Here is a 144,179-nt window from a genome sequence, read left to right as displayed (position 1 = left end):
TGACCCCCCTCTTAATTCATCCTGACCAAACTGGTTTCATAAAAGGTCGGCACTCCTCAACAAACACTCGTAGATTACTTAATTTAATAGACTACTCATACGATAAAAACATCGAAACCATAATATTATCTCTAGATGCAGAAAAAGCATTTGACAGAGTTAATTGGAAATTTTTATTCGCAACTTTACACAAATTTGGTTTTGGAAACTCTTTCATAAACTGGATAAGAATATTATACAATTCCCCAACGGCTCGTATCAGAACAAATGACCAGACATCCTCCAGCTTCTGTCTCCTGAGGGGCACCAGACAGGGATGCCCACTCTCCCCTTCACTTTTTGCAATTTTTATCGAACCTCTAGCAGCAGCATTTAGACAGGCTACAACAATTAAGGGCATAAAATGTAAGAACATAGAACATAAAATCAGTCTCTATGCGGATGATGTGTTGCTTTTTCTGCAAAACACACAAACCAACCTCTCTGAGGTAATTACTTTAATAAACTGGTTTTCAAGAGTTTCAGATTATTCAATTAACTGGCCAAAATCTACAGTTCTCCCCATTAACTGCTCCTTCCATAATTCTTCCTCTGCCCCACTGCAATCCGGAAATATTAAATATTTAGGTATTAATGTCTCTCCTAAGCTTTCAGACTTAACTAAACTAAACCACATCCCACTTCTAAAGAAAGTAGAAGGCGATCTGACTAGATGGAAATCTTTACCCATATCACTCATGGGAAGGGTCGCCACTATAAAAATGATGATCTTGCCAAAAATAAATTACTTATTTTTGATGATCCCTAACAAACCATCACAAGATTGGTTCAGATCTCTGGATTCATATATTTCCAAATTCCTTTGGAAAGATAAACCCCCGCGTATTAGCTTAAAAACGCTACAAAGAACCAAGGATAGAGGAGGATTAGATCTGCCTAATTTTCACCAATACTTCTTAGCCAACAGGCTTCAGTTCATCTCAGAATGGTTAAAACATACCTTCTTAGTTGAGCCCTGGCTAGATGTTGAACAGGCACTATGCAAGGATCTAGAGATTTCAGACCTACCATTTATTAGCTCAAACATCAAAAGACATGAATGCTTTAAAAGTATCAACATCAGCTTTTCTCTAACAGCATGGTGGGAGTTTCTAAAAATAACGGAGTCTTCATTAATCCCATGCAAACGTACACCTATCTGGAATAACCCTGACATATTACAAAACAATAATATGATTAATTTCCCAGAATGGAGTTGTAAAGGAATTAAATACTTAGAACATATATTAGAGGGAACAGAATTTATTCCATTTGACAGACTAGTTGCACAATATGGGATCAACAAGACAAGATTTTTAGAATATCAACAAATTAAATCCATAGTAAAAAAGAAATTTAACCTCAGTCAAGTTGAATTACAAACACCACTAAGTGCGGCACATTTTCTTACTCTTAAATCCCCCAAATTATTATCTAAAATATACAGAACACTTTCTAAATTAGATGAATCAATATCCCTTCCTACTGCAAAGTGGGAAGCAGATTTATCAGTCAACCTAGACCAAAACTTCTGGTCTCAGATTTGCTTAAAAACTTTTAAATTAATTAAAAATCCCAGTCTGCAATTAATACAATACAAAATACTTCATAGAGTGCACTATACAGGTCATCGGATGTTCAAGATGGGCTTTACATCTTCCAACAACTGCTCACACTGTCAAGGCAATACACCAGACAATTACATCCACGCTCTTTGGTTCTGTCCACCAGTGCAAAAGTTTTGGCGCGAGATATGTGAAGACTTATCAAAGTGTCTGAAATGTAACATTCCAACTTCCCCCTTAGTGTGTCTACTGGGCAGCTTAGATAATGTCACTTCAGAAAAGAATATAGCCCATATGATCTTCACTGCCCTATGCATAGCCAAGAAAACAGTCCTCATGAACTGGAAAAATAAAAATAATCTTAATTCTAACCAATATAGAAATTATCTATTAGATTACATTAGTCTTGACACAACCTCTGCCACCACATTAGATCAATTGCTCTGGGCCCCTTTTATCAGCTCCATCACCTAGTGGGGGTGGGGGGTCATAGTTTGGTCCCGCCTTCACTGTTGTGATTGGTGAGGGGGTAGGGACAGGCTTAGGGCGTCGGGGGGTTCCCCGGAGGCATCTTCCTTGGGGGGCTCAACCCGGGGTAGCGGTCACGTCCGGTTGGGGGCTCTGTTGGCTCTCAGGTGACTGTTTCCTCGCGGCTGCGTGCAGCGGGGCTAGGGGAGGGTCTGTGCTGACGGACGTGGGTTACTGACCTGGCAACCTGGCTGCCCCTGGGTGGGTCCGGGATGGGCGTGAGGTTCTGGGGGCGCTCCGTCTCTGGGCTGGGGCCCGGGCCGGGCCTCGGGGGCTTGGGTCCTGGTTGGTGTGTTGCCGGGGTTGTGGGCGGGTGGGTGCATGGGGGCCCGGCCCTGGAGCAGGGTGCCGCCGGTGCGTCGAGCCGCCTGGGGGGCTCTTCAACTGGTGGGGGGGATGGTCACATCTTGCAGGAGCTTTCTTCTCTTCAGGAACTCTCTGCAGGAGGGGGAGATACAGGAGAGGTGGAGGAAGATCTCAGCCTGGGCGTTTACCGTCTTATGTAGTCTGGAAGATGTGTGGATGGTGGGGTGGGTGCAGTTTTCTCTGTGGTGGGGTTGAGTGGACTGTCCAGGGCTCTGTGGAGCCGGGGGGCGCTACTGCACTGGGCCCCGGTCTGATGGGCCTGGGCCCCCCTTCCCTGGCGGGTCGCGGAGGGTGGGAGTGCCTACTGGGGTCAGCGGGGGAGCTGGCCCCAGGGAGGGGTTACCTGCCCCTCCCTTCCTTCCCTCCCCATCTCCAGCTGCCTCCCTCTTCCCGCTCCTCCACAACCACCCACACATGCAGGGCCTTGGAGTGGGGGTATGTCACCAGGGTGCAGAGGAGGCTACCCCCCCCCCCCCCCCCCCTGTCCCCTTCTGGCTGCCTCTGCCTCAATTTTATCCCACAACTTAGACATTCACATTATTCACACTCTCATTACACATACATATAGGATCTTGGGGGTGGGCACAATCACGGAGTCCAAATTACCATCAGGGTGTATACCTCACCCCTGACGTCGTTGCCCACCTCTCAATTTTAAATACACTTAGTCATTGAGGGCTAGCAGGAGGGACTATGCGCTTACCTGCTGCTCCTTGGCAGGTAGCTCCATGCCCTCCTGGGTTTTAATTGCACCTTAGAACACATATGCATCAACACTACAATGAGCGGGTGGAGGGAGGTTTGGAGTCTTCTCCCACCCCCATTCTCTGCGGCCTGCTGGAGCGGGAGGGCTAGTAGGAGGAGTTGGCCGTCCGACTGCGGTCTGGGGTGTGGGGCCTCCCTGCTGCTGCGGAGTCGGGGTGGTCTGCCTCTCCCCACCGCAGGGAAAAGGGTAACACCACCTGGGTCTGGGTGCAATTCCCCCCTCCAGGGGCAAGGGTACCTAGACCCGGTTTGTAGAGTACGCTTGGGGAGTGTGATTGTGTGTACAGCGTCTCTTTATGTCTGTCTCCACGTTGGTTGAGTGTGGAGTGAGTGCATATGAGAGCATGAGGTTGGGAATGGATGTTTGTGTCTGTGTGTGCCTGTATGTCTGTGTCTATATGTCAGGTTGGGTATCAGACGCCACCTCTCTGGGGACACCTCAGGCCCTCCAAGGTTTGGAGGCCTATCTCCACCCACCACCACTTCCCCTGCCGGTGGCGGACTCCCTCAGGTGTTGGTGGTTCTTTGTGTCTGGGGGTGGGCGTCCGGGTACACACCGGCTCACTCCTTGGCGGCCGCTTGTCGGGGCCTGGGGCCTGGGGCTCGCTCGGGCCCCTTTGGAGGTGGGGTGCCCCCGGCCTCTCGGCCTGGGGCTCGGTCACTCAGGCACAGCTGGGGGCCGGCGGAGCTCACGGGCGCGTCACTGCAACTCCCCCTGACTTCTGCTCCGCGGCGGCTGGGCGAGCCCTCATCTGGGACTCTCCTCAGCTCTTACTGGAACAGTGGCGCGGCTGCCCCTCTGTTGGTCTTCCATGGTCTCTTGTGTTCTGGGGGCCTCTGGATGTCTGGAGTTTTGATCTCCTCCATACCCGCTTCACACCCTGGAGGACGGGGCTTTGGCCCCCCCACACTCCCTAGCAGATCATTACATGGAGAAACCTTTGGAATGCAAGCATGCTGATCCACACAGGTATGCACACATGGGTATTCACAGACGCGGACTAAAGCTTTCTTGGCTGCTACCTCAAAGCACACTGTGCGCTGTCTATCTTGCGTGCTGCACAATATCGTTTATTATTTAGTAAATATTGATATCTATGACTAGCTAGTTTATTGTGATGGTGCTTTGTTTTCTCTATTATTATGTTGCTCTTTGTTGTTTGCTGTCTCCTCTGTTTGTTTTTTTTGTTTGTTTGTTTTTTTTCTCCATACAGGTGACCCAGGAGTTCTTTTTTTTTTTCTCTCTCTTCCCCCCCCTTCTCACCGTCTCTTCTCCCCTTTGGTTTTCTTTCTTTCTCTCCCCCTCTTTCTCTCATTCATTCCCCCTGTCCTATTTATTAAAAAAAAAAAAAAAAAAAAAAATGACAAAGGATGAACTGAAGCTCTGCCATCACGTAATGTCGCATACTGCTGTTTCTGATGTCATTTAAAAAAAAAGGAAAAAAAAAAAAAAAAAAAAGAGGTAACGTTCATATGTTAATGGTTTTCTTTCGTTTTTGATGTACTGCAGAATATTTTTTATAAAATCCCAGGCCAGGAAAACCACCTTCATGTTTTTATGTGTTTTATCTTCAGCTACTTTGACACAAAGGCATCTGCTGTGATGCTCACACCTTTGATAAAGTCTTGCGTGTGTCAGCTTCCTTTTTTTAAATACAAAAATATGTAAATGTACTGATCTGAATTATAATATTTCTGACTGTCAAAATTCCCCATAATCAAATCGAATTGAATTGAATCGAATCGTGGAACAAATCGATTCTGGACCTTAGTGAGACAGCTGCATTACTTAACAATATATTAGCCTCAGCATAAGTCAAAATTTAGAATAGCGGGAGACGTGCATTATCCTGGTTATTTTTTTGGCATATGTGCTTTTTGTCTTTTTTTTAGCAAAGAAAAATATCTTAAAATCATCAAAAAAACCAGGGAGAGAAGGCTTAGCGTTCCTCCATTTAGCACAATGGATATGATATTTACTCAAAAGTATTGTTAAGATATTCATTGTGTGTACTCATGTTGTACAGTGTTTAACTGCATTATGGTTACTGTGGTTTAACAGAGACAGTATTTTAGTTGCCACCACAAGGAGGCACTGTTTCATTGTAAGAGCACGGATGCTGCGTCATCACGCCCCTAAGAAAAAAGTAGTATACCACAACGAAAATGGCACCCATGAGAAAAGTTTTGCCGCATGTTGATGAGGAATAAAGTTCCCAAAAATATTAAGGACATTTTTGCCTCCGTCGTCATTTTCCTTCGAGTTGATCGCTGTCGATGCTGCAATACTCAACAAGTATGATGATGTTAATAATGTCTGAGACATCCAATGCTAGATGATCCATATAAAAAAAATTATGATGTAATTCAAACAGTGGCACATCATTAATATTTAGGGAAATCCAATTTTTTAAGTTGCACCAAATACATTGTGTGATAGGGCATAGGAAAAAAAAAAGATGTTCTAGGGTTTCATTTTCATCAGTACAAAAAGAACACTGATCCACCTCAAAGCCAAATCTCTTTTTTTAGAAATTCTGCCACAGTATTAGTTTTGTTTAAAGTGTGTTTTTTTAACTTTAGGTAGAATAGGCTATTTCATAAATTTTTAGTATGCTTTATCCAGTGTATATGAAATAACTAAATTAGAACCATGCCATGTAACCATTCTGTTGTAACTATGAAATATTTTGTCTTTGAAGAAACTACTAACAAATTTCTTATTGCATTTTTATCAAACAGCTGACATTGCCCTAGCAATAAATTTGGGAGCACTGATGAGAAATTATTGTATATCATAAAAATTTTAATCAAATGAAGCAGAGGCAGTGGGACCAGTTCACAAAATTTGTTATATTCTCTTTGAGAACAGTTTAGACAATATTTTTCTGAAAAGTCTGTGTAACTTAGAATGACACCGTTATCATCCAACAAATCTGTTATGAATATAATATTTTTGTTCAAACCAGTCACTCTTGAAAATTGATTTTTGATTAAGTGTTATTACCCTATTATTCCATAAGGTTGAATTATGGGGAGAAGTTGTGGGTAAATCTCATTTTCCCAAAAATGCAACGTCTGTTTTGGAAAGTTTGATATCTTTATGGGGATTTTATTTGCCGCAAAATCACATTTCAAAATAAAGTCTAATCCTGTATACTATTTTATTAAACAAGAATCATGGGATGTGGAGCTAAGTAGAGTCTGGCTGTGACAGACAAGATTTTAACCATTTAATTCTAAGGGTGCCAACCATAAATTCCAATTCTGGAGTTTTGATACCACCTTTATTGTATCCCTTCACAAGCTGAGATCTTTCTATGTAATGGGTTTTATTCCTCCACAAAAATTCGAACACATTTCTATTTATGGTTTTCATGGTATTTATCGTTTTTTTATTTTTTATATTGTTTACGTGGCGCAAAAAAGGTTGGGGACTGCTGTACTAGCAGGTTGCTGAGTAGAAATCCTTGTAGTGTTTTGAAATATACCACTTTTTCCATCAGTTTCCTTGTCAGGAAACAACTTCCTGTTCAGCAGAAATGCCTCTGGTTTCAGTGGTGTGTGTGAGAGTGTTTCAGTAGTGTGTGTGAGAGCGTTTCAGTTGTGTGTGTGAGAGCGTTTCAGTAGTGTGCGTGAGAGCTAAAATTTCAGTAGTGTGTGTGAGAGCGTTTCAGTAGTGTGTGTGAGAGCTAAAATTTCAGTAGTGTGTGTGAGAGCGTTTCAGTAGTGTGTGTGAGAGCGTTTCAGTAGTGTGTGTGAGAGCTAAAATTTCAGTAGTGTGTGTGAGAGCTAAAATTTCAGTAGTGTGTGTGTGAGAGCGTTTCAGTTGTGTGTGTGAGAGCGTTTCAGTTGTGTGTGTGAGAGCGTTTCAGTTGTGTGTGTGTGAGAGCTAAAATTTCAGTAGTGTGTGTGAGAGCGTTTCAGTAGTGTGTGTGAGAGCGTTTCAGTAGTGTGTGTGAGAGCGTTTCAGTTGTGTGTGTGAGAGCTAAAATTTCAGTTGTGTGTGTGAGAGCGTTTCAGTAGTGTGTGTGAGAGCGTTTCAGTAGTGTGTGTGAGAGCTAAAATTTCAGTAGTGTGTGTGAGAGTGTTTCAGTTGTGTGTGTGAGAGCGTTTCAGTAGTGTGTGTGAGAGCATTTCAGTAGTGTGTGTGAGAGCGTTTCAGTAATGTGTGTGAGAGCGTTTCAGTAGTGTGTGTGAGAGCGTTTCAGTAGTGTGTGTGAGAGCTAAAATTTCAGTAGTGTGTGTGAGAGCGTTTCAGTAGTGTGTGTGAGAGCGTTTCAGTTGTGTGTGTGAGAGCTAAAATTTCAGTTGTGTGTGTGAGAGCGTTTCAGTAGTGTGTGTGAGAGCGTTTCAGTAGTGTGTGTGAGAGCTAAAATTTCAGTAGTGTGTGTGAGAGCGTTTCAGTAGTGTGTGTGAGAGCGTTTCAGTAGTGTGTGTGAGAGCGTTTCAGTTGTGTGTGTGAGAGCTAAAATTTCAGTAGTGTGTGTGAGAGCGTTTCAGTAGTGTGTGTGAGAGCGTTTCAGTTGTGTGTGTGAGAGCTAAAATTTCAGTAGTGTGTGTGAGAGCGTTTCAGTAATGTGTGTGAGAGCGTTTCAGTAATGTGTGTGAGAGCGTTTCAGTAGTGTGTGTGAGAGCTAAAATTTCAGTAGTGTGTGTGAGAGCGTTTCAGTAATGTGTGTGAGAGCGTTTCAGTAGTGTGTGTGAGAGCGTTTCAGTAATGTGTGTGAGAGCGTTTCAGTTGTGTGTGTGAGAGCGTTTCAGTTGTGTGTGTGAGAGCGTTTCAGTAGTGTGTGTGAGAGCTAAAATTTCAGTAGTGTGTGTGAGAGCGTTTCAGTAGTGTGTGTGAGAGCTAAAATTTCAGTAGTGTGTGTGAGAGCGTTTCAGTAGTGTGTGTGAGAGCTAAAATTTCAGTAGTGTGTGTGAGAGCATTTCAGTTGTGTGTGTGAGAGCGTTTCAGTTGTGTGTGTGAGAGCGTTTCAGTAGTGTGCGTGAGAGCTAAAATTTCAGTAGTGTGTGTGAGAGCGTTTCAGTAGTGTGTGTGAGAGCGTTTCAGTAGTGTGTGTGAGAGCGTTTCAGTAGTGTGTGTGAGAGCGTTTCAGTTGTGTGTGTGAGAGCTAAAATTTCAGTAGTGTGTGTGAGAGCGTTTCAGTAGTGTGTGTGAGAGCTAAAATTTCAGTTGTGTGTGTGAGAGCTAAAATTTCAGTAGTGTGTGTGAGAGCATTTCAGTTGTGTGTGTGAGAGCGTTTCAGTTGTGTGTGTGAGAGCGTTTCAGTTGTGTGTGTGAGAGCGTTTCAGTTGTGTGTGTGAGAGCGTTTCAGTAGTGTGTGTGAGAGCGTTTCAGTAGTGTGCGTGAGAGCTAAAATTTCAGTAGTGTGTGTGAGAGCGTTTCAGTAGTGTGTGTGAGAGCGTTTCAGTAGTGTGTGTGAGAGCGTTTCAGTTGTGTGTGTGAGAGCTAAAATTTCAGTAGTGTGTGTGAGAGCGTTTCAGTAGTGTGTGTGAGAGCTAAAATTTCAGTTGTGTGTGTGAGAGCTAAAATTTCAGTAGTGTGTGTGAGAGCGTTTCAGTTGTGTGTGTGAGAGCGTTTCAGTAATAATGTCCCTTACGGCACCTCATAGAAAACAACCTTTATGAACCTTAATGAGTGTTTCAGTAGTGTGTGTGAGAGCGTTTCAGTTGTGTGTGTGAGAGCGTTTCAGTTGTGTGTGTGAGAGCTAAAATTTCAGTAGTGTGTGTGAGAGCGTTTCAGTAGTGTGTGTGAGAGCTAAAATTTCAGTTGTGTGTGTGAGAGCTAAAATTTCAGTAGTGTGTGTGAGAGCGTTTCAGTTGTGTGTGTGAGAGCGTTTCAGTAATAATGTCCCTTACGGCACCTCATAGAAAACAACCTTTATGAACCTTAATGAGTGTGTGCACTTCTGCTTTCAGTATCTCAGTTCCAGTTCCTTGACAAGTAAATTACATCTCAAGTGGTTTCCCTTTTGTTTTTTACTAAAACAAGTTGGGCTACACACTTTCCACTACAGTCGTTCTTTTCAAAGCTGGCCTGTTTAGCAGTCTCACAACAGGCCAACACTGCTTCGGATTGCATAATATTAGCAGACTTCTGTTAGCACAACGTCTCCAAGTCTGAGACCCTCAGCTATTTTTTCCAGGTTTTTTACAACAAATAGTCCTTTTCCACAAGCACCTACAACCTAGCAACAAGGGAAATGACAGTGCAAAAACCAACACCATACTCCCAGAGTCTGACAAAAATGCATAAACCAAGCAGCAGGTATACCATCACCTTGATGTCCTCCATTGTTGTGTTGTATTTGTGTCGAATACAAATGACGTCATGGACTTTCGGACACGTTGCTATGACGACTCCACGCACACTGAGATGGTACTCAGTCGAAATGGAAAAACGGCTGGAGTCAAACCGAGCCAAGCCTAGTAGGTACTAGTGGAAAAGTGGCTAAATGCTTTCTCCTGCCAAAGGCTTACACTGAACGAAAAAATTCCATTCATCAGTCCATTTGTAACATGTGTCTGCACGAACCACTGAAAACACAGTATATCCGCTGTATGTACAGCATCTTCCTGTTGCACTTTGATTTAACTGACTGTGCCCTGCAGTGGAAGGTCCCTAGGGTGTTAAGGTGAAGGCAGGGAGTTATTCCCACAGCAGTGCTGCGGTGCAAACTGTCACTGGCTCAGCAAACAGGAGGCACAGAGGCTAAATGCCTGTTCCTGCCAAGGGAGCAAGAAGCGGAGAGGAGGAACAATGGATGAGAGCAAACAGCTTCTATTGAAGTTCAAGCAGGGAAAAAGGAGCTTTGTAGTACTCTGCTTTAAGAAACATGCGTCCTGCCTCAATAGTGTACACACCACATCGCCATCATCGGCGCAGTATAAATGCTTTAGCTGATTTATTTAAATATTTTTATACTTAGGACTAAATTGCCGTCAGTGTCAGCTGCTCTGTTGGTTCACTGCTCTCCCTTCCAAATTCAGAGAAAACTAATTATTCCTGTGATTTGTTTCCTCACCTTGTGCAAAGTGTGAAAGTACTATTTCAGCTTGTTACAGGAAAAATGATTCTATGTTTCTTTACCTTCTTTTAAATGTGCAAGCATGCCCTTTTGTCTATGGTTAGATTAGTTTAGAATTATCTTTTTAGACTTTCTCAGCAAAGACATACTGTTTTGGGACATATTGTTTTAGATTGTTTTATCTCTCACAGCTCTCTGCTGACGAGACTAGCGCCACATATGGAGTTGTTTATTTTATCTGTTTTGTATTTTCTTATCCTGTTCTCACTGTCTTTCCTATAAAAAGTGCCCAGCCTCTGTACACGTTGTGAGTTGTTCTGAACAGCTTACCCGTGTGCACGTTAAAGCATAAAAAGTGATCTTGTCTCATTGTGTCTTTATTTCTCCTGGGTCTTTTACAGAGTTTTCCCCCAACATTTCTTGGTCCTTCGGAGCCCGAGCGCCTCCATCGTGTCCCATCTCCGTGACCAGTCCACGTTGTTCGTCTGTCGACAGCCCACACACTAGGTGTGTGGTCAAAGACCAAGGGCGTTAAATTCGAGTCTTGGCCAACGTTCTAGAAAGCGACCCACGGTGGTGGGGCCCGATCGAGGTGGACCAGACCCGGCGACACTGACCAGGTAGATACAGACACACTGACACAATTTTGCGTAAAAGCGTATTTTAAATTCAGGGAATTTTAAATTCAGGGAGTTTTAAATTCAGGGAATTTAAAATCGCGATAGTAGCTCGTCGACTGGTAGCATTGGAGCTCGTCGACTGGAAGCTCCCCACCTCTGTGGGTTAGGTTTAAAGTAGCTCGTCGGCTGGTAGCTTGGAGCTCGTCGACTGGAAGCTCCCCACTCTTGTGGGTTAGGTTTGGAGCTCTGGGTAGCTCCCCCAGCTGGGTCAAGGGAATAAGTAGCTCGTCTACAGAAAGACTGGCAGCTCCCCTTATGATAAGGGTTCCGATCGCGCGAATAAGTGTGAATGTGAATGTATGTGTGTGTATTGTTGTAACTAACGGAGCAAGCTGAATTTTCACGGTCCAATAAGAGACTGAGCTGCTCCTACTGTGTTTTTCTTTTACTGCTATTCACTGACGTGCTGGTGAGTTGAGAGAACGGTCGAGTTCCGTCTCGTAAAGTTCACACCGCTTTTGGAAATAGTCCGAAAGTAGAAGGGCGTGTGAGCAACCACTCTCGTCTCTAATACCAGCGAAGGTGATAGCAGCTGTATCGTGTATATATTACTTAAACAAAAATAAGTAAATACATAAATAAGATGGGTAATCAAGCAAGTGAAATTAAAACTCACTCCTGCTGACGAGCAGTGGTGAGAAAAGAAAAGTCCAGACGCCGGACAAAAACAGTGTCTGTAAACTGAGAGATTTAAGAAAACAAAATATAAACAGTCAGAAGACCAGAACTCAACTGCCAGTTTAGTAAAACCAGAAGACGAGACACTGTGCAGTGCCCACAACCCTTTTAGAAAGCCATCACTCATTCCTGCAGCCGCATCTGCAGCACCACCCATATCAGGAAGAACTTAATAATCCCTTATTAAGTGAAAACTAGAGATCAAAGTAGTTTGAAGTAGTTTAAAAGGGTTGAAAACAGACCCCACTGAGTAGATATAAATATAAAAAGTACGAAATAAAGATGAAGGGAAAATTACAGTAGAAATTATCTTTAGAGTATTTGAAATTAATAATAGCAAGGATAACAACCTGTAAAGTGATATTAACAATGAAACACAGTTGGCATGATGACCATGCCCAGCATGTATAAAATGAATATAAAGCAAATAATTCACACGAAAATATTTTAATAAAATAAATAAGGTATATTAAGGCTGTGTCATTGTTCAGCCAAGGACAGTGTGTGAAAAGGTAACTGTCTCCACCCTGGGAAAAGGATGATTCTGCAGGTCATCTGAAGCCCTTGATGGATACAAAATAAAATATAAATAATATATTATAATAGACCTGCCTGGTCCGCCATGCAATAGAGAGAACAAATGTGACCGCAGATTGGATGAATTCTAAATTATCTGTTTGCTGAATAAGATGATCCTAACTAACAAATTGGCTCAGTAGTAGTATAATGGTACACACTAATAAAATATTATAATATGCTATTGCTGTTATATAAGACAAAGAGGATAATATTAACAATGACATAATATTAATATGAAGAGGCACCTTAATCGGTTATGATGTGAGGTGAATAATTGTTAAGCAGTAGTCTGCATCAAGCTTAAGGTTTGCTGAAACTCAGTGTAATGACATGTGAGATGAAGACAATACAGAGAATAACTAAACTAATGAAGTGCATAGAGGCACTTGACCAGCTTGAAACTTATCATTCTAGAATGACACATTGCTGAGATATAGAGCACACCTATAATAACAACCAATAAGCAAAACCCTGTAGACAACAGCTAAAACTACAGGATTGAGAAGCTGAATTAAATATGTAGACACTGCTAAGCTGATGAGCATGTTCCACATTTTCTTTTCTTTTTATTTATTTGTTTCTTTTAGAGCAGAAGCTGCTGTAACACACCAAAAGAAAGACTGTAGGTCTGACCAACCGTCTCAGTCATGGGCAAAAAGATGTCAGTCAATAAAATTCTAAAAGATAATTTATTGACGAAAAATATATCAAGAGATAAAAGATAAAACAGTCCAGTGTCCCACTTAAGAATTGTATAAAAACACACAGTCCCAAGGCCAGAGACAGCTATGACACACGGCCAAGTTGCACTCCACATGTTGCCTTTAACAGGGTTAGAAGTTGTACTTGGAGACCCACCACCCTGCAAGCATATAGTCAGTGGTCACTCAAGCCTCTGCAACCCAGCTGCCTTTAGGCTGTGGCATATAATAGGCCCTGGACTGTGCACAGAGAGACAAAACGACACACTTAATATAAAATTCATAGCGCAGAACCAATCAATCCCAATCATATCTGATTTCATCACATTACATACCTGCACAGAGAGACAAAACAAAACAGCAGTGGTTGTAGTGTGGGCTATAAGTAGACCAGTGTATCAGTGCAATCAAGTACACCTGCCTCTAATTAGTCCAACCTCATTCCAGCCATTGGCTCACCAAAAATGTGACACACACAAAACCACTCCCAACCCAGTGCAACTTCACACAATAATATGGAGCTGAATTAACACAGGCACATTAGTCTACCATATTACAAGCTGCATGCTATTACAAGCCAACATATGCAGACTTCTGCCTTGTTCGGGTGGCAGCATTTTTCTTTTTTCTTTTGTGTCCTGACACGTTTATGTTTTTTGTTTTTGTTTGATTATTTTGTTGGTTTTGGAAACGAATTTAAACGAACTTGTGACAATACTTGAGAATCACAGTGACACATAGTGATTAGGCATATGATTGAAAAATGCCTCGGTTTAGAGCTGTGAGCTATGAGCTGTGAGCTATGCAAAGTTAAATATATATATATATATGTATAAATGGGAAACAACCCTAACTTGAAAGTTTGAAATGTGTGAGATCCATGAATTGTTTGACAAACTAGAAATTATTCAAAACTGCCTTAAGTGAAAATGTAGTGTTGCATCTATTCTCCCAAACCAAGAAAAAAAAAAAAAAAGAAGAAGAAGCATTCTGTAACTTAAAAATAAGGCTGACTGTTGACAACAGACTAAAACACTAATCCGCAGGTGGCTATCAGGAACAGAGAGGCGAGCAAAGTCACAAACACCAAGGCTGCAGACAGCCACGCAGAAACAGCAGATAACATAGAGACAACGCCTGCTAGAACCGTGGAGAGGAAGGTCACTTCACACGAGATTGTAGGAGTAGGCCACAGAGAAATAATCCAAAACAGTTTTGAGGCAGCCACTTAAACTGACAGTTTTCAAAGGACGAATTAGTTGTACAGTCAGCTGCAGGTCACACAACTGTACAACAATTAACTGCCCCTTTAGAACTAGTACATACAGCAAGTGGCCGCAGGTGCTTTATTAAATGCATATGACCCGTCGTGTCCAGTAACTTTGCTAGGTAGAGACGCTCTGACAAAACTTAAGATAGCAGTCATGCCATTCTTTTCTGGTATTAGCATTTGACCTTACAGCACAGGCCGAAATTGTGTAGGTTACGCAGTAACCACAGATAGTAAAATAATAGAAGCAAAACCATTTTCTTCTTCATGTTCTGCACAGAGCGCTGAGCTGATAGCTGTGATACGCGAAAGCTAAATACACAAAGACAAACTAATAAACATACATACAGACAGCCAGTATGTTTTCTCTGCTGTGCATCATTCTGCAAAAAATTTGGCACAACAGAGGAATGATTACGCCAACTGGAAAACCAGTTCAGCATGCCAAACTCTTACAACGCCTCTTTCATTGCTACAGGCAATAACTTTGCTGACAGAGCAGCAAAACAGGCGGCACAAAAGACAAACATCACATTGATGGCAGTAAACACACATCAGATTCCACTGGATGTGTTGAAAAATGAACATAAAGCAGCAAGCACAGCCGAGCAGGCAAAATGGTTAAAACACGGTGCAGTTCTGACAAACGACTTAATGATGTGTTATGGCAAGCTAGTGTTGCCAAAATTCCTCCACAAAATGGCGGCATTAGTGACTCATGGCTGTACGCATTTGTCAACGGGGGGACTGACCAGTATTGTCAACTCTCATTTCTACACTCTACACTGTAAATTCTACACTGTAAATTTTGAAACCTCAGCAAAACAATTTGTCAGAACGTGCATGACGTGTCAAAAATATAATGCTCAGGGAAACCTGAGACCACACAATCCATATGGACTTTATTGAGCTAAATGAATGCCAAGGGTAAAAATACACCCTAGTGGTTATAGATGTATTCTCAAAGTGGCCAGAAATCTACCCAGTGAAAAAGGCAGATAATTTCAGTAGCAAAATGTATGTCTAAGTTGTAGGAAAATAAAGAGATGATTGTAAATGACGAAGAATGTAATGATGTCTATCAAGTGTCTTGCAGATCACAGCCCGGTGACTGGGTTCTGATCAAGGTGCTCCAAAGGAAAAACTGGAGCACACCCAGGTGGGAGGGGCCATACCAAGTCCTCCTCACTACACCGACCGCTTGCAAAATTGCGGAACGACCATCCTGGATCCATCAGAGTCACTGCAGGCGAGTAAGTGAAGCCATCTAAACACAGCTGACAGCAGGCGTGCCCACTTGTTGTGATCTCGCCCGGTGGAGGGGTCAGCTTTCCTGGCCGGGGGGAACTATTCACGACAGGAGGGTGTGTCCCGTCGTCATGCGGTGGTGGCTTTTAGTAACTGCAGCGGCCCTGACCATGGCCGGGCTCCTCATCTTTGTTTTCGTGAGGGACAACAAGTCACGCAATATGAAGAAAAGGCAGACACTGTATGACAAAGGACAGTACACCGAGTTTCCCCATGGATACGCCACTAACTTTTGGTGGCAGTTTATGAACACTACAGCTCACTTGAATAACAAAACTGACTGCTATGCATGTACCCATATGCCTCTATCCTCACAGACGTCTGGCCTGTGGCCGTACAGCATACCTGAAGATCGCAGTTGGTGTCTGTTGGACCTGGCAACACATCCAGGCTACGGTACTCTTTGGTCCAAGGCCAACTACAGCATCCCAGCAAAAGCAACCTGGAGGTCATCATCACTCACGAATGTGCACTGTTCCGGACAGACCTACCTACTGACCTGGCCCCAAGTCTCAGACCCACTGCCTGATGTAATTCTACTGAACAAGCTGAACGCAGCACAACTTCCAGTATGTGTGATGAACAATGGATCGCGGGCAGTGGGGGAGCTGCCTACTTACCTATGCAAATACATATACACTTTCTGCCCACCGAGGAACGAGAGGAAGTGTATGGACTGTTCACTCAACGAAACCTGTGCCAGTAACACGACGCTGATGAGCCTCAACTGTCGCTCCGACTACAGCTACCGAATGCCACTACAAACAAAGACTCAGTACCAGACAGGATGTGCACGGACGGCACCCAGCAGTAGAGGAACCAGAGTTTTGGCTGACTGGTACTTCCTATGTGGCAATAAGGCTTATCTGTCACTCCCTGAAGGTTGGGGGGGTCTGTGCGCCCTGGTGCAATTATCAGATCACGTTTTCTTCATGCAACGTGTTGCACATCACCCAAGCCGCCGACAGAGACGTGAAGTGGACTTCACCTCACCCAATTCTTTCGGCATTACTGTGGACACTGGAGTGCCGGGACAGTTTCGCATCTGGGGAGGAGGAGTGAAATTCTTACAGAGCTTGATCCCCGGCATTGGAGTTGCCGAGGTGCGGGATCATGTGGAGATCAACCGATATGCTCTGCTACGACACATCAACTTGACTAAGACCCTGGGAACCGCCTTAGCAGGAGAACAGCAGGCCATCAGAACGATGGTGCTGCAGAACAGACTGACACTAGACCTGCTAACAGCATCACAAGGAGGAGTTTGCAAGCTCATAGGAGAGACATGTTGCACTTTTATCCCTGATGGATATGAAGCTGGAGGAGACATTTATGAAGCTTTGCAGAATTTGTCCATTCTGCAAAAATATGTCACTGACCACACACCTGGAGCAGCTGCAGCACAAGGCTGGCTAGACTGGCTGGACTGGCTGTTCGGCGGTTCATGGCCGGCTGCTGTAGCAAAGCCGTTTGTCCTTCTAGGCCTCATCATGATAGCACTGCTCATATTAGTGTTGTGTGTGTTGCCATGTCTAAGAGTAATGATTTCAAAGATGATAACAACTACAATGACTGCTTATGTTGCCGTGCCTGAAGAAGACCAGCATCCCGTTGCAATTCTGTTAGAGGAGAACTTGTAATAACTGCTAATGAATGACGTGGTGATTAAAAATGACTTGTCAAGTGATCACGCACTGATTAAAACATTAGTAGGTTATGCAGGTTTTCATCCTTTTATTTTTTGAAGTTTTCATTTTAAGCATAAAGTTTTCATTTTAGATATAAGGTTCTCATTATTTTACTTTTTTGGAGTTCTCATTTTAAACATAAAGTTTTCATGTTACATATAAAGTTTTCATCCTTTTATTTGTTGCTTTTATTTTTTTGTAGTTTAGTTTTATTATTTTTTCTTGTTTATTCCACTTGTTATTTCAATTACTATGATTTTCTTTGTTCTTTTTATTATTTTATTTTGTTTTATTCTTTAAACCAAATGATTTCCATTTCTGCTATGCTGACATTTTGAAAATTAAAAAATTGCTTAAGATACTTAATAAATAACCTTCACAGACAATTGTTGTATACATTTAAAATAAGTTAAAACAGGAGGGAATGTTACAGGAAAAATGATTCTATGTTTCTTTACCTTCTTTTAAATGTGCAAGCATGCCCTTTTGTCTATGGTTAGATTAGTTTAGAATTATCTTTTTAGACTTTCTCAGCAAAGACATACTGTTTTGGGACATATTGTTTTAGATTGTTTTATCTCTCACAGCTCTCTGCTGACGAGACTAGCGCCACATATGGAGTTGTTTATTTTATCTGTTTTGTATTTTCTTATCCTGTTCTCACTGTCTTTCCTATAAAAAGTGCCCAGCCTCTGTACACGTTGTGAGTTGTTCTGAACAGCTTACCCGTGTGCACGTTAAAGCATAAAAAGTGATCTTGTCTCATTGTGTCTTTATTTCTCCTGGGTCTTTTACAGAGTTTTCCCCCAACACAGCTTTATTAAAAACAGGAACTCCCTGCATGTGTAACATTTGTAGAACAATGTTCCTGATGTGCAGGTAGCTGTCAGCAGACTGCCCGTGCTTTACAGGAAAGAAGTCCATAATGGAGATGCTGTAGGTACAGCTACACGAAATCCCCATACATCTAAGAGGGGGTCTCAGTGCTCTCAAACTCAGACTGACGAGCAACACCCAGTGGAGAGCTATAGAACTCTCTGCCCCCGACGGTTTGCATATGTCAAGGTAGAGCGATTGTTCAGAGATGCATTAATAAGTGAGATTATTTTCGAAGTCTGATCATTCCGGCAGCAGCTCTGGAAACTGTCTGTGCCCTCGTGTTTTTTATGATTTAGTCATGCTAGAATCCCTCTTTGCTCATTCCGCTGTTTGCCATCTATTTTCATCACTACCCCTCTGATGCAACAGCACAGCATCCGTCTCATCAGATATTACCATCACAAGTAACACACGAATCAAAATCGATGCAGTCGAATTTCTTGCTTTGATCTATTATTTCTAACCTTAAGCCGAGCTCACATTACTTAAGATCATTTATATATGTTGCATGTGGGGGGAATCTTAACTTAAGTGGTTGAAAGTGCACGCTATATTTAAAAAGATGAGGGAGCCAGACTTTTTGTATCAGTAAATGTATATCAAATTGGAATAAAATCTAAACAGCTGTTAAAGCAGTGGAGAACTTTTGAGCTTTATTTATAGCGGGTTTACCAGCTGCCAGAAAGATGACAGAACGGCAGCAATCTGGTTTTCAAGTAACGGAAGACACAGATAAGGAGAAAAAAAGGAAGTGACAATAGCAAGATGAGTGCAACTGTGCTAAGAGGAGCTTAATCACAGCAAATACTATTAGCACTATGGCTAATGATGGTGTACAGCACCTGATGGTGGCGTGGCTACTTCCACAGTATGTATCCACATTTAAAGACATTTTGTCAACAATATGAGAACTGATTTAACAGAAACCTGTTTCATGTTTCCGCTGGGCTGCTAACTGTTCAGCAATAAACCCAAAATCAATTGAAGGATCCAGTCTGTCAGGGGAAATATCTGGGAGTGACTGATATCAAGAAATCATTTACAAAAGGTAAGACCGTGAGCAAACAACTGCACTGTTTTTCTCTTTCTCGTTTGTGAACACATCTGTTTTGTGTCGCCCTGCTTTGTGACACTCTGATTAAGTGGTAAAACAATGCTTGAATTGTTTTTATTTGGCATTTTGAAAGTAATCTGTCTGTCATTCTATAGAAGCATACAATGATTCATTTAATGTGGGAGGCGGCTGTGACTCGGGGCTGCATGGATGGTGGGAGGAGGTTGGGCTGAAACAAAAGAATAGCTTAGAGCAGCACGTTTATAAAAAATGTCTAAGGAAATGCTCGTTCATTTTAATTGCTTATTTCTCTATGTCAGGGATGTGAAACACATTATAAATTGGGGGCCACATATAGCACTTATGGCCTGGCCAGACCAGTAAACATCCCCCTAAATAAGTTTAGCTGCAAGTTTAATCTCCGTGATTTCAACATCATGTCTTAGTTTTACTTCATGATAAAGAAATGCTGCTCTATTTAATGAAATAAATCTGTCAGCATGACTCTTTGGGCTTAAATTGTAAAAAATAAATAAATAAATAATAATAATTAAAAAACAAATAGATGTGTAAATAGATGTGTAGAATTTCCCAAACTGTCCTGTAATTAAAGGTTTTGAGGGACAAAAGAAAATTGAAATTAGCAGTACCAGGAATTTTTATGTCATCTATCACTTTTATTGTACGTATTATAAAAGACTATAAATGAAAATACAGTTTTTCCAAAATGTATACCCTCCTTCATATTTTCCAAAGATATCCATTGGGCCGGATTGGAGTCCTGATTCTGTCCCCAGAGCCTCATATTTGACACCCTTGCTCAATATGCATCAACTGTCGTTACTTCAGGAGCATTTTGTGAATTAGGTGAAGGCAAATATCAACGTGACACCTGGAGCACAGCTTTACACTAACACTGCCCATGCACCTTTGGAGCAGTTACAGGTACTACAGTGTCTTCAATTCGATTTTAAAGAGAGATTTATGTCAATTTTTTGCCTTCACATATTCCCTCTTTATTTATATGATTGCTGGCTTACTCTGTTAGGCTACCCCACATTGTTTTTTTCCATTTAAATTGATTTTTGCCACGGTAACACAAGCCTTTCGCCCTACAACACCTTTGTGTTTCATTGTGTTTTCCCTCACCTCCTTGATTCCTTACATGTTTGTGCATCTCTTGACCCACAGCTGTGCCTTTTTTATGGTTATTATTTGTCATAATTATTTAGTACTTAGGTGCTGCTGTCCACAGTTGTTTCATTGGATAATATAAAATATCAAAAAAATAATTTTCACCCTTACCTTTTACATTTTTCACAGTTGTTGCAAGCTGGTGAATGCGTGGAAATTTTTCATAATCCTTTAGAGGAATACAAATGTTCCACTCGTCATCTTTGATTTGCACTAAATAAAGTAAAACAAATATTATGATTTCTTTTTCTTCTTCTCCATTTTATGTCTGCTCGCATCTGACGCTTGTGTTTCTCCCTCTCTCACTGACCTTCCAACCATGGAGAAACCTAGAAGCCATACCTCCTCTCAGGCTCAGTGGAAGCCATCTGACACGCTCCATTACTTTATGCTTGTTCCAATTAAACCTGACACCATTTGCTGTCAGGAGCATAGTGATACCCTGCAGAAAGGTAACCCAACCCTACTGCACCCACTTCCCCGGGGGGTTTCACTGTTTCTCGATGTATATTATGTTATTACAAGAAGATCTGTATTGTCAGACGGCCGTCCAAAAGTTGAATGTCCAAAGTTCACTCTGCCAGATAACGCATGCACGGCAAGTTTTAGTCAAAAAGTGAGAAACCATTAAAAGGCCACATACTGCAAAAAATATGAGTGGAAAAGTGTGGGTGATACCATTTTCTGCTAAACCATTTCATTAAAATGAATTATAAGAATTTCAGCCCACAGTAAATTAAAAATAAAAGAAAATTAACTTGCTTTTCAGAGAAAGCCAGAAATACCAGCATCCATCAAGGGATTTTTCTCTAAATCTGGAATGGCCCTTACCATTTGCATCGAACCCTCACTAGCTTTCCTCCCACATGATGCCCTGAACATGAATATAGTGTTCTACAATTTGAAGCTTTTTTTCTTTCTTAGTTAGCTGTTACACAAAAGGTCAGCTTTTGTTACTTTGCACCACAACATTGTCATTTTAAGATAGTAATTTAAAGAAAACTGATATCACCCTTCGTAATGCTGGTTGTGCTTTCTATTATCGAAAGGTAAAAAGGTGGTAATATTGGGGTTATAATGAGAAAAAGCGATGGTAATACTTTAGAAATTGAAAGTGATTACCACTTTAATATCAAATAACCAAGAAATATGTTGTGAAAAACTGCAAAATGTAAAACTACAGATTTCTATTAAATTTCACATCAGTATGTCCGACAATGTGGGACCAGAAAAACATGTATATAGTGTAAATCGTCAGTCATGACTCAAGCATCAGAGTTATGGTGATTTTTTTATGTGGCTATGCATGCAAAATGGTTGTCTAACTCACTGACTCCCTGGCTGTGATGGTACTGCAGGTGGGCTGCAGTAATAACAGAAGTTCAATTTGAAATTATAAGTATGTATGTTATATATATATATATATATATATATATATATATATATATATATATATATATATATATATATATATATATATATATATATATATATATATATATGTATAGACACCCCATGGGATGTTCTGTTTTTTACATGGTGTTGGAATTGTTATTGTGTTGGAATTCTTCAAATTGTAGTTCATAAGGGAAATATTGGTTATATATATATATATATAACCGAGTTGACTCGAGTCCTCTTACAGCAAACGTAACTGTGTCGCGTGTACATTCCCTGCAGGATGCATTTGCCGTTGCAGGGTACAGGCCCAATATTTATGATTCAGCAGCAACTCGCACAAACAAAGCTCCGACAGGTCTCCTGACCTTGAAATTAACTTTGCACATCTGTGCGCTTCCTGGCTTGTATTATTTATTTCCGTCATCACTGTACAAGTTTACAAAAATCCATGCCATCTGCCTCTGGCTGCAGATTTGAGGAGCATGAACAAGACAGTAATACAGTGTTGTTATCATAACTGTGATTGGCGCACCTGTTTCAGATGGAAAGGTGTTGTTTTTCCAGCTAAGAGGCAATTTAACACTCACTAACCCTTTTGTACTTTTCTCTGCTCCAAAAACATAAAGTATAGCAACAGATCCTGCACTGAACCGATGTACTTGCATGTGTAAAAGGACTTTTCGTTGCGTAGAAATATAATTTGCATTAGACAAGTTTGGCCCTCAGAAAGTTTGATTTAAAAGAAACAAAAATAAAACCACTCTAAAACCTATTGCACACAAGTAGGATGTCACATTACATTGATCAACCTTTAGACTTTAACTGTATTTTGTGATGCTTTTCAGTAAAGCCACTTTTAGAAAAAACATACATAATGACTGCTCACATAATTTGCTTTGGCTGGAACTTCAGTGAACGTCTCATCAAGCAGAGTAATGTTAATGTACAGAATCAGGGGACAGTAGGGCCCGCGTGAAAACTATCTGTTGGGCACTCAAAGCAATGAGGCTGAGAGAAAGTTAATCCGAAGGCCTCTCCTTTGATGAAATGACCCCAAGTAAAGTTGTGGAGAAGCTCAATATGTTTCCTCTGCAGCAGGCTGCAGTCCACCAACCACCTAGAACCAATCTGAGGCTTATGACGGTAGCAGGGGAGAAGATACATTAGGCCTCCCTCCAGTGGGTAATGAATGGAACTAATAGGAATAGGCAATCCCAGTCCACACCACTAATATATGTAGAAAAATACTAGATGCAGGCTCTGTTATTTGCTCCTACAGCATACTGTGATGGCAGTTTTCAACACAAACGCTTCCCAAATATTTACAGAAAGCTAAAGTTAAGTAATTGTTTAATGAACAGTAATGATTCTAGTCATGTAAACAGTGAAGGCTGGGAATGAGTGTTGGTGTGGTGGTGCTGTACTCAACGCTTATTCCAAGTCAGTCTTTCTTACTTTAATTAATACTGGCAGTACTTTTGGTTCTTATCAGCCTAATGTCATAAGTCAGGTCTTCCGTATTCACAGCACAGGAGTCACTGTGAGGTCTATTCTTACTTTGATTAATAGTCAGTCACGGCTTGGACAGTCTCGGTCGTTGAGTCCTTGGGCAAGAAACTTCGCTGGTGGTGTCCGGCAGCACTGACAGAGCCTCGACACTGACAGAGGCGAGGCTCTGTCAGTGAGCCTCGCCTCTGTCAGTGCGCCCCAGGGTGGCTGTGGCTACAATGTAGCTTGCCGTCACCAGTGTGTGAATGGGTGGATGACTGGTTGTGTAAAGTGCTTTGGGGTCCTTAGGGACTAGAAAAGCGCTATACAAATACATGCCGTTTACCATTTTACAAGCGCCCTTCAAATGACAGTAATTATGTTCCGTTTTGTGCTAGAGACAAAATTCAGATGGTTTCAGAAAAAAGAGACAACAAGGTTTACGGGAATGTTTGGTAGCATGAATCTAAAGGGTTCCTCGAAGATCAGAATTATTTTGTAATTTTACAACAAAAAATTACTAAACAAGTCCAGGTGGCCTGTATGAAAAGCAAAGGGTGAATGGAAAATATTTTTATAAAAGACTCTTAAAACATGGTGGTGCAGTGGTTAGCACTGGGTTTGAATCCAGTGACTGACTAGTTCCTTTCTGCATGGAGTTTGCATGTCCTCCATGTACTCCAGCTTTCTCCTACAGTCCAAAGACATGTATGTTACACTAGGTGATGATTCTAAATGACTGTGGATGTAATGTGAATAGTTAGTTGTCCAGGGTTTACTTTGTCTCTGCCCCCGTGACACCAGGATACCTCCACCTGCTTTGTCTCCCTGAATTGGATAAGGCACTTCAGCACCAGGTTCTGATGATTAATATTTCAATTTATTTCAATTCAATTTATTTTTACAGCGCCAAATCACAACAACAGTCGCTTCAAGGTGCTTTATATTTAAGGTAGACCCTATAATAATACATACAGAGAAAAACCCAAGAATCATATGATCCCCTATGAGCAAGCTCTTTGTGGAGACAGTGGGAAGGAAAAACTCATTTTTAACAGGAAGAAACCTCCAGCAGAACCAGGCTTAGGGAGGGGCGGGGCCATCTGCTGCGACTGGTTGGGGAGCGAGAAGGAAGAGAGGATAAAAGACATGCTGTGGAAGAGAGCCAGAGATTAATAACAAGTATGATTCAGTGCAGAGAGGTCTATTACCATATAGTGAGTGAGAAAGGTGACTGAGAAAAAAAAACTCAGTGCATCATGGGAATCCCCCAGCGGCATATTGCAGCAAAACTAAGGGAGGGTTCAGGGTCACCTGACCTAACCCTAACTATATTCTTTAGCAGAAAGGAAAGTTTGAAGCCTAATATTAAAAGTAGAGATAGAGATAGTTTCAAAGTTTATGTAAGTTAAAGACACAATGAATAAAAAAGGTGATTTTTATAAAAATGTACTTTATTACAGTATATCATGACTTAGCATATTAGCTGTTCCGATAGACGCTTACTTAAAAACAGAAAATGCAGATGAGTCCAGCATCAGCTCTGTAGAGGGAAGTTGTTATTTCTGAATTTGATCAATTCAGTTGAGGCAAGAAAATGGATTTCACAACATCAAGTATTAATTATGCATGGTGGATCCATGTTTAAAAAATGTTCAGTCTCATCATTATTGCATTTAGGCCACATCATGTTGTGTGGTATCTTTCTCCAGTGTCAAGCTGCACTGCACTGCTGAAGCTGCCATTTGCTAGACAGTTTAATTCCAAATGTCCCATGGTAGCATGAGTGCACACTTTTTAAAAAATGTATCCATTCAGCTGCACAGGATATGATATAAATTTGGCTCAAACATATCTGTGAGTGTTGCTGCTAAGATAAATTATTTTGTGTAAAATCATTGCAATCAACACCGGATAACCTTCAAGTATGTAATTAATCCCGGTCTGCTGAGGAATGCGGTTGTGGAGCTGAACCCAGCTTCTGTTTTCCCTGGAGAGTGTGGGCTTTGTGGGTGTATAAAATTATTTCCCCGCAGTGATCAATAAACTATCACATTACTATAGCTTAAATGAGCCCGTGGGACTGGACTTGACCAGAACAAGCGAGCTAAATCATTCTTTATTAGATTTAGCCTGAATGTGATGTTTCATATTTGTAAAACTTTTCATAAGCAATATTATTTAAATTACATTAAAGTGTTCTACCGTATTTTAAAACATGATTTGATTCACCCCGACACGTTATTAGGTCCCGCTGGAAAACCTTTTCTACCTTGTGCAACGATTCAAAATAAGACTTGCACAGATGAATATTCGCTTAGTGTGGAACTCAGTGGCATAAAATACAAGCTTACTTATGAGACACGTTTTCCTGGGGCCTTGGCTGCATGTCAGAGTGATGTAACAGATCTGTGTGTCATGCAACACAATATCAACTATTTATGAAGGCTCATAAAAGGGAATGTAGAAGTTGTAAAAAATGTATTCAAGAAGCTCTTCTTATAATCAGTGTGTTAGCATGTGAGAACAGAGCACATCATCACATATAAATAGAAAAAACAGGGTTTTTAGCCTTTGACCAATATTACCTGCTGAAAAGATTTTGCATCATGTTTTATTCAAAATACATGGAATTCATACATATATCACTTTGCAGCAGATACCAATACCTGTCACAGGATTACGTTTTTAATCACAATAAATGTGAGTCAAAATCTAGTACTTTGGTACTTTCCACAAGTACCATATACTCATTGTGAGGAGAAAACTCTTAGGAGGCAAGAAACACAGACTCAAAGATTTTACATGTACATGGGTGACGCCCCGACCCGGTCCGATCTGTTCTGCACTAACGTGTGCACAACAGATGTGACCCAGAGGGGATCGCACGGGGCTCTCAGTGCATCCTTTATTTATACTCAAACAAGCTTTCACAGCAATAGGTGTGGCATGTACAGAACTCAATAACAACTCCTTAATAGGAGAGACCGTTAACTTATCTGTTGAAACAGGAGCTTATCTGTTGAAACAGGAGGTAGCTTTTTGGCTGTCACAGCGCATTTTTTCTGCACACAATGTCTCACTCCCTTTTCCTGCAATTGTCCAATTCACAAGCTCTTCTTCCTTTAAATGAAGCTACAAATAAACATAACACAAAACTCAAAATCTTTCAACACTCATATAAATTATACAGTCTTAAGTATAAAGGAAGTACAGCTAATTGCTGTAGCTCTAAAGCAGCATTCAGTATTCCACGAGTTAAAAGGTAACAGTACTTGGTGTTCAGTAATTTGGCAGGTACAGTTTGCTCCATGATTCATTAGATGAAACCACAATTTTTTTTTAATGTAGCTTTTGTGCACCACCTGCTGCCTCCATCAGCAGTCATATCATTTCTAAACACTATCTCTGCAGCATGTTTGACAGATAGTTTGGTATGTTTCTGATTCACTGTTACTTTTGTCTTCCTATCATCCTGGTTACAAGTTCATCAGTCCAAAAAGACTTGACAGACATGATTGTCAGAACTGTGCAGGCTCGTTTAGATCTTTTCTAGCAATGTTCTCCCCTTCCTGTTGTTGCGTGTAACCAGAGGTTTGCACCAGTCCTCTGTATTTCTATTCTAGAAGGCTTCACTTGATTGTAGACCATGACAATGACTTACCTTTTTCTTTAACAGTTCTTTATTTATCTAGATGTTGTGAACTTATTTTTCTTAACCATAGAAATAATTCTGTGATCATCCACTTTAATGGTTGTTGTAGGTTTTGGCCTTTTAGTGTTACTGAGCCGATAAGCACATTCTTTTTCTACATGGTGGCACGGTGGTTAGCACTGTTGCCTCACAGCAAGAAGGTCCTGAGTTCAATTCCACCATCAGGCCAGGGTCTTTCTATGTGGAGTTTGCATGTTCTCCCTGTGTTGCATGGGTTCTCTCCGGTTACTCCGGCTTCCTCCCATAGTCCAAAGATATGCATTTAGTGGGGTTAGGTTAATTGGAAACAATACAATGCGAATAATTGACTCTGTCTATGTGTTAGCCCTGTGACAGACTGGCGACCTCTCCAGGGTGTACCCTGCCTCTTGCCCTAAGACAGCTGGGATAGACTCCAGCACCCCCCACAACCCTGAAAAGGATCAGCGGAAGCGAATGGATGGATAATACCCCCCTTCACATCTCTTTGGACCTTATATGTAAAATTAATAGTGAAAAGCTCTAAAATACCAACCCAACACTTTGAATCAACTTTGTGTTGTCTGCTTAATTTGTCATGAAATAGCAAGGTGACGATTAATGTCAAGCCACAGAAAAATGAGAATATTTATAAAAATGACTGTAATTAGCACATTTTAAAAACCCTTGAATTAAAATTAAAAGTCTTTACTTTAATCATATTGATTGTTGGATTAAAAATGCACTGTGGTAGTGTAGAGAGGACAAAAACTACAAATTGTGTCTTTATCCAGCAAATTACAGACCAAACTGTAAATCTTTATTCTGCAAGTGTTCCCTCGCTGGTAGAAACCACCACTGGTACAGTTTTACAGTTTCCAATGTTTGATCTGGTAACGCTCTGGTTGGAGCCCAGGTGTCATTCAAGCAAAATATTTACTTTTTTAAAATACCGTCTGGGAGATAGTGCCTCTCAAAAACTTAAGTGTTTTTTTAAGTTACACAATGTATGTCAAGAAAAAACTGTTTTAGCACTATATAGTCACACACTGGCTGTATATTTCTTTGTAATAAGATTGCAGCATTTCTACTGTTGAGTACAGTGACTGATAAAATGATTACCACTGATCATTTTTCAGCCTGTCATGATATTTCTAATGTTTATTGTGCAGCACTTTATGAGAAAATATAAATCAGAATCATCTGATTGCTTCATAGGTCCACCTACAAAAACATCCCTTTGTTTTTGTCTCTATAAACTTATGGACTGCTGCTGGCTGGAATACCCACATAAAAGTTGTGGCTTTTGGGATGACAGCACGGACCTCCACATATTACAGAGCACCGGGCAGAATCAGGTCTGCACACTTAGCCCCTTTAATATATTTCAAACCAATTGTAGATAATATTTTTGACATTAGATCCAAAGGTAAGTGAAGTGTCACATTGAAGTAATTTTTCTAACATTTGCTGAGGTGTCATACTGAACCGCAAAATAGAGGTGGGGGGGGGATTCAATTTCAGCAAGTAGGCTCACAAACAAAACCTCATCAATCGAGAAAATGGCTTTTTACAGCCACTGCAAATAAAAGCTTTTTTTATAAATTTTGCAAACAAGACAAGGATAATGTTGATAGTAAACATTTAGCTCCGTGTAAAAGGTTCTGGATTAGGTGGTGCAGTCAGAGTGTTAGTCTGATAAGTGTGGGTGTGTGTTATTCTTTTGAGGTTTTCCTGGAACGTTTTGATGAAAGTCTTATCGTATTTCATGCGCAACATTGTGATAAATAATTTAAATAAAGACCACATATTTGTAGTCATTTTTTTATAACATTGTAACATTGACATGTAATATTTAACATGTATTATACATTATTGAATAACCTTGAGAAATCAGTAGCAATTTTGCATTTGGCTTACTGTTATAAAAGCCAATTTCGTGTTGAATTTTTAATGTCATTCTTCTTCCTCTTGCTTTCACATTGGTTGGAAAACATTCTTCACAGCATAAACCATGATTATATACATACATTACTGCGTAGTGTTTCTCCAAAGGTTCCAGCAGAACAAAAGTGCTAAAAAGAAATGCTTTTGCTTTTATTTTGTATTTATTTTTGCCAGTGGAATCTGCTTAGCAGAGGTCAGCTATGGATGTTTCTTCTTCCAAGAAACTCCTTCAAACCAATTAAAGCTGAGCAAAGCCTAAAAAAAGGAGCTTGTCAGTAAAACTTGGACAGCATCCTTAAGGCCAGCAGCTGAGCCCTGAATAATGCAAGGCCGTGGCCTCCATCAAAAGCTGTTTTAATTGTGTGGTTTTTTTCCCTCCAATTTTCTTCTGGTTCACAGAAAAACAGCTACTCACAAATTCCTTTTGAAATACCTAGGGGGTAAAAATCAATTGCCTTCCACTTACAAGGCATTGTAAGGAGCGTATTCATGTGTTGTGGCCACACTGTGCTACTGTTATTAACATAAGCATATTTCTAGTACATGTGCTCGCTACTGTTTCTGCTTTAAGTGCAGACATACTGCTTGTACCTCACCGTCTCAAGATATACAGTAGGCCCCGTTCGCTCCCTGTCTACCATCTATTTGTCACCACAATCAAAGAACAGGAAGCCATGCCTGACAAGATGCCTCCTTTTCTTTGTTCACATCACCTTGCAGTGCCACAAAGCACTCACTTTCTGCTGACTGGTTACTTCTCTGAGCAGTGGTGGAAGGAGTAAAAGAGAAAAAAGGAGAGAAATAGACCTCTGGGAAGTTCATGTCTTCCCTCTGCTCCTTTAACTCTCAGGCTGCTGCCCTCCATTTCCTTGCACACACGGGGCGCCTCAGCTCTATTGCTGGAGTAATTTGTGTCTGCCACAGCCATAGCCTTGGTTGTTCCCTTGATTGTGGTGCCAACCTCCTATGACTCATGCGTCTGCTGAAACAAGAAACCGAGGCAACATAGAGAGAATTGTTAAAGATAGAAAAATGGTTTTGGGCAATAGAAAGCAACGCCAGTCACCAAGCATTTCAGTGTTTCTTTGTTTTGTTTTGTTTGTACAGATACTTATGGTTCCTCATAGGATGTTTGTATTGTTTATAGTGAAATGTCTCCATTAGGATGATGTGCAATAAAGTCTATTCAAATTATGAATGAATTTTCCTGATTTTGATCTAGTGCCACCAGGACATCACAGTTGTCACTTACTTTTTATTTTATTTGTTTCATGTTCACACATAAAAAAAAATGGTTCAAAATTAATGGCATCTCCTGGGTCTAGGTATGGTTTGCCCCTCTGGGGGTGAGGGTACCTGAACCCTCACCACACTCCCTGCTGGTGGCTGATGCCCTCAGACATCGGTGCGTTGGTGGTTCTTGGTGTCTGGGGCTGGGGCTGGGAGCTCATGTATGCAGCTCACTCCTGGTTGCAGCTTGGCGGGGCCTGGCACCTGTGGCCCGACGGGGCTATGGCTCCCCACACTCCCTAGCAGATCGTTGCATGGAGAAACCTTTTGAATACAAGCATACTGATCCACACAGTTGTGCACACAGGTGTACACACATGTGTTCACAGACACAAACTACACCTCTCTTGGCTGCTACCTCAAAGCACATTGTGCACTGTCAATCTTGCGTGCTGCACAATAACATTTAATATCTAGTATCTACTGTTATCTACTGTTAGCTAGTTTATCGTGATGATGTTGTATTTATTATGTTGCTCTTTTTTGTTTGTTTTCTCTTCTGTTTTTTCTTCTCTTGAAAGGTGATCCAGGTGTTTGTTTGTTTGTTTGTTTGTTTGTTTGTTTGTTTGTTTGTTTGTTTGTTTGTTTGTTTGTTTGCTTTGTTTTGCCACATTTGCTTTCTTTTTTTCTCTCCCCCTTCTATTTTGTCTTTTTTCCCTCTCTTTCTTTCATTCTTTCTTTCTCCCTGTCCTATCCCCCAGTAATGTCTGTCCCGTCTGTAACAACTGAAAATAAAATAAAATAAATACATAATTATGATAAATGTCAATCAAATGGGCCATGATGATCCACTTGGTAAAGTAAATCCGCTAGGCATCTTTTTTTGGCCTTCAGACAACAATTCTGATGGCTAAAGATCCAAACGGGACAGGCTGAAAAAAAAAAAAAAAAAAAAGAACCACATGAAAGAGCCAAGCTTTCCCAACAAAATATTGCTTTTTTAATTCTTTTAAATTCTAACAACATGTTTAAAAAAATGGTTTGTCCCAGGGAGGGAGCAAAAAAAGGCCAAAAAGGTTGTGCAGCTGTTTTTGGTGGAATATCTCACAACTTATTATGTTAACTAGCAAAAAATTGGTTGTTCAGCTTGTGAATGAATTCCACGGCAATTTAGGAAAAATGTTTCTTTACAAGAAGTTGGAAAAAATTGGGGGATTTTATGATCTACAATAAATAAAACAATTAAATGACTGAGTGAATGCTAGTTAAAAGGGCAAACTCCACCACTGAATGTGGAAATTACACAGTGCAAATCATTGCATGGCCTCAGGAACACTGCTGAAAACTACTGTCAGTGAACACAGTTTGTTGCTGTTCCAAAAAAGTGAAAACTCTGCCAGAATAGAAGAAATAAAATAAAACACAGAAAGATCCAGAAATGCAACAACACTCTCTGCCATTACACAGCACCCCAACTTTTTTTGGAAAGGGGTCTGAAATTAACTAATGATATCAGTGGCAATTAGTGGTAACATTAGCTAAACTAAGAGACCAACTATTATAATAATTATGCTTGCAAAACATCAATTATTGTGAGCCCGTTAGCATTTTGCTGAAAGTTTTGTTTTTCATAAGCTTTCAGAGACATACAAGCACATTATTAAATGGGAAGAGGGAGCATTGCCCATTCAAATCAGCTGAATTGCATGAGTGTCGGGTAGGGCAGTAGATTAAAAAACAAAACATCCATGTATTCTTGACAGAAAGAAGGTATGCACATAGAGATATGAACCCAGTATAAAGAATATCTGCATTCCAGAAATGCACCAGTATGCACTTTTCTGAGCAAACCGTTACTTGACATGTGAAAATTGGAACCGTGAAAATACAAATCAGTATAATGCAAACACTTATGAAGAAAATAATGATCCAAACAGTAAAGAGAGATCCCCACTGAGACGAGAATTACAACTCAGTATCACAAGTAGGCACTGATATAGCTCTCGCTTTCCACTATTACAGCTCTCACCTCACAATAGGAGAAACACTTGAAATATAAATTGACTCCAGCAGTGTTCCCTTTATTTAGCCAACAGCAATAATGTCTGAGTTACAAGGGATTTAATAGTTTATTGAGCTTTGCAATCTTCTCATTAAATGTGACAATGGGAACAAAGCTGAGGGGAAACTCGGCAAACACAAAAATATGAGTAAAAGTAATACATTTTAGAGTTACACAGCACTTTTTCTCAACAGTCACGAAGATAAGACTGTGACAAATAGCAGCCGTGATGGCATATTATAAAACTAATAAGAACGAAAGCAGTTTTTTAAAAAAGGGCTGTGTTTTGTTTGTTCGTTTGAGTTGCTCGTCAACACCCACCTTGTCAAAGGCATAAAATTGAATGTATTTCCCAAAGTAACAGCAGACAAATATTAAAAAAGATGCCTTTTTTTTAAAGCAAAATCTTTATTCAGCAACATAGTTTCTGACGCCGCTCGAAAACAAGAAGAAAAGGATGACAGAAATGTGAAATGCTTTTTCACAGGTGATGCACGTGGATCTGTACGTGTCAGTGCATTCACATGAGCAACGTGTCAGTCAAGGTTAAGAAATGTGACTCAGCCTGCTGTTAAATCAAATGTAAAATCCTTTCCATTAAGCACATCACAAGTACTGAATGTGGCAAAAGAAACCCACCTTACAGATACACATTATGGTCTGACCTTAACATCCGTCTTCCTGCTACAGTAGTTTTTTGTTTTTTTTTACTGTGGTACTTATTACACACAGTTTGTACATTTTTTTTATTCTTTAATTGCTAAAATATTCCATGCAGGCTCCTTTTTCCCCTTTGATTTGTAGTCAAAGCTTTTTACTACATGATTACAAGTGAATCAGAGTCCATTTTGCTGTTTCTCTGGTAGGATTTTAAGCCTGAACTCCACCAGTCGCTGTGGCCAGCAGATAAAACATTACCGTTTCTTGTTTTGCTTACAACCATCCCAGAGGGCATGTGTGCCCCGCTGGTGGAAAATGTGGTGGTGATGTACTGCTAAGGCTGATTATTCACAGTCACACTTCACTGGCTCCCCTCACTAAGTGGGAGTGATCACACATCAATACCGCATCCTCCAGGTTGTCAATACGCTCCTCTTCTCCAGCAGCTTGCGCCTCGAGTGAAAGAAGTTTAAACTATTTCAACATGAAGGGATAGATTAATTCATTAATCAGCTGATTGAGAGACTCTGCTTTGGTATAAATCACAAATCAGCGTTTCACCAGAGTACCACAGCTTCCTAAATGAGATATTGGATCATATTTCGTCTGGATGGTTGAGACTTAGAACAATATGTCTAATTTTCTTGAGGTCATATCGCAGGCAGATTAATTTTTCATATTAAAATGATCAAAAAATAATCACAATCATAATAATATCATGAGCAATTCAAGTGGGTCAAAACTGTGCTTAGAGTGGTCTTTTCTCAGCCGAAGAATTAGTGATCATTTCTCAACTTATCTAGTTAGTTCATCAATCTCCGCATATATAGAGCATTAAAGTCTAGTATTTTTTTCTTCTTTTGTTACTCAGCATTAATTTGCAACTAACAGTCGTTTGTGTGTAACCTGCACCTATATACTCTGAATAACCATCATGTTGATTATAAGCATCCTTTATAAACGGTTTATATTAGCCTATTCAGGTTTTTTACTTGTCCATATTTTGGATGTATGACAATCATGGTGACAATGAGAGAAAAAAAGATTATACCCCAACTCCAGTCACACGGGTATAGAGACGAGTCAGAGACCCCATGGCAACCATTTGTTGCTATGGAAAAATGTCTATTCCCCAAAAGGAATGGTTGGGAAAACACTCCTTATTATTATTTTGGTTGTAGTTTCAATGGAGATAATGACTAGCCACTAAACACTGCCGAGCTGACTCTGAGCTGCAGAGAAGCTGAAAATTGTGACACAAAAGTGAAACACAATGCTCTTATTTTGAAAGCAAACTTTCTCCAGTTTGCTTTGAAATTTTTCAGGTTGGCTAGTAGTTAGCAAATATTTGCTTACAAGCATGAAAACCTGCATGCAACCATGGCAATCTACTTGCAGCCATATCAATCACTTGAAGGTACTAATAGAGTACTAATAGAGGAAAATACTTTGTGTATATTCAGAGGGTACTGTAGGGACAAGTAAAACATTTTCTCACGTTTGTTTTTTAAAAGAACTTGCCATTGTTGTGAAGAAGCTTAAATGTACAAACTCATATCTCTTTGCAAGTTTACAAGACATCCAGGATTAAGGTAAGAGCTGCAGGCACAACACCAGGTGCTATTTCAGGACTGACGGTGAGAAAAAACAAGAAGCTGTCTGTAGGTATTTCAAAAATACATCAAGTGTGATTAAGTCATTTTACATATGTGAGCGCAGTTCACTAGCTGGGCCCACGACCTCATTTTAGGTTTGACTGCGTTTCAGTGGGTAACGGTGAATGCTTGAACATGAACTGAGCTGCGGTTTGGGGAAGGCCTCGAAGGGGACTGGCGACGGCTCCCGGGCCTGGCAGATGCCCGTGTACTAAAAGGAGTGAAGAAGTTAAAGAATTGAGAACAAGGAGGGAGGGAGGGTGGGGCACGTAAACGAGAATCAACAGCTTGCAGAATGGGGGGAACCTATATAGATGACAACAGGAAGGAGCATGTTTGGAGGCGTGGTCCTGCTCCTGAAATTCCGATACATAATCTCCAATAAAAGATTTAACAGTGAAACTGTCCAGAGTGTCGAGTATTTGATGATGAATAATTACATTTACCGTAATAAAGTAAATGTAACTCACAAGACTCGTGGTCTTGGTCCCTGTTGGATCATTGACAGGTAATGTGGCTTGCTGTGCAGTTAAATGTGGATGGATTGGTCATGCCTCCTACTGGAGCTGTATTAAATATGTAACAGTTGGGGAAAAAATATTACCAACAAAATATGGGGGAAAAAGGTAGGTTGTGCAACATTTTGACATCCACATCTACAACTATGAACATCAAGGTACAGAAAAGCAAGGCCAGACTTTCAGAGTTGATACTGAAATCCAAACTAAATGGACATAAGTAGAAAAGAAAATGTATGGTGGTGTTTTTTAGTGTTTTGACATTTTGGTATACACAGTTACAATAAAAATAAAGAAATGACCATCACCGTTGTGGAGATAATACCCCAAATTTATATAAAACAGTTGGTCCCTCATCTTGCCATCTCACACTGCTAAGCCTAATGACAGACTTTGTTTCCCTAAATAATTCAAGCTTTCATTATCAAGTAATAACTCATTATGTGTTAAAAGGAATAATTTTCCCAGTGTAGGTCCAGATTTGACCCAACGTGACACCAAAGCGCCTACATTAGATCACCCTCAGGTATTAGTGTAATGATGTTGTTTGTGGAGAGATGGAAAAGGAGCTGGTCTCTGCTGTTGAGTAACCCGCAGAAGACGCAGATGAGACCAAACTTGTGGTGACACAAACACATTCAGTACAAGGTAAACTGAGGATAATGTTCACATCATGCCAAAGCAGCATGGACAGCCATTAATGGTGTTTGCTTGTTGTATGAGTTTTTCAACCAGTGTATTCAATGTCCTCAACTGCTGCAAAAAATATTGTGTGTGTTCGTGCCCTTTGACTGTCCTCACATGGAAAGATGGGGAACATTTTATTCTCTTATATTTCTTCCAAAAGAGAAATTCAGAGTTTTTGCACATTTCTTTCATTTCCCACATCTACCCACATTTTTACCTTCTGCAATTTCAAACTAACAGCTTTATCCTCTTTTTTGCATCATTTTAAGACCTTTTATGCAAGACTTCGGGGGTTACATTTGAAAGTATGAGTCAGGTAATGCTGGCATAAAGGGGACCTCTTCAGCTGCACAGGACAGATTCAGCCCTGGTTCGTGAATCTAAAATTGAACAGTTACGTTTCTATCAAAAGAAAAAAAGGAACCAGAGAAGGTTGTTTGATTTGGCAGTAGTCGGACCTGAAAATAATATTTTTATGTTTTACATAATCTTGCACATACTTATCTTGGAGCATTAGCCACGCTGGGGCTCATTTAAGTTCACAAAAACTGGTGGAAATGCTGGTTGAATTTTCCCCCGATTCTACGGGCACAACCGACTCAAGAACCAGAATTTGTCTGGTGGGAAAGCAGTTAAAACTGTGAAGATTTGTGCTGTGTGTGTTTGCAGTATCATGCAATGAGGGTGTAAGTAGTGGTGTACTTTGGGAGCAGAAGCAAAGAATTTATTTTTTTATCAGAAAGTGCAAGGTTCACAGTGGGTCAAAGCAGGTTGAGCTGAAAATTTGAAACCTCTTCTTACATGAAACAAAATACCAGAAAACCGGTGTGAACTTTTGGTTGCCTGGTGACCTGTGAAGCTGCCAGGTAGCGGACGACACCTGTATAGTTGGGTCACTCTGGTTTGGCATTGTCAGAGTGCATTACCTGGTGTGACTTTTGGGCCTTTAAAATATTGCTGAATACATTATTTAGGCATGAAAATATTTAAACAATAAAAGCTCTGCAGAGGAGGAAAGGGGGACTGAAATATAAAGATTAACTTGCATGGTGCATTTTGGTGTTTCACGAGTTGTTTCTTATGGAACGCCAGGACTGCCATAATGAATTAATTTAATACACCTTTAAATAATTAATTAAATGTGGCAATAATTAATTAAAATTGGAATTAATTAATTAAATAAATAGTTATGATATATGTAATTAATTAATTATTGACACATTTAATTAATTATTTATGTATTTCACATTTTAATTAATTATTGACACATTTAATTAATTATTGACACATTTAATTAATTATTTAATGATATATTTATTTATTTCATTTTGGCAGTCCTGGCGCCTGGCTCTCATCATGAAATAATTTTATCTGTCAGCCTCACCCATCAAACTCAGGGGACGGGGTTAACGCTGATCGAGTCAAAACCATTGCTTTGGCCTGGTGGCCATTGTTTCTAGCACACAACAACCGGCATGTGGAAGCTAACAGAACTGAGCTTTGAAAAACCCTGTTTGTGTGTTACCAAATACCGTTTTAATATTTTTTTAGCCGAGAATGTAGTGGTTTAATCTTCATGTGTCTGGTCGGTTTGTCAAGATACAGCCTCTTTGCAAAAGTGTTTCGATGATTTCGGAGATGTCTGCCCAGTCTCACGGCAAAGCGTGGGATAGACCCGCTCGCCTCGCAAGCAATCCCACCGACAAAGCGCAGGCCCCGGTACACAGCTGTAGTATCCCCCGCTGACTTCTTTTACTGAGGTTATATTTATCGGTGTTTTATTTCCTGATGTTCTTATGTGTCCTACGTGTTTCAGTCGCCAATTCTGAATTATAACTAACATTAAAAACATGTTTAAGGAGGAGAGAGAGCAAATAAATCTGTTTAACATCTGATCTTTGGGTTTTTGTTCAGTAATCAGCGTGACCTGTGTATAAACACATAAAAGAGATAACGTTGGTGTTTCCGTCATGTAGTAACTGCTGGCTTTAACTGTACAAAGGTTGTTCGACACTATGAAACACATACAGACTTCATGATGTTCGGCTAATATTTTTATTGTGAATATTAATCATGCTGACCTCGCTCTGTACACCACGCAGCGAGGTCAGCATATCCACGATATCCTCAGCTCCATGAGTTAACACAAAGTTTCCCAGCTGACTATCTAACTGCCAACTATTCCAGAGACGTGAAAATATACAGCATAAAGAAAAGTGTAAGAGACTCAGCAGCAGATTAGAATAACAGTTATACATTTAATAAATCACCAAATGAATCCAAGAAACGAGCAAACCTGTTCCGACAATTTGAATTTGTATTCCCTCAGCTGCAGACTCGCTGCTGTTTAAATGTTTGAAAAGGAAGATTAGATATAAAAAACGTCAAACATAGACTCAGTCTGCCTTCACATTTGATATGAGGCCAGCACGTATAGTGGCCTCAGCAGGCTATTACTGAAATACACGTGCTATATCATAAACTATGATATAAATAGGGAGGTCCTATTAACATGTTTAGTCTTAAAGGACACCTTCCTGCCTTTAGTCTCATTCATGAGCAGTATTAGTTTTCTTCTAACATCCAGAAGTCTGCACGATGTGTTTCATAGTTTGTAACAAGCCTTTGACAGGTAAACATAACATGACCGAAAAAGCAAAAAAAAAAAAAAGAGAGAGAGAGTTGACATAAGAAGAGAAAATGCTCTCAATTATGGAGACAGACAAATGGTTCATTTATGTTTGATGTGTGTTTATTCCTCCCTAAATATCGTCACTGAAGTTTGCCATGCACGTCAGATTTTCCTGCGCATTTTTATACGTCTGCCAACAGAGAGAGAAAAAAAATCACATTCTAACAGACAGCTGGTGCTTAGAATACAGTTGAATAACTATTAAAAAACAGATGATATTTAGATGATAGTTCAGTCTAACACATGTGCCAGTGAACCATTAAACGTCTGTGAAACTATGCAGTTATGAAACGTAACTTTAACCTCAGCCAAACCGATTTGCTCAGTTGTAAATAAAACAGCGAAGTAAACGTGACCCGACAGACAGAACCTGAGTGAATGAAGTCCAGCGTTTAACCACTGAGAGCTAAAACTCAGCTGAGGTTTCAAAGCTGTGTGCCGGTGATTGGACATCAGCCGCTGATAAAGCTGGCTCGCCTATAAAGTGCTCTGTAAGGAAACAAGCTCCAGCAGCTCTGCGCTCGGGGAAAACACTATATTTACTTATCTTGTGCAGAAAAATGCGCTGACATTGCGTTATATCGAGCACCGGCTGCCCAGTTAAACTGTGACTATCACCAGGTAACTAGGCGTGTTTCTTGAATTAGCAGCAGGTGTTAAACAGCTGACAGATGAGGAGGAGGATGCATGCAGGTAAACTGAGGGTCTGTTAAGCTGATCGCTGGTTTCGTGAGAAAAATGTCAGCTCGTTCTTTATGTTACAGAAGCACAGAGACACAAGACCAGGCGGAAAGAGACGATCGTTCGGTGAAAATGAGAATCTGCGAATGCAACATGTGGAACAAGGAGAGTGGAATATGTAAACAAACCGGTTAACGTACCCCCTCGGTGCACTCTGCATGCTAATTGTTAGCAGAGCTAGTGAAATCTCTGAAAACATCTGAGCACTTTTGCAAACATGTTCTATGTTGACAACCTGACCAGACATACGGCGCGACATCCGCGGCTAAAACACTGTTAAAAGTGTAGCTGGTGACAGAAAAACGGGGTATTTTAAAACTACACCACCACCATTGCTGCCTGTGATTTGATCTGCATTCTGGGATACCTGGCTGCCCCAAGTCTACACAAGCAATAGATTATCTAGGATCGACCTGTTTTGACTTACTTTGCACGGCAACCAATCAAATGTTAGAGAAGCTGCATGGGCAGCGTTAACCCCGCCCCCTGAGTTTGATGGGTGAGGCTGACAGATAAAATTATTTCATGATGAGAGCCAGGCGCCAGGACTGCCAAAATGAAATAAATAAATATATCATTAAATAATTAATTAAATGTGTCAATAATTAATTAAAATGTGAAATACATAAATAATTAATTAAATGTGTCAATAATTAATTAAATGTGTCAATAATTAATTAAAATGTGAAATACATAAATAATTAATTAAATGTGTCAATAATTAATTAAATGTGTCAATAATTAATTAAAATGTGAAATACATAAATAATTAATTAAATGTGTCAATAATTAATTAATTACATGTGTCAATAATTAATTAAAATGTGAAATACATAAATAATTAATTAAATGTGTCAATAATTAATTAATTACATGTGTCATAACTATTTATTTAATTAATTAATTCCAATTTTAATTAATTATTGCCACATTTAATTAATTATTTAATGGTGTATTTAATTAATTCATTATGGCAGTCCTGGCGTTCCATAGTTTCTAACCTTCGCTTTGATTGAATTGTTAATAATAGTTAATAATTAAAGTTGGGGGGGGGGGGGGCTCTGCCTCATTATTTCAGGCAGAGGGGCTCACCACTGCTCAGAGCACCAAAATGGTAAGAGAAAGCCTTTTTCTCCGGCTGTAACTTCAGCCCCCTAAAACTTTGCTGCAGATGATCTCATTAGTGTCTTGGCAACTCGTGGGACAAATTGTCCAGATAAGTCGATCCCCAATGCCGAGGAGAGGTACCATGAAGCATTGCCAGACATTTTAAAAGGCTCCCGTCTCATTCGGGTGAGTGCCTCGACAAATAGGGAGGAGAGGAACGACAGGGGAAAGAGATGGAGGTGAAGACAGAGGTGGCTAAGGAGGGGGAATCAGTCGGGCGGAATGGAAACCCTGTCGAAGGTTAATGAGCAGAAAGATAATGTTTTAGCTCCAAATACGACCCTGTCACCATCTGGAACTCTGGCAAGAAGAACTGTGAAAAGAGTGGGGTGTCAAGATAGTGATTTGTATGAAATGAATGCATGCGTGGTTGGCAGTAAACATGCACCTGTGGTTTTATTTTTATGCCTGTTCCCTTTACATTTAAGGCATCTCACTGACGGTCCTGTCCTTACTTAAAATGCAAAAACACATCTGTGTGTGCAGCTGCTTTGAAAATGTGGGTGCAAACTGCATTATTATTATTATTATGTTTTGTTCAAGTTTTAGTATTAAGTTTTTATAGAAGCTTGCCTATAAATAGGCTACATTTCAGGTTTTCAGAAAAGTGACAAAAAGCACTTTTCAGTTTTTCACAATCAGAAGCCAAAATACTTTATTAATCCCAGAGGAAATTAAAGTAGCAATAATAATAACACTAATATATACAGTAATTATCCCTCATTTTATGCTATATACATATTTTACTCAATGTATTTTTTCTGATACTGGTGTATTTTCACCAGAATGCACAACTAGGCTTGTACAGCAGACAACAAGAATGCAACATGCCTGCCATATTTTGTTTTCATTGCACGTGCTGTAGCAAACACAGTTGGACACGATGTTCGCAAACATTTATTCTGCTGTTGTCCTTTGTCTTATGCTGCTGATTTGTACTTTCAGGACTTTCATTAGCTTTGTTCAGTCAGAAACAGAGGCTGTGCAGCTGCGACACAAATCTCAACTATGTCTGGTTCATCATGCAGATGGACCGGAGAATAAATTGTGTGAAAAATAAAACTATAAAATGCAGACAGCACAGAAAAAAATGTTTGTTGTGATACTGCAAATCAACTCAAAATTTAAGAGATAACAATTGTTGGGTAGTAAAAGGATAAGTGCTCCAACTGAGAAAAAGCTCCTCAGTGATACAGTAAGTAAGGATGTGGCTGTGAGGTATGTCTATAATGTTTGGTAGGATTAAAGTCTAAATGTTTTGTATACATTGTACCACTATATACCTATGCTACAGTACTGTTTGCCTTCTGTTTGTGCTGCTGGCAAACTCATAGACTTAATCATATTTAGAAAAGCAAAAAAATTGAGGGCTTTCATAAGGTGTTATTTGTGCTATAAACAGATCATGTAGCCTATTGCTAGTTTGTTGCCAGGCAACCTGAAGTATCATTGTATATCATAGTTTTATAGATATATATTATATGTGATTTTGAAAAATTATGTTTTTAAACAGCACTATAGGTGCATAAATGCTAAAAGCAGATCATTTTAGCCCATTGTTAGATGACTGCTATGCAACACGACAACATAAAAAAATCTGATATAGATGAAAACCTTCAGGGGCCAAAGATTGGGCTAGGTTTGTATGCTCTATTCCCAATTGTACAGCAGGAGGTGGTGGTCACAGAAGCACACACGCACACACACAGTCAGATTTTGTGTACAGTAAGATTCTTCAAACTAACTATTCAACTCAAAATATAACTTTAAGACAGAGTAAAATCTGATAGGTACTGTAAAAGCTTCTAGTAAGATCAAAGTCCTAAAAGAAAGCATTTTAGTTAATTGGAGGTGGTCACAACTTTTTACATCTTTCATCCACATTACATCTGTCATTTTTTTTTTATCAAACTTTCACCATTTCTTGGCACCTACCCAAAAAGCTCATGAACTCCAACAATAGTAAGCTTCCACTCCATTCCTCCATCATGTCTCCAGGCCTTCTTAAAGCCTTCACTCTCTGCGATCAACGTTTTAATTACAGCTGCCTTGTTGTCTGGTACGCCTCGTTTTGCTCAGCAGCTCCATGTGAATTATATTTAATGTTCCTACGCAGCATCTCATTTGCTATTAGTGTTTTTATTCTTGCCGTTCTCTTGTTAAGAGTTTAACCTTTTACCTAAGTGTTTTGTTGTCCTCTCTCTATAAAGCTCAATTAAGGGTTTATTGAACTCCACTTAATGCTTTCATACGCTCACTTAATTCGGTGTGTTGTTATTGTTTATTGCTGTTGATTAATGCATTTTCTAAAAGCTGAATAGGACATCTAATCTAAAATCTGCTGCCTGATTTGTTTGCATTTTTGTTGAGCGAAACATTTATTATTTTTGACTCCTTTTTATCAGATTACTGTTAAGCCAAAGAATTATGTATTAGTAAAAACATCTTAAGGTTTCTGCTCCATCTGTAGCTGCATGCCATCAGTTCAGACCTTTACAGTGATATACAGTGGGGCAAAAAAGTATTTAGTCAGCCACCGATTGTGCAAGTTCCCCCACCTAAAATGATGACAGAGGTCAGTAATTTGCACCAGAGGTACACTTCAACTGTGAGAGACAGAATGTGAAAAAAAAAATCCATGAATCCACATGGTAGGATTTGTAAAGAATTTATTCGTAAATCAGGGTGGAAAATAAGTATTTGGTCAATAACAAAAATACAACTCAATACTTTGTAACATAACCTTTGTTGGCAATAACAGAGGTCAAACGTTTACTATAGGTCTTTACCAGGTTTGCACACACAGTAGCTGGTATTTTGGCCCATTCCTCCAGTCTGGTGCAGGTCTACAATACTTTTCCTGGTGTCCTTCGAAAGCTCTTTGGTCTTGGCCATGGCGGAGTTTGGAGTCTGACTGTTTGAGGCTGTGGACAGGTGTCTTTTATACAGATGATGAGTTCAAACAGGTGCCATTCATACAGGTAACGAGTGGGGGACAGAAAAGCTTCTTACAGAAGACGTTACAGGTCTGTGAGAGCCAGAGATTTTCCTTGTTTGAGGTGACCAAATACTTATTTTCCACCCTGATTTACGAATAAATTCTTTACAAATCCTACCATGTGAATTCATGGATTTTTTTTTCACATTCTGTCTCTCACAGTTGAAGTGTACCTCTGGTGCAAATTACTGACCTCTGTCATCATTTTAAGTGGGGGAACTTGCACAATCGTTGGCTGACTAAATACCTTTTTGCCCCACTGTATATATAGTTACTTAAAGACAGTATATATGAAATGAAAGAAAGTGTGAGCTTATGTGGGGAGTTGCTGGGTTTCCTCAGGGGCACTTTCTGAGAGAAAAGAGTGAAAAGTGCCAGGTTAATCAATAGCGTTTGTTCTTTAACACATTTTGATCACCTTGGAGAATGACCAGTAGGTATAAGAAACTATGCATAAGAAGACTAAACAATTGATGTGTATGTGAGCAGCAATTTTAGCAAACCAATTTTCTATCCACAGAGCAACAAGCTTCCAACTTCATAAAACACTGATCCTCCAGAGACAGAGCAGAGGAGAGGTGGAGGCCGACAGCAGAAGGAATAACAGAAGGAATTGATCACGTGTCCGGGAGGAGGTTGGGTGTATGGAAACATGACAGAAAATGAGAAGATGGAAAATTGGGCAATCAAACACACATGCACAACCAGAAAGCAGACAATTTCAGAGGGTTGTACAGACGTCTAATCGATTTGATTCACCTCACATACACACACACCATGGGAATGACAGCAGGGTACATTATGAATACTGTAATCGAAGGAAACATCTCAGATGGCTCCAGCATGTTAATATTGAATAATCACTCCCTCATTTCTCTCTTTGCTGCTCTCTCCCGACCCTCCCTCTCTCCAACTCCCAGATTTATCGACGGAATGAAAATCAAGGCTGCTAAAAGAACAAATTAGAGGGTTGGGGAAGGAACACATCCCCTGCGGGCGAGGGGACTTCAATTACAATGGAGAGTTGTGTTTGGCAAAAAGCAAAATAAATTAATAATCATAATTCAAAAAAATATACAATAAAAGTTGTCTGCTGGATTTGCCGCTCGCCTCTCCCCAAGAATCAATTTGTCATATTCAGAGACGTACGTATATGAGAAGCAATCTATTTCACACTCTGAAAGAATTACTCATTTCCAATTTTCCTTGTTGACATTTGAGCCGCAGGGGTGGGGGCACTGTTTGTTTGCTTGGATGTGTGTGTGTGTGTGTGTGTGTGTGTGTGTGTGTGTGTGTGTGTGTGTGTGTGTGTGTGTGTGTGTGTGTGTCAGCAGGGAGGTTGGTGTGTGACTATTGCCCCACAGTGTTTCTTCCCCCTACTTACTCCCTCTGAGATATCCCATCATTTCTTCTACAACACATTTCGTCTTTCCCTTTCTTTGTCCACCGTAATCCACTACACAGCAGCATCAGTGTGGTTTGGCTCCAGTGCAGACGATGCAAAACAATCAAAATCCATGACAGAATCTCAGCTTTGCACCAACTTCAAACTAGGGCTTCAACTTTAAGATTTAACTTGGTCTAGTTTTGTTGGGTTTTTTGCAAGTGGCTTCTTTTTCTTAAGGGCTGATATTTAAAATTTTAAAAGAAAAGAACAGGAATGTATGCATGTGTGCATTGCCAAAATATTCTTCTTTTCCAGTCAGAGTGAGAAATGTGTTTTCATTCTCACTTCAGACCCAACAAATCACATGAAAATAAGAAGGTAAATTCATACACTGGCCAGACTCAGCTGGTATTTTTCATTTGTTTTTCACTTGCCGTTACAGTCTTTTTGCTAACTTTATAACGAGACTGAACTGTATCTTCAGTTTTGAGTCATGTTAACTGTCTTTCAATTCAATTCTGTTCTATTTTATTTAAACAATACCAAATCAAAACAGCAATCACCTCAAGGCACTTTATATTTAAGGTAGACCTTGCAATAATAGATACAGAGAAAATCCCAACAATCATATGACCCCCTATCAGCAAGCACTTTGGCGACAGTGGGAAGGAAAAACTCCCTTTTAACAGGAAGAAACCTCCGGCAGAACCAGGCTCAGGGAGGGACGGGGCCATCTGCTGCGACCGGTTGGGGCGAGAGAAGGAAGATGGGATAAAAGACATGCTGTGGAAGAGAGACAGAGATTAATAACAAGTAGGATTCAGTGCAGAGAGGTCTAATTACACATAGTGAGTGAGAATGGTGACTGAAGAAAAAATACTCAATGCATCATGGGAATCTCCCAGCAGCCTACACCAATTGCAGCATAACTAAGGAAGGATTCAGGGTCACCTGGTCCAGCCCTAACTATATGCTTTAGCAAAAAGGAAAGTTGGAAGCCGAATCTTAAAAGTAGAGATAGTGTCTGTCTCCTGAATCCAAACTGGAAGTTGGTGCTATAGAAAAGGGGCCTGAAAACTGAAGGCTCTGCCTCCCATTCTACTTTTAAATACTCTAGGAACAACAAGTAAGCCTGCAGAAGAGAGGCTGTCACTCTGTACCGTACTGTCTTCTCTGCTGACATCATTTTTATTCAGCCTTTGCTAAGAACAGTTACTATTTGCCTGTGCGGTTCAGAGGGGTGATCGAGAAGGATTATTTGTGCGACAGTCTGTATGGCTGCACTGATCCATGTTGCCATTACTGTTGCTGTGGCACGGGGGGAGTTGGTGGGGTGACATCCCTATTTTTAATTCCAAGTGGCTTGGTTGCAGAACAGCAATTATCGAGCGCAACACCAAATGTATTTTTGAATGCAGAAAAATGTGACAAGTGGGAGGTTAGTCAGAGAAAACGCTGTAAAGCAGCAAACGCTGATTTACATCGAAAATGTGACTTGATATAATTACACTGATGCGATCAAGAAAACAACTCGAGTCTCTGGCATGCTCAGAAAAATCAATTAAGTGACACGGATTTCTCGGATATCCCTCTATATTGCCGCGTGTACTCTTCTTCTAAACTGACTGTCTGCCTCTCCCTCGCCCTCATACGCGCTCTCCCTTCCTCCATCTGCTTGGCTGCACCGCCAACTGGGGTCAATTAATCATCAAATACTATTTGCATATTTACAGTGGGGCTAAGCTAAGCTGATTACTGCTAGTCCAATAGCCGCTGATTCAACAGGGCTTATGCTGCGACATAATGTGATGAGGATTTCGGGGGGGAAACGGCTTTAGAGCGATCTGATTGGATCTCGACCACGAAAGCCTAAATAACAGAGGAGCCCAACATCGGTGACCTTCACAAAGCACCTCTCTGTCATCTAAAACACCCACAGACATTGACATTCTTTTGCCTGGCCTTTGTGACAATGGCTTTTTACATGAAGGAACATACAATAATAGAACAGTTACTCCCTGGAAAAAGCCAATTTTGTTACTCTACTATGTGCATTACTACACAATATCACCTGAACCGACATCAGGCTCCAACTGTACCGTCAAACGTCCAGAACGAACTTGCAATCGCATCACGGACTGAGGTGGGGTGTAATCGTCATAGAAGTCGGGGGGGGGGGGGGGGCTACTTACTGACGCAAAACAGTGTTGCTACTGCTTGCACTGCAGCTGCTCATTACAGTAATTGGTGGTGCATCAAGCTGTTGCTATGTTGGTATTCTCTCTCTCTCTAATTGGATCTGTTTAGGTCACACATATTTTGGATCACGGTTAACGATCCTCAGGTCTGTTTCAGACAAACTCGCGTCCCTTGATTTGGGGAAGGGGCCTCAGTGCAAGAGGCTTTTGCAAAAAAACAAAAACAAAAAACCGCTGCACAGCCATTGGATAAAAACGTTGAACGTGACATCAATCCTGCTGCAGTGCGCTTAGACACACACAAGCGTATTACAGCATTCCTATTAGTGCATTACTTTTTAGGGTAAAGTTGAATTTGTGATCATCAAGACAAGAGATTATCTCCACCACCAGATGACCTTAATTGACCCAAGGTCCTTTGTGATCGTCTGCCCCACCCTCATTGTTCTCACCTTATTGTCTTCACCTGTGTCTCACTATGCAATCAATCCACTGTGTATTTTTTGTCCTATCTTTTCCTTTGTTAAGGCATCTGTTTATGCTCCAGCTTCTTGTGCTTCATTGTTGTCCCCAATTTCTCCCTTCTGCCCCAAACTCACTCTGTGTTTTCTGGTTTTGCTTTCTGGTCAATAAAGATGTTTTGTTATCCACCTCTCCTGCTTGTCTGTCCTGCCTGCCTCGGTTGTTTGAAATGGACACGTTAAATTTTACAGGATTTATAAATGACCTCTCCTGTTGTTATCCTCTTGACACATAAATACACTTCATTTAGTTACAATTCAAACATTATCAGAGCTACCTAATATTTTCCAGCTGCACACTTGACCATTTTTGAAAATCCCATCTCTGGTAGTACTGCACTCCATGAACCTCGTGTAGCTTTTCTCATCTCCGTTTCATCTTACCCTACCCTGTGTCTTTACTCACCTCTACCCCTCAAATCACCTCTTCCGTTTCTAATTTCTCTCACACTCCTCGACACTCTTTTCCTGCTTTATAAAATGGGGCGGGGGGTGGGTGGGTGGTATTACGCTGGGATTAGGTCTCAGCCGGCTTTAATTCCACCTCCTGAAATGAGATCCATGCCGTAGCCAAAGAGAAGGCTGCTTACTGCCCTCACAAACACACACACACAAACCAAGAAGGTGGGCAGACAACTCACAGAGCTATCATGTGGAAACATGTGGAGTTTTACTGCCCCCTAGCGACAACATATAGAAACAGGGCATGCAAAATAAGGAGTGGCAATGTGTGTGTGAATGAGTGTTGAAGATGCAGAGCAGAATTACAGATCGTGATCTTGCACTGATTGTTAATTTTCTTTATATAACTGCAAAAGGTAAAAGAGACGCTGTATGGGTGGACGTGAGCGCCATACAGCATCAGAGAGATGATAGACAATGAAAATGCTTTGTAAAGTGTATTATGTTCTCCACCCTTGTTAGCTCCTTCCCTGCCAGCTTTCTTTCTTTTTGTGCAGCTGCTATAAATAGTTTCTGACCAAGAGGGAAAAAATAAGAGTGGTAGAACAAGACAGGTTGAGCCCCAAATGGCTAAATTTTCCACTTTTTTGGTTAATGGAACAAGAAAAGGAAATACAAAAATGTGATGTGAGACCATGCAAATATATAATCTTTATTTTTTGACTGAGCACATGAACAGGGATGCCATGTAGACTTTACACTTAAGGGATTAACTCAGATGAGGCTGAGCTGCATATACACTCACACAATAATTCAGCCATTTCTTCAGTTCATTCATTCATTTATTCTTTTACACTGGTTATTTGTATTTCCTGTTGTGTGAAATTCATTCATCAACTCTACTCACACTTGTTAACTAAATGAGAGCAGGTGCAAATGTTTTGCAGGGGCTTATGGTAAGGTGAAGGGGGGTGTCAAAAAATTCCAAGTGAAGTGGTGAGGTGCCAAAAGAGGAGCTGAACTCATCTTTATGCAAATTTGGAGAGTCTGCAGCAATTGCACAGATACAGTAGCGAGTGTCCACTTGACTGATGTGAGTCCATGGAACATTTCTGCCTGAGAACTCTAAGTTAAATCTAACATGTGTAACCTGACAGGATGCATTTCTGCATAGCTGCAAAGACATTAGTGCATTAGAGCAATTAAATGAGGCAAGTTCTCTGATTCATGGGATTTGTGATGGCTTAAAAACAAGTTGTGATGTAACTGCAAGTGTAACTGATATTTTTGCCATTCTCTTTTTTTAATTGGTCATTAAATGGTGCAAAGTAGTGTGTCAACGCAATATATCAGTGAGTGGTAAAAGTAACCTTTGTTATGCATTCATGCTACATCATGAGCGTTTGCTGACTTATTTCACTAAATGCTAATTTATTTAGAACAATGTTAATTTAATGATGTCTCCTTTAAGGTGTGATGTGCTCAGGAGGTGTTTCCAGGTAATGTTTTTAAGCTGTTGGGTGTCACCAGTACAAACATGATCAAATACTTTATTTCAGATCAAATAAAAAATTTATGTTGATTAAAGACTAATGTGTATGCTCAGTAGTAAATTACTGACCTCACATGTAGGATCTTTTTAGGTACTGTTCTGCACTTCTGGATTGTTTTTCAACGCCACTACAAACACAAATTCCTTTTACATAAGCATGCAAGGCATCCGCTGTTGTGTTAACCTAACCCTTTCTTTCCATTGGGGCTTTCTGCCATTTCTCAGTCCCTCCCTCTAGGTGGGACCGGGTGGCGTGGTACCTGATTCAGTGCTGAGGTTTGCAGGTCAAATATAAAGAGCAGCTACTGCTCTAGAGTGCCCATAATCTGCATATATGAATATGTCTGCAGTCCAGTTAGCCTCACACAGGCAAATAGGAGTTTCACTTTTTCCTTTTTTTCTTTCTTTCCTACTTTTTTTTTTTTTTTTGCAAATGTAAAAAAAAAAGAATTAATTTGCAAATTATGCATGAATACCTGTCATTTCAAATGTAACTGAACTTGTTCAGCTTGATGAGCATCACAGAGAAGTAACATAGAAACTCTTTGATGTGCAAAATCTCATAAACATTTTCTATTCCAAGTCTCTCTAAGTTGTGCTGTCTTTATAGTGCAGTGGACATAAATGTAATTTAACAAAAATTACATATAACAAGGATGGCAAAGTGTTGCGGTGTTTAGCACAGTCACTTCACAGCAAGAAGTCTCCTGGTTTGAACTTCCTGTGCCTGTTCTGGGTACTCAGAGTTGCTCTCGCAGTTCAAAGACAGTTAATTGGAGATTTTAAATTGGTACATTATTGAGATCAAAAAGTATCAGAGATATTTTGGTGCACTGGTAGAATATTTAGACAGGAATGTTGAGTTTTGCCTTAACATTGGCCTCTGCTGGTTCACTTTAAAGATGCTTACAGGTGAGAGTTCTTTTCAGATATAACCCTATCAAAGCAGCTCTGAAGGCAAGCAGAAATTCAGCAAATCCTGTAGCTTATCACAGCTATTGTGTGGCTCCTTTTTTTTCTTTTAAACATCAGAATATTTGGGAAGAAACAGCAGCAACATTAAGCTGCTTTGTTCTTTCATAAGACTGGATTTGGGAGGGTTGCTGTTGGATTTTCTATGAAAGCTATAAATTTCTTTCCTGTGGGATGTTAAATAACATTTTCATTAGAGCAGAGAGGACAAGAGGTGTGACTGGCATTTCTAAACTGTTGGAAACGGTGGGGCTTCTGTGACCGGAGTGCTCATGCTGTATTGAACTCCAGAAAAATGCAGGGTCGTTCAGGCAGGTGCACAAAAGTGCTGTGTCTTGTATTCTACAGATCTAAAACAACACCATATGTATTGATCCGGAACATGAAAGTTATACAGTCATCACCAGGGACTGAAAACAAAAGCCTTGAGCTAAGCTTTTCTTTTCTTTTTTTTAATTTATCTATAATTATTTAAAAGTAGGCTGTGCCTTCAGTTTTCAGGCCCCTCTTTTACGGAACCAGCTTCCAGTTTGGATTCGGGAGACAGACACTATCTCTACTTTTAAGATTCGGCTTCAAACTTTCCTTTTTGCTAAAGCATATAGTTAGGGCTGGATCAGGTGACCCTGAATCCTCCCTTAGTTATGCTACAATAGGTGTAGGCTGCTGAGGGATTCCCATGATGCATTGAGTATTTCTTTTTCAGCCACCATTCTCACTCACTATTATTAATCTCTGTGTCTGTTCTACAGCATGTCTTCCTTTTCTCTCCCCAACCAGTCGCAGCAGATGGCCGCCCCTCCCTAAGCCTGGTTCTGCTGGAGGTTTCTTCCTGTTAAAAGGGAGTTTTTCCTTCCCACTGTCTCCACATAGAGGGTCATGATTGCTGGGCTTTTCTCTGTATGTATTATTGTAGGGTCTACCTTACAATATAAAGCGCTTTGAGGCTATTGTTGTTGTGATTTGGTGCTGTATAAATTAAATTGAATTGAATTAAGCCATGAAGGCACCAAAGTCAGTATTTTGTCTACAAATAACAGACAATGTAGCACAAAGAAAAAATGTAATTGTGTCTTTATTATTACGAGCAGAATTTGTTTCACATAATAATTTTTGCAACAATAAGCTCGTTCCCAATGATCTATTAAATACTTGGCATATCTCAGCACAATGTGCAGTGAGTTCTTAAAAATTTGAGGAAGCTGGACAAGTCAAGCAAAAAAGAAAATACGAAGAAGAATCTACAACAGTGCCTGAAGTAATGTCCTTATAAAATAGTGAAAAGAATCCTACAAAGAACAAAGACTTCACACAGGACCTGAGAGAGCTGCCTGGTCCTTCATTTGATCCATACACTGTTTACTGAAGACTCAGTGGAAAGGTGGAAGGTTGGTTGGATGAAGCCATTTATAAGGAAGGGAAACTGGGAGGAAAAGGGTGAGGTATGCCAAACTACACAAGAATCAGTGACAACAGTGATCCCAATTTGAAATTTCTGGTTCAAATCGTCACCAGTATATACAGAGGAGGTCAGGAGAGCGCTGCAACAGTGAGTCAGAAAGTACCACTGGATTAGATGCATCTGAGTGGTAAAGGCTTTTTTACCTAAACCACTATGCTAATGCTGTAAAAACACAAAATGGAGCACTATCAGTCATGGATTGGCCTCCACGGAGCCTGAACCTCAACTTTACTAAAGCAGTGTGGGATCATTTTGACAGATAATGGAACAAAAGAAGAGCTTTAAATGTCCTTTAAGCATCTTGGAAAACTATTGCTGAAAACAACTTAAAGAAATTAAATGAAAGCTTGTCTTACAGAGTTCAGGCTGTTTTTAATAGATACCAATATTGGCTTTCTATTAGAATTATACAGCCCATGTTTTTTATATACTTATGTTATGTACCCTGTGTTTATATGTTTCAACAAATCGCTGAGCGTAGTTGCCATTTTACTAGCAAAATATAAATACATGAAGGTTGGCACAAGACTTTTGCACAGTACTGCGCCTGTTGGTTTTGTTTTACAACAGCGGGCCTCGGACCGGTACCGGTCCGTGAGTCGTTTGGTACCGGGCTGCGAGAGTTGAGGCTCAGGTGTGAAATGTATAGTTTTCAGGGTTTTTATCGGTTTTCAGCGTTATTTTGTTATCGTTTTTATAGTTTACTCGGTTTTCCTTGGTCTTTTCACGTGTGTTATGAATAAATTTTCTTTTTTTCAGTACCGGTACCAGTTTCATTTCGTTGTATTTATCCGCGACACCTTAAAGGCCGGTCCATGAAAATATTGTCGGGCATAAACCGGTCCGTGGCGCAAAAAACGTTGGGGACCGCTGTTTTACAGTATAATGTCCAAAGGAGCATTACAAGGATGGGTTATTTAATGATTTAAATGCTAAAGAAATTCATCTCATTAGTGGAATTTTGATTGTTTCGCTGATGTGGTGTCATGTATTTCACTTGTCTGACTCCACCACAGAGCTTTCGGCTGTTGACTAATTAGCTTTCATCACTGGCGATGGGCCATGGTGGCGTCTTCAAAATATCTGCCCAACAATGCAAAACCCAACACTGAAACTGACAGAAGCAGCAACATATCACCAAATCAAACCATTGACTTTTCCAGTTCCTGCAATCAATTATTTGCCAATCAAGTAATGTGATGTCAGCACTAATTAGAAGTTCAGTCGATGTATACTGCTCCAGTGGTGGGTAATTACATTATAAAAATCACCTGTGTAGTTTTAACAGCTCATAAGGTGTTCCTCATTTTCCCCCAGATTTTCTCCAGTTCAGTCACGGTTATGAATCTGCTTCTGATATGATGCTTGATAAAACAGTTCAGATACTTCTCGAACAAGTCTACATCTTGCAATTAAAGCAGCAGCTGTTGTATGCAGTTAAAGAGATGCGCTTCCTGATTCCATCCCTGCATTATTTACAACCCTAATGAAGATGGTAATTAGGATTGTATAGTCAAGCTTTCTGTATGAACCAGTGAAGAATTAAATCTAATGCCACACTATGTAAGTGTAAACAGTTGATTATTCTCAATGTGAAATTAGGACCAAAGGAAACTTCTTTTTTTTGATCAGCTGCCATTAGGAGATTTCCAAGATGCCTGTTAAGACACACAGCCTCGGGATGGCACAAAATAAGTGAAAAGTGGGTGAGAACATTGCAGCTGGAGTGAGCAAGAGGAGGTATTAATGCACTTTCTGCCTTATGGTGACAATGTGTTCCTGCAGCTTTGGCTCATTAGATTCTTCAAGATGAATAAAAGAGCCAGAAAGACTGAAGTCAAACGAGATGTCTTTCACCACATCTGAAAAGCCAAATAACGAGGAGTCAGATTTTTCTCTCAGGCCACATTTGCGTGTGAGGTGATTAGTTACTGTGCAGTTATTATGTGACAAGGGAAGTGGTTGGTTTTACAATAGATCAACTGATGGTTTTAGAAAACCAGCAATTTCATTTCCCAAATCAAAACCCTGTGTGAGCATCAGATTATGCTCGTTGGTCTCCGTTTCATAGAACTTTGATTCATTGATTGATCATTTATTTCAAGCATATGTATATATGTATACAAAATAAAGCATATATACAGGAAGGAAAATACTGTCCTCTAGTACAACGGGTGCTCGAAAAGGAGTGGGAAGAGGTAACAATTATGGCCGCCCACCATCTTTACATATTTATAGCTGAGTCCTGTAGTTGCGCAGCTGCTTCCTGAGTGTATTTAATACATTGTATGACAATAATAACTAACTTGATATTGATTTTGGTGACACGTTTTTAAAAGCACTCTCTCACCTTCAACAATGGCACTGAAAGCACCGTGGTGTGAGGAAGGAAAGTTAACAAGCGTACTGTGCACATTAAAGATAAAATACATCATGTTGCCTCTTGTCTGGAGGTTTGACTCTACATGAGAATTTGCTGATTAAAGTGCAAATGAAACGTAAATGTATGAAATGTATTTACTGTACTTTAAAAAACTGTCTTAGATTTAATGCTGTATGGTAAGCCATATTTAATAAATAACTGTTTGAAGTTCATTTTAGAGCATGTCTAGCGCCATCTTGTGGGAGTGCAGAGTGTGATGTCACTGGTTTGGTTGGTTGCTGGTAATAGACTCTATGTTAGATAACTAGTGACAGAATCCAGAAGACTAAGTTATTGATTCTGATTGTGTTAATCGGTACCATGGTGCAACACATGCTCTAAAAACTGAACCTTCAAATACTTTTTTTTCTTAAATCCAGCTTCATGTGTAGTATTAAAACTATGACAGTTTAGCAAATTGTGTAAATTAGTGTTAACACTAAGTTTTACTGAGTACATCTTCCCAGACTTTATAAGCTGTAGTTATGGTGCTACACAAGTACGGTAAGTGTAGGTGTGCTTTAGATATGGAAATAATAGAAAACAATATGAAGAGAGCACTGAGGGCTTTTCCCTGTGGAAAATGCTTTCCGCTCTTTACCCAAAGTGGCTTTGGTGGTATTGAGTCGTCTACTGACCAGATTGAAGCTCACCCGTGATACACAGTGACAGACAGATGGTTCATCCAGTTATCTGCCAAGTATTTTTTGAAAGTGCCTGCACATTTACCAACACTTCCCAAGGAAAGCTTCCCAGATGGTTCCATGTAACAAACCATCTGGTTCATCAGGTTAAGTAACACAGATCTCCCTAAGGCTCGAAATTCAGTGGCACCCTGTGGAGTTTTGGACCAGTAGGTGCTGTGAAGCAATTTTTTCCAAATGTGTAACCAATTCTACCTTCACAAACAAGATTACCATGAATGACGGCCAGAAGCTTTTGGAAACTGAAAAAGGATGGTTAAGGTTTCTTATTTTTTTTCATAAAGATGCATCTGCTGGGGGCTTCCCCCCCACTTCAGCTGTTTCTGTAATGATGCAAAAGTATACTCTGGTGGTGGAGAACATACCATTTGTTCAAATCTTTGCTACGTTCGTGAACACAATGAATGTGGGTTTTAAACATCCTTCTTTGCAATTTAATTTGTAAAATATGTGTATACACACACACACACACACGTAGAAAAACATTTAGTATACACATCCAGAAATTTTTTTTTTTTGCATATACTATTATATATTGTACATATATTTATTAGTTTCAGATTTAGCCATTCGTATATTTTGCCTGTTATTTATTAGTTTCAGATTTAGCCATTCGTATATTTTGCCTGTTTATGTTATTGTATTTTGCACAACTCTGTTGCTTGTGAAGCTCGCACACAAGAATTTCCCTCGCATGTGCTGTACCAATGTACCTGCACATGTGATGTGACAATAAAAGTGATTTGATTTGACTATATTGAATGGGTTACCCTGCCGTGCCGCACATTGTGTCCTCAAACAAGCTGCTGAACCCCTGAAGACCTCAAGTCTGATTAAACAGACAAGAAGATGACTAAAAGAACTATAATCTCCTCTGATATTAAAGTTATGTCTTGTGCAAACCAATAGAATGGAAAGAAGCTTTCCGTTATAGCCAGACGGCATCACTTTAAGCAGCCCTCTGCAGCAGACGGGGAGCAGTATCCTCCTTTTCAGCTGGGAGGGACAACCAGCCAATTACAGCTTCTTCCCCTCTTAAGTCCATTAATCACCTCATTACAAAGGCCTCTCTTCCCTTAAAGGAGAGTTTTGTCCTTCTATCACACTTTATCACATTAGTGCTTAATTAAGAATTATGTCCGAGCATCTAGGTTTTAATTATGTGAATGCCTGGCTCCATTTGTAAAGTAACTGTGTGGTGACATGCAGCAGCAGCAACCACTGCAGGAAAGACACGGAGGGGAAACAGGCTGTGGCCTTTTGCTGAAGTAATGAATTTAGTTTTAATGGTGAAGGAACACGGGACAGAGCCTCCAGGCAATGTCGGCTTATTTAAAAGAGTGAACACTGATGCACTAAAAAGTAAAAGGGAGCTGTAAAGCGTGCACGTCACTCACAAGACCAAAGTTGAATGCAGATCCGCGAGTGGGAGCTGCGATTCTATCAACATGATAAAAGGATTGCTGCAAAGAGGATGTTGGTCGCTGCTTCAGTGTGTTTGTTTTGAAATGAGGAGGATAAGCGCCGTTATTCACAGAGGAGCTGATGAGGCTTCTGTGTCTTTGTTAGTAGAGTTTAGCCCTTTAACTCCTCCTACTGATATTTGTTTCCCATGCAACACAAACTCAAATAAATACTGACTGTGAGTGAAGACAGGGATAAAGCAGCATCAATAAGCTGACAAATAACTTCTTCAGTTTTTACAGTATTTACAGTTTACAGTTGTGGTCCAATGAGAGCAGTTCCTCTTCTTGCCTCTTTGTGAACAAAGGACAAATAATGGCTGGATAACGTTAAAAGTATATTTTACTCAAATCTAAACATTGTGTTTAAGTGAGAGGGGTTAGGTTAATTGGTGATTCAAAATCTTGAATTTAAGGTTTGAATGTGCAAACACACATGAAACTAGCTTGAAATATTTGGCATTTGGCCGCCCCTCCCTGAGCCTGGTTCTGCCAAAGGTTTCTTCCTGTTAAAAAGGAGTTTTTCCTTCCCACTGTCGCCAAAGTGCTGGCTCATAGGGGGCCATATGATTGCTGGGGTTTTCTCTGTATGCATTATTGTAGGGTCTACCTTGCAATATAAAAGACCTTTACACAACTGTTGTTGTGATTTGGTGCTGTATATATAAAATTGAATTGAACTGAATTCGTATTAGGGCTGCTCGATTATGGCAAAAATGATAATCACGATTATTTTCACTGAAATTGAGATCACGATTATTTGACGATATTTATTTAACCCTTTAAGACCTACCATAGAACCAAGTCGGCCAGAGCTTATATTATTTTTTTTACATGTTGTAATGCCATTTGTGGGAGCATTTCAAGTTGCTATACATCAATACGACTGTTATAGCCCATATTTTAATAATATGTATGTATTAAGTCCATAGTAACTACATTAATTGCAAAAAAGTGCAATAAACTAGAAAAAAATTGAAAATCGTTTTTGTTTTTTTTACATATATTTCTACTTGGAGATATTTAAGAGCTTTATCCCTCAAAACTTTAAATACAAAAAAGTTGCAAAAAATAGTTTACAACAACAGGAAATTTATTTTGAGTGTCTTCATAGTTTTATTTTGGAGATACAGCAATTTTTATATACAGCAGGAAAAACAAAAAAAACAATCCTATGATGCAAATTTGCAAAGAAAACAGCATGTGCATCAAAATAAACTATTTCCAGCAGCGCAATTCGAGTTCTAAGCATCCCAGAAACTATTCAGAAAAGTCAAACATGACTTATAAAAACACCAGTATAGGCTTTTAAGGCCTACAAGTAAAAAAAACTACATTTTCAGCGAAAATAACGTCACTTACGGTTTTGGGCAGGAAATGCGATAGTTTGCATTGACGTCTTTTTCAACGTAGGAAGTGTTATGAACAGCTGATCGGATCGGCAAAGCGTGTTTCTGGAATATTATGTTTTTGTTCCTGCAAGCGCTTTTTATGCAATTTTTGCAAAGCTATATGTGGAAGGAAACCGTGACCGAGGACAAGCTGATGGCATCAGATGTAAGTACAACTCCTCTGGTTTCATATGGAAAAAAATTTATTGCGCTAGCTTAGCGGGATATAAAAATAGTTACACAAAACGGAGCTTGCTGCTCTGACCGGCTTTAATGGGTTAACAATAACAATGTATTGAATAATGACTTTAAAAAATAATATAAAATAGTGTGCAAATACTGATAACAGTGCAAATGTTTGCAATATAAGAAATAAATGAAAAATGTAAACATCTATGTTTAGTGAACTTTGCAGTGTTGCTCTGTGGTGCAGCTACTACACCATGGCAAAGTTTACACACTGTGTCTACTTGATCCACGTCTGACTCCGCGAACCCATAATGTTTCCACACCACTGAAGTTTTTTTTTACCTCTTTTCAACCAACGGCAGTCACTCTCCTCTCCAAATAACTTCTGCTTAGCTTTCCGAGCTTTCCGAGCTTCCCTCGGGTCCTCTTAATTGTTGTGACGCGTGTTCGAAATGCAGAGCGGTGCGCTCGATTTGCCACACGGAGCAGCGCGAGAGTAAAGCATGAGGGAGGGGCTAATAATCGGCTCAGTCATTTTTAATGATCGTTGAAAACCCAGATCGTAATCGTGATTAAAATTCGACCTTGAATGTTGGCTGCCTCTCTGTCAAGATGATCCGCACTGCTTAATATGCTGAAGTCCAGGGAGGCCAATCCATGATGAGGCTTCAGTGAACAGTAGACGAATCAATTTGAAGGCTAGATAGAGCTGTCTTTGCTGGGTTTTTTTCCTATTTCTTAAGGACATGGCTTACTGTTGCCACTTCTTCTTTTGTCCTCCACTTATCCAGTTTCCTCAAAATGTTAAGAACACACTGCACACCATGCTGAGATAGGCCAAATTTTCAATAGCTCTTTGGGAATCACCTTGTTATTGCAAAAATGGTGTTTTATGTCTGTCAAACTGTTGTCTTTGGTGTTTTTCATAAATTCAACTAAAAAATAGGGAGAAATGATGTGTTTTTGTGAAAGGTACCTGTCTAAAATCACAATAGGTTTTTTGGTAAGTTGTTTGTCACTACACTGGTTCATCTCTCAAGTTGATTTTTTGTTTTGTTTTTTAAACTAGAAGAAAACGGAAAGTGAACTCCTTGGAAGCAAAATGTAAAGAAATGAGTGATGGCTGAATACAAAATATACCACAAAGAGTAATAAAATTTAGGTCCATAATTCTGGGTCAGATCATTTTTTGTAATTCCTGCATTTGATGTTTACTCAAAAAATTTATAACTTTGTTAGTTTTTGGCAAAGTAGTTGATGTTTTTGTGTCATATAAATTGGAGGTCATAGAGAAGATTTTGTTCTGGTTCAAACTGAAACCTTTTCATCACATCCTTTTGAAAACAATATTTCAACCATTAATCACAAGGGCCTGGTGATTTTTCTACCTTTGGTCTAATGCAGCAAAAAGTAAAAGACTCTGTGACACAGAAAGACGGTGTTGTACACCAGAGGCGGAGCCAGACATTTGAAACACCCGGGGCTTAGCCCAAAGAGTAGTATGCATGTGGGATTTTTTTTTTTTTTTTTTTTTTGGGGGGGGGGGGGGGGGGGGGGGTGTAGAAATGACTGAAAGATTAATAGGCTCTGTTCAAAAAAGAATGACTTCATATAGGGAAAAATATATATCACATGTGCAGGACACCTTAAACTAGTTTTTTAATTAAGCAGCAAGGCAGAACAAGGTCAGGGCTGTATCAAGACACGAGGACTAAACCCCAATTCAACCAGACCCAGAACTGATCCAGAATTAAAACAGGACTACAACAGTTCAAAATCAGGACTACTGAGGACTTAACCAAGACAGAACCAGAATCAGAACTAGATGATAGCACTAAAAATCATCATAGACCTGCACTACACTTATTTTTTAATTCTACCAAAGTCCACTATTTAGATTGAGAAAAGTTTATATAATTATTTAGCCTTGTTGTGCAAACAAGCCTGCAGAACTTAATAAATACAGAATTTGAAAAATAACAAACCTAAAAAGAAACACTAGGTACGAGATACATGAGGACCTATGATACGGTGATACTTTTGGTAAACAACCATTTGACTAACATGTGTGTCTCACCTGCTCTTGTTCATCTGTTCTGTCCTCGTTCTCCTCTCTCTCCCTCTTTGTGCTGACAATCATCAAATATACAGTTGAAACCAGATATTTACTCTTCAGATAAAAACACTTTTTTAATTGTAACATCAAATCAGACTAAATGTTTATTTTTTTAGATTGATAAATATAAAAACATATTTGTTAACTTTAAGAGTAAAGAGAGAAACTATCTGTATTTCTTAATTGCAAATGGCACCAAATTGTATTCAAACTTGAGCCACATTTATGGAGCTCCACAGTTCTTTTCCTGGTGTTTTGGTTGATATCTCTTGATTTTCCCATGTCAAAGAAACAGGCTCTGTGTTTTGCCTTATATGCATCCACAGGTGTGCCACCAATTTACTCACATGGACTCTACTAACCTATCAGAAGCTTCTTCAGCTCAGAATGGAATCGTCTGGAGTTTTCTTATTAATTAACAATAAATTTAGTGTACATGTACTCCTAAATTTGATGAAAGTGATAAAAATAGCTCTGTCTCTCTTTATTCTGAAATTTAACTAATTCAAAATATATTTCAATATTTATCTAAAACAAAAATTTACTCTAAATTGATGTTGTACAGTAAAAATGTTTTATGTTTTCTCCCTAAAGTGTATGTAAATATCTGGTTACAAATGTGAATATCCTGCTGTGTACTGAAATCCCTCTTGTTTTGCATAGAAATATACTGAACAACATACAAAGCATAATATATAAAATAACATTTACCTGAGTTTTTTCTTTGAAAGAACCCTCGAATGTCCATTCTTATGTTTCAGTACATAACTGAAACCGATTTAGTCGGGGAGGGTAAGAACTGAAAATATGAAATAAACACACGTAAGCTAAGACTCTCTAAAAAAAATAGCATTTGTTCGGCTTTTCATTTTGCCATTTGTTGATTCACTTGAAGAGCAAGTAACGTAATATTGGTCAAGTGATCAGTTTCATATCAATCTTTCATGATGCACCGTCATATTTACATTATTTGTACGGTACGAATGATTTGCTTTGGTACCTGGTCAAACTTAAGCTCTCCTTAGTATGGCTGGCTCCGTCTCTCCAACAGCGCACTCACGGGCAGCAGCTGCCCCGCCCCCTCGCTCAGTCGCTTAGTGCCTGAGCTTGGATCATACCAATATCAGGGGGGGATTCACGCACAGTCGTAAATTCCCACAGTGTGCACTATGTGCTTCGAATATTGTGTGTACTTTTTGTTTTATACAGTTGTCAGCCAGGCATCTAACTATGAAAAAATTACACTCCAAAATACCCCGGGCTTCTGACAAAACAACCCGGGCTTAAGCCCCGTAAGCCACCCCCCCGCTCCGCCCCTGTTGTACACATAATGGATTTAAAGTATGTCACTCTGATAACAGCTGTACTTTGTTATTATACTATTGATTTAATATAAAACCTCTGAACTAATGTGCTACTGATTTTACTCATCATACAGGTGGTGTTTTTTTAATGATGAAGTGCTTCACCGTTGTATTTTGAGGTTTGGCTCAAGACTAATGTCAAAGCTGGTAATTACTAGGAACTTACAGAAACGATTGGATATTTGGGTTATTGTAGTTATAGTTCTCTGTTTTTGCTCAGTGTTTCAGTTTTATCTTCTGGCTTTGTTGGCAGAAATTGGGATTGTGACTAATGGCTGTCTATTTATAAAACTCAATCTGAGGGGACTGAAAACTAATAGGAATCCAACTGAAAGAGTGAATCGTGTGCGACAGTCCTCAATTTCCACAGAGATGATTACAGTCTCTTGAAGTTCCTTCACATAAAAGAATAATGAAGTCCTGTGTTGCTTACTGCACATAAATCTCTCTTAAACTTCAGAGTTCCTTACTGCAGACGAGACGGAAGACAGGACAAAGCGTCGTGTTTCGGTTTGGAGCGTTAGAAGAACACACCCAAGGAACTCTTTACACACGGTGTGAAGTGAGTTTGAAACACAGAAGAGGAAGTGTTTTTGTTGCTTTCAATTAACAAGAAAAACACAAGGCTCCTCACTGAAGGGGGCGGAGGTCGGAGTGTTGGATGTGATAATGATCTGGGGTTTGACGTGGGATGAGACGGGAAGGGGTGCCATCAAGGAAATGTCAGCACAGCAAGAGGCGGTTTCTGGCAGGGTGCACTCTGGCTGTCCCACCTTAAATATCTGACAATCAGATATGATTAAGTTTGATGTCTCCGTTCTCATTTTCCTGCCACAGGCACATCATCTGTTGCATCAACGCTGCAGATGCAGCTCTCTGAGCAGATTGATGAACGGGGCGGCTCTGATAACAGCTGGAGTCAAATTGTAAATCGATTTGTGTATGGATCAGATGTTTCTCTCTGTAAAATGAGATCTGCTATTTGACTAAGATGTCAGCTATGCTTTCAAAATAATCAATTTGGGCCCATTTTATGCTGTTAATACATCAGACATGATGTTAGTCCTATTGTTTTTGTGTCTGTGTGCACATTAAAGGAAAATAAATGGTAATTTGTCTTTCTGAAAATGGGGCACCTGCTCTAACAAATATGGTAAATGGCCTGTATTTGTATAGGGCTTTTCTAGTCCCTAAGGACCCCAAAGCGCTTTACACAACCAGTCATCCACCCATTCACACACTGGTGATGGCAAGCTACATTGTAGCCACAGCCACCCTGGGGCGCACTGACAGAGGCGAGCATAATAAGACATAATGGGAGGAAAATCTTTAACTTTTCTGAAATACTCAATTAGCCAGTAGTCATTTTTATTGTCTGGTAGAATATCCAAATCGTAAATAAGAAAGCTGCTCATTTTGAATATAGAGTGAATGTCTATGAAACAAGGCTGGCAGGTATTAATGGATAAAATCAAAGAGATAACTCTTGATCAAGTGCAAGACGATGCATTTCTTTAATAAGGAACATGTTTCTGGTAACTGTTACAAGGTTACCCACAGCGTTACCGCTTACCTTTTAATGGTGGTGGTGTTTTTTAAATGTACAACAGTAGTCCTGTAAACAGACTGGGTGTAAAATTGATATTACTATGAAATTTAGTACTCTAATTGTCTAATTGTTTGGGGCGACCGTGGCTCAGGGGGTTGGGAAGCGTATCTGTAACCGGAAGGTTGCCGGTTCGATCCCCGGGCTCTCTGTTCTGGTCGTTGTGTCCTTGGGCAAGACACTTTACCCTACCGCCTACTGGTGTTGGCCAGAGGGGCCGATGGCGCGATATGGCAGCCTCGCTTCTGTCAGTCTGCCCCAGGGCAGCTGTGGCTACACCGTAGCTTGCCTCCACCAGTGTGTGAATGCGAGAGTGAATGAATAGTGGCATTGTAAAGCGCTTTGGGTGCCTTGAAAAGCGCTATATAAATCCAATCCATTATTATTATTATTAAACAGTTGGTTTAAGATTTTGTCAAAATAGTCTGATTTAAGTCTAGACTTTGAATTGATCAAACTCCAAAACCTTCATGTTGTTTTTGTTGAGCCATTCAGAGGCGGACTTGCCGGTGTGTTTTGGATAATTTTCCTGCTGCCTAACCTAAGTGCGTTTAATTTCACGGGCCCAATCTCATGGCCGGACAATCTCTTTAGGAATTTTTTTGGTAGAGCATAGAATTCATGGTTAGATCAAGAAGTCGTCCAGGTCCAGAAGCAGCAAAGCAGCCCCAGACCACCTCACTGCCACCACCGTGTTTGACTGTTGGTAAGATGCTGTGATAGGTTCACACCAGATGTCAGCGATGCTTTTCTCCCTAACCCTTTAAAGCCGGTCAGAGCGGGCACGCTCCGTTTTGTGTAACTAATTTTAAAATCCCGGTAGCACTGCAACCACGTAAGCTAGCGCAATAATTTTTTTTGCATATGAAACCGGAGAAGTTGTACTTACATCTTATGCCATCAGCTTTTCCTAAGTCACAGTTTCCTTCCACATATAGCTTTGCAAAAACTGCATAAAAAGCACTTGCAGCAACAAAAACATAATATTCCAGAAACATGCTTTGCCGATCCGATCAGCTGTTTGTAACACTTCCTACGTCCATCAGCGTGTCACATGTGGCAGGTCATGTGCGCCATGACCTGCCCGAAACTGGAAGTGATGTCGTTTTGCGGAAATGTAGTTTTTTACCATCAGGGCCTTGTGAGCCTATACTGGTGTTTTTAAAAGTTGTGTTTGACTTCATGACTTTCTGTGTCGTTTCTGGGATGCTTAGGACTCATATTGCACTGCTGGAAATAGTTTATTTTAATGCATATGCTGTTTTTTTGCAAATTTGCATTATAATATTTATTTTCGTTTATTAAAATTTGGGCTATAATAGTTGTATTGATGTATATCAACTTGAAATGCTCCCAAAAATGGCTCCACAACATGTAAAAAATATAATATAAGCTCTGGCGGACTTGGTTCTATGGTAGGTCTTAAAGGGTCAAACTCTCCCATTTATGGTATTTTTCCCAGTCTCTTTCTTATTGTTGAATCATAAACTCTGACTTTAACTGAGGCAAGTGAGATCTTCACTTGGCCGGCCACTCCTGTGAAGGTTCACCACTGTTCTGAGTTTTCTCCATTTGTGGATAATGGCTCTGACATAGTTCAAGGAGTGTCAAAGCTTTAGGAATAGCTTTATAACCCTTTCCAAACTGACAGATGTTATAGATTTTGTTTCTCAGCTCTTCCTAGATCACATTAGATCGTGTTGCATTTTGAGATCTGTTAGCCTACTTTGTCAGACAAGTTCTGTTTAATTGATTCAACAGGTTTGCTAGTAATCAGGCCTGGCTGTGGCTAATGAAATTGGACAGCTTTCCAACAAATATGGTTAATTGGTTACTTTTCACATAGATTCAGATTCAGGTTTGGATAGCATTTTTAAATGTGGATTTTTTTTTTATTTACTTGTTTTTATCTAATATTAAAATTTGTTTGATGATTTGAAATATTTAAGTGTGTCAAGTGAATCGGGGGGAAAGGGAAGGGGGGAAGTATTTTCTCAGGGTATTGCATAAACCTAGTAAGGGACTATAACATTAAAGTTCCCTTTTGGTACAACACATAAGTATGGGATGTCACGCCCTGGCGTGTCCTGGCTGAAGAAACCTTTATTCATGCCTTTAAGGCAGATGATGTGTGATGACACGCGCACGGCCGCTGTCATCACAGTCATCCCTCAGTTCTTACGCTCTTCACCTTGCTGAGAACACCTCTGCTGCTGGTAGTTAGCTCCGTTGTCTGCCAACTTGAACTTAGCTTAACTGCCCCTGCCGGTGTTAGCCTCCACCGCGCAGTTGGTGCGTAGGCTGCCCACAGAGCGCTAATTTCAAGTTTTCCTGTGCAGTGTTTTGCTTTGCGTTTTGGAATGGACTCCAAACCAAAACGAGCAAAGCAGAAATCTTCTGTTCGCCCCTGTCCTCAGGGTTGCGGTCTCTCTTTGCACGACAGCGACCAGCACGATGCCTGCCCTGTCTGCCTGGGGATCGTCCAGGCTAGGAGAGCATTGACGGAGCCCGAAGCCTATGCGTTTTGTCGCCAGCTCCGGTGCTCGACCCTGGAAAGACGGGTAACATTTGTGGAAAAAGTGCATGACCCTCTCCTTTCTGAGTCTGGAGCCCCGGCTTCGTCAGAGTCCGAAGACGAGGATGATCCGGTCGATGTCCTCCCTAATTAACTGGGCTGACCACATGGAATATGTTGACGGGTTAGCCAGTGACAAGCCGGAACCATGCAGGAGCGCTGTCGGGCTTCAGCCTGGGTTGAAGCCCGCCAGCGCTCCCCAGGAAGACAATGATGTGTTGGACATCGGCCTGGACATCCATGGTTTGTCGGAGCATGAGCAGGAGAGCTCATTGTCAGCCCAATGTGCCGCTGCTGCAGTGCCGGTTGGCCACGATGACACCTCTCTTTTCTCCCTGTTTCGCCGTGCCGCTGAGAAGCTGCAGGTGGACTGGCCCTCTTCTCTGCCAGCTCAGAAGCTGTCACGGTTCGCGGGTTTTTTCCTCCCACCGGAGCCCACAATGGCCAAAAACTGCCTTCCCATGTTCCCAGACTTCATCATGGGACAAACCTCTGTCTACCCGCGTCACTGTGCCCGGCTATTTACAGTACATGGAAATAGACGGCGCCGAGAAGGCTGGCTTAGCTAACTCACCCCCTATGGAGCCGTCTCTGGCTGCTTATCTGGCCCCGTCCCATGACCATGGTGTCGGCAGCCCTGCAACCCTGCCGTCCAAGCACTGCAGAGTCTCAGCTTCGCAGCTGGAGAAGATTTATCGGGCTCAGGCCGGCACTGCTCACGCCATGAGCTCCGTCACCATGCTCCAGACGTACCAGGCGATGTGCCTGGCGGAGCTCGGATTGCTGGTTCCTGATGACATCCCGCTGACACCTCTTTTAACGAGGTCAGAGTCGCCACAGATTACATCCTCCGTGCGTCTCGCTGTGCAGCGCTCTCCCTGGGCAGAGGGATGGCTTCGACAGTAGTGGCGCAGAGACACCTGTGGGTGACCCTCTCTGACGTCCCGGATAGGGACAGAGCTGTATATCTGGACGCACCAGTGTCTGCGGCTGGGTTATTCGGACATTCACTTGAAGCCATTCAGGCTAGATTTGATCTGAAGAAGAAGCATCATCCCCAGACGTCAGGCGAAACCCAAGCCCGCAGCTAGCTCTCACAGGCCTCGCCGTTCCTCTGCTGACTGGCAAGAGACCACTGCTGAAGTGGGTGTGCTGCCAGCGAAAGCACATCCTACGGCCCAAGCTCCACACCAATCGGCCTGGAGCAAAGGCCCACCCTCAGGCCCCCGGCGGGACCCGACGCCCAGGAGGAAGAAGCCTCCTGTGGTTTTGAGTGGAGAAGGGGTCCAGCAGCAGGGAAACGCTGCTTTTACCCCTCTGTTGCCGCCCAAGTTGCTTAAGTTCTGTTCAGGTTGTCAGCCCCAGAAGGCGCTGAACTCTCCTAACACTGTCTCCCAAGCACAAACCCCCTGCACACAAAATGTCTCAGGTTGTAACTCCCTGTTCAGGTGTGTTAAATGTTCAGGTGGCCACATCACGTGTTACCGCTGTTTTTCATTGTTGTGCCCCAGGAAAGGTGCCTCCAACAAAATGTATGAATGTACATGTTCCCATGTTACAATCAATAAAAAGTGTTGTTTATTCTCAAACAATCACAAATGCTCATCCTGCAGGCAGAATGAGCCAGGTCAGGCAGGTGATGCATTCCCCTACAGACACACTGGGGGGTGTCAACGCCCCGCAGACGGTGCTGCAGGTCAGCCGGCTGGCTGCTCACTTCCCTCAGTGGCGCGCTTGCGCCCCCTCTCAGTGGGTGCTACGAACCATTGCCATGGGTTACCGGTTGCAGTTCCGGGTCAAGCCACCTCGTTTCCAGAGAGTCGTAAACACGACTATCGGCACCAAGGCGGCCATGATACTCAGGGAGGAAATAAAGGTTGGTACAACGGTTATTTTGTTGTTCAAAAAACAGGGGGAGGGCTTCGTGCCATCCTCACTCTGCGAGTCTTGAACATGTACCTTTGAATGTACAAGTTCAAGATGCTAACACTCAGAGAGCTCTTGAGTGCAGTCAGCCCGGGAGATTGGTTTGCAACAATCGATCTAACAGATGCTTATTTTCATGTGGCTATACACCTGAAAAACAGACAGTTTCTGAGGTTTCTGCATTCGAGGGCGTAGCCAACGAATACCTGGTGCTGCCGTTTCGGGCTGTCACTCGCTCCTCGCACCTTTCCGAAATGTGCCGAGAAAGCACTAGTGCCCCTCAGAGAGAGAGGCATCTTAGCCTACCTAGACTAAGACGACTAGGCTCTCATAGCTTGCTCCAGAGAGCAGGCGGAGACACAACTGTCACTGGTTCTGTCACACATTCAGACACTGGGGTTCTCTGTGAACTTTCAAAAGAGCTCGCTAATCCAGAGTCAGCAGATTTCTTTCCTCGGTTTGGAAATATGCTCGCTTTCCTGCCACACACGTTTGTCGGAGGACAGAGTGGCCATGTTTCATCACTGCCTCGCTCAGTTTCAGCTGGGACGCAGATTGCATTTCCAGACGATATTACGTTTGTTGGGCATGATGGCATCTATGATCGCCATAGCGCCACTTGGACTGTTAAAAATAAGAGCGTTTCAATCCTGGACTCTCTCTCACCGCCTGTGTGCATCGCGTCACCTCCGGAGGAGGCTGGCGGTAACCACGTCTTGCATGCTAGCTCTCCATCCTTGGCGGGAGCCCAGGCTGCTGCATCAGGGCTCTCGGATTGGGAGAGTGTTGTTTTGCAAGGTGGTGTCCACAGATAATTCCCTAAGAGGGTGGGGAGCGCTGTGCGAGGGTGCATCAGTGAGAGGGATCTGGTCCGCAGCCCAGCGCAAGCTGCACATCAACCACTTAGAGCTGTTAGCAGTGTTCTTAGCTCTCAGACATTTCCGTCCAGTCCTGGAGGGCCAGCATGTCTTAGTCAGGACGGACAATTCAACAGTGGTGTCTTACATAAACAGGCAGGGAGGAACACGCTCTCTCCCCCTGTTGAAGCTGTCTCACTCTCTGCTGTTATGGTGCAGTGTTCATTTTCTGTCTCTAAGAGCCACCCATGTCCCGGGCCACCTGAACCTGGGGCTGGACCTTCTCTCCAGGGGGGGTCCTCTGGTGAAAGAATGGAGGTTACATCCTTTAATAGTGGCTCAGATTTGGGATCTATTTGGCAAGGCTCAAATAGATCTTTTTCCTTCAAGGGTAAATACTCACTGCCCCCTGTTCTTCTCCATAATCGACCATGATGCACCCTTGGGAATGGACGCGCTAGCGCACCAATGGCCAGACGTGCTCCTGTATGCATTTCCCCCAGTGGAAATGATATCTCCAGTTCTAGAGAGAGTGCGTCGGCATTCCCTCACTCTGATTTTAGTGGCCCCTTGGTGGCCCACAAGGTCGTGGTATGCAGAGATAATCAGGCTGCTAGCAGCGAGTCCTTGGTAGCTTCCTCTACGCAGGGACCCCCTCTCTCAGGGAGGAAGAGAAGTGGTTCATCCGCGCCCAGATCTGTGGCACCTTCATGCTTACCTGCTCAGAGGTTAAACTTGATTGCTAAGGGTTTGCCACCTAGTGTGATAGCGACAAATCAGAGCGCTAGGGCCTCATCTACTAGAGGCTTGTACAGTTGCAAATGGCGAGCCTTTGAGCAATGGTGCCAGGACCGCCACACTCTCCCATTTCAGTGCTCTATTGTGGATGTTTTGACATTCCCGCAGGAGCTGCTGGATAAGGGCCTTTCATTTTCGACAATTAAGGTTTATTTAGCAGCTATATCTGCTTGTCATATTGGCTTTGACGGGGTGACACTAGGTGCACATCCCCTCGCCATACGTTTTCTGAAAGGGGTTCGCGGGCTGAGACCCGTGCTTAAGTCCAGTGTCCCTGCTTGGGACTTGTCTTTGGTACTGGAGGCCCTTTGTAGCCCCCCGTTTGAACCCATTGAGTCTGTGGATATGAAATTTCTTTCATATAAGACTGCATTACTTCTCGCTTTGGCTTCGGGGGGTGAGAGCTCATTCCACTAGGAGGATAGCAACCTCATGGGCTCTTTTTAAAGGGGTGCCTGTAGCTGATATTTGTGCAGCAGCTAGTTGGGCATCACCGCACACTTTTGTGCGGTTTTATCGGTTGGACATTACAGCCCCTTCGGTGGCTCATACTGTCCTTTCTGCTGGGTCTACCGTTCACTAAGGATGTGGTGGTCTGATTCCGGTTGGGTGGTTGCTTTGCGGGGTGTGTATATATGTCCCATGTCCCAAAGGGAACAAATAGTAATGTCTATAACTTCTGTTCCCTGAAGGAGAGTAACGACCTACAACACAAGGCGACCCCACTGAGCAGTTTGGCTCGGTGAAGAGCGGCTATTGAACTGAGGGATGACTGTGATGACAGCGGCTATATGTGCAGGCGGGGCTGTGTGCATGTCATCACACGTCATCTGCCTTAAAGGTGTGAATAAAGGTTTCTTAAGCCAGGACACGCGAGGGCGTGATATTCCGTACTTATGTGTTGTACCTCATTCCTCTCCTTCAGGGAACAGAAGTTATAGACATAACTATTCGTTTTTAAGCTGGCCAGATCCATTTATTTATTGTGATCATATAAATGTTTTTCCCAGAGCACAAGCTCATGCTCAGGTGACCTCCACTGGTTTGGCAGCCTGTGTGAAGGCAAATTTTCCCTTATTAATTAATCAAATTAATACTTCACCTCCCTGCATTCCAGACTCATTCACTGCTGGACAGCATTTTCTTTTAGTTTCCCCTTTGGAGTCATCTAATTTTTCTCCCTGTGATATTTACTGGCTTCTCTGTATATATTGCATTAACTTACCCTCCATTCATTTCCTAGTTGGCCCCAAGAAGCGTTGACAAAAAGCACAAATGCAAACCACATTTAAGATTTCCCTGATTTTATCCAGTTTTTTCACATGTGAAATTCCTACAATGAAGGTGCACATGTAGCAAGTGATGGAAGAGTGTAATTAAAAGCTTCAAATTCTTCCTTTCTTGCATTATGAGAAAAATGCAGCCTCTTTCGCAAATGTGCACAGAATCATGCAGTCATTCACACATTCACTATGCGTTCCCAAAGGGGTGGACGCAATAGTAAATCCACCAGTCCACAAATGAAGGCTTATGCACCTGCACGAATAAGCTCAGATATACAGAATCACAGACATAAAACACACAGAGAGACGTGCTATAACAGCAACACACATGCAGGTCTCCATTCTAGAAAACCATTGCACTCCTGCACAGAACGGTGTCTCCTTTGGGAACCTTTGACACATTAGACATCAACAGCATGAGTTAGCTGATGTGTGAGAATGTTTGTGTAATAAAGATTCCAGCAGCTGTGAAACAAGGATATTAAAATAAGAATTTAACCCACGGCAAGTGCAACAGCGCAATTCATGAGGAAGACAAGGCGACCGTGATGTGTAGCCTCAAAAGCAAACACTGAAACAGGGAATTAAGGCAAAACAAGGTGAAATTTCTAATTAAATTTAGTGAGGGGATGAATCACAAAAGGTGCTGCAGGCTTAGACAGATAAAGTCCAGTTCTGGTCAGACAAAAATAGTCCAATAGTGGAAAAGAAAACAGATTACTCTAAAGGGGAAAAATAAACAAAATGCATGATGAGTGAGGCAGGAATGCAGGCAGGTGAACAGATGAAGACAGAAGAAGAAACATTAGGCTAAAAAGGAAGAGAGACAGGTCAAGCAATCAGGAGCTACATTTTTAAGTGTTCTATTATTGTGCCAAGTTCTATATGTATATCCCACATACAGGAAAGTATATACAAGCCAATAACAGTGAAAGACATCCTACCTACATTACTGACTTTTCTGTGTCATTCTTTGCTGGAAAGTATTTGAAATTGTTAAAGTCAAAGTGCCAGACTGTTTCGATTGATTACCCAAACATGACAGGATGTTTGTTTATTTCTATGTTATCCCTAGTTATTTTCACAAGCACTAGCAAATAAGATTATCTCATTGTCAGTAGCTGTCAGGAAGTCTCTTCACACTCCTGCACCGCAACTATAACATATCTCAAATTTTCAGTCCTCCTGTGTATCTAGACTAACAGCTTTAACATCCAGGTCACACAGGGTTCCCATTGGCTCCAGTTCACTGGGCATGTGCCCACTTTACCAACACAGTTATCCGTCTGTGGATTTGATTGCAGAAATATGAAGTGTTGTTAGGGAATGTCTGTGTACTGTACATGAAGTTGTGGCATGATCTCATGACATAAGATCTTGGCACAATCTACACTGGGACCTCCCTACTCTGTAATATCCATAAATGGAAACTCAGAGGCAAAAAAGAGAGCAACTGGGTGAAGAGGGATTGCAAAGAGTCTTGAAGACCCAAAGTAACTATAGGTAGGCTAAACAAGCTTAAATGGCATGTCTTATATGCGATTGTCCTGCCAGAACTAACCCTTTGATCAATTCGTTTCTTTCACAAACCAAAATGTGACGATATTGTAGCTCCTTTCTTTATGTTGAAGGACTACTAAAACCGGTGAGGATAAAATGATAAAATCTGACCTCAATGTATAACTGAGTATAATATAGTAAAAACTCTATTATTTTTCCATGATATGTGTCACCACTAACAGAAACAACCAAACTCACTGCAGTGCTATTTCTGTTTCCTTCTTCTTTTTCAAAAGCTCCTTTCTCACTTTTGTGCACCTACACAACCTTCTCCTTTCTCTTTGTCTTTCATGGTGGATTCCTGATGCCTCAGCTTCTAGGCAGCTGAGCTCTCGGTGTATAATTACCCTCAGCGTTGCAATCACGCGCCTCCCTGTCTCCTCCCTGCAGCGTACAGGGATTCTCCCGGTGTGCTCAACACCTGACATTGCCAGTTGCAACGGGAAATGGCAGTCATTAGAAGGGTGGAGGAGGTAGGACACACAATGCAGCAACTTTCAGTCCTCACACCTTGAGTTGATTGACTTTTAACTCTTCCTCTAGGATTTTTCTTTATAACCTTCAACAGTTATTTAGTTTACTTCTCCCTTAGCAATGTATGACAAACCCTGTGGCTTTCTGCAGTAATTCATAAAGAAATCAGCATGCACTGAGCAAATGCTTGCATTTTGAGGTATCTACACTTTTCTTCACACGTTTTCAATTACAAACTTGTGTAAAAAGAAATGTGACCCACAGATGTGCTTTAGTGTAATTATATGCTAATTTAAAAGGTTGGATTAGCATAAAATACTGGTGACTTGCAGCGCTCCTTTCGAGAAATACTATTAATGTTGTTGTTACGTTTGAAAGGACGACAAAGAGGTGTAATTAATCTTATTCATAGAGCTGCTGGTTGGGGGGAGGGGATCTTCCCGTAATACACAGAGCCTTTTATTTCTAGTTTCAACCATTTTCACTATGCAGCAGTGTTGGTTAAGTTACTTTAAATTAGTAACTTAGTTACATTACTAGTTACTTCCATCAAAAGTAACTCAGTTACTTCAAGTTACTCGTTACTTTCAAAGTAACTAGTTACTAGGAAAAGTAACTTTGGTTTTATTCAGACTTCTCTTGTTAATGTGTTGCTAACTGGATACCCAGCAAGAGTGCCAGTCTTCTTCTTGCTTACTTGCCACAAGTGCACTGTGCCACCTACCAAAGGAAAAAATAATGTGTATATTTCCACAAGAGAAATCCCACGCCTGGACCGTCGTTGACCGCGGCCATGATTCTAGCCTACGTCACAGCGTCATGTGCGCTTTTTACATCCAACACAAAAACTTCAGTCGTGGTGCTTTCGATTGTACTCAGAACTCTGAAATTCTGCCTTCCGAATAGGAAGATGTAGGTAACACCAGACTGCAGATGAGCTGCATACAGGGCTGTACTGGGACAAAAAATCAGCCCGGGCATTTTGACTAGAGCTTTGACCGGCCCGCCATTATAGCAAATATCATAAAGCCTGAAAACAAACACTGTTGTGACAGTGATGTACACTGTCTTGATGGTATATATATATCAATCTATCAATCGTTTGTTGTAAGACTCAGATAATTATTTATTAAAAGCTAGACATTTGAAATGAGAATAAGAAAGTATTTCTTTGTGCCCCCCTTTCCCTGTTAATGCCCTACCTGGCCCCCTGGCAACACTTTGCTACACAGTTACCAGCTGTCAGCTACATAGAAAAGGATCCTGGTGTTATTTATCTCTCAGAAACAGTTCATAACTTCCCTTCAACTCATTCATGTGACCTAAAAGGTAAACCTGTTTCTCCATCACCTGTTCAGCTCTGATGATTCAGTAAGGACATCTGGTTTCATCTGGTTTCCCACTCACCAGATATACAAACCGATATCATGACCAGCAGCTTTACAGCTGTGGCTCCAGCAAACATCAGCTGATACTAGAAATTAATATTAAATAAATTCTAACAACAGCTGATCAAACGTGCTGCTGTTGTTTAACGCGACATCCGGTGGTTTCCTCTTTCTGGCGCAAAGTGGACGATAAATAAACAAGAGGGAAAAGCCGATCAGCTGATCATTGATCAGTTTCATGATTAAAGTAGCAACAGGGGAGGGAGGGGAGAGAATGAGAGAAGAAGAGGCAGCTGTGCAGCAAAGACAAAGAATAACTCCAGCTTTGTGTCTTTTTCATTGTAGCTGAAGTCCGGGACAAACTGTTCCTTTTCACCTCAATACGAAACGCGTAATAATCTCTCTGAATATGAGACGATTCCGTTTTTTAGGGAATGGTTGGCAACTCTAATAATTAACCGTATGAACAAAATAAAGTTCAACATCATTAACATCATAGCACCCACCCAGCTGTATAGAAACCCCGTCATGCTAGCTAGCACGCAGTACGAAAAAGTCAGCACAACGAAAATAAACTCCAACTAAACTTGGTTTATATCTGACCCAGATAGACTGCAGGTCATAACTTCTTACCTGAAGTTCAGTCCACCTGAGACTCGGACGGGCGGCCGTTTCGGGTCTCTCCTCCTCCTGCGTCCCCTTTCTCTCATCCACCTGCTGGCCTCCACCACTTGCTAATGTTACTGAATCTGTGGAAGCTCAGCGATAGCCACCACACGAAGTAACGAATAACGAGCCTATCTAAATCCCAGTAACGAGTAACGCGTTCCAGGTTTTGGCATAATAACTAGTTACTGTGCTCGTTACCACAATAATAACGTAGTTACTGTAACGCGTCACTTAATAACGCGTTAGTCCCAACACTGCTATGCAGGTATTTCATTTAATCATTAAATTGTTGTTATTGTCATTTCCCCCACAGAGTGCCTTCTGTCCCTTCTCTTTCCACTCACACTTCTTTCTTCCTGTTAAATGGGAGTTTTTCTTTCTCACAGTCACCAAGTACTTGCTCATAGGATGTCATCGGACTGGTGGGGTTTCCTTCTAATATTGAAGAGCCTTTAACTTACATTATAAAGCACCTTGGGGCTAAATAAATAATTGCATTGAATTTGATGGACTATTAAGCAACTCAGTAAAGAGTCTTTTTTGAAACTCACTTTTAGCCTCAGCTGAAGTTGGAATCATCTTATCACTGAAACAAAATGGCAGTCTCGTTGCAAAGTGCTCTGCTGAAAGGTATAAAACACAGTACATCTCCTATCTGCACGAGTCTCTTCTAACAAACTTTTGAAACAAATCTGAGGAGGCACATGCATTTTAAGCACTTAGCCAAACAAAAAATTACCAAATGTGCGACAAAAATAAAACAATTTAGAGGCAGCTTCGGAGCAGCCAGAGTAAAATCTGTTTTGACTTACCCACAAAGTAAAAATGATGAGCTTCGTTTAGCAGGCTCTGCAGTTAAGAGTTTCACAAAAAGTAAATAACAGCAGCAGGGCCAGGCTCTGCTGTAGTGAAAATCTCCCCCTTCAAGTGTAATTAAAAAAAATAGTTAGCACTGATAACCCCAGCATGGCAACAAGCAAGGGTTTTAACAGTCTCCTAATGGGCCTGCTTAAAGGCCCTTTAATATGTTTTCTCCTGTAAATGATCAAAACTCCTTTTTCAGTAACCTCAATAATGATCTTTATCAGGCAATGAAAGAGAAAATGTTCACAAAGGATGAAAGGGAGGGGGAAAAAACGCCACAGGCGACGGCACTTGGATGGGCTAAAGGCTAATTGTGTCTGAAATGAGATTTTAAGCATTTGAATTAGCAGAGGGTGCAGCGCACGGCAGCTGTGAAATGGAGGGAAAATAAGCGCAGGTCACATACAGATAAGCACGTCAGCTCTCCGAGAGTCTGACTCTGTGTTTGTGCAGCTCTTTAAGCCACACAGGATGCCGTCTGGTGATTAATTAGGCTGACTTAGAAGAGCAAACCCTGTCATTACGCGGCGTATTCATCTTTCATTTCATTCATTTAGTCATTCTCTTCTGCCGAGAAGCTCACGATTGAATTCATGCGTCTGCAAATAAAAGTCACCGCAACCTGATGCAGCGGGTGAAACAAAAGGTTCCCTAGAAACTGGCATTTAGGGTGAAGGAGTGCAAAAGAGAAGATACGAGAAGTCTCAAGTTGTACAAGCGCAAGAGGTGGAAGTGAAGGAGATGTAACGGATTCTTGAACAAATGAGTTTTCAGGTCAGATGTGGAAGGAGAGGAGGAAGGCAGGCCTGAGATGTGGAGAACAGTGTTTATTGCTCAAGTAAGGGAGTAAATATGATGTAGCATCTCCAGCTGCGCACTCAGCTCTGTCAGCGCGTGTGGTCGGCATGCAAATATGAGATGATGGATGTATCTGCTCAGGTCTAAAGGGAACGAGCCAGCGAGGGTGGAGGGAAGACGAGGCTGTGGTCGCTCGAAGACTAATGGGCCGATTAAGAGCTTCGAGGGGCGGCCATTTATTTGTTGTGTGTGACTAGATGAAGATTCGCTTCATTAATAAGGCCAGGCACTCACGAACATTGTTTTTTTTTTTCCCCTCTTGCTCTCCAACAAACCTCCTTCTCCTTTTCAGTTAATTGTGTCTAGAGTAAGAAATAAAATGCACACTTGTGTGACAGAGATGCAGCCGAAGACCTAAACAATTGTGTCACACGCTTCAGACCGCGGAAGCACTTTCCTTAGTTTATTATATCAACTGCTTGTTTTAATGCTTTCAGAATATAACTTTGTTTGGTGAATTATGCTCCTCGGTCCAGTTCAAATAGGATAATAAAGCAGGGTTCTCTTTAGGCTGGGTCGCAGTCAGAGCCACCCTTTTCCTTTTGTGGCCCAAATTCACAAGTCAAGGCTCTAATAAAGGGGGACATGGACAAACCTGGGGGCTCCACTGATTTATTATGCCTTCTGTGTTAGTAAAGTGGATCCATAGACTACATGTATGCAGACAGTAAAAGAAACCTTTAATGCTAACATCGCAATTTAACTAGTACTAGAATTTCACCTATTGATTAAAATTAAAGAACATGAGCACAGCATCTTTTGGCATCTTGGGTTCAAGTCAAATGTTATCCCCTGGTTCACACATTTGAGGAATATTTTTCTTACAACACTGTGCAAACATTTTGAGTTAACCCGCATTTCTTTATATTTAGTTTCCATGAGTTCAGACTCATAATTTGCAATTCTGTAGCTTGTTTGTTAAGCTACTTAATGCTGACCTTTGTTCTCAAAAACACATCATGTATTCCTATTTCTTTAGTTGAGTCTAATAAAAAGAAAAGAAGAAAGAGAAAACCAAAAATAACACAGTCTGAAGGCATCAGTATTTTTGTATTATTATTATTATTATTATTATGCATTATTAGTATTGTTTAGTGTTTTTGCACCAAGAAGGTGATTCCCAAAGAGCAACTAATCAAAAAAACTTATCTTAGTATGATGTGTATGTTCTTAAAAACTCTGATGCACCATGGAAAGCATCTGATTGTCATAGATTGGACAAAAACACACAAATAAACACCATCAGTCATGGATAGGCCTCCCCGGAGCCTCGACCTCAAAATTATTAAAGCAGTGTGGGCAAAGAATGGAACAAAAGGCAGCCAACATCCAAAGAAGAGCTCTGATTGTTCCTTTTCCTGAAGATTACCTAAAGAAAGCTTTCCTACGAGAGTTGAGGATGTGTTGGAGAATAAAGATGGTCATACCAAATACTGACTTTCAACCTTGTTTCGTGTGTTTGCAGATGTCACTGTCAGGGGTCGAGACTGGCCCACCAGGTATTATAGGAAAAGCGTTTGAATGAAAACAAATGGTGTTGTGACAGTGATGTACACCATCTTGTTGGTATAGATGTATGATTTCTATTCCTTGTACATCAGGTGACCATTTTGGTTGTAAGATTCAGATAATTATTTATTAAAAGGTAGACATTTGAAATGAGAATAAGTATTTCTTTGTGCCCCCCTTTCCCTGTTAATGCCCTACCTGGCCCCCCTGGCAAAACTTTGCTAGATCCGCCCCTGCACACCCATATGGAAAAGATATATATAAATCTTATAAAGTTTGTATCTGTCTTGTGTGAAACTTGTATGAAAAGCATATAAGAGTGAAAACGGATATAAGTATAAGATAATAACTGTCAAGGCAATACACCAGACAATTACATTCACGCTCTTTGGTTCTGTCCACCAGTGCAGAAGTTTTGACGCGAGATATGTGACGACTTATCGAAGTGTCTGAAATGTAACATTCCAACTTCCCCCTTAGTGTGTTTGTTGGGCAGCTTAGATAATGTCACTTCAGAAAAGAATATAGCCCATATGGTTTTCACTGCCCTATGCATAGCCAAGAAAACTGTCCTCATGAACTGGAAAAATAAAAACAATCTTAATTCTAACCAATATAGAAATTATCTATTAGATTACATTAGTCTTGATACAGCCTCTGCCACCACATCAGATCAATTGCTCTGGGCTCCTTTGATCAGCTCCATCACCTAGTGGGGGTGGGGGGTCATAGTTTGGTCCCGCCTTCACTGTTGTGATTGGTGTGGGGGTAGGGACAGGCTTAGGGCGTCAGGGGGTTTCCCGGAGGCATCTTCCTTGGGGGGCTCAACCTGGGGTAGCGGTCATGTCCGGTTGGCGGCTCTTTTGGCTCTCGGGTGACTGTTTCCTCGTGGCTGCGTGCAGCGGGGCTAGGGGAGGGTCTGTGCCGACGGACGTGGGTTACTGACCTGGTAGCCTGTCTGCCCCTGGGTGGGTCCGGGATGGGCGTGAGGTTCTGGGGGCACTCCGTCTCTGGGCTGGGGCCCTGGCCGGGCCTCGGGGCCTTGGGTCCTGGTTTGTGTGTTGCCGGGGTTGTGGGCGGGTGGGTGCATGGGGGCCCATCCCTGGCGCAGGGTGCCGCCGGTGCGTCGAGCCACCTGGGGGGCTCTTCAACTGGTGGGGGAGATTGTCACACCTTGCAGGAGCTTTCCTCTCCTCAGGAACTCTCTGCAGGAGGGGGAGATACAGAAGAGGTGGAGGAAGATCTCAGCCTGGGTGTTTATTGTCTCATGTAGTCTGGAAGATGAGTGGATGGTGGGGCGGGTGCAGTTTTCTCTGTGGTGGGGTTGGGTGGACTGTCCCGGGCTCTGTGGGGCCGGGGGGCGCTACTGCGCTGGGCCCCGGTCTGGATGGGCCTGGGCCCCCTTTCCCTGGCGGGTCGCGGAGTATGGGAGTGCCTACTGGGGTCAGCGGGGGAGCTGGCCCCAGGGAGGGGTCACCTGCCCCTCCCTTCCTTCCCTCCCCATCTCCAGCTGCCTCCCTCTTCCGGCTCCACCACAACCACCCACACATGCAGGACCTTGGAGTAGGGGTATGTCACCAGGGTGCAGAGGAGGCTACCCCCCCCCCCCCCCCCCCGTCCCCTTCTGGCTGCCTCTGCCTCAATTTTATCCCACAACTTAGACATTCACATTACTCACACTCTCATTACACATACATATAGGATCTTGGGGGTGGGCACGATACACGGAGTCCAAATTACCATCAGGGTGTACACCTCACCCCTGGCGTCGTTGCCCACCTCTCAATTTTAAATACACGTAGACATTGAGGGCTAGCAGGAGGGACTATGCGCTTACCTGCTGCTCTCTGGCAGGTAGCTCCATGCCCTCCTGGGTTTTAATTGCACCTTAGAACACACATGCATCAACACTACAATGAGCGGGTGGAGGGAGGTTTGGAGTCTTCTCTCACCCCCATTCTCTGCGGCCTGCTGCTAGGAGGAGTTGGCCATCCGACTGCGGTCTGGAGTGTGGGGCCTCCCTGCTGCTGCGGAGTCGGGGCGGTCTGCCTCTCCCCACCGCAGGGAAAAGGGTAACACCACCTGGGTCTGGGTGCAGTTCCCCCCTCCAGGGGCAAGGGTACCTAGACCCGGTTCGTAGAGTACGCTTGGGGAGTGTGATCGTGTGTACAGCGTCTCTTTATGTCTGTCTCCACGTTGGTTGAGTGTGGAGTAAGTGCATATGAGAGCATGAGGGTGGGAATGGATGTTTGTGTCTGTGTGTGCCTGTATGTCTGTGTCTATATGTCAGGTTGGGTATCAGACGCCACCTCTCTGGGGACATCTCAGGCCCTCCAAGGTTTGGAGGCCTATCTCCACCCACCACCACTTCCCCTGCCAGTGGCGGACTCCCTCAGGTGTCGGTGCGTTGGTGGTTCTTTGTGTCTGAGGGTGGGCGTCCGGGTACACACCGGCTCACTCCTTGGCGGCCGCTTATCGGGGCCTGGAGCCTGGGGCTCGCTCGGGCCACTTCGGAGGTGGGGTGCCCCCGGCCTCTCGGCCTGGGGCTCGGTCACTCAGGCACAGCTGGCTGCCGGCGGAGCTCACGGGCGCGTCACTGCAACTCCCCCTGGCTTCTGCTCCGCGGCTGCTGAGTGAGCCCTCATCTGGGACTCTCCTCAGCTCTTACTGGGACAGTGGCGCGGCTGCCCCTCTGTTGGTCTTCCTTGGTCTCTTGTGTTCTGGGGGCCTCTGGATGTCTGGAGTTTTGATCTCCTCCATACCTGCTTCATACCCTGGAGGACGGGGCTGTGGCTCCCCACACTCCCTAGCAGATCGTTACATGAAGAAACCTTTGGAATGCAAGCATGCTGATCCACACAGGTATGCACACAGGTGTACACACGGGTATTCACAGACGCGGACTACAACTTTCTTGGCTGCTGCCTCAAAGCACATTGTGCGCTGTCTATCTTGTGTGCTGCACAATATCGTTTATTATTTAGTATCTACTGATATCTACTGCTAGCTAGTTTATTGTGATGGTGCTGTTTTTTTTATTATGTTGCTCTTTGTTGTTTGCTTTCTCTTCTGTTTTTTTTTCTCCATACAGGTGACCCAGGTGTTTTGTTTTTTTGTTTGTTTGTTTTTTTTTCTTTCTTCCCCCCCTTCTCACCGTCTCTTCTCCCCTTTGGTTTTCTTTCTCTCCCTCTCTTTCTTTCATTCTTTCTCCCTGTCCTATCCCCCAGTCATGTCTGTCCCGTTTGTAGCAACTGAAAATAAAATAAATTCATAATTATAATAAAGGTCAATCAAATGGACCAATATGGCAAGGCCATGATGATCCACTTGGTAAAATAAATCCGCTTGGCATCTTTCTTGGCCTTAAGACAACAATTCTGATGGCTAAAGATCCAAACGGGACACAAAAAAAAAAAAAGAAAACGGATATAAGATCCCTTGAAAAATTATATAATGAAACTTGTATGTTTTGGATACTTACTAAAACAATGTATGAAAGTAATGAGAAAGTGGCCACTTTCATGAGTAAATCATGTAAGCTTTATATGGAGGGAACGTGACAATGACAGGAAGTGTCTAATCTTTGTGCATAATCTGTAAGCAAAGGTTGACTCTAGGCACTTTTTTTGTTTTTTTGCTTTCATTTATTTGAAATTTGTGTTTTCTCAAGTTTTTTCTGTGAGACGGATTCTGAAGGATCTTCTTGATGGCATAGTGGATGTTGGTCAGAAACACTTCATTTCCCTTCTTGCTGAAGTGAATTCCATCCGGTACAAATATGGTGTCATCATAATATCTCAGGGAGGGATGTTCAACGATGAAGCCTCCAAAGGAATGAACTGCCTTTCTCATACCTGAGTTTAAAGTTTTCCTGTCCATATTGGTGTATTTTGGATTTCCGTACCTCCACACTTGGCGTTCATTGATGCAGGAATATATGATAGGAGCGCTGTGCGGAGACGTGGCCGCAGTCAGGGCACAGCAGGAGCTGCTTCTGGGGCTTCTGGAGGAGGTAAAACAGCTACGCCTCCAAAATGCCGAGAAGGACAGACGGATCATGGATCTCGAGCGGCGGGTGGATGAGCTGGAGCAGTACACCCGTACGAACGACGTGGTCATCAGCGGTATTAAAATCAAGCCGCGCTCGTACGCGCGCGCGGTGGCCGGGACCGTCGGGGAGCCCAGCGACGAGGAGACCCGCTCGGTAGAGCAACAGGTGGCGTCCTTCCTCCAAAGCAAGGGGATAGAGATGGACCTGGAGCACATAGAAGCATGTCACTCACTGCCCAGGAGGAGTGACAGACTGCCGGCCATCATTATGAGATTTGTCAATCGGAAGAACAAGGTCGCACTGCTGAAACAAGGACGCAAACTGAAAGGCACGGACGTTTTCATTAATGAGCATCTGACACGAAAAAACGCAGACATCGCGAGGAAGGCAAGGCAACTGAAGAAGAACGGTAAAATACAACATACATGGGTAACAAACTGTAAGATTTTCATTAAGCTAAACGGGACACCAGAAGAGGCAAAAGTACTGATAGTGAGGAACATGGAGGATCTGGACAAGTATAACTGACACCAATGTATCAATTACACCAGGAAATGACATGGACACGTTGAAATTAGTTCTTCAACAGAAAGTAATTGATCTAGATTGTGAATATAAGGAGCATAATATAATAGATCCAGAAATAGATTCTGAAAGTAACTTTCTCTCTTCTTTTGTTAAAAATTGTAATTATTTCACTCAGGAACAATATGAAAAAGAAATTAACCTAGACGGGAAGCTCTCATTAATTCACTTTAACAGCAGAAGTATGTACTCTAATTTTGATTTCATTAAGGACTATTTGCAACAATTTTCTCGCCCCTTTAGTGTTATAGCCATCACTGAAACTTGGTTCAATGTCGATGAAGGAATAGATTTTTGTTTGAATGGATATGATTTAAAATACATGAATAGATTAAATAAGGCGGGCGGCGGGGTTGCTATATATGTTCATAACTCTATAAAATATAATGTTGTAACAACTATGTCTATGGCTATTGATGGAATTTTGGAATGTTTGACTATTGAGATTATGAATGAAAAAAAGAGAAATGTTATAATAAGTTGTATATATCGGACACCCAGTTCAAGTATTGACACTTTTAATGAATGGATAGAAAAAACGTTTGCTTCGGTGAACCAAAAATTACTATTTATCTGTGGTGATTTTAACATTGATTTGCTAAATCCAACAAGGTTAAAAGCCATTGATGACTTTACTGACACAATGTACAGCTTATCACTATATCCAACAATAACAAAGCCAAGCAGAATAACTTCACATAGCGCCACTATTATTGACAACATTTTTACTAATGTCATGGATTTCCAAATTAATAGTGGTCTGCTTGTCTGTGATATAACTGACCACTTACCAGTTTTTACTTTGTGTGACTGTGATTTAAAAAAAATAGATACCAAGATCATGATAGCAAAGCGAACAATAAATGAAGAAGCAATTCATGCCTTCAATTTCGATTTAGCACAACAAGATTGGAGTTCGGTGTATGAAGAGTCAGATGTGGACAAGGCTTATGATAATTTTCTAGATATTTTTACTATGTGGTACAATAAACATTGTCCTGTAAACGAACACATGACAAAGAAAAAAAAGATAAAAAGTCCTTGGCTCACAAAAGGAATTATTAATGCTTGCAAAAAGAAAAACAATCTGTATAAACAGTTTATCAAAGTAAAAACAAAAGAAGTGGAACAAAGATATAAAGCATATAGAAATAAATTGACTGATATTATAAGAACGAGCAAACAACTTTATTATAGAAGAAGATTATATGAAAATAAAAACAATATAAAAGGAACTTGGGATGTGTTAAACAACTTAATTAAACAAGGATCTTCTGGAACATCATATCCTGAATATTTTACTGATGCAAATGGTGAAAATCACAACATGAGTAATATTGTCGATGGGTTCAATAAATTCTTCATAAATGTTGGCCCTGAACTAGCAGCGGACATCCCGTGTCATAAAAATGAAAATATCAGTAATATAAAATCAAATCCCTTTTCACTGTTCCTCTCAGCTACAAATGAGCAAGAAGTAATAAATATCACATTAAAATGTAAAAGTAAGTCTTCAATGGATTATCATGACATAAATATGTCTGTAGTTAAACAGGTTATTCTGAATATTGCTAGTCCCTTAACATATATCTGTAATTTATCATTTCAGTCCGGTTGTTTTCCAAAAAAAATGAAAATTGCGAAAGTAATACCACTATATAAAAGTAATGACAAACACAGTTTTACCAATTATAGGCCTATTTCTCTACTGCCTCAATTCTCAAAAGTTCTAGAAAAACTTTTTAATTCAAGATTAGAAAAATTCCTTGAAAAACATCAAATAATAAATGTTGGTCAGTATGGTTTCAGAACGCAAAGAACCACTTCAATGGCGATAATTGAGGCAGTAGAAGAAATTACTGATACACTGGATAAAAATAAATATGCAGTTGGTATTTTTGTTGACCTCAAAAAGGCCTTCGACACAATCAATCACTCAATTTTACTGGATAAATTGGAAAGATATGGTATTCGAGGGAAAGCTGGTAACTGGTTAAAAAGTTACCTAACAGGTCGGGAACAATATGTTAGCATAGGGCATTACCATTCAGAGAAACTTGGTATTACATGTGGTGTTCCCCAAGGGTCAGTGTTGGGACCAAAACTTTTCAATGTATACATAAATGATATTTTTGATGTTTCTCAAGTACTTAAACTCATACTGTTCGCAGATGACACCAACATATTTTTCAGTAGCGATGATTATACTGATCTTGTAATGACTGTAAACAGGGAGCTAAAATTAATAAAAAAATGGATGGACATAAATAAATTATCATTAAATATAAATAAAACTAAAGCAATGTTTTTTGGTAATTTAAAATATAATATAGAATTACCAATTATCATTGAAGGTGTACCAATTGATAATGTGAGTGAAAACAAATTTTTGGGAGTTATAATTGATAACAAAATTTCATGGAAACCCCACGTCAGACACATAAAAACCAAAATTTCCAGAAGCCTCGCAGTTTTGAACAAAGTGAAACAATTCCTTGATAAAGATGCACTTCGTACTCTGTACTGTACCCTGGTTCTTCCATATCTTACATATTGTGTGGAAGTGTGGGGAAATACATATAAAAATACAACTAATCCATTAGTCACAGTACAGAAACGAGCACTGCGTATTATTCACAAGGCTGGTTATCTAGATCATACTCACAAATTCTTTCTTCAGGCAAAGTTACTTAAATTCCAGGATCTGGTTAATTACAATACATCCATAATTTTGTATAAAGCTTTTACTAAACTTTTACCGCCAAATTTACAAACTAGATTTGAAATTCGAGAAAAGGTTTATAATGTGAGAGGCTTTGGAGAATTCAAATTACCCAGAACTCGAACAACCCGTAAAGGCTTTTGTGTGTCTGTATGTGGTGTGAAAATCTGGAACAGTCTGAGTTTACAATTGAAACAATGCAAAAATATTCATAGATTTAAATTTCTCTACAAACAGTTGGTCTGGTCACAGTATACTCAATGATGGGTTTTAGTGTGCTCTGTAATGTCTGTCCTCTTACCATTGCTGGTATGGATTCCAAAATAAAAAATAAAAAATAAAGTGTGCGTATGTATGTACATATATGTACTTGTGTGTGTAGATATATATGTATGTATATGTATGTGTGTCTGTTACTTGTAGTTATTACTGCCTGTTACCTGTGGTAATGCAATTTATAATTTATATATTCTGTATTCAGTTATGAAGGCTCTAATTGTTGGTTGCGAGCTGCCGCTTAGATGCTTGTATCTGCCCGGGGCTGTTGATGGGTCTGTATGCAATGATGGGCGTAGCTGCGGGAAGTTTATTGTTTTTTTTTTGTTGATGAGTGAGTATAGGGGTGGGATTTAATAAGTTTTCTTCGTCCCACTCCTTTTTCAGGTAAGTTTTGTTTTTTGTTTTGTGTATTTTATGTTCAATATAGGTATTTGTTGTGCCTGAAAATGAATAAATAAATGAAATGAAATGGTCATGGAGGGGAACTTTGCATGCAGTTCAATCAGTTCTTTTTTCATTGCAGAGGAAAGTTCCAGGGGGTATACAAGTCCCAAGTCGTTGCCGGCATGAATCACCAAAATATCAGGTGGACTCTGTGTGGAAATCTCTGAATAAAAACAAGGAAGGACGTCATTCCAGCGCATCCCTCCTTTTCCATACCAGTGAACATTTGCATCAAGTCCAAACTTTTCTCCAAACATCTGGCATGCTACCCATTCTCCTCGCTTTATGTAACTTGATCCAATGATCCATATCTGAGGTACTTTCTTGGGTACCCCTCTGCTGTGTCTTCCTCTGGTTTCGTCTCTGTGTGGTTTTGAATGTTCTCCCACGATCTTGAGGTCTTAACATGACAGTGGAAGAGGCACCTCTTGATGTTCTTGCTTTCACTGCTAATTCTCTGTCATTTCTATTTGTGGTTCTTCTGTTTTCTGGGCGACAGATATCTGATATACACCTCTATGATGTCACATTATAGACCAGCTCTAGCCAAGCCGACTCAGGAGGCCTTTCTAATTTGTAATGGAAGTGCATAAAATAATTTAGAATCTCAGAGAGAAAGTGTGGGGCGAGACCATTTAATGTTTTAAAAACAACTAAAAGAATTTTTAAATTAACTCTAAAGTTAACAGGCAGCCAGTATAGCGAGGATAAAACGGGAATAATATACTTCTCAGAGTACCTGGGTCGTTGACTCAGTGCTCTCAGTTTGGACTTTTGTCACTGTAGCTGATGCTGAAATGTTTGCGTGGGTTGCCATGACCACACCAGAACCCAGCGTCTGAGATCGTTATATTGTTTTCTAATTGTTTTCCTTTATTTACTATTCATGTTTGTGTACAGTGTAAACGATAATCTATGAGTCCCTTGATACATTTTTCTTACAAAGAATGTTTCTGTTAAAGTGACTGTGGAGCAGTCACCTCTTCTGTGAGTTGCGGGAACCAGAAGTTTTAGGGTTCTTCAACTTTTCTACTGCTGGTTTACAAGGCGGACGCATAAAAAAAAAAAAAAAATTAATGATAATATAAAGTACATTAAATAAAAATAAATGATGCTGGTTAATTTGTTAACTAAGGAGCCCCGCAAGGCACACTGGAAAAAAAATGAAGATGAACTTTGGCGAGATCTCCCGACATCTTGCCAAAGTTCATCCTTATTTAATTTTTTTTCTCCACTGTCCTTTGCGGGGCTCTGTAGTTGACACTTGTAGTGATGGGAATTCCGTCTCTTTTTAGTGAACCGGCTCTTTCGGCTCGGCTCACTAAAAAGAGCCGGCTCTTTAGGCTCCCAACCGGCTCTTCAGGTTGTTTTGTTGCTTTACTTAATTTATTATTAACAATAATATAAAACTATGCACAAAAGGAATTACTAATGTAAAAAAACGTGGTTTTATTTATATATGTTTATATATAAGTACATGCAGTGGCCCATAGAGACAAAGCACGTATATACTCCAAAAAGCGCGTACAAATTCCAAAGCACATACTGTCACGGGTTGCCGGGGCAAGCCGTGTGAGAATATATTAGGACCCAAAATGCGGCAGCTCTGGTGCAAGTGAGTTTATTTAACAAAGTAAATACAAACAGAGATGGCGAGGGTGAGCTTAAAACTAAGAAAACTTAAACAACTAAGGAAAACAAACCTGAAATCTGAGATAAGATACCGAGATGCAGGGAGACGAAGAGAACATAGGGAAAAACCACAAAGGATGACGGGGGGGAGAAACGCAGACGAACCAGCAACGAGGACGAGGTAACACACACTATAAATACACACACCAGGAATCAAGGGATGGGAAACAGGAGGGGAACACACCTGGAAAACATCACAGCTGACGAGGCAGGGGAAACGTAACTAGAACAGACTGACATAAGACAGAGACCTTCAAAGTAAAACAGGAAACACATACACGTAATGACACAGACTCAGAGACCCGGACTAAACATAGAGACCTACTACACTAAGGGGATACACAAGCAGGGAAGACACCAAACAGAGGGAACACAACTAAACCCTAGGAAACCCAAAACAATAGTCATAATACAAAAACTATCAAAAGTAAAAGTACACAACCAAAAACACTGGGTCACCGACCCAGGACCATGACACGTACAAATTCCAAAACACATTTCTAGTGTTAACTGAACTTCCAAAACAGTGCTACCTAGATCACTTAAATTACACAATTGAAAGCATATGTGTATTGTTTGTGTATTTATACACAAGCACTCATATATATTCAAATAATTTTAAAAAAATGTTCATTTACCTGTTACTACCACACACCAAATCCAATCGTTGGTACTTCCTTGCTTGTGTAGCCACTAGGTAACAAAAGCTCAACACTGCGCCTAGCATTCTGGAGCACTTCTGTTGTGTTTTGTACGTGTTTTGTAGTTTTTATGTGTTTTGTAGTTTTTACGTGTTTTGAAGTTTGTATGTGCTTTGGGGCTTGTACGTGCTTCTGAGTTTTTACGTGTTTTGGAGTTTTTACGTGTTTTGGAGTTTTTACGAGTTTTGGAGTTTGTGCGTGCTTTGAGGCAATGGCTGTTGTTATTTTCTGTTCAGTGATGTTCCTTGTTACATGTTCATTGCTGGATTTATGCGAAAACAACTAATATTGCATATCCATAATTATTATAATGGATATAACTAAATAATACTTACACTATAATGTTAATTAGAAGTGTAATGCAAAAAAATTGATTTTTATGCCTATTTTGAATTTTACTTTAATACAAATACAAATACAAATACTTTCCCCCCTCAACAAATACAAATACAGATACAAATACCAGCTGCTTTGCACATCTCTAATATATATATATATATGAATGTATATATATATATATTAGGGGTGCAACAATACTCCGATACACTTCGATACAGTGCTTTCTGTTCGGTACGCATATGTATCGAACAATACAAAATTTGTAATTTATTTTATCAACTTTTCTTCTGACGATGTCTGTGTTGAGAGCTCAGTGGATCTGCGTTCGACTATTCTGCCTAGGCTGCACTGTCGAGCGCAGATCCACTGAGCGCAGCGCAAGAAGAAATTAAGCTTGTTGCAACATGGCAACTGCCTCAACGATAGCCGAAATTGAATCTCCCCCACCCTCATTCAGATCTGGCGTTTGGAACTATCTTGGTTTTCATGTGAAGTATGACCCTGATGGTAAGCACGTCATGGACAAAAGTAAAACAGTTTTTTTTTTTTTAATTTTGTTGTTTCAGCAACATTACATTTAAAAACTGTACTTTTGAGTTAAAATATGTATTTATAATTTTAATAAATGACAAATTAAAAAGGCATGAACATTTTTTTGTATCGAAAAAATATCGAACCGTGACACCAAAGTATCAAATCGAACCGTGAATTTTGTGTATCGTTGCACCCCTAATATATATATTAGTGCTGTCAATAAATTAAAAAATTAACGAATTAATCTCACAATTCTTTGGTAATTAATCGCAATTACTTGATCAATAGCCTGGTTGCACTTACTTTTTTTTCCACCTTATATTTATGCTTGTAACTGAAATTTATGCATTATAATGAAGTAAATGCAGAATAAACACAAAGAATGTGTTTTGGAGTTTGTACATGCTTTGTCTCTAGGGGCCACCATAAATATACTTTTGTTTATTCACTCCACATAAAATGTAATAAATAAATTTTAAAATACAAAAATTATTTCAATTTTCAGCTTTCTCCTTTTAAACCAATTTAAAGTGAAACAACACAAAACACTGCAAACCACAACACAATAAAATATAAATTTAAATATGCAAAACAAAAAGAAGATGCACAATCTCTGTCATATACGCCTGGGATGTTTTTTTGGGAGAGTGTTTTCCTGCTTGGAATTGCATAAATAGGATTCTCTACATGAATAAACTTTCTGAATCCTTTATCGTCTGCAACTGAAAATAGTTGTGGATGATTACTATACCTTTCTAATGTGATGTTGTTTCTTGTTGTTGTCCCTGGCTCGCTTTTCTCTCTCTTTTACTCCCGCTCTGTTCCTGTGCTACTGCGAGTGTAACTACCGCCCCTCCCCCCTCTGCTCAGCGCAAGTACAAGGCTCACGTGCGGAGTGAAGCGAAAAAAAAAGTGCGGGCTCCCAATGAGGAGCCGGCTGGCGTCGTTCACTTCAATGAGTCGGCTCTAAGAGCCGTTTCGTTCACGACCAACACATCACTAGATATTTGTGCACTTTGTTAAAAGAAATAAGTGTCTGAGAAGGATGTCATATCTACTATTGATATTATTTTACTTTCTTCTAGACCTCCATGTTTGTGCGAGGAATAAAAGGGAATTGTGGGCATCAGTACGAAGCGTGGATTTTTTTGACCAGAGTAGATACAGTCACTGTTTATTTTCCCTTGTATGGTTCCTGTTTTATTTTGAACCTTTAGTCCGTATGCATTATGTATAGTTTTACTTCCACTGTTCCACTAGTTGGATTCATTCCAGCTGTGTTCTCACCTGTTTCCAATCCTTATTATCTAGTCTACTTAAGCCGTCAGTTTCTGTCAGTCGTCGACAACTTCTTGTGTGTTTTTCCCGTCATTCAGTCATTTATGATCAGTTCAGTCAATAAACCCCATGCACTTTCTCAGCAGTCTGGCATTTGAGTCCTCTCTTTCCATTCACCACACACCAGAACGTGACAATGGTCCCTTCTCTGTGTACCAGTTACAAAAAGACAAATATTTTGCAGACATCACTTCTTTTTTTGTTTATTTTAGTAAACTACACAACTTTAAAAACATTGACTTTAATGTACCCGTTAAAGGCAGTGAAGTAGTGATATTGTTGGGCAACCCTTTCCTGTGTGAACACTATTTGAACCCTGGCATGTTTCTATTGGTGGTCTCCATTTCTCTTACTCTCAAGTCAAACCTATTAAACCCTGAGTCCTGCACTGTGATACATAAATCTTCAACACTTTTGAAAGTGCGTTTGAAGTGCCATTATACAGTAAACTGATATTGGTTTATGTTGTAGAGGGCAGAGACAAACGAGACCCCCACGATCATTTATCAAATAAAAAAAAATTTGTGGCACTTTGGATTTTAATGAAATGTATACTTTATACATTATGGCACCTACACAGATATGCACAGATGAGAAATAAATTAACGGAAAAACCAAAGTAAAGCACTTTAGGTGTTGAGTCATTTACATGGTGCCTGAAAAGTTTCACTGAGCAGTGGCAATGATTTTAATGTGAAGTGATGGATCCCTAGTTCCCCTAGAAAAAAAAAAAAAAAAAAAAAGGTGGTAAAGAGTGTTTTTTTCCTTAGGTGCTGATTTAACAGAAATATGATAATATAAATAATAGAAAGTAACAGAAATACTCTGTACAGTACTTGTACAGTAGCTGAAAGTGTGGGTGATGTTCAGGAGGAGAAGTGCAATGAATGTAGTGGATGTTTTTGTGAAAAGGTTTGTATGTGAATAAGACCAGTGACGTGGTGATTGACTTCAGAAGAACAAGGGCATGTATGCACAAAGTGAAGAAAGCTAAGATCTTTTAACATGTGCACAAAAATTTTCTCTTGCTCAGCTACGGCGAGTCTAGTTTGCATTGCTGGTCTGCTGGAGGAAGCAGCATCAGAGCTGGTGATGCTCTGACAGACTGAATAAAGGAAGGCTGGCTCTGTAAACACCTGCAAACTTGAAGCTGTAATGGAGAGGTCACTGAACACACTGTTATCCATCATGGATAATCCTGACTACCCTGTGCACCACTTACAGGACGAACACCAGAGGACCTGCTCTAACACACTGGTAATCTTTCATACTGTTAAATCTTTATAAAACAATACATCTGTTTGACAGATCTAGCAGAGATGCTGATGATTTAATTAAAGATGAAAAAATTTAGACTGTTTGTAACTCTTAGTGTTCGTTTGACTTTGGGACCTGAAGTGGATTCAGTTTTGGACCCAGAGTACTCCGCGAAGCTCCTCACTACAGCAGCCGCAATGCTCTGACAATCCATCAAGCAGTGCGGCTTACCAAAGTTGTACTAAAACATTTTTTAAACAGATTTCTGCACGCCCAAATCGATTTGAGGTCAGTAAGCACAACCAGAATTCGTACATAAGGCACACTCTCGATTTTTGAGAAAATGAAAGGATTTTAAGTGTGCCTTATAGTGTGGAAAATACGTTATACAGAAGAAAAGAATATATCGCGATATATATCGTTACCGCACATGCTTCAAATTATATCGCGATATGAATTTTAGGCCATATCGCCCAGCCCTAGTGCATGCCATGTTAAATTAAAAGGAGGCAATCATCTCTCTGTTATTGTTAATTTGCTTCAGGTTAAGTAATTGACCCAAATATGGAGACAGTCCCCTCAACTTTGGCCAATCATACTTGACCTGAAGAACTACACTTAGAAGCTCAGACTTCTGGTGAACTCCTAAGTGTAGTTTCCAATCCCAGAGTCAAAGGCGTGCACCCTCCAAAAATGATCACTTTTTAACTCCTGTGGTCACAATTAGAGAATCGGCTTCAACTATTAAAAAAAACAACAACAACAACAAAAACCCTTTTTATTCAAACACAACTGCAGCTGTTATACCTTGCACAATAACCGAACAAAAGCATGTCACTGTGATCAGAGATTCCTGCACCAACTCATTCAGTCCTGTTAAATGTCACCATAAAAAGTTACAGCACAATGTGTGAAAGATAGCATGGTGTAACAACACTGATTCAATATCTGGCTGGGTTTTGTCTCTTTTAAACACCCCAACTCCCTACCAAAGACCTATTTTACTTGTCACTGTGTTCACAAACCATTATGAGGTCTTTTCCACTGGTTTCAGTGGGATGGGGAGGAGCACGGGGGATGCAGTTTCACCAGTTGGGCTCTCTGCTAAATAGCCACTGGCCCATCTCTATATCTAACAGTATGTGTTGTACTTCTAAGCCATTAGCGCAAAATATTACACCATATCTCTGGAGTAATTACGCTGTAAGTTGTGAGCTGTAATCTGAAGCAATAGTAAATCTTGCTCCATCCTTTCATGAGCACAGCCGCCTTGATGATCACTCTCTACAAGGCTGAAACACGTTAATGCTTTTCTGCTATTCCTTGTTGATAAATGAAGCACAGCAGGCAAACCTACTGTGTCAATAACAGTGGAGCATTAGAGATGCTTAAACATGAACAGCAGGCAAATTAACCCTTTAAATTCAGCCGATTGTTTTAAAACAGCGCTTTCTTGCCAGGCAGATTATTTGGAAGGATGTGTAGTTTTTGATGTTTACAAGACAGGGTTAGGGTTAGTAACAGTTATGTTACTGTAAAGTCTCTGGCGACTGGAGGAGTGCATAAATATACCTCACCTGCAATAATTCAGTCATATCCCCTTAAACAAGGGGCAGAGCTGACAGATTGAGCTCCACTAAGTCATTATGGTAATACTGCTTCAGTGATGTGATTTACTAGGCAGAGATGTAATAAAAGCTTAAGGCTGTAATGGAGCCTGTCATATCAACAGCTTGTCAACATAATTTCCTCTTCCACCTGCAATTAGATCCCAGTGCATTCACGGATTTTAATTTCCATGTAAGCCATTCAGCTGTCTGATAGTCACTGAGCAGGTTAGAGGTTTCGATGTCATCCTCAAGGACACTAAAACAGCTTTTCAGGGACGTGTGGCTTTTCCACCTCAACAATACATATTGTCCCCGAGACCCTTGTAGTTACAGCATTAGACGACGTTAAAAGACCAAAAGTTTTGTGCTAAACTACAGATGGGTCGGCATAAACTTTTGTCCTTTAGAGTCCTCTTCCTCTTTTTTTTGTTCTCCTCAGTTTTACCCCTGGCTGGGTTCAACTGAATAAAGAAATCAAACTCTAGAGTTGTTAAAGTAATTGCCAAGCTGGCACATCCCCAGTTCCTCTGCAAAGACACGGCAGGCACTTCAGAATGTTAATGGCCACCCTGATCCAGCGAGGGCAATGCAGACTTGGCATTCGCACAGCGAGCAGGGGTAAAGCAAGTTTGCATGTCTGTCTGTGTGTGTGTGCAAGAAAGGGAGAGAGCTTGTGCCCACATTAACGATTTGTCCATGAGACACAGATTTCTTGTTTTTCGGTGACCTTCTCCCTCTCCCCACTTCTATCCTCTCACCATTTGGGCTTCTTTGAAATTCAGAAGCTTTTAACACTGAAGAGTCAAAGGGAATCTTGTTAGTGCACCAACAGTGTTTTAAAAACAGGTTGTGCTGATCCCGTTGTGTCATAGGGGTATTTTTATCCTTGTGGCGTGATGTCATTTTCTTTAACAAAAGCTATGCTGACGTCAATGTGAGAAGAAAAAAACTTTCAGGTCTGCACAATCAACAAGTAAGAGCCCCGCTCTTCACTTCTGCTGTGATGGATTTGGAAATTACACACTGACAAGAAGCAGTTTACTAAATTTTCAGGATACCACCTGCCACTTCGTTTTGCTCATTCATTAATTGATTGAAAAAAAAATGTTCTGTCTCTTGGAAACAGATTTAAAGATCTGCAGGTAAAAGGAATGGAAAGATTTAGCACCTAACCCATAACAAGCTGAGTGTGCTTCTAAGGCTAGTCTGTTCACAAAGAAAGCACAAATTTTGAATACCTCAAGGTGGATTTGAGAGCATGTGTACGCCTCATTCAGCCTCCCTGATAAGTGGCTGCTTGCGCTCATGACATTAAAGGACACTTTGTGCAGAGGCCTCTCTACTCCGAGTCTTAGCTTGTTTTTGTTTTTTCCATCTTGCTCACCATTTTTTGTCGTGTTAAACAGGATTACCTGATTTACCTTTTGACCTTCACGTGTTGATGTTGCAAAAAAGCAGAAAAAAGTCTCAATATTGAACACTGCTACATGCAAACCATCGCATGCATCCTTCTGGTGGAAAACTGCCTGCAAGGAGACATGAACAGCCACACCAAAATACAAGAAAGCACAAAGCTAGTGCGCCTTATCCATGACTCAGGCTCCCTGACAGAGTAATATATTCTTCTTTATAAAAAAGAAAAGAAAGGAAAGGAAGGGGAAATAGCAAAATTCTTATTCAGAGGTAGATTCAGCTGGTCTGGATGGTTATTCCTGCTAATTACAAATATCATCTAAAAATAACCCAGCGAGGAAGCGGCAAAAACATGTTTCCCTGCTGTGTGCTTAATGTGAGGAGCTAGGATTCCTGCCAGCAAGCCGCTGCAGTGAGGAATAAACAGCGCTGGTGTTTGCACTGCCAATTATTGGAACTTTTAAAATCTCCTCATCTGAGGAGGTGGCAGAAGGTCGTGGATTAAGGAGACCACAGACCACAGAGCCGGGGCAACCCCAATGGCTTTAATAAATTTTCACCATTACTGATTGAATCAACAGGAAAAACTTGGGTTTCTTGAGGTTGTAAGGGGGGAACGCATCACAGCTGTAAGGCCAATGCCATGCCAAATCTGGCACTATCTCAGCCTGTAGTCTTACAGTCTACACTGTGTATTTCTTTAGTTGGCTTCCAGTCATGTTAAATGAGGACTCTCTGAAGGCTGGAATAAATAATTGTAAAATTCTAATTTACATTAAATAATTACAAACTTCCGAGATAACATTTGTGCAAATCTGTGCAAAAAGCTTTGTTCATTTAAGGGTTTCATTTCTCTACTTACATGAGATACTGGACGTTGAGAAATTACCCTTTTCAATTAATGAACTCTTTACCAGACTGTTTTTATTTCTCCCTCTCATCCTGTTTCTTACATTTACTGATGCTCTGTCACATCTTGCATCAGCTTTTCTTCTCTTTACAGTCAAAGTTTGCACAAAGTAATCCACTGCTGAAACACCAGAGCGAACTCATAAGAGGGGACAGTGTTGAGCTTACAAATACGCCTTGATCTCAACGCTCTTACAGTTTTGCAAAACTCACTTTTTGCTGAAAGCTGTATAGGACAAATTATACCACTGCACCAGATGTCTCCAACAAATATGACACTGCAGCTCTTAGCAGAACTAGTGAAGACGAGATCTCTGAACTGGTTTCCTAGCCAAGAAATAGTCTGACATGCTATGTTAAACCACACAGAAAGAGATTGCTAGGTCAGAGGCAGGGAGCAGCTGGACCCTAGCCACCCTCACCTGCTTAACTGGAACAGGTGCAGGGAAAGACCACGTGGGTCCACGTCATCCTGAGAGCTGGAACAGACGGAGTAGGCCAGGGATTATTACAGGAGAAGAAACAGTCTTTACAGGTGCAGGCATGGGGGCACAATAGTCTTTAGCAGTCCAAGACAGAGTAACAGTCCCTCAAAGTTGCCCGCACATTGGTACAAGACTTAATTTAAGACAAAGCAGGCTCTGGGCAGCTAAACAGAGTCTTTGGAGGGACTGGTTCAGGAACAGAGTCAATCATTAATGCGGCCAGTTTAACACAATCAGCTGGTTCAGAACACATATGACCCAGCTCACCCAGAACAAATGCACTTAGCAATGTCCAACCAGGATATTCACACATATCTTTGTCACTGGGAGCAACAAGACCATCGGTGCCAGCAACAACTGGACCAGAAGCAAATCAAACTGCTCAAGCAGAGTCTCCGAAAATATTCTTTCTTTAGGAATATGTCCAGCATGCCTCCACAAACCATCAACATTTTCCAGTTACAGGTTTCTCTGTTTTTTGCTCTCTCACACAAATAACAGCTGTGCCTCCTTTTAGGACATCTGAACTCCGCCGTGTGCATAATTCCCCAAGGCATACCTTCACTTCTCACATGCTCTCGCTACCATCAACTAAACTCTCTCCTTCAGTACAGCTCTTCCAAGCTGAAATGAGGTTCTGGCAACATCTCCTCGCCATCCCAAATGGCATCATCTTCTATGAGGTTCAGCCATGTTTGCTTCCAAAGAAACCTTTGTTTGTTTCTGAAATCTACACAGTAGTTATCGTTACCTTACCGAGCCAGGCAGCCGCCTCTCCATCTTCTACTTTGAGACAAACTCACACTTAAGCCTTTCTGAGCCATCGTGCCATTGTCTAGAGCCTCAAAAATCCCAGCATGCTTCACCACCAGAGCTTTTGTTCACAGTCAAGCTACGTCACTACCTGACTGAGGTTCCCCTCATTCCTCTATCAAGGTCTTTTGCCATCTGGAATTTCTTCTGATCTCCTCTTCAGCCATTCCTTGCCAACGCATCCACTCCACTCAGTGAAATCCCTGAATACTCAATCGAGGTCACAGGTCACTTATCATTGCAAGCAAACAAGTTATATTTTTGCAACACGTACACTTATTACTGGAGGGGAAGCCTTTGGGGATCTTCACGGCCCGGGTGCCGCCGTCAGTCATCTCTGAGGCCTTCCTCAAACCGGAGCCTCAATTCATGTTCAAGCCATATGCCACTACCTACTAGAAATGCTGTCAAACCTAAAATGAGGATGTGGTCCCAGCTAGTGAATTGGTAAACGTTGGAGACGCTGACAGTTGGTGTAATATGGCAAAAAAATATTACTGGACCTGTACAGTGATGCAGATTAATCCGAAGAAGCCAGTACCTTCATATCTTAGCTTGTATTAGGCCATTGTAGTCAGCATTGCAAATATTGGAGCTTGTTGTATAACTGGGGGTGAAAGTGAAGTGAAGCAACATAAATTATTTAAATTGTTCACATCCTAATCTGTCCAAGACTTGAGTTTCCAGAAAATTAAATATATCTCTCACAATACACGACATTACCAAGCACTGAGCTCGCTTGTTTTTGTCTTTATTGGTTTACTTCAAGTCTCTGGATCTTGTATGTTTAATTAATTGTATTTGCTTGTTATGCTTGGTTCCCTATCTGAGTGCCATTTTGTTGTACGTTAAACTTGTAAAACAGAGATACCAAAAATCATTCTCACCCACAGCCATCAGGCTTTTCGTTTCTCATACAAGAGTTATAATAGAGGTATTCTTATTACTCTGCACTACTGTCAATTTGGACTTTGCCCTAATATAAATATACTCAATGAAATATATATTTGCATGTATATGGAGGGCCAATATTATATAAAACGACTAATAACTGCACTCACTGGACGTTTTATTAGGTACACCCTCCTAGTCCTGGGTTGGACTCATCTTCAGAACGCTTTCATTCTTTGTGCCAGACTTAACAGGCAGACATTCCTCAGAGATTTAGCACTTAAATACATGACAGCATCATACAGTTGCTCCTTGCCAGCTGCACATCTATGATGTCAATCTTCCCGTTTCACCACGTCCCGAATGTCCCGGTGACTGTGGAGGCCATTTGAGTACACTGAACTCATTGTCATGTCAAGAAACCTGAGATGACTTTGTGAGCTTTGTTATCCTGCTAGAAGCCAAAATCAGAAGATGGGTATAGTGTGGTCATAAAGGGACGGACATGGTCAGCAACAATACTCATATAGAATGGATCCATGCTTTCATGTTGTTTACATCAAACTGTTTTTTCCAATAGTCTGTCGTCCGAGTCATTTTCACCCAGACATCAGCCGTTCACTGGACATTTTCTCTTTTTCTGACCCTCATCTGTAAAAGCCCAGCAGTTTCTGAAATACTCCAAAGATGCCATGTTCAAAATCACTTAAATCACATTTCTGCCACATTCTGATGCTCAGTTTGAACTTACTGGCTCATTATATATTTGCATTTACAAGTGTAACTAATAAAGTGACCAGTGAATATATTTGCATATACATTGACCCCCCAGTATTTAAACAGTACAATTGATAACTGGAAGGTGTTAGCAGCTCGTCAGTTTAATCTTAATAGTTGGTCTAACCCACAATATACTTTTTAAATTCTCTACAAATGCACAAATCACGAAGAGCTGGTGACTCACAACCAACTTTAATCCCAAGGAATTCAAATTTTCTTCATGGAGTTAATTTGGATACAGAAACATCTGTTTCGTGTGACAGGAAAAAGGGAAAAAGGAAAGCGTGCCATTTACAAATATGATTCACAATACAAGGCCTGTGATATATACAAGGTGACAGTGGGGAGGGAGGGGGGTCAGTTCATCAGTAGTTTTATATATGTAGCACCTCTGTTGCACAAACAGTAACAAAAACAAACAAAAGAAAACACGTAGTTATCAGTAGAAACGCATGTAATATGCTGGCATAAACCTGCCAAAATTAAAAGTATTAATATTTGAGATCGGCCAAGTTCGTGAATGCAGTTCGGCAAATGAACACAGAAAAGATACAGTACAGTAATAGAAAAACAGATAACATTTTACCATATTAATTTGTATATATACATACACAGTTTAAACCAAGAAGGGTAGAATATTTCCTGATTTTAGGGTTCCTACATAACGTGCTTTTTTTTCAAACCTTCCTTCTTTAAAACTGACTGAACTCTTCTGCCTAGTTGGTGTGCCGAAAGGCGATAGTGTGACAGTAAACAGATCTCACTCTGTATAGTAGACGAACCTTTAACGGGAGCAAATGCAAAGATAACAATAAGCAGGTGTATCGGGTATGCTCTTAACGTGAAGACTTGGATGTTGAAACATCATTTATTTCCCACATGTAGGAACCCTGAGAACGTTTTGGTGTAAAAAGAGGAGCCGCCAAATGACGTCAATACATAAAGTTCACATCTGTTAACTACTGTGACACATCTTCACAAAATTTTAATGCATCCTGCAGACAAGTCTACTAGTGTTTGCATTCAACATGTTTGTTCTATTACAAATAATTCTTTCAATATTTGACTAAGACATTTAAATACTGAGTTCCCGCTACAATACACTTCTTTTTTTGTGTGTTTTGTGTTTTAAACCCCATTTCTCCATTTACCTCTTGTGATCCAACAAGAAAACACCCTCGTGAAAAGATCCTGCAGATGGATAGTGTGATACTTTTGTTCCGCCACACAGTTTCAAAGCCATGAGTGGCTGGATTGAAAAATAGATATCTTGTTGCTGGTTATTTGATTTTTTTTTCATTATTTTTTTTTTTAAAAAGAAGTGAGAGTTTAAAGTCCATCGGGGGCCCCAAAGCTGAGAGGCCCTCGTAATAATTAGCTTCCCGTAGAAAGAAAATGGGAGTGTGCTGTTATTGATTTAATGCAACGAGGTATGGAGGTTGATGCCACCCAGAGACTTATCCCATTATGGAGGAAAATAAAGCACAGCAGCTGACTGAGAACAAAAAGGAAATCTGTATTTAATAAGAAAACAAAAAAAGAAAAGACAACATGTTAATGTTAAAAAAAGCCTTGTCCTCTTTAGCTGCTGCTTCAGAGCAGGCTAAAGCACCACTGCAGACACATTAACTCAAAAATAGAAAAGTAACATGCATTAAAAGAGTGCTCGTATGTCCGTGTCTTTTCCTGCTCCTACTCTGAGCTCTCAGAGCCAGTGGAGGATATAAGTTGTCCATTATTACAGCACTCAGTAAAATCCAACACCATTAGCTTACTTCCTATTGGCTCAGCCTCCACCGGCTGAGTAATAATATAGTGGAGTTTTAATACAAGGGTTCGGGGCCATCTTCCTGAGGAAAATGAGAATGGAGGAGTGTCTTCATATAGGAGACGTAGCCGCTGCTGGGCGTGTAGCTGTCGGACATGTGCTGAGCCGGAAGGGAAGGCAGGGACGGGGCAGACAGCAGGGGATTAGAGTTTAAGGTGGACTGAAAAGGGACAGACTCTGAACTCAAGAGGGGATCCGATATGAGAGGTGACCCTGTTAAAGGATCGGTGAGGGCAACGCCGATGTCCATTGGGGTCTCAGCGTCCATTTGAATACCGCTAGCTGGGGCAGGAGCATCCTGCTGGATCATTGGGGGCTGGGACAGAGGTTGTGAGGTTAGCTGTGTACCAATACTGTGATTTTCTGGTGCTGGCTTTGTTACTGGAGCTTTAGTTTGAGGGCAAGGGGTTGCGTTGGTTGTTTCCATGGGGATATTGGCAGGGGCGGGGCCTGGAGGGGGCAAAGTCGCGGTCAGGCGGCGCCGTTTGGCTGCTCGGGCTTCGTCCACTGAGGGAACCTCTTCCTGTGTTCCAGGTAACGCCTGAGAACAGACCGGTACAGACTTAGACGGGGAACACAGAAATCACTTTTCAAGTACTAGTTGTTTCATCTACAGCTAATTTAGTTTTATTTTAAAGTTTGAGTAAAACACTCACCAGTCGAGCTCTGACCCTTTTGGGTAATTCCTGGTTCAGCTGAAAGATCTCCGAGTGCTTGACCATCAACTGACTCTGGTCCTGAAACTCAACCTGGACAGATAACACCCACAATGGATTAACCAACCCACCCTTTCAATATTTGTACCTATAAGTGCAGAGGACACACAGGCAGATTTAAAAAAAAAAATGAATAAAATATAACAAATTATTAGAGGCTAAACCAGGAGGTAAAAAAAGGACAAATCACTGATAAAGCACACTGAAAATTCAAAACTTGCACCCAGACAGTCACCGGTTGGATCTCAGGCATAACAAATGGTTCCATCAACAACCATGTGCTTCAGTCAAAATGTCCTTGACCATGACTCTGACCCCTAAAGCTGCTCACTGACTGGATAAGAGCTTCAGTTAACCACTTTAAATGTAAATGTAGATTTTTAAAAAATTATATATATTTATATGGCGCGAAGGGGAGGCACAGCAAGGTCAGGGTTGTGGCACCGACTCTGTGATCAAGTGGAGGCGTGATTTTAGCTAATCACAGCTGTACTCTCATCTCTGAGAGGGCTCTCGGTGCTGCAGCCAGCGGGTTAACATGGAGACGTGAAAAGAGCGTGGAAAGATACAAAACTGAATGATTCTGTCAAGAGGGATTTGGAAAAGTGGCGATAAATGATGTGATGTCTGTGGTGGTGTATTAACAGATGTTATAACCCTGTAAACATGTGTCTGATGCAAACATCTGCAGTAAATATAAACCACCCTAGATCAGCCATTTAAGAGTTCCTTAAACTCCGAAAGTGAAGTGACTGGATGCATTCCCCATAAACACTGTTTATTTGCAAGTCACTCAGATGAGCTCTCATGGATGCACTCCCAAAATCAGCATCATGGCTCGAATCAAACAACCTCACTTTCCCATGTGTTTGTGTCCAAGTACATTTCAGGATGCGCTCGCTCTTGTCCCAACAATCCTCTTCGATCCCACATTTTCCACTTTGTAAGCGCTCTGCAGTTTTGCCCTATAAATTTCCCTTAAAGTAGCAGTAATTTGAGATCTCTCCACTTTTATTTTTTAATGCCCGAGTCAAAACGCTCCACCATAATCTAGAAGGGCCGCCTGGCTTCTTGCACACTGAATCTCCAAGAATCGAGAGCCAAAGCAGAGGGTGGGGCAAAGCAATTACACAGAACATCCCAAAGTTCACATGTTTACTCACTTTTGAGTCATGCTGCAGAAGAGCATCAGATAAAATATGGAAAATGATGCCCATGCTCACAGTCCTCACCTAACAGTCGATTTCTATTTTTTTTGCGCTGCAGCCAAGCTTTAAAGCTTTATTTAGAGATGATTTTCACGGTCTGGTTTGACTTGGAAAGGTTTATACATTTACACATACATTTATTCACACACACACACACACACACACACACACACACACACACACACACACACGTTTTCATATCTTAGTGAGGGCATCTCATTGACATAATGCTTTCCCCAAGCCATGTACCCTAACCATAAAAAAATTTGCAGGTGTTTGAACAGCAGCATCTCAGAAATCCGACTTATTTTCTTGTGCACTCAGTTATTAAGAAACAACATCACAAGTTTATCTATGAATGATGCAAACTACAGCCACACACGCTCCAAACTCTAGCAGATGTGAGGGCTCGTGTTGTGCTTCTCTTACCTGGTAGAGTTTGTGGATATGTGGTTTGACAAAGGAAGCGTTGAGGATTTTGCCTTCGTGTGTGCCGACCACAACAAGCTCTCCCACTTTAGGAGGGCCACTGCGCAGACAGTCATGACTCTGAAGAAGCGGGAAGGATGAGCGAAAGAAAAAAAAAAGTGCTCAAAACATCTTCGTGTTACATTTTACAAACAAGAATTTAGTTAATAAAGTCTGAGGCTAACATTTTCATCTGGTTGCTGTTATTAAATGTGGGTTGACTTTTTCATTTCTCTGCAATTCAAACAGCTTGTTCTGGTAGGTTACACACAATTGATTTTAAAGTTAAATTTGATCAAGTTTCTCAGCAGATTTCACATTATTAAAAGTCATGTTTGTTCATAACTTACAGCACTGACTCATTAAAGGTTATGCGAGTTTACATTCAGTCATTACGTTTTCATTTGTTCAGATTCTCAAGTTACAAAAGCATGTAACAGTTGCTAGGATATTTCTTTCAGCTATTTAAAAAGGAGATTATTTTTAACCCGTGTCGATTGCACGCATGTAGGTGTCTGCCTTGACTCCGAGAGAACTCACCATTATGTTTTCCGGGTACAAGTTGTCACAGTATGAGCCGTCGTCGAAGTTGACCTCGTAGAACGTCTGTCTGGCCATGCCAATGACGGTGCAGTGGTAATACCAGGAGTTGGCGTTGCGACCTATCACCCTTTGCCCAAGGGTTGGCTCTTGTGGGCCTTTGGGTGTTGGTCGAGGCTTAAGAAAAGAAAGAAAAAGGGGGGGTTTAATTGGAAATATGTGGCTTCATTCAGCAGGAACACACTGCGTGTTCTGTCATTATTCCAAAAAGTGACAATTAAAACTTCAGTTTTGTCCTGGTTAAGCTGTAAAAAGTTTTCTGCCATCCAAGATCTTATATCCAAGATACAGTTAAAAGGGGCATCCATTGGTCTGGTGTCATCAGGAGACACGGAGATGTACAGCTGTGTGTCATCAGCGTAACTGTGGAAGTTCACTCCATGCCTCGTGACACACGAGGAGAAAAAGTCTTTATGACTTTTTCTCCTCGTGTGTCACTTTAAACCACTTAGGGTCAGATTTATGAAACGGAAACGGGGTATAATGATGTGCAACACCCAAACAGCGCTCACACCTGGGGTTAGTTTCACAATCATTACACTGTTTTCTAAACATTTTTCAATTTCAATACCAAGCACAAAAAATAAGACATGCTATTTTTTTTTAGCATTAAATATCGATGCAATAAAGGGCAGCAAACGTCTCCATATATATTTTGCCCTTTGAACAAAGAATTTTCAGAAATAAAAATGCCAACAGTGCTTTAGAAATACAGACAGTGCATTTAAAACCCACTGTGCCACATGGTGCAACATGCTAGTCAGTGTGGCCCTTACACTCATTAACCCTCAAAAGCCAATAATATCATATTTGATACGTGTGCTTTGAATGTTTTTGAGACTTCTACACGTCATCAGTGTGATTTCTTTTTACCCCCCAAAACAAAAAAAATTCCACGACACATTTTTTAAGCAAAAAACAAAGCCCAACACTCGTTATATTCAGTTTATAGAAAAACACAAAAAGATATAATGGGTTTTTTTTCCTTTTTAAATCAAACAGCTATTCCTGAAGAATGATTAACAGAAAAATATTTCAATATATGACTTTTGACCGTAATTTTACAAAACCTTTTTTAAAATCTGCAGCTTTAATAACTGACCAATTTTCCTGGTTTTGCACTTACCTTTGGAGTGACCTTTTTATGCTTATGGCAGGTGACAGACACCACGTAGGGCCAATCAGCAGGTGTCATGACTACTCCGGCGATTTGGGCACAGGTGACGTGGAAGGACGTTGCACAGTTCTCATACGTGCACTGGATGCAGGCGCCGCGGTTCTGACTAGCAACCTTTCCATGGCAGAACACACACTTCTGCAACAAAAGCAAATAAAAAGCTTCTGTTACGTCTCCATTCCCCTATAACTTCCTCCGCTTATTTATATATAAGCCTCCTTTGATGCTGACAAAGGAAAGAGTTGTCCAAAAGTTTGAACTGAAGTAAAGTAAACTAAATGTGAACTCTTAACATTTCACCCTCACAATTCCAACAAGGTTAAAACAATTAAAACAATTCATCTGCAACAACTACTCCAGTCCTCCAGAACAACCTGGCACGCCATGAAATTGCAGTAATTGTAGGACCTCTCATGAAATAAAGATGGTGGAGAAACCAGCAATGAAACCATGAACTCTCTTCTGTCTGATCTTTGATTCTGTTTGGTGTTCTTACAGGTTTTCACTCATTAAGAGAATGGCTGTTTTCAGTCTTCCCGTTATCACGCTTTTGGGCTGAGTGTCTGTACAGTGGTGACAATTGTGTCTTAAAACTGAACTGTCACTCTGACACTCAGTTCATTTATGCCAATTCATTTTTCCTCCCTCCATCCCTTTTGGCATCTTCCATAACTTGTTTAGCCTCATTGCTCTTCTCTCCTTCCAGATCTCTTAATTCTGGTCTGAAATTCCCAGCAGTCTGCAAACTCTTTGCCTTTTCTGTGACAATTTAATATAACACATGATCCCTGCAAACCCACAACCATTATTTTAATTAAAGTCTTACAACTCTCAGTGCTGACTGCTCTTATGCGTGCATCGTTCAAACAGCAGAGAAGAAATCCCTAGTTTAAAGGGGGAAAAAAATCTTTTTTTTCCTGTTTCTCCTCCTTTATGTGCAGCTGTAATGTGGTGCCAATCAATAAAAAAGTAAATTTAAAAAGTCAAACTTCAGTTTTTACTGGTGCAAGGCAGCTACTTTGCCAGCTGGTGAGGTTTTCCCCAGGCAGGTAGGCACCAGAGCAGAGGACAGGATGAAACTCAGCAGCTCAAGAAACATTAGCTGCTTGATTTATTTATATGTAAAGTGCATTGCAGATTAATATTGAGAAGATTAATTTTAAAGAAAAACCATCTTTGAGCTGACTTTGGGATCAAATTATATGAACTCATTGTTAACTGTATTTATTTATTTCTGATGTGGTCATAGCAAAATTATCTTTGCACACAGTGTTTTAGAACAAATTGGTGCTTGCAAATTATAATTATACAACAAGGTGCTGGAAACAATCCTTGCAGATTTTGGTCCCTGCTGAAATGACAGCATCACACAGTTGCTGCAGATCTGTCAGCTGCACATCCATGATGATGTCACATTCAAAAAATGCTCACCTAGAGTGAGATCTGTGACTGTGGAGGACATTTGAGTACAGTGGTCACCGTCATGTTCAAGAAACCAGTTTGAGATGATCTCAGCTTTGCCACATAGTATTTTATTCTGCTGGAAGCAGCCATCAGAAGATGGGTACACTGTGGTGATAAAGGGGCAATACTCAGGCAGACTGTGGGGTTTAAACTGCTCAGCTGGGACTAAGGGGCCCACACGAACATTACAACACTACCACCAGCCTGATCCATTGATACAAGGGAGGACGGACCCATGCTTTCATCTTTGCACCAAATTCTGACCCTGCCATCTGAATGTTGGCAGCACAAATCAAGACTCACCAGATCAGAATCAGAATCAGAATCAGAAAGGGGTTTATTGCCAAATGTTGAGCAGGTTTACAACATTAGGAAATTGCTGCGGTGCTTCAGTGCAAACATAGTGTCATAAATAGCACTTAAATAGACATGGAAAAAAATAAAAGTAGGGATAGGAATTAAAAGTGCTACGTGGAAAGATATGTGCATGAGATATACATGAGATATATACATGAGAATAAGAATTAAGAGTGCTACGTTGAAAGATATATACATGAGTGCAGGTGGTGATCAGTGCCAAACATGGAATGATGCAGTGACACAGCGTAGGGTCATGTGTTAGTGGCGGGTACAGTCATATGGTTATTGTTCATGTGTCCAACAGCAGAGGGGAAGAAACTGTTCTTATGGCGAGAGGTTCTGGTGCGAATGGACCGGAGCCTCCTGCCTGAGGGGAGCAGGTCAAACAGACTGTGTCCAGGGTGAGAAGGGTCAGCTGAGATCCGAGCTGCACGCCGCAATGTCCTGGAGGTGTACAGGTCCTGCAAAGATGGGAGTCTGCAGCCAATCACCTTCTCAGCAGAGCGCACAACACGCTGCAGTCTCTGTTTGTCCCTGATAGTGGCTCCAGCGTACCACACGGTGATGGAGGAGGTGAGGATGGACTCGATGATTGCAGTGTAGAACTGCATCATCGTCCGTGTTGGCAGGTTGAATTTCTTCAGCTGCCTCAGGAAGTACATCCTCTGCTGGGCTTTCTTGATGACGGAGGTGATGGTGGGCTCCCACTTCAGGTCCTGGGTGATGGTGGTACCCAGGAAGCGGAATGAGTCCACAGAGGTGATGGGGGTGTCAGTCAGGATGATGGGGGGGAGTGGGGCTGTGTGCTTCCTGAAGTCCACAATAATCTCCACTGTCTTCTGGGCATTCAGCACCAGGTTGTTGTGGCTGCACCAGGACACCAGACGTTCTACCTCCCTCCTGTAGGCAGACTCGTCCCCGTCCGAGATGAGTCCAATAACGGTGGTGTCATCTGCAAACTTGATTAGCTTGACAGACTGGTGGGTGGAGGTGCAGCAGTTGGTGTACAGGGAGAAGAGCAGAGGAGAAAGAACACAGCCCTGAGGGGAGCCGGTGCTGATGGTCCGGGAGTCCGAGACATTCTTTCCCAGCCTCACATGCTGCTTTCTGTCCGTCAGGAAGTCAGTGATCCACCGGCAGATGGGATCAGGCACATTCATCTGGGAAAGCTTGTCTCGGAGATGGTCTGGAAGGATGGTGTTGAAGGCAGAGCTGAAGTCCACAAACAGGATCCTGGCGTAGGTTCCTGGGGAGTCCAGATGCTGCAGGATGAAGTGTAGGGCCATGTTGATGGCGTCGTCTACAGACCTGTTGGCTCTATATGCAAACTGCAGGGGGTCCAGGAGGGGGGCCGTGAGGGTCCTGAGATGGGAGAGAACTAGGCGCTCAAAAGACTTCATGACCACAGATGTCAGAGCCACGGGTCTGTAGTCATTTAGTCCAGTGATCCTAGGTTTCTTGGGGACAGGGATTATGGTGGAGGACTTGAAGCAGGCAGGCACATGACATGCCTGCAGTGAGGAGTTGAAAATGCCAGAAAACACTGGGGCCAGCTCGTTTGCACAGTGTCTGAGGGTGGCAGGAGACACACCGTCTGGGCCGGGAGCTTTCCGAGCATTCAGGTTCTTAAACTGCTTCCTCACATCTGCTTCATGAATATGAAGAGTTGTGGTGGGAGGAGGTGGTGTGAAATCCTCTTTTGTGTGGGGTGAGGAGGGGGGTGTTGTAGGTGAACGGTTTGAAGGTGGTGATGGCTCTATGTAGGGGGGAGAGGTGGGGGAATTAGTGTCCAAAGTGTCTCTATTGTTGGGGCCGTTGGAGGTGTGAAGGCTGCCTGATGGCTCGTCAAAACGGCAGTCGAAGTCGTTAAGGGTGTTGGCTAAGAGCAAGTCATCAGTGGAGTGGGGGGTTTTAGGCTTGTAGTTTGTGATATTCCTAAAACCTTTCCACACAGAGGCCGAGTCATTCTCTGAGATCTGCTGCTGCATCTTCTCAGAGTGCTGATGTTTAGCAATGTCCACCTCTTTAGTGAACCTGTACTTGGCCTCTCTGTAGCAGTCCCTGTCTCCGCTTCTGAACGCAACATTTTTCAGATCTTCTGTCCAGTGACCTACTGCAAAGTGTAGTCTCTGTTTCCCATTCTTAGCCAACAGGAGTGGCGACCAATGCAACTGCTGCCATTCTTCCCCCAACCCCTTGCATCAATAAGGCATTGTCACAAAGAATTGCAAAGAATTTTTTCAGGCCATATTTTTGCAAACCTTTGTGATAGTTGTGTGTGAAAAAAATCCCAGCCTGGTTGCCGATGCCTGTTTTAAAGTTTTGCAGGTCATTAAAGACACTTATACATTTTATTTAAGTGACTTGCAGCTCTAAGCTTGAAACGGTTTTCTCACAAGAGCAAAAATCGCAGTTCCTCTACACACAATATGCAAAAGATGCATCAGCTGAGGAATTGAACAGTGTTACCTGAGAAATTCCAAAATAACGAAGACAAAAGTAATGAGTTTTAAATCTCTCCATCACTGGAAACTCAGTGTTCAAAGATGGGAGGGAAAACACTGATTGCTGATCACAGTGCAATATAAACTGGTTCCTAGCATGCGTATTCACATTTGATCAGCGCAGTCATCCAAATCATTAGACCGCAGAGCTTCTCTGCTCACAGTCTTTTAAGAAGAGACTGAGGAAACGTGCTTAGACAGCACTCAGATGCAAATGTCACCCAGCTTGTCCTTTGATAGATTATTCAGAGAGACGGGGAGGGAAAGAGGTGACATTATTTGCAGATTTGTGATAATGCACCAGCAAGCACTGCTACTTACTGTGAAGTAGGATTGGGTGAATGGAGAAGGGGAGCTACCCACGAGATCGATGCAGTTCGTTTGGCACAGCGAGAAATGACAGCTGATTATTCAGCCATGCCCCTCAGCACATCTGTTTTTACCCTATATCATCCCTGGCTTCCAAAAAAGAAGGAGGAGGAGGAAAAAAAATATCTATCCATTCAAACAAAAAAAAAGCCTGAAATTCACCTAAACAGTATAAGCAAAACAGCTACAGTGCACAATGTACACTAAGAAGCATAAACTTTCGCCAAAAAGAAACTACCGTATTTTCACGACCATAAGACGCACTGTGCTAAAAGGCGCAGTCTCAGTTATGTGTGCCATTACTGTATTTAACACACACATAAGGCGCACTGGATCATAGGGCGCATACAAGTACCGTATGCGTATTTAAAAATAAAGCGGGAGCAAACCTGAGTTCGGTACCTTACTCACATTTTTATTACCAGTAATCGTCATCATCAACAACACACAAGCATACAAGTGTGCGTATTTAAAAATAAAGCAGGAGCAAAACAAAGTTTGGTACTCACATTTTTATCATCAATCAAACCCATCGAAGTCCTCATCCTCTGGGTCTGAATTGAACAGCTGCGCTAAATCTCCATCAAACATGCCAAGTTCACTTTCTTCACTGTCAGAGTCACTTTCCGTGCCGTGCGGCTCCTCGGAAATGATGCCGGCTTTTGCGAAAGCTCGAACAACAGTGCCAGCAGACATGTTAGCCCAAGCATCTACAATCCATTGGCAAATTGTGGCGTAACTCGCCGGGCGCTGCCTTCCACTCTTGGTGAAACTGTGGTCTCCATCCGTCATCCATCGCTGGATGTGTTTGTTGCCGATGTGTTTGCTGCAGTAGGAGCGGAAGATGGCCAGCTTTTCCTTATAATCCGCTGGAAGTTGCTGCGCTACCGTAGTCCTGGTCCGGATGGAAAAATGGCACCGTTTCATAAAAAGTGAAAGTGAAACTGCTTTTAGCCGAATGGTGACCGTCGAAACGCTTCTCCCGCTCGTTCTTTGCTCGATGATCCACCGCTCGAGTCTTTCCTCCAACTCGGGCCACCTCGCCTTATGTCCGCGGAAACTCAGCTGCGTTTTCTTGACCTGCCGGAGCTTGTTTTCTAGCTTCCTCCATTTGCGAACCATCGATTCGTTAATCTTAAATTCTCTCGCCGCTGCTCGATTTCCATGTTCCTCCGCGTAGCTGATGGCCTTCAGTTTAAACTGTGCTTCGTAAGCGTGTCTCTTTGCCACTTTCAGGGTTGTTAAAACAACGATGTCCTGCATAACGCACATACCTGTTCTTTTATACAGGTATGTGCGATAAAGTCAACGCACACACTTCACCCTTTAGCGTTCTCATGGTGTTCTCTACTACGTCCTCCTTACAACACACAGGGCGCACTGCGCTATAGGGCGCGCCGTACTTTTTGAAGAAAATCTAAGACTTTTAAGTGCGCCTTATGGTTGTGAAAATACGGTAGGTAAAAATCTTGGATGTATTTCAAAGTAGCTCTCTGCCCGTTTCACTTTACATAACAACACAAAGAGACATGTAACTCTCTTATTTGTCACCGTCTGATCTTACTAGATTCTTGCGGGTTTCTGGGACGGCGCTGACGTCCACTGGCCCCCTCTCAATGGCATCAATGAAACGAGCTTCAGCCACGGCGATAGCACAGATGACATGAACCCACCTGGTGAAGCAATGAATAGTTTGGCGAGAACAAATTCAAAACAGGGAAATATAGATTCACTGTAAGATTTTTTTTATATGAAAATCTTTATTTTGCTCTGAGTATAAGCTTGATGAACCATTATTTGTTATTTTTGTAATTTGTGAATTTCCATCAGCTCAAACACGTGGCACTAACCGGTTGTCTGTGGTAGTCTTCAAAGCTCCCCCTCTCAAGTTACAAAGACAGCACTCCTTAAGAAAAGATAATACGAGAACAGAGAAAAAGAGGATTAAGTATAGAAACGGAGAACACATTGACACCGTTCCTCCCACACCTTAGCCAAATCAGTCTTTTCTAAACAAAGCTTGGTTTGGACTTGTGATTGATGTCATGTTGCCTAGCAGCAATCATTAGAAGAAGAGATGTAGGGTCAACGTGTCCTCAGAGGCTCTAATTCAAGTCAGATCTAATAAACATTTTCAACTAAACCTGCAGTTCTGGAGAATAACTGCTATTCCTGAAGTGGTTTTATTTTATGTGGGGGTGGGATGGGATTGGCTCATTTGCAGCCACCACTCACCACTGTCCAGGCTCCCGCTGCACACCTAGAGCACATCCAGGAATCACCAACAGAGTCAGGCTTCACGCCATAACAACCTGTTAGAGAAGAGATGCTACTGACTGTGCTCATCCATTTCATCATTTCATGTCATTTCAATGCATCGATATTCAGTGATGACAGCGCATGGCAACATTACCGCCTTTTTTCTATTTCTTTAAACAGATTTTGTACACATTTCTGCAAATTACTTCTCACCAAACATGTTTTTAAGCATTCTGTTCACACTTTCAGCCCATCACCATCTCCAGCTTAAGCTTCTGAAGAAAAGGGCATGCAGGTTTATGTAACACCCGTACATGTGTGAATGATTCTTAGGCAGATGTCTACTCCAGCACAATGAGGAGCAAAGGTGTTTTGACAGGATTTCGTTCTGCTTCGTGCTCTCTTACGAACATCTGCGCCGTTTCCCCAGACTGAGTCAAACTCGTCCCTGGATAACTAATGAACTGGATAATAAGAACCGAGGAGAGGAGGGTCGATGTTGTGATGTGGCACAAAACATCCATTTATGCATACATTTCCAGGAAGGGCTGATTAGCGACACACTTGATGAGTCAATGCGTTCATCTGCATCGTTTACAGCATAAAACTTTACTAAAAATGTTCAGTCTAGATAGACGTCCTTACATTTGGCAATAAAAAGAAGAGCCACGCACAGAGAGATTCCTGGGATGACTCAGTCTTACAGAATCTTAACAAACTGCCTGTCTTTTCATGCTTCGCTTCGACAGAAGCAACATGCCGTTAAAAGTCAACTATATAGTGGAAAGGCAGGGTAAATATGAGCTGGGGAAGTGTATGGTGTGTTGGTTTTTAGAGACACCTTTGCATGACCTTTGTCAGCCTCTTAGCCAGTTTAACCAGAGCTGAGAAGAGTTACACTAGAAAGCTTCACTGAGTCTGGCAACAGGGAATTGAGCAGTCTATTGCACTGCTGTATTGAAGTCTCATCCTCTGTGCCTCTGCCCATTTTCCTGAAACTATTCTCAGGGGTCTCAGGTGTGAGAAAATGTTGTGAGCACTAGATAGACTGAAGTTTATGTGTAAAACTTGCTGGTCCGTGTTGGCATTAATTTATAAAACAGACATTCTCCGCATTATGAATTAAATGCTGATGAACTGGATCAAATTCAGCTCTTTGACAACACAGAGAGGAAAAAGAATTTGAAATCTACAAAGTATTGAGGGGGGAAAAGAAGTCTCCACACTTACAGATCCTTACTTTACAACGATTAACATCTATTATACAGTTTCAGATTTGTGTTTTACCCACTGATTGAATGTGCACGTGGAAAATCAAGTCAAAAGATCAAATTCTTGTGTCCATTAGATACCCGATGTCTCAGCAGGCATACAAATGCTAACTGGCTCTAATCAAAAGCCATATTAAAATTGTCTTTGCTGGAAAGCTTTCTGTTGCAACAACAGTGTTAAATTTCATTACTAGCACAGAGGCAGTGTGTTGCCATCAGATTTATTTTTATTGCTCATCTAATAAAACATCAACTAGTACAGATGTCCCCAGGTGTACTAGTAAGCTCTCTATCACACAGAGGGTACAACAAATGAGCTCGTGTCCCAATGTTAAACCAACACAGCCAAAATCTTTTCAGTTTTATACTTACTAGCATGAACCTGCATTTGGCAAGATGAACAGCAGATCAGGAGGCTGGTTCCATCCTCCCCAATGTGATAGTTGGTGGGTGGTGGCTCCGTGTTTCCTGCTCCGACGCTGAAGCACATCTCTGGGACCAGTGGACGAGTCAAGCTGCCATGACGGGGAAATGAAGCGCCCAGGGTTTCGTTATCAGTGGAGACATCTTTCTGTGGTTGGAAAGATCAGGAAAAAAGACAAGTTAAATGTTAGTTTGTTGCCCACTATTTATGTCTGTTCTAATGGGTCTGACCTGCCATTGTTATATGAACCACTCCTATGTGCCTGGAGTGTACCTACCTTTGTGTACGGACAGAAGAGTGAGCAGACAGCACAGTGTGGTTTGAGCGCAGCTACTGCAGCATTGAAGGCTTTCTCTGCCAGGAAGTTAGGTGAGTGATTCTGCCACAGGTGCTCCTGCTTCTTCATGTCGCTATCCATTGGCATGGGGGAGGCCATATCTGTGGGTAAAGAATTCAAATGCATGAGTGTGCTTGTTAGACGGAGCTGGGGAGGATAACACATACTGCAGTCGTGTTGAGAGATTTGTTACCGCTAATGATTTTTATTTTTCTCTAAAATGCACGTCAAGCATTTTGAGAGAAGCTCCAGAATGTTTTTCATAAGGGAGCTCTCGCCAAGAGACGGGAACAGCACATTCTGGTCCTGCACAATAACAACACCACTCCTGATATAATTGGCTGATGAACACAAACAGCACTGACATCAATAATATGCTGTCCAGAGTCAGGAATCAATTTTAAAGTGATGCCTTGAAGCTACTGATCCAAACACTTTGTCAGACCTGGACCGAAGGCAGGAAGATATTTTCACAAGCTTCCCATTTAAGTGTTTTTTTCCCCTCCCCTTCCACCCTTCACCACAAGTCTTCTTTTTCTCCTTGTCACCCCACCCACCCTTTTAAAGAACAAACCCTAAGTCGGGTCCCCTGCTGCCAACTCAAAGTGACTTTGAAAGCAGGTAATTGGAAGTCATGATCCCCTGATCAATAAGTGTCAGTCAGAAAATGAAAGGAAAAACACTGAAGAGAGAGTAGTCTTGATTTCATTATCTCCATGGGGAGCTTCAGACCTGCTTGTTTTTCTTCCCCCGAATCAATAAGAAAAACAAACAACAAAACAACAACAATAGTATCTTATTCGTTTTTATGTACAAGAGCTGGATGAACCTTTGGCTGTGCAGTCTATCCAGACTCATAATGCTTTTTATGTAGTGACTACTAGGAATTTATTAGATGGGTTCCAAAGACTAGCAACTTCAATTCAAACACTGAAAATGATCACAATATTTCCGATTTCTCCTTCCCTGCTTCCCGTGTTATGGCCAAAAAGGTGTTTTTGTAGAACACTACACCATTATAGTGACGATGGCCAATTACCATTTAGGTAAAAATATATATAAACATCATGCCATGTCTCTTTGTGATGCTTGACATATTTGTGAAATTTCATGATGCCGTCTAAATTTGTGGGTTTGCGGCACCCTTCAAATTCTAATTAGTTCATCTCTGAGTCCAAGTAAACAAATCTGTCGCAAAGCTGAAGTGCTAACTACTTTGGGCTGCTCCCTTATTCACGGTGGGTCACCACAGCAGGTAGCTCTGTGTGTTCGATTTGGCAGATTTTTATGCCGGATGCCTTTCCTGACGCAGGGGATATGTGCCTCCTCCCGGGATCAAACTGTGGAGCTTTCACTAGAATGTGTAAACCACGACGCCGTAGAGACGACACCTGTGCCAAATCTGAAGTAACTACAACAAATCTGTTTCCTGAAAATCCAGTTTTTGTTCTTTTCTTCTGTGGCTCCCTCTGGTCTTTACATCAAACATATTATTGTATTATTTGCTGTTTTTCCCTCCACAATTTATTCATGTCTACATGAAAACAGCAAGTACAGCACAGCACAGGTTTCAACTGACATCCAGGAAGATAAAATTGTAGATCTACTAGCAGCTTGCGAGAGAAGTTTCTGAACAAGTGTTTGAGACTTTAATAGCAGAATATTTACAATAAATAACTGAAGTGAAGGACAGATATCCACATACCTTTGTCGCTAGCTGGATCTTGTTTGACAATGGACAGAGGGGAGCGCGTGGGTGGCTTGCTGAGGGGGTGGCGGCGACTCTTTTTTATTTCTGTAGGTATTTTCCTCTTGGGATAGGTTGCCTAAAATAAATTAATTTTAAAAAGTGTGTGTCTTATTTTTGTTCAATGTGTTTAACCTTAAAATATTTATCTCCAAATAAAAAGTAATTTGAACATGTTCAAACTTGATATTAATTTAATAAACTGCTGTTTTTCAGAATGGATAAAAAGGAAATGGAAAAACAAGTAATGACTACAGCTGCAAAAACATTTTTTCCTACATTTGTGGATTATTACAGCAAATATTTGTGGATTTTTTTTAGATTTAATTAGCTTGTGTTTTATTAGCCAATTCAGAGTCTACTCTATTGTGATGTAAGCTCACAGCAAATAAAGTATTAAACTGCCACCAAGTGGGGATTACAAACGCTTAAAGAGCTAACCTGTCTGACAGAGTAAAGGACAAATCTATTGACTTTCAGTCAAGATCGGACTCACCTGGGTGGCACTCACATCCATCTTGTTGTCTGCTAAGATGTCGCTGTGTCTCGGGGACAAAGTGTCTAGATGACGAGCCGTGTCCCTCTTTGAATTCTTGTCGTCAGATGTAGCAAACTGCTTAAACGCTTCCTCGAATCCAGTGATGGCATTTTGGCCACTGGAGATCTTCTTCGGCTTTCTCTGCTTCTTTTTCTCAATGTCGTCTGTCAGGTTCTGTGGTTTGGTTTCTTGTTCTTGTCCTGGAAAATAACAGATGAGGAGATAAAGTCAGAAGTGCTACTGGCTCATTAAAAATGTCTGTATGAGGCAATGAGGTTAAAACTACCGTGTGGACTGAGTAATGACTTTTTAAAGTGGAAGATTCTATCACTGAGGATAGAACTGAAAGAAATGCTTTCATATCTGCCTCACCCTCTGCAGCTGGAGTCTCTACTACTTTAGCGGCGGCCTCAGCAGCCTGCTGCTCCTCGCGCTCCAGGGCTTCCAAAGTTATCATGGCCTCTCGGGCAAGACGTGCTTCCTTCTCCTTCCTACGCTGAGCCTCACGCTCCTCAACCTGACGCTGATACTCGACAGCATTCAGCTCAATGCCTTCCTCTGCCAGGACTTTCACCTCCTCGAGCTTCAGACGACGGAATTGCTTCATCTTCTGCATGGCCCTGTCATAGTTAGACAGCTAAGTAAAACCCTCATATTTACTTTTGAACACATGAAGAATTTCATAATACAAACCTTCGCAGGAGGTTTGCCCGTTGGGCGACGCGATGCTCCCTCCAGCTCTCCAGCTCAGGGCTGGTGAGCTCTGTGGGCTTCAGGTGGTCCAGCACTGTTGTGTCTTTACCCTGCTTCCACAGGTCATAGCGCACGGGTTGCAGGCGGCGCACAAACACATCCATGGAGATCTTCACCATGTCCTTCCGGCAGGAACACTGGAGAGAAAAGACAAGGCTCTACATTAGAGTAGAGAATACCTTTTGTAAAGATGGGACTTCTGTGTGATAAAGGGGGGGGGGGGGGGGGGGGGGGGGGGGTGAAATTCTAGATAAGCATCTCTATTAAGGTCTTTCAGAACCCACTACCCCACAGCCGTAGGACTACAGATTATATTACACATCCGATTTCTGAAAACTCAAAAGAGTAAGTGAGGAGTGATCAAAAGCAGAGGTAACCATTCAGAGTAAACAAATCAAACTTTACAAAGGGGATTAGTCTATCTAGATAATAAAAATCTCTTACTTCCATCTCTGTAAATTACTAAAACCAGAGACCGTCTAAGAGAGAGAGAAGTCACCCAAACAATGCTGAATTGAATCTAATCTGTAAGAGCAAAGATGGTTGTAAAGTTTTAGCTTCTGGAGGAAAAAAAAGTTTGTTAAAACCTTTTTTTGGGGAGAAGTCGGCAAACCTTTTAAGTACATTATATCCAATTTGACTGTTGACTCAAAAGGCATGCAGATTTTATGTCACAGTGACCACAAACAAAGTTAATTTACACACACGAGCATCAAAAAGGGCCATCAGGATTACCAATACAGCTACAAAATGACCTAACTTGCTTTTAATGGTCACAGGTACACAGGCCTAGAGATCTGCAGGTGGCGATCTCCCAGCAACCTTTATTTTCTATGGAAAAATGTATAGACCCCAACCTGTTAGCAAGTGGTTGTGTAGAGGATCGGTCACAAAGATGGTGCTGTACCAAAAAACTTTGGTTAATAGCACTCATAATTTCCATGAAAGATGCCAATTTGTCTGCAAACAATGGCATTTCCTCACTTTTCACAACTTTGTTTTCAGACATATCTCCCATGCAATCTAGTAAGCGCAATGATAGCAATCAAAGTAGTTGTCAGGAGGTTTTCAGTACAGGACAATGCCTTAGGGACTACGAGCAACCTCCAGCAGCCACTCACCAGTTACAGGATCCACACTTTTCCCTGTTGACCAGTGGTTGCCAGACAGTTGCCGGCAGGTCTCTAGGCCTGTGCGACAAAGGCCACACCTGACAAACAGGCTTTAAATATACAGTAAACAACCAGCTGTTCCACTGTGGTGTTGTACATAAACCACTGACCTGAGATACCTTAAAACGTGATAATGACTAAAATACGGCACGAGACAGAACCATTGAGTCATCAGAACTATTGAATCATTGAGCTTACTAGAGAGGGGAACTGTTGCATTAAAAAACTGCAGTGGTGCAGGAGTGAAAAATGGCATGGACATCAAAATGAAGTTTTGAAATACAGGAAACAAATGGAGGGTGGTGTAATGAAAGGGAAAAAAAGAAGAGGAAGGAGACATATGAAGATATTTTTTGTGCCTCGCTTGCTGTGTTTCTTTCAAATCCTTTTATTTCCTGATCTGTATTGACAGCCTTGTGCTCAATTACTAGAAACACAACAGCCCACACCTCCACAGCAAAACAATTTCCAGCCTACATCTCATCTAGACACCACTTGACAGACAGAGACATTAAAATACTGTGTTGGTGATGGAATGGGGAATGGGAGGGCAAAAAAGAGGGGGTGCAAGTGCAAGCATGGGAACACCTGATTTTTACCACAATGAAACTTTTACTGGGAACAGGACGTGACTAACAAAAAACCCCCATCAAAAAACAGCCACCGAGATAAATATTGCTCTTACCCTGATTGTACCTAGCAAAATGTGCATTCTTCACTGCTAAAGAGTCAGCGCCTTGTTTTATTTTTAGGAAGGTGTTAAGAGGTTATGGACATCGTTGCCATCCTCAAGGGCCAGGATGAGTTACACTTTATTATCATCTAAAAACTTAATTAGATGAAACTCAATTGGAGATGCACAAGATCTCAGAAAACAAAAACCCACTCTGAGGCAGGGAGTCAATGAGCCCTGAAGTATACTTGGGCTCCTAATGAAGCTTAATTATAGGAGCCACAGAAAACCTGAAGCCCGGGGACTCACTGTGGATGCACAGCACTTGCTTCAGTCTTCCTTTATTTTTCAAAGTTCTTCAGTGTAGGGATACTTCTTAGTATATCCAATAGTATAAAACAAAATGAGATTGCATGAAAATGTAAGCATCCAGTTATTTTGTTCATTCTTCTGATGAAACAAAACTAACCTTCAAGATGCTAATAGGAATGGAGAATAATTTCAAAGGTATTTAAAAACATTTTCAATGCAAAATTCTGAATGTGCTGTACAACAGGGCTGCAGATCACCCACCTGCTGAGAAAACAGAGTACAGCAACACAAAGCTAAACCACTACTTTGGTGTTTTTTTGTGTTTTCTTTTGTTTGTTTGCTTCAGTTAGCAAGAAATAAAAATGCTGAACACATTTAAAGACTAAACTGCTCCAATTTTTCTCCCACTCCCACAGTTTTCCCCTCCTTTCCTTCTTTATCTCCTCACATACATCCCCAGATGAGATCAGCTGCTTAACATGCTGAACAAAACGAGAAGATTTAAAACAAAACAGTACAAACGTTCATTAGGAACTGTGGTAAAACAACTGTAAAGTGGCACGAGCCAGGTTTATGATTATATTGCAAGTTGTTGTATTTCTCAGCGATATTTAATGGTCTTCACTAATCTGTGTGGCCGTAAGTCAGGGGTTTATTATCCTCCAGAGTAAAAACTGTCCTTAAAGTCAGAAAAAATAAACAAAAAAAAAAAAAAAAAAAAATCATTTGTATGTCCTCCTGCATGTAGTTGCTTCTACATTGTACTAACTGCCATTGCAGCAAATATACATTCAGCATGAGTGTCGAAGCTCGGGCTGCTGTGCATTTTTTAGCTATATATAAAGTAGCAAAAATATAAAGTCAAATATGACTATAGAGTTTTAGAAATGGATGATCTTTCTATGGTTAAATTAATCAAATTTCCTCAACATCTGGGCAGAAAGAAATCTCAGCAGCAGGAAGGTTCATTAAGCTGTTCAGAGTGAAAAAAAATTAAACTAATTTTAAATTACTTTAGCACAGCAATGCAAAATGGCAAAGAGATTTTTGTTGTTGTTTCTCATGAGCAGCATTAGGGTAATTGTAGTTATAGCATCTTAATTCACCTTGCCCACACTGACACAGCTTCCTAATGTTATAATGAAAATCTCAGTAACATGTCTGTGTTTTACATATGAGCTAAATTTACTGCTGATTTTGGAAACTCTGTGGACAAATTCTGATTGTTTTTGTTAATGACTGGCCTGATTTTGTTGCTCAGTGTCAAGAATCTAGTCTGCATCTTAATGAACACTTCTTTTCTTCTTTTGTTTCAGGCAGTGTTTGCTACATTAACACTGACACAGTCCTTTCTTTAATAAATGTAGCACAAAAAATGCTAAATGTTGAACTATATCATGGACAAAGTTGATGAATACGACTAATAAAAACATATTCTCTGGTCTCATAGAAAAAACAAAACAAAAAAACAGACAAGCCTGCAAACAAATACAGAAAAGATGAAGCGAGTCATCTGTAGTTGAATCTTTAGATGAAAAAGTGATGTGATTTAGCCCGGGACCTGGGAGGATGATTTTTGTTCATTTCCTAGACAGGGGGGATATTAAAAAAAAAAAAAAAAAAAAAAAAAATCACCCTGGAAGCCTGGAGGAACATTAGCAAAGTGTGACTGAGCACCAAACGAGCAGAGAGAGGCTTTCACCAAGAATACAACAACCCCAGAAGACAAACTTTTAACATTCAGAAAAATAATGCTGCAGCAAATGTAAGTATAACAATATGAAGAATCTTTTTCACCGACTTCAATTCGTCAGTGGAGTCTACATTTTGCCGTCTTCCCTTAAATGTGCAAAAGAAGGGAAAAAAAGAAAAATCCTACTGTAGCTAGTCATGCAACACCTTTCTTTTTGATTTCTGCTGTTATTATTCTTGTCATTTCAAAGAAAGCTAGCCATTTCCACACTCAGATCTATGGTTCAAATGAAATTGTTTGAGTTTCAATGCTTTTCTGATATGCTCTGAATGAGGTACTAAATCCATTAAATGCAAAAAAAAATGAAAGAAAATTAAATGGCCAACACCTAACGCACAGCCAGAGGTGGAGAAGAAGGTTAATTAGAACTGTCACGTCTTAAACAATAGAAGTACAACCCCACACAGAACATGCAAGGAATGCTGACAATAGACCTGCTCTGACCGCAGATGTGTTCACTTAGGAAGCCAAACAGATGGGTCAGCAGTTAAGGAGCTTGTCTTTAAAAAGGACTGAGACATGAAGCACGCCCAAATTCTCTCTCAGTCTCTGTCGTGTGCCACCAGCCCGAAAACAGTGACAGATTCGATACCGAGCCCCATCGTTCACTGTCCTGTTTGATGCTGACAGACTAGGGCTCAGCAGGGGGAAGGCGGGGAGGGGAGGGGAGATGAGTTAATGGATGACTGCTTAAGCCAAAGACAGAGAAAGATGGCGGAGTTAAGAGAAAGATTAAGAGAAAATGAGACTTTATTATTGCTCAGGAAGAAGGTGGGATAGTTAAGCCATCTAAAACTACTATCTATATCAAGATACAGAATATAGAGAATATAAGAACTGAATTTTTTTTAGGATATTTGGGGAATAAAAGGAAAAGAAATTCGAATAATTATGGCCCTGTGGATGTACGCCTCTATATACAGAGGGACAACCCAAATATAGAAAAACCTTTCAACTTTTTCAGGCATTTAGGATCCACTTATTCACAAGGCTCAGCGCAAGATCTGTGCAGTGAGCAAAAAGGCAAAGAAACGCCTTCAGCAGGTCCTGGTCTCTGGTTCATTTTAGCCAAAGACTCATCTGCTTGGTCCAAATGATTCACTATGAGGCGTCTGCTACTGAGCTGTAAATTACACAGCACAAGTTCTGGGACAATCTTTATAACCATTACACCCAAAGAGTACAGACGCCTGAGTGAGAGAGAAATCTGGCTAGAAAGAAAGAGCCCTGCTCGTTGGTCGAGCTGTTGTATTTTTCCACATTCCTCCAGCTCCACGTGCCGAGCTGTGCTGTCGATTTGTCGACTCGGATTAGTCGTGCTGAATGGAAAACTCTTCTTTAACAAACTGAGACAAGCGCAGTGGAGATGCTCCCTTGAGTACTGGTGAAGGGAAGACTGCTGGAGCCTCGACTACTGGTTCTTAAATTACAAGTGGCCACATGGGTACAGTAGGAAGGCCGAAAATGAGAAAGAGCGAGAAGGGAGGGTGATGTGCTTTTGCAAACTGGCACCTCATAAATCTGACATGCAGCCAAGTAGAGAGAAACCAGGGAAAAGGGGCATGCACACACACAAAGACAGAGACAGAGGACTGAACATGAAATGGAATGTATAGAGAAAAGAAAAGAGGGGAGTTTCTTCCAGAGGACATTGTCGTTGGACTCCCTTCCACAACCAACCCATGCCCTGTCAATTTCATGCTCAACAGCCCACGGGCAAAGAGGCAGTTTGCGTCAGTGCAAGGATGCAAGGGTACAGTTAGTGTCGGTAACAGATGGTGTGCAGCAGAGAACCAGACGCTGCTTTTATATTTCGATATGATCTATTACTTCATCCCTTCAAAGAAGCAAACACCCAGAGCAGGAAGGCTGCAAAGCTGCCTCTGAATCACACATCCGATCAAAACTATTCAAGTGGAGTGTCTACACTGGCCTTCAGACCTCGTCTCAAACAAGTGCTGACAAAATTTAGATAAAAACCTATTTTCTAAATGGATAGACGTGTTATATAGATGGAGTGCCCAGTTTGCAAAGTTAACATGATCATTAATGAGCATCACTGCTTTTCTTTTAGCCAGATCAGTGTTTTGTTTTGGATGTTTTTGTGAGATCATTTCAAACGTTTTCAAAATCCCCCAAATCACTTTTTCCCATCACTGCTGACACGTTAACACAGCAGACTGAAATTTCTCTGTTACGGTGACTTAACCTCTCTGCAATCAGTCTCATCTTACCAGTGTAGCCATCTTGCCGTAGTCCACCCAGCGCAGCGTGGCAAAGTTTGTGGACTCTGCACAGTTGAAGCCATGGTTGAAGCCGGCGTGGTAGCCATAAGGAAAGGTGATCATGAACTCCCCTTCATTCTGAGTTATCTGTTCACACAGACAAGAAAACACATTTTTTTAAATGTCTGAAGGCTGAATTTATCAGTTGTCTCTGTGCACAAGGAAGGCATTAATCTATTTACCAGTTATTTCTTACAGCTATATTTTATTGTTACCACCAGTTGCACAAAGGCTACCGCTGACTTAAGGTTTGAGGGATAAACATTGAGTTTGAATCCTTAGAAACATCTTGTCCCTGTTTTTCTAACTTAATTCGACTAAACATGGCTGCTGCTCCGAGTACTGAATTCCTTCCCATGAGCTCAGTGTTATTCTGCAAATGTGCTCTACTTGTCCTCACATTTTAACCACTTGTGTGTGTGTGTGTGTGTGTGTGTGTGTGTGTGTGTGTGTGTGTGTGTGTGTGTGTGTGTGTGTGTGTGTGTGTGTGTGTGTTGCCCTAAAACCCAAGCCCTATATATCTGACTGCGGATCTCAACTTCTTTACAAAGCATGGATCTTGGCAATCAAGAGACACATCAAGCCAGATAAGGTGACAGGAGAAACGGAAGTAGGGGGCTGAAAGTGGGAGATAAACTTCTTCAACTAAAGGCAGTGGTTCAGATATCAAAAGTCCCTTTTTTCTACTGCAAGAACACAAGTTTTATTTTTACACTCAAATCAGGAAAGACACTGTAGGTGTGTAACAAGTCAAACGTTCACTGTGATAATGATGTCCTAAGGGGTGAGAAATGAGATAAATGGGGGTAGAGGGGAACCCTTATGCTGACTCTGGAGAACATCAGATGCCTGCTCCATGTCAGCGTTTTTTCCCCCTTCCTCAATCTGCCATAATTTGAAGACTGAACTGCTGAACAGAACAATAACAGATAGGTGAAATGATCCCCAACAATTTGCTACGACAGACACAATATCTTGACTCAAACTAATTTTTCAGAGCCAGTATAAGTTAATAATAAAAGCCCACTTCTTCTCCAGCTGACGCAAGACACACTTGGAGAACTGGGGGAATAAATGCACCACTTCCCATCTTCTGATACTAAATATTTCAAATCTCCTCATTGTTTTAATGTCAATATCTGCATCACAATTTCCACTCTGATCATTATGAGGCTGAAGATGCGTGTGTGCTTAAGCATTGGGGTACAGCTTTATTCCATTTTATAATGGTTGCCTACTTTAGATAGACGTTAGAGTCAGGGCAAACAGCTTTCTTCTATATGGTGTTAAAGGGTGAAACAGTGTCAGCCAGTTTAAGGCAAGTGGGTGGGAGGGACTCTATTGCTACTTCAGCCAGCACTGGTAAAGAAGCTTGTATGACAGTTAACACAGAAATTGTTAACATTACTTTATTACCTCATGGATACCTTATACTGTGTGTGTAGGGAAACAGCGGCTACTCACCCTGTTAAAGGGAATGCCATACTTCTTCAGGATGGATGGTGATATCAGTGTCATTTTGTGGCGAAGGAAGGCATCGCAGCCTTGGGAGCTGCCGGGAAAGAAGCCTGCAGAGGGTGAGAGTGAGCATAGGGCATTTTACTGGCAACCACAACATCATCTTACTACAACAATCGTAGGGTATACACACACACACACACACACACACGTATATATATGTTCATGTTATCATCAACCTCTGAAAGCAATGTTATGTTATCTTTTTGTGTTTCTTTCATGAGCCACATTCAGCAAAATCTGTATCCATGACAGAGTTTTGTTCAATCACCACAAAAGACAGATTAAAGACTTTGAGAAAGTGCTGCAGGCCTCTCAAAAACAGCCCACGTTTTGTTTTGTTTTTTTACTCTTGCTAGTTTATGTTTATGTAAACGATTAATCTGTATATTGTAGCAACAGGAGAATAACTGGATTTAAACTCAGAGTTAGTGAGAGAAGAAGATTAATAAGCAAAGCCGAAACCCATATACCAATATTTGGTGATTGGCAACTTTTTTCTTTCATACATAGGAAACAATAAATGCTCAGAAAAAAAAAAAAAAAAAACTGATTATGTGTAGTTTCATTCATTTAGACTCAACTCTGCTTAGATCAGCTGGTTGTTTTGTTTATCGTCAGGTATCTGGTGTGGTGGATGAGCCAAAACATCAGCCTACTGAAGTACACCAACACTAAAGACAATATGTCAACCGCACTCATAAGCCATCAGGTACATGTTAAAAATGGATTTTGTTCTCACCAGAAACTTCTTTTAAATCCACTTAATAAGCCTGAATCATCGAGTCACCGATTTTACGAACGGAAGCAATTATGCGGTGACTATGAGAGAAACTGTCTAGCAATGAAGTGTTGAGCATGAACAGTAATTTCAAGGACATCGGTTAAGAGCTGACACCAATGCAGCACTTGTTCCTGAAAGCCATTAATTATCATAATCATTTCCTGGGCCAACAATCCCCAGATGTCATCATGATGCCCCTGTGGTCCCCTGCCTGTCAGCTGGCACAAGTGAACTTCTTTGAGAAGAAGAAAACTTAAAATGACACGGCAACTGAATACATCAACTACTGCATGGAAATGGGTGACAAAATTTACAGATGAAGCTACTGTACACTGATAGCATCATTGCTTACTCTGATTTTTAGGAGGAAAAAAACCTAATGATTTCTCTTATTCTGTTCTCAATCACTACAGCACCCTAATAGCATGCCTAAAATTAGGTTATGCTGTGAAGCATGCGGGTGTCCGAGACATGAATGGAATCACTCTCTGATCGTGATGCAATATTTTCATCACACTCTGTCTGAATTAGAAACTAACAGTATGTTGCAGTAGTATTACGACCACAATCTAGCATAAACCATTACCAAGAAGCTTGTCAGCCTTTACTGGAATTTAGATTGAATATATTAATTTGCACAAACTGCTTTGTGTAAAGTACAAAAAACAGATTACAGAGTAATTAAAGGAGAAAATCAACACATTTGAATGTACTGCATTAGCCTGATTACTATACAACAGTGATTGGAGAATAGATTTCTATGATCCCTTCATATGTGTAATATAATCCCATAAGTGTATTTCGACACTGACAAATAAACAGCCATCTCCAGTTGAAATGCAACCATTTATCTTGTTATTGTTAATCCCACAACCTGGAAAAGGAAATCCGGTTTCCCCTTGACATGGGCAGAAATTAATTCACTGCCCAAAGTGTGGAATAATCACATTACCACAGTGCATGAAAATTCACTGATTGTGGGCCTCCAGGTTGGATTTCTGGGGAGATCTGATGGATGTCACTGTGTGTAAAGGGATGCAACAGCATAAAAGTGAAGCTGGGTGCTGTCTCTCTGTAAAATTGTGATCCAGTTCAGTGCAACCAATGCAAACAGAAACAAGGAAAACCTGTGGGGTTATTTAAAACATGTTATTAATTTGCAGAAGCAGCAGCACTAACAACAGTGACAGTCAGAGGCTACTGATTATTTAAACCATGGTCTCATCTGTTTACTGCAGTGTAATTAATCCGAAAACAATACAATGAGCTGTGCATTAATTACCGATGTTTCCGTCACTAATAAAAGTTACTGCAAGTCAGTGTACTTTATGAGAGGATTCAAACTGCACTAAAGGAAATGTGAAACTGCATTTGCTATTGTATCAATGTGGACTTTTCCAGCTGGAGTAATTTACCAATCATACCCATCTTGTATTATAAAACAAACTCAATTCCTTAAAAACGCCGCCCGCTTTGAGAGCCCAAAATGTCAGAGGTATATTATGATCTCAAAGCCCCGACTCACTCTCTAAAACAAAGGCTCACTTCTGCTCTTGGAGACAGAAAGACAGACTCTGCATAATCAAAAGAATGAATTTCTCCTCCATCGCTCACTCTCCACCCCCTTTACTGCATGTACCCACCAGTGCCTCAAAGGGGGGTCCATCCATGCCTCCACCCAGTTAAACTTTAATGTGACTGACAGTATAATCAGCACCCATTTCATCCTTCATTTTCACTGCATTGTTTCAGCCTCTGTTCCACCCTACAAAGCAAAAGAGGGAGAGGGGGACTCTCTACTCTCCCAGTGCCTGCCTGCCCGTTGGAGCTGATAAAGGTGAATAATGTGCCGACAGAGCCTGCGTATTAATCCCCATTAAAATGCAGCTGGCTTTCTGAGCTCTCCATGGGGTAATATTAACTTAAAGGCTTCATTCTGTCCTTTAGAGTTTGAAAATTAAGTTCCTGCTTCGAACCCTACACCCTCCCCTCCTCTTCACCTTAACCGAAAAGTCTCCCGCCGTGGCAGAAATGAGGAGTGATAGGAGTGACGTCTGTTACCCTGTCAAATGTCTGGAGAGGAGGTTTTAAGTAACCATTGTCCCAGTCCCATTTAGCATCCCTGCAACACTCATAACTGTCTTTTTAGGACCCCATAAACAGTTGGCTGCCTGGAGGATGGCTTTGATAGGTCAGTGAGAGCCTGTTAAATAACGGTGGCAGTGGTGTCCTCCTACTGCCAGCTGGTTAGATAAGAAGAGAGGAAGACAGGAAAGAGCATCAACATATACAATGTAATTAGAAAGCATGTTGCTTGAGATCAGAGATGTTGAGGTTATTTAAATAAAACATTAAACAATTCTGCATACATTGAAATGCATAATTCCCAAGTATTGTCCTAAAACTGCCAAACCAGGCAGATAAAAGTAAGACAAAATGCCCATTTTGCAGTATAATGCTATATTTATTTATAGCGTTTTTATTATCAGCAAAGACTTCAACATGGTCTGTGAGTAAAGCCGTCAATACAATGGGCCCATCTCACAGCAGACTTTTTGACTGGTGTTTTAGAAAAGGCACAGACGGAAGTAATAACAGTAATTAGGACTCCATTCTATTTAGGTGGGCCAGTAAGTCAATGTGAACACCAGGGCTGTGAAACTGAAACAACTGAATAAAATGATGCCAAAGCTGCAGTTGTGTTTAGTACTGGTAGGGTTTGCAGGGTTTCCCCCTTTATTTAGTTTTTAATACTTAATTGTAAAAGTATTACTTGAGAGATTACAGAACTAGGGTGTTTAAGAATGAGGCTCTCTTTGATTTGTACTTAGGATTTGGAATAATTACAAGGTGTTTTTTAATCTTAGATTCTTCTGTGGATTTTTCATGTCATTTTCAAACCACAAGAGCAAGTTTTTGCATGAATGAAGCCCAGTGGTGGGCCCATTTGACAAACACTCTTTAAATGACTGTAACTCTGTTACAAACTGTGCTAGAGAAAAAAAATTCAAGCGGTTTTGGGGAGAGGAGAACAAAAGCTTTACAGGGATCTGTATCATGGTAGCAAAAGAAGATTCAGGTACTACGGTCTGAACGCAGACAGAAAAATCAGCTCTGGCTAGATTTTACATTAATGTAACTCCTCAACCATTTTGGGCTAGAGAGAAAATTCACATAGTTTCTAAAAGATGGGATTCAATTTACAATTTTACAGCCAAAACCACAAAATAAGTGCAGGTGGCCTGTGTGATACTTTCGTGATAATGAGCTATCATTATAGACATAAGCCTGACACTCCAGTTTGCATTGCCCTAAGCAGCAGTACATAAGAAGAACTTTAACACAAAGTCAAACATGTTTGGTTATTTCTCCAGCTTTCTTTTGTGGAGAAATTTTAATGCAAACGCTCCATAAACACATTAAGTAGATTGGTTAAGTGTTTTCCCTTTATACCAGTGCAGAAACGGCTACAACCAAACCCCTATCCAACGCTGGCACAGCACTGTGCAGATAGCCAGGGAGTTCCTCCACAGAGGAATTTTTGGCGAGGCTTAATTAAAGGCCAACACCACAAGAAAATCCACTGGTGAAATGATAAGAAATGAGAATAAAAACATAAGAATTAAAATCCTCTCCAAAAAGTGCCTCAGAGCAATTTAGCAAACTGCTGAACAAGTAGAACATAAACACTGATATGTTTTTGACTTCCAGGAGTGAGCTCTCCTCTCACCCTCGGCAGCTGTATTTTACAAATGAGGCAGGTGCTGGATAAGCCAGCTAAGCTGCAATGTATGACTGAACACCCTGCTATAAAAGCTGGCGCTAATGGGATCTCAGTTTTAATGTCCAAAGCCAGGCTACTCTGCGGGTGGTTTTAAAAGTAGCATTTAATGTCATTTTTAACATTTTACCAGTGTAACCAGCAGATGTATGGATAAAGGACATCTGGGCCAAGACTGTCCATTTCCCTGTGTGTCAGTCACTGATTACAATATGAATATAGATACACTTATTTAAAAAAAAAAAAAAAAAGCTAAATTACTGCAGCGTGACAGCTGATGCTTTCAAAATTACAGCTGCCAAATGTGCTCCTCTTATCCCTCCACATGGACTTCCTTCCACAGGCTGCTCAAATGTGACTGGTCAATATGACTCTAAAGCCCAAAGCATCTCACTCCTTGCCCTACAGATTCTGCATATTTATAAGGAAACCTATTTAACTTCGTGTGTGTGTAGCCCACAGGAAAAGGTTTTAGACCTGGAAATGCAAAACCAGCTTCCTCGAGCTGTCTTTCAGCCCCTCACTATTATGTGACCGAACCTTTTTGAGTTTAGTTCATCAATAACAGTTTTTCCTTATAAGCACAGGAAGTGAAATACTGTCTGAATGCTTTTGTTTCCTTTGTGCATAGAGACAAACTCCATGTATTGCACATAGATCAATGGTACATAGTTAAATTCCACCCAAGAGTGATAACTAGCATATAACTGGGAGAGTGTGTCTATTTAAAGCAAGTCTCTCTTCTCACCTCGATATCTTTTCCCTCACTCTAAGAAACATTCGATACTAAGGTTAATCCTCACTGATCAAAACAGAGAATAAGAGTAAAAGGAGAACATGGGTACTGGAAAAGAATGGGGAACAAAAGGAAACATCTTGTGTCAAAGAAAGATGGCAGAATGGTATCACTTCACTGCCTCTTATCCACCTTAGACAAGATTTCTAGATTTCAGATGAAATCCTCATGTCAAAGCGCTGACTATAAAAGTCAACAAAGAATATAATGCTGAGAAATTGTTCTACTTTTTGTTTTTTCACCCTAGTTGAAATATGTTTGACGTTTTCACTTTTCCACAGATTTCTGACAGGTGTTAAGACCGTTCATGAATCATCTACAGCCAACACTTCCTCCTCGGGATAATAAACATTCATCAAAACATAGTCCAGAACAACTGGCCTTGATTGTGTGAGTTTTTCAAGTTTTCCGTCATTACTTCTGCAGAACAAACAGGTGCTGCTGGTGTCACTTCAGACAGCTTCTACTATAAAATTCAGCATCCATCCTCATCTTTTTAGCATGAGTGACTGCACACGTTAAGTGCTTCAAGCTGCTCTTTCATCTGCTGCTCCATTTTAGCACAACCAAGTGACCAAAAAACAAAAATATATAATTTTATATATTGTGGCAAAGTGGCATTATCAAAGTTTTTCACTAACTCAGTGCATATGCGCCACACTGTTGATGGTAAGGACCACTGTGTTTGTCAGAGGAAAAGCTGCGGGAAGGTTGTTTATTGTGAGTGCTAAACAATGACGTCCATGCTGCGGTTGGGAGAGGAGAAGGTGAGATGTAGCTCAAAAGTCCCGCTTTGTTTTCTATTAAACGATGCAAGAGGGGGCAATAAGCGTGCTTTGAATGTGTGCTTGTGTGTATTCAGGGGATGTGTTAAGTGTGCAGCGCGTGTATGATTTTAATGGCGTGTGCTCTACAGGCGGAAGCACTTGCTCTGTCACTTAACGCATGTGAGTGAAAGAGATAGGCAGGAAAGCGTGCTGAAGTGGTGAATAAACAAACTTAAATTGATTTTAATTGAAATTAGCTCCTCACCTTGTGCCAGCCTCTCTAGTCTTTTGCCATGCTCAGGAGGGACACTGTACCTGTGGAGACAAGAGGAAAAGATGACAAAAAGTCAGACACCTCTGACTTGTGTTGAACTTTTTTTAACCTAATTTTCACCTTCTCTTTCTTCCAATTATCTTAAAAGAAATCAAGATGTACAGAATATTTTTACATCTCTAGTGTGAACACTTTGCTTGTACTAACAGCTTAAAAGGAATCTGCAGTTTTGCTGAGGTGAATCTGCAACTTCAGGTCTTCTCATAAAGCAGATGTGTGGATAAAGCTGGGTTGCATTCTTAGCATTAAATATATCACAGAAACATTATTTTCATTGATGATTTAATTCATTCATCAATTGCTTAAGATGAACACAAAGCATATTTAACAGGTATTTATACTATAGTATACAAAGTCAATGCATGTGTTAAAATGTCAAACAGCAAGCATGTGGCCATGTGACAATTTGACTTGAGATTCACCGTAGTATTAAAAGCAAACAGATGAGCACACAGGGTAAGATGCTAGAGGGAAACAACAAAACACACAACCTGTTACGGTTTTAATACGATTTAGAGTCAGAGCTGTCAGAAACACACCACGGAGGCTCATGGTTATATGTGCATTACTCTAGTGATTGACTTGGTGCAATTAAGAAGAAAACTTTGAACAAAAAATGTCAATATCTAAACACTGTAGCAGCGAAAGAAAACAATTATCATTAAAAATATTTATAGTGAGATTGGGAGGGAAGGAGAGGTTAGTGGAAAAGATCAAATGAGCGGTGAAGGGCAGGACCAGGAGATATTAGTGTTTTGGGAGTGCTAGGTTATTTCTGACCTCTCAGCAATTACTGGTTTGATGAAACTGCCCATGACATAACCGTCACTATTCCTCCCTAAAACAAATTCTTGTTTTTGTAACTGACATATCTGTGCATTTGGCAAAAGCCCTTCTTTTTGTTTCTTTGTTTTTCTTAAATCACCTCAATATTTTACATCCTTTTGTAACAGTAACCCTTTGGCCTTGGTGTTTGTGCTAGAGCGAGGTATTACTATTGGCAGTGTTCGTGCTGATAATACATGAGGTAGGCACTGCAAAGTACGTGGCATTACACCAATTGTCATATGCTAAACTTAGAAAGCAAATTTCTTTCTAAAACAGAGTGGGAGGAAGGGAGCAGAGCTAAACTATAATCTGCTCATTTGTGAAGTTATTACATACTCTTTATTACAGCAATTAAATCCTCGGTATTGTTTAACCCTCCATAGACCTTGAGAAATGAAGATGGGTGGGGGGAGGAGAAAAAAAAAAGCCTACATCTCTGCTTTCTTACAGAAGCCTTAACAACAAGAGAGATGTTTGAAACAAACTGAGAAAGAAGTAACAAAGAGAGAGACGGTGAGAGGCCATCGCACCTAATGAGAGACAAGAATGGACAAGAGAATAAGACTCACAGAGAGGAAGGAATGAAAATAATTAATAAAAGGAAGCATAAAGAGAAAGTCCATTCCAGTCAGAGACGCCATGAAACATGGCGCCACACTGCCACCTGTAGACAAAAGATTAGACCGTAGCTGGAGCTGCAGCCTCCTTCAGTGTTTTATTGTAAACACTAAAAGCTATGCATAGATTTTAGCTCCAACCTGACATTGGGTTATGGGCTAATGTTGTCACAAAGCTCTGCAGGCATTCTTATGAGTTATGACCAGATATATCACTCGGGTTTTGGGTCATATAGCGAGCACGGTATACACACGGATACAACTGAGTGCAGCATTGTAACGCAGTTTAGCTGCAGCTCCAAAAAAAAAAAAAAAAAAAAAAAAAAAAAGGAGAAATAAAAGAAACAAACAAACTGTAAAACGAACAGCAAAACGAAAACAAAATGAGCTTCGAGTAATTCCAGCATCTGTGTTCAGCTAGGCTAAATACATCCCCACACCTCTCAGCTGAAGATTAAATTGATATCGATCTTTTCCTCCAACTCAGGAACACAGAAAACAACTACATCTAAACCGAAGTTTTGGAGTCCACCTCTAAAAGCTGTTTGGGTTTTTTTGGGGTTTTTTTTCTGCGTGAGGTAAAATCACATCAGAGCTTTCTGTGCAAATATGTACATTTTTCAGAGAACTCCATCCCAGAGACAAACTAAACAAATCAAACGATCAGCGTGAGTCCTCCTGTTCCCCTCCGTCCGAAGGCTGAGGTTTCCATGGCAACAACACGTATGTCACTCTGCTGGCACGGTGAGAAACGCACAAAACAACGCACGGCAAATGAAGGCTTGAACTTTTACACCTCTCTGGGGAAGAGTGTTATTTACCCAAGGTGGGACACCTTTCCAGGCAGGTAGAGATAGAGGGGGGAGCCTTGACAGCCCGAGAAGTGCCAATGCATGTGTTAGTGCGCTACTGCAGACATGTTGCACACACACTTCTTTAAAAATCTGTAAACAACTATGGCACCGTTAAAAAGGAACTTTCAGCTACTAAAAAAAAATCAAGTCAACGCTGAGAACACCCCACTCAACATCCGAACTGCAGCTGCATTTCAACTTCTATGCAGATTTTCAGCTCCCCGTTCCTCTCCTCTGGGAACTGTCAAACGACAATGCTTCAAAACCATCGGACTACAGAGGAGGTTGAAAACTGATGGATTCATAATGAACTCCACCCTTCCTGGGAAGTTGCAGCTGGGCTACACTTCAAAATATCCCTTTCGTCAGCCTTTCCCTATCTTCTAGTTGCATGCTCAGAGGCTAATCTTTTAACTGACAGCATATCTATTGTTGTGTGTTGGGGTAGATGGATGATTGACAGGGTTTCAGCACTGAAAAGAGAAAAGAGAATGATGGAGGGATAAAGATGGGAAGAAAGTGACTGGCAGCTAAGGGTGAGATCTTCCACACATCCACTAGAATGTGTGCGATTGGCACTAGTAGTTTTGGTAGGGTCTGACTTTGATGGGAGCAGAGTTGCATGGGGAAACGGAGTTAATTTCACAATCGGCTGCACTATGAGAGGAGAGGAAGTGAAAGACAAAGAGAGTGTGTGTTTTAAAGGACCGTGCTCTGTTTAACAGCCTGTAATTACCCCACCACACACAAGTATAAAAGTGAAAATGATTCCGTTTCAGTGGGGGGAGAGTGCGGGTGGGTGGGCTTGGTGAGAATTAGACAAGAGAATTCAACAAAAGCATAAAAAGTCTGGGAGAAGAAAAAGAGAGAGGAAATAAAACTCGTACATCTGTTTAGTTGGGCATCAATTAGTCAGACTGATGTTAAAATAATGTTGTTGTTTTTTGTTTTTTTTAATTACAAGATTCTCGATTACCCAATTTGATAATGGTTAAAAAAAAATAAAAAATAAAACAGAATCCGTCACAGCACGAAGGTCCTGGGTTTGAATCCACCATCCGACTCTGTGGAGTTTGCATATTCTCCCCGTGCCTATGTATGTTCTCTCTGGGTACTCCAGCTTCCTCCACAGTCCAAAGACATTTAGGTTAGGTCAACTGGTAGTTCTAAATTGGCTATAGGTGTGAATGTGAGTGTGAAAGGTTGCCTGTCTCTCTGTATTAGCTCTGTAATAGACTGTAACCTTTTTGGCCTATGACAGGTGGAATAGACCCCAACCAGATGCTGGATTCATAATGAACAGTTACAGAAAGCGTTTTTAAAAAGACCACAAAAGGAAGAAGCAGTCTTTTTAAAAACAAAACAAAAAACTTCTTTCTGCTAAAATATGTCTTGTACATTAAAACCAGTTCATTTCTGTTATAGTGAGCAAAACTGGTCTCACATTGGCTATGATTTGCATACCTCTCTGGCTACACAAAGAACATTACTGAAATTTAATAAATTCAGATAGGGAGACGACAACAGTAATAACACTGCCCTCAAGTGGCTGTAAAAGGATTTATACGACTTTGGTGTGTTAAAAAAAATAAATAAATAAATAAATCTATGAAACAGCCCTAAATATGTAACCAACAATTGTTTCCATAATAATCTTTAAACACGGATACAAGAGAAAGACAGAAACACCACACCTTCTTAGCAATTTAATAAACACCGTGGAGGTGTATTCAAACAAAGGAATACTGCATACACAGACCTCCATAAGCAATGCAGCAGTGCCAGAGGTCCAGAACATGTAACACCAGACTGAACACTGCAGCTCGATGAATGTAATTTCATCTGTCAGACCACACGCACTTTGACACTGAGTCGTAGTGAAATATACTCATGCTCACTCGGAGGTGTGAAAACAAGACAGATGATTTTAATGAGGTGACGTCACAGAGAGGGGGAGCTATAACACATAGACACATGGTATACCACTTCAGGAGGCAAGCAAGAGAGGGGAAAAGGTGGCGGGGAAGCATACTGTGAAAAGAAGGAAGACAGGTGAGAAAGAAAACAGAGAAGGAAGTCTTTAAAACAACAATAAAAACCCACAAACACACACATACACAGAAGCAATACTGTATTTCTGAAAGCTGAGATGACACTGCTCCCCTCCTGCAGTGATATGGATGGAAAACAAGGTGGAGGGAAAGACACACACACACACACACACACACACACACACACCACACACACACAAAAGACAATCAAGGAGCAGAAAAGGTAAGAAGAAAAACATTTTCCCCTCAGGAACCATGTGACAGAAGGAAATACAGACAGCAGGCAAGAAAAGTATAAATCTGAATCACAGCACTACCTCTCCTGTACAACAGGCTCTATAAAGAGTTTAAGCAACTCCCAAATGTCAAGGTACAATGAGACAAAAATTTATATCTTTGTTTTTAATTTACCATTCTTCAAAGTACCGCATCAGACTAGAAATTGAAAAATAAATCATGTGAATAAGATAAAGTGACAACTAGCAATTATAAAGAGAAATAACTTTTGTGCCTGCTGTTGACACAAAATGTAACAAATAACATTTTTTACCCGGCATTGAACAGAAAGAAACACTACTTTGTTATTGTTTGGCATTACCAATCAGTCAAGCTTCAGTTTCAATTTGTATTTGCTTGAGTCCAAACCACATAATTAGTCAATTTCATCGAGATGAATGATTTGGCAAAAAAAATGTTTAAATGAAAACATAGTTTAATTAATTTCAGTTTTACTTATATAGCAACAAATCAAAACAGCAGTCACCTTAAGGAACATAAAGACCCAACACTGTAATTGGCGACAGTGGGAAGGAAAAACTTCATTTTTACAGGAAGAAACATCCAGCAGAACCGGGCTCAGAGAGGGGCAGCCATCTGCCGGGACCAGTTAGGGGTCGTGGCTAATGGTTTGCAACGAGCGCAGTAGCAGTTGTGATTAACTTTACACACAGCTAACCTGATACCAGAACCAAAGAGGAAGAGGGAGGAAGGACAGCTAAAAAACTAAACTACGCTATATATTCTAATCACTCCCCAGCATCAGTTTTTACTGCTATGTTCTGCTTTGGAGACTTAGTACATAGACATCAGTTTGGACCCAAAATCAGGTCAGATAAAGGCAGACAAGTTGTGTCTCTAAAGAATGATTAAGGAGTGAAACGAGTTGAAAATTTTGCCAATCATTACTGTCCACACTTATAATAAACAGGATGTAGTGAAGACTTTGACACAAATTTCAAGTTATAAGGCATCCATGTGTAAATATAGACACATTTGAGCTATCCAGGACAAGCATTGCATTTACATAATCAGGTGAAAATTAGCGTGCAAATGACTGCAAATCTGCAAAGCACCCTCTCACTCTGTCCTTCGCAAAGCTCACTGCAAACAATTCAGGCATTCAGGTAGCAGAATCCAACTTTCAGCCTATGCTGTCACTGTTGTCACTTTAAATAAGAACAAGCTGTCGCTATACAATGTTCATTTCGTGACAAGCCTTAAACGAAACTCGCTGTTTCACCGCCTTTTAGAAAGCCGGTGGAGAAATGGGCTTTGACAAGACTTTGGCTGAGCACATTCTGCACTTGGGGTGAGAGAAGCATCACTCTGTAATGTGGCGGTACACTCACGAAGAAGTAAAGTGATTCTGTAGTCCCCACACAAACTGTAAGAAATTATACACACACTTTGAACTCTAAATACTGTTTAGTAAGCATCACTTTATGGTGATGCTGAATAGTAATCTTAATTGCCCCTTGGGGATAAATAAAGTATTTCTGATTCTGATCACTGTCATAAATTTTGTTTTGTGGATTAAATGTTCTATTTTTATCCAGCATTTCCAGTTATCTGTATTTTTATTATTATTAATTTATGTTTAACCATTTCCTGATAAAAATACACAAATGTTCTCAGTCCCTGCTTCCATCACAGTGTGATCCTGGCTACAGAACTATTAGCACATTCACAGCCTGCAGCAGCTTAACTGAGGTAGAGGAGCTGTGGTTTGGAGGCAAGTTTCCCCAGTTACACTGAAACAGTGCACTCAGTGACATACAGCCAAGGCTAACTGGCTGGCAGTGAAGCCATCTGAAACAGCAGTAGCTTCAAATGCAAACTTCTGCATGACAAATGTGTCCCTCTCATCCTGCATTAAGTGAAACAGACACACAAGCCATTGTTTTCGATGGCCAATAAAACTGCTGCAATATTAAAGATTAAAAAAACAAAAAAGAATGACAGATGGTACAAACAGTTAACCGCTGATGGGGTCACTTATTACGGCAGCTTGTTTTAATTTCCACTTTTCTTTAAAAAAATAATAAAAAATTATTCTAATTGTGCTTTTTATGTTCTTTTCTGCTTAAGATTAAATGAGAATTGATCCTAAAAATACTATAATATGACTTCTTTTTTCAAAACCAAAGTCACCGTCCTGTGCTAGCCATGAGAAAGAATACAGCTTTAAGACACTTCAACAAATGGCTTCATCTTTTTGATCTGGGACCTTATCCATTTATATGTATGTATGTATGTATGTATGTATGTATGTACACCCATTTTAATTAGAATATAAACTTGGAACTTCAAGTGGCAATTTGTGTCACATTCATAGAAGGTCAGGAAAACAAAGTGACTCACCAGGACTTGGACTGCCCGAAGTGCAAGTAATTGATGCTGTAGAGGTCCATGTCTTCAGTGTGCCAAGCAAAGGTTGTCTTCCACATGCCAAAATACAAGTATGGAGTGTTGACACCCTCAATGACGATCCCACATTCCTGCTCCACCATATCCAGCAGTGTGTTTAGATGGCCGATGTTCCATTCTTCAATGTTCTGGAGAGCATGCAATTATGAATATCAAGTACAAGGGAACCTGCACGCTACACTTTCATCAGTCCATCAATCTCCATCAATGACCACCAGATGGTGCTGTAGTCATATTACTCACTGAGCACGATTTTGAAAGTTACAACAGCAGCAAAAATCTTGAAATATAAAAGTTGTAAACTCCTAAAGCAGCTTTCTATCACAATTACATGGTGCATTTTAATTAAGTTCTAATAATAATAATACTACTAATGGTGAAAAAACAACCCTGAAAATTGCCCATTGATGGAAAATAAACTACTATAAACCTATTAGGCCAGAAGTGGTTTATTTTTATTTAAAAACAAACAAACAAACAAACAAACAAACAAACAAAAACAAATTCAAGAATATTTTAAAAACTTAATAAAAATTGTCATTATCCAGACAAACTTCACCCACCTCATCATAGATGGAGCCGCTCACATCAGCACCATAAAGAGGTGACACAAACGTCAGGTTCTTCCAATACTTCCTCTCGAGGTCATCAAAGTCTTTGTGTCGTGGCGTGCAGTACCTGCAAACAGAACAGGACAGGTTGTATTGTAAGCAGTGTGGTGCCCTTCAACTAAACCCTCAAACAAGCACTGTGCAAACATTTACAATCAGCAAATAGACTGTAATAAAATAATTTAAGTCCAATGTATATAAGAGTTTGAGCTTTTGTAGTAGTTCTGCTACAGTGCCAAGGTTTTCATTTGTTACATTATTCTTCTGCCTTAATAGTTATAGCATCTACACGACAATTTATAAAGAAAATGTTTATAAAATTTAAAAAAACAACAACACAGCAACATAATATAGTTTGAACTGGCTTTTTACCGTCACTAGCACCACAGCTACCACTACCCACCATGACCCATTTCACTTATTTTAAGACAGTATTATTTTCAAACTCATGGTTATCAGGACAAACAAAACCTTCAGCTTTTTAAAATACTGTGCACTGGTGTTAAACAGTATTAGTTTAAAACAGAAAACCTGTCTGTTCTTTCTGGCACCCTGATGCCAATTGTAGGTACAAATAACACAATTCCTGATTTAGTGTGAAATATTAGAATGCACTTTTATTGTTTATTTATGTTCTCCATCATCGTAGTTGCACTATATTTAGTAACATTCATGTTTTAAACCATGCTGAGTAAGAGCAATAATTGCACCATCAAAGCTTACAAGGACACTATCGTGCAAAACATCACGTCAGATACTGCATTTGTATGCAATCATTTACGAATGAAGCCCCTGAGGTTGGGACCGACTTACTTCTTGCTATTGGCCAGCTTGCGGTATTCACCCACAGTCATAGATTTCTTCTGAATGTTGTACTGGGTGAACAGACCCGACTGACCCGTCACCACTTGGCTGATGGGAGCTGGAATCACCATGTCCTCGATTGTGTCATAGGACTTGCGTGGCTTCCATCCCGCAGGGGGAATCACCTGGAGAAAAAAAAAAGACGCTTAACCTTTACAAGGTCAGCAGATTCAAAATCTATTCAAATTCAAAGTATGCAGATTAAACCTTTGGAAATTTAGATGGTGGATTCTGCTGATATCAGCTTAAAACTATAAATGGTTCTTACAAGCATTTTCTAACATGCTTTGATCATTTTAAACATTAGTAATGATGTTAGATTGAACCTTGGCTATGCAAAAACAGGTAGGAAACTAAAAGAGATGCACAGGATTCAAAATGTTACAGCAATACTTCACTAAAACAAAACAAAAAACATCTAGTAAGAAGACTGAAGTGGATATGTGGGTACATATATGTGTGTGTGCCTGTGTCCTGAAATCACCTTTGCCAGGCCAGCGCGATGAGCTCCTTGACTCTCCATGTAGGCGATGTATTTGGCAAAGTCTTTGAACTCCTCCATTGTGGGCCTGAAAGTCATGATCTTGCAGCTGGGGTTCTTGGCAGCAGCTGGCGGCAGGGGGGCCGGCAAAGGTACGGGAGACACCTCTGCACCTGGAACAAGTTCTGGGGCCACATTTGGGTCTGCAGGCTGAACTGGATTGAGGTGTGGAGCAGCATTGTGTTCAGAGATTACCACTTTATTCAGGTTTTCAGCTATTGCTGGCTCCAGAGTGGGAATCTGGTTTTGGGCTTCATTTGAGCTGAGAGTAGGGGGAGACACTGGGTCAGGAGGAGTGGAAGAGGCTGGGGCGGGGTGAGGACCCAACACATCTTCCATGGGCATGTCGGTAGCCATTGGCTCTTGGAAAGATTGCAGGTAAACCTGAGGAGGAAATCAGTGGTGTTCAGGGCACACACAGTCTGCCTCAAATACATTCAAATTACTGAGAACTTTGCAAAGGCAAATTAGACAAAACTGCAAGTGAAAGAAAAGGAATCTATGTTTTAAAAATATTTTTCTAAAAAGGAAAAATCCAACTTTCTGACTACAATGTGTGATTATTTTTGTACATTTAAATAAAAACAAAAAATTAAATACTGAAAAAAATATGGAAAATTAAAAGATTGAGTTGTTTGGTCTTGTTTATTTTTAAAATCAATCTTAGTGCAATCTACACAGCTGTTAACACAAAAAAAGCAGACCGGTCCACTTCCTTCACCAAATAGGGGTGTCCTTGATCATAACATTACTGAAGGCACTTCCTAACCTACATTTTAGAAGTGTCACTTCTGCATCTTGTCAAATTTTGTGTCAAACAAATTCAATGGCTCTCATTCTCTTAAGGCTTACCACAGACTTTTTAAAATCCAAATGTGAACATAAACACCAGAAAGTAGCAAGCACTAAAACTTCATTCAAAAAACTCACTCTAAACCATCTTCTCTCATCAGCACTTTCACTTTATATCAGTGTTTTTGAATATTCAGAAGCATTTTTAATTACCACTGTTTACATTTTCAAGCTAAGTTTTAATACCATGATTTAGGGTTGTTGTTTTTTTTGTTCTGTGTAAGACAAAACCTACAGCCTTCAGTTTAGCTAATTAACTTAATGTTATAACCATTTTAAAACATCATTTAAAAGCTTTACCTATTAAGCTGCCAGCAGTCCACTTAGATTCACTTGTTTTAATAAGATAAAAATCATTCACTGCCCTCTCATCAGCAGCAGTGGATAAATAGACAGAGCCTAAAGTACCTAAGCAGTTTGTATTGGTGGACAGTACCTCCCCCAACCACCTCTCCAATTTGCAAGTCGCTGCCGCAGGGCTAGACAACATTAACGGGTGAGACTTTGGATAAACTGACGGGACATTGTGACTTTTGTTGGACTAACTAAACCTTTAAGTAATATTTTCATTGGTTGGTTGAGCCTTCATTATGCAATACCATCACTGCCTCATGGCAGAAAATTGTATCCAGCCAGTAATTGTGCAAGTGTGACGTTTTAGGATCAAAATAAAGAAATACAAATAAGGATTTGAGTTTTTGCATTTAGAATAACAATAACCTGATCCTAATTGATCCATCACTTATGTGACTCCGTATTCATTAATCTAATCATGTTATACATATTAACATAAGACAATATCAGTGATCAATGCATCCATGTTCCTTAAAAGGTGCATAAATCAAACATTTTTCTTTTTCTCCAAACAACTACCTAATAAGGCTATCAACAAACACCCTGTTGATAGGAAGTTAATATCTGCTGGAAGATCAACTGTGGCACTGTGAACAACACGTGTGCAGTTCACTTCACAACTTTGCAGTGACTGTCCCCATCTGCGCTACAGACAGCATGTTCACTGTTCAATCACAGTTATAGAAGCGTTTTAGCTTTGTTTGGTGGGTCAAGGAACAGTAACCATTTTCAGCGCTGCACATGCACTAAAAGATACACACTGCTGCATTGCTAAATGTGCCTTGCATTATCCTCATTCACAACTTCAAACAGATCTTACGCCCACGAGGTTAAAACAGCAGTAGTGTACTTCCCACTCCGACTTTCTGACACGAGATAATGCAAACTGCGCTTCGTTTGCATGAAGCACAAAAGCCCACAGTGCATATGAAGAAATGTGCTGTAGCCTTAAGCGCAGCCAAGTTTGAAATTAACGAAAAAAAAGGATAAGAGCTAACTAAGTTTGCTTTGCTGAAACTGACATATAATCCTCGTAAATACAACTACTCAGTGACCGAGACATTTCATAACACATTTCAAAGCATTCATTTCTTCAAAGCCCAGAGCAACAATTTCAAACTAGTTTTACCTTTAAAATTAATTCTGACTGATTGGAAAGGGATTTATTACATCTTTCCAATGACTAACTGCTTTAGACGCCGGGACCCTCTTTCTAACTGAGACTGACCTACTAAAGTGAATGGAGGCCACATGACCCCCAGCTGGCTCATCACAACAAACAGGGGCCTTTAACTCCATTTAGGCCTAAAACTTAATTCAACTGTGCAGCAAGCAGCCCCCTCGAGAGGGTAAAACTCATAAAATATATCAGTTACCCAGGTGGGTCTTTCTCGGCTTTGTAAGTGTAAAACGGCGCTGCTCGGTTGCATAGTATCAACTTATTATTGGCAGCTACTGCTAAAGGCGACCATAGCCCTGCACAACTGCCAATAACTATTAGCATTTTAACCCACATAGTGAACAAAAGAAAGCCAGCCGAAGCTCTTTAAGGTCCGTAAATTGCACTGCCTGTATAATCGCTTAATGCAACAGCAGCACATAGGCACATATCAACCATTTCATTTTAAGGAGCTACATATCATCGTGTCCTGACGCAAATGTATTCCTAGCCAGCGCTGGCTAGCTTCTGCTTAGCTACTTCCATATCTGCATTTAGAAAGGAAAAAAACAAAACAACAACGACGGAACACACTCCGTGAATAGACGAGAGTATGGTCTCTGCAATTTACTAAAATAAATATAAGTAAGGAAATATTACCTCCTGCGGCAAACTATAGCCCTGTCCCTGTTTCGTTCAGTCGTTTTAGTTTCGTTTAGAACAGATTCCCTGGATCGATTTTCTTCTAGCATTAGCTTGCTGGGCTTGTCGTTGAGGACGCGCCTACTTTCACCAATTGCCTTCTGAGTGGTTTAAACACGTGATGGACGGTTACTAGGAAACGTATGATTGGTTTACTCGGTTACCGACACGCAGAGTAACCAATTAAATCAGACGTTTGCTATTCCATGGTTTCCGTGGCTCTCACGCAACCAATGTGTACGTCACGCACGTACACACTGCCGGGTTTGCTCAAGGTTGCTATGCTCCGTTGGCCAAGAGAAAAATAAAATACCCTCAGAGCAGGGGTAAACACGTTCAGCCGTCCTGACTACACTTGTATCACTTTTCAAGTTTCATATCTAAATTGTAAATGTTAGTGTTAGGACAGCTTCCCACCATGACATTATAATTAAATGTAAAGTCACATATCAATTTCGAACATTGTTTTTCATTTAAATTCCTACTTTAACTAAAAACTGTGAAAAGGGTAATATGTGCCTCCCCCCAAACATTTCCCCCCAAAAACACGTGTCAAATTTTTTACTTTATTGAATAACACTGAAAATGCATTGACAAAAATTCTGCACAAAATATGTGCAATTCTAAAACTACATATCAAAACTACAGACTAAAAAACAAAAAACAAAAAAATTATACAATTTCAGAAAATATACATTTCCCAGTCTATGCAAATATTTGTATCTCCATCAAAACCCGAAGTGCTGGCACGTGGATAAATAACACACTGCTGCTGAAACTCACTGAACTGCATTTATAAAAAAGACAAAAGGCAGTAAAATTCAGTTTAGTTGAATTTCAGGATCAGCATGTGGAATTTCCTTAACATGTAAATCAAGCATTTTCTGTTTTGTTTTTGTTTGGTTTTTTCCTTAAATGAGGTCAGATAACACAGGTGACCACTGGAGACACAAAAGGCTGACTGAACACCCCCTACATAGATGGCAGAAATAAGATTATAAAAAGATGAAAAGTACACTTTTAAACTTTAAGAAAAATACAATTTTCTAGACAAATACATTTACGTGTCAGGGACATCTAGAGAGCTTGATAGATGGGAGTTCTACATTAAACTCTTGGTTAAGCACTGCTTTTTCTTTGGAATTTAATAAAGTGAATCTTTTCAAAACAAGGGATATCCAAATCTATGCCAGAGGATAAAATTTCTTTAGTAATCTATCACGTTTGGCATCTGAATGTTTT

General features: G+C 40.9%; 3 protein-coding genes and 1 pseudogene across 3 annotated transcripts; 2 read left to right on the top strand and 2 right to left on the bottom strand.

The window, feature by feature from the left end:
• The first annotated feature begins 16,091 nt into the window (after positions 1-16,091).
• Positions 16,092-17,168, top strand: LOC146617931 (syncytin-2-like). The gene has a single exon (XM_085373460.1). It carries the CDS (start codon positions 16,092-16,094, stop codon positions 17,151-17,153), a length of 1,062 nt encoding a protein of 353 aa, XP_085229586.1. The 3' UTR covers positions 17,154-17,168.
• Positions 17,169-65,579: 48,411 nt separating this feature from the next.
• On the top strand, positions 65,580-69,087 carry LOC146617930 (uncharacterized; annotated as a pseudogene).
• A 263-nt stretch (positions 69,088-69,350) lies between these two features.
• On the bottom strand, positions 69,351-97,264 carry LOC146617929 (uncharacterized). Its single transcript, XM_085373542.1, has 4 exons — positions 97,204-97,264; positions 85,868-86,238; positions 81,443-81,702; positions 69,351-69,489 (listed from the first exon to the last, which is right to left on the bottom strand). Exons 1-4 carry the CDS (start codon positions 97,262-97,264, stop codon positions 69,351-69,353), a joined length of 831 nt encoding a protein of 276 aa, XP_085229668.1.
• A 1,517-nt stretch (positions 97,265-98,781) lies between these two features.
• kdm4b (lysine (K)-specific demethylase 4B) lies at positions 98,782-142,995 on the bottom strand. Its single transcript, XM_085372062.1, has 22 exons — positions 142,896-142,995; positions 139,814-140,254; positions 139,279-139,454; positions 138,418-138,532; positions 137,789-137,982; positions 130,730-130,779; positions 124,283-124,386; positions 122,768-122,905; positions 116,564-116,760; positions 116,243-116,490; positions 115,829-116,070; positions 115,291-115,411; positions 113,526-113,686; positions 113,197-113,395; positions 111,530-111,606; positions 111,145-111,200; positions 110,859-110,967; positions 104,547-104,735; positions 103,361-103,537; positions 102,782-102,901; positions 101,085-101,177; positions 98,782-100,969 (listed from the first exon to the last, which is right to left on the bottom strand). Exons 2-22 carry the CDS (start codon positions 140,225-140,227, stop codon positions 100,424-100,426), a joined length of 3,726 nt encoding a protein of 1,241 aa, XP_085228188.1. The 5' UTR covers positions 140,228-140,254; positions 142,896-142,995; the 3' UTR covers positions 98,782-100,423.
• Between the last annotated feature and the right edge of the window lie 1,184 nt (positions 142,996-144,179).

The sequence above is a fragment of the Diplotaxodon limnothrissa genome, linkage group LG15 (assembly GCF_057381915.1).
Source record: "Diplotaxodon limnothrissa isolate DT_005_m linkage group LG15, D_limnothrissa_male_GT1.1, whole genome shotgun sequence".
Classification (NCBI taxonomy): Eukaryota; Metazoa; Chordata; class Actinopteri; order Cichliformes; family Cichlidae; genus Diplotaxodon; species Diplotaxodon limnothrissa.
Note: the sequence above shows the minus strand (reverse complement) of the source record. Positions and strands in the feature narration are given on the sequence as shown.

Coding starts and splice junctions, on each gene's coding strand:
- LOC146617931 (XM_085373460.1), top strand. CDS start 16,092: ATGAACAATGGATCGCGGGCAGTGGGGGAGCTGCCTACTTACCTATGC.
- LOC146617929 (XM_085373542.1), bottom strand. CDS start 97,264: ATGACTGACGGCGGCACCCGGGCCGTGAAGATCCCCAAAGGCTTCCCC. Junction 86,239..97,203: donor CTTCCCCTCCAGTAATAAGT/GTACGTGTTGCA, acceptor TGTCATGTTAAG/ACCTCAAGATCGTGGGAGAA. Junction 69,490..81,442: donor AAGAAGATCCTTCAGAATCC/GTCTCACAGAAA, acceptor TCATATCCACAG/ACTCAATGGGTTCAAACGGG.
- kdm4b (XM_085372062.1), bottom strand. CDS start 140,227: ATGGCTACCGACATGCCCATGGAAGATGTGTTGGGTCCTCACCCCGCC. Junction 110,968..111,144: donor AAGACTACCACAGACAACCG/GTTAGTGCCACG, acceptor TTGCTTCACCAG/GTGGGTTCATGTCATCTGTG. Junction 100,970..101,084: donor AAAGGGTCAGAGCTCGACTG/GTGAGTGTTTTA, acceptor GTCTGTTCTCAG/GCGTTACCTGGAACACAGGA.